General features: G+C 45.8%; 2 protein-coding genes and 2 long non-coding RNA genes across 6 annotated transcripts; 1 reads left to right on the top strand and 3 right to left on the bottom strand.

Annotated features, from left to right (window-relative positions):
• Positions 1-9211: 9211 nt before the first annotated feature.
• LOC132656848 (uncharacterized) lies at positions 9212-17495 on the bottom strand. 2 transcript variants are annotated; one of them, XR_009594611.1, is made up of 5 exons: positions 16191-17495; positions 14658-14831; positions 12638-14286; positions 11788-11975; positions 9212-11467 (listed from the first exon to the last, which is right to left on the bottom strand). It is a non-coding gene; the product is annotated as an uncharacterized LOC132656848 (long non-coding RNA). The 2 variants fall into 2 exon arrangements; XR_009594612.1 differs by having other exon boundaries at positions 11788-11970.
• A 19663-nt stretch (positions 17496-37158) lies between these two features.
• Positions 37159-53829, bottom strand: Sall1 (spalt like transcription factor 1). Of its 2 annotated transcripts, none has more exons than XM_021637491.2 (4): positions 53688-53829; positions 52013-52105; positions 39860-43287; positions 37159-38740 (listed from the first exon to the last, which is right to left on the bottom strand). In XM_021637491.2, exons 2-4 carry the CDS (start codon positions 52086-52088, stop codon positions 38300-38302), a joined length of 3945 nt encoding a protein of 1314 aa, XP_021493166.1. In that variant the 5' UTR covers positions 52089-52105; positions 53688-53829; the 3' UTR covers positions 37159-38299. The 2 variants fall into 2 exon arrangements, with proteins under 2 accessions (XP_021493166.1, XP_021493167.1); XM_021637492.2 differs by lacking the exon at positions 53688-53829 and adding an exon at positions 53187-53225.
• On the top strand, positions 52832-113717 carry LOC110548864 (uncharacterized). The gene is made up of 3 exons (XR_009594610.1): positions 52832-53045; positions 86146-86249; positions 109923-113717. It is a non-coding gene; the product is annotated as an uncharacterized LOC110548864 (long non-coding RNA).
• On the bottom strand, positions 54833-56154 carry LOC132656847 (uncharacterized). The gene is made up of 2 exons (XM_060392248.1): positions 55578-56154; positions 54833-55479 (listed from the first exon to the last, which is right to left on the bottom strand). The coding sequence occupies exons 1-2, from the start codon at positions 55919-55921 to the stop codon at positions 55212-55214; spliced, it is 612 nt and encodes a 203-aa protein (XP_060248231.1). The 5' UTR covers positions 55922-56154; the 3' UTR covers positions 54833-55211.
• Positions 113718-143701: the final 29984 nt, after the last annotated feature.

Here is a 143701-nt window from a genome sequence, read left to right as displayed (position 1 = left end):
CTCACCTCAGCTGTACCCAACACACACACCAAGAGCCTGCCTGGGAGAACATTTTTGGTTGCATTTTCCCAGATGCACATTTGGGCCATTGTAGCCATTTTGGATTATGCACTCAGCAGAGCACTGGAGACCCTGGGGCAGGGAGGGGCATGCTTCCAGATGGTCAAGCAGAACCTGCAGATGATCCCACTTTATCTGCCACAGCCTGAGAGGTTGGTGCTCTGTAATTGAGCAAGCCTCAGGTCCATGCCACTTTCTCAGTGCCATCAAGGTTTGGACCATATTCAACACTGTATACATTGTGTACATTTTTTTCTTTGAATTGACTCTCTTTTATCAGAAAGAAAAGAACTTTTTTTTTTTAGTTGTATCACTGCCTGATCTAGAAACCCAATATTGCAGGCCACAAATAGACTCTGCCTATAAAAATCAGCACAATGGGAGTTCATGGTAGATTAGACACAAACCTTTCAGTCTGCTCATTCTTGAAACCCTCATAAAGTGACAGTTAAAGGATCAAAACCAAAAAGGCATAAGCCTGCAGAGCCAAAAGGAACAGAACAGACAGAGAAGCAAATGACAGGTGTCAAGAAAATTTGGGGGACTGGGAAAAAATGGGTTCAGATCAATTGAAACCCAAATTCGGGAACAAAGAAGCGAAGAGGTGAGCTGGGCCATGAAGTGGAGCTGGGGAGAGAAGAGGGGTGTTCAGGTAGGGCTTAACCAAGGAGCACAGTGGAAGTCCTAGCTAGAGTCTGCCAAATCCTTAGCTTTCCTCTCCCACCATCCATAACAAGGGACCCATTCTTCCCCTCCCCAGAAGAGGGCAGGTGGTCCCTCAACAAGGGCATCAGCCACTCCATCACAAGCAGCATTTTGTCACACACACACACACACACACACACACACACACACACACACTGTCAAAGCTGAAAATGCAGCTGAGGGGCTAGTAAAACCATGGTGTCCCTTGACCCGAATAACATGGTCTTTGGGCAGTGAGAAGTTGGCCTACCAATATAAAAATGCTGAAGCCAAGGACACTTGGGGCACTGTAAATTCTGCTAGACCTAGACCAGAAAAGGTATTGTATTGATGAAATGGAAAGACAGACCTATAAAAAAGGAACACAGATTAAAAAAAAAAATAAAAACAAAAAAAACCTTAAGAGACAAAAGAGGAACAAATATAAGAAAATAAATGTAAAGAAAACAATGCTCAGTGATTCAGATAATGTGGTACTCTTGCACAACCAAACCCAGGTTTGGTTCCCAGCATCCACACAGTAGCTCAAACCATACATAACTCTACAAAACATACAAATCCAAGGGATTTGATGTCCTCTTTTGACCTCCTCACCTATCAGACATGCATGTGGTAAACATACATGCAAGAAGGAAAAGTTCTCATGCACATAAAATAACTGTAAAAAATTTTAAATGGAATAAGTGAATTGTTTCAGTGTAATTATCTTAATAATAGACATCTAGGAAAAAAATGGCAGATGCAACAGAAATAAATCAGCAAAGAAATAATACAAGAAAATCTTCCAAACACTAAGGACCTTGGTGTTCTAAATAAAGGGGCCCACTGGGTACATAATGGAAGGAATGAATAACCAATCACACCAAAGGCCAGCACCACGAATAAAGAGAAAAGCCTAAAATCTTCTGAAAGAAGATCTTCTGAAGATGAAACCAAAAGTAATAACAACATCAACAAAAATCTAAGCCCCATGTGTACAGAATTAATAGTAAGACTTCTCAGCCTCACTGAAGGTCAAGTAAAGTAAGCCATTGTTCTTCAATTTTCAAAGAAAATACTGCACGTTTAAATTTTAGGAACAGCCAAACTATCAATCCAAAATAATATGAGAATAAAGAGCTCGTGTTACATATGTGAGATGTCAAAACTGCCAGGAGTGGGGGGTACTCCTGTCATCCCAGCACTTGGGAGGCAGAGGCAGTCAGATCTCTGTGAGTTCAAGGCCAACCTGGTCTACAAAGGGAATCTAGGACAGCTAGAGCTCTGTGACACAGAGAAACCCTGTCTTGAAAACAAAAACAAAACAGAAAAAGATGTCAAAAGTTTGCCTTCAAAGGACCCTTACTCAAAAAAATATCCAAAGAACAAATGGGGAAAGATGAAGACATAAAGCCCAGCATAGGAGCTCCTGCCCAAGACAACGCCAGAGGGAAGAGCCCACTGACAGCTGTGTCGGAGGCTTGGGCAGTGTTGAGATCTGGTGGGGTAGTAGGATGGGTAGCTTCAGGAAGAACGGCTCATGAAAAAATGGGAGTGACGGGTTAACTGACATGTGTGGCCGGGTGTAAAATTGGATTGAAGGCTTTCGTACAGCGCTACTGGGGAAGGGGGGGGGATAAGAAGAGTCACCCAGACAGTCCAAGAAAGCCAAGCAGAGAGAGGACAGAAACCCCGGCAAAGAATGACATTGTGAGACACTGCTCACAGAGGCCAATGATAATATTTTCCCATTCATAACAGCAAAAAAATGGCAACAAACCTCTGATGGGGAGATGGAAACACGGAGATGGGAGGGTGGGGCAGAGGTCACAGCTTCTTATTTGTTATGGTTATTTGTGTAGTAAAACCAAGAACCCAAAACCCAGGTATTATCACTGAAGGAAGAAGCCAGAAAAAAAAATGCTAAGGAACTGATAGTAGCTGCTTCAGAAGACGGGAGGGAAGGGATCCTGCTGCTTCCACCTGTTCCAGATGTGTCCTGTCCTACTACCCAGCTACCTACTAAGCAACGCTTATGTATTTCTGATGCATTTTTTAATGAATTGACATACAATCAACCAAAAAAAAAAAAAAAAAAAAACCCGGCTTTTTGCTAGCTATTGTAGCTTGTCTGGACCTCTGAGCCTGAGCCTATGCTCCATTCCAGATCAAGAAAAGTGACATGGCAGAGGGTGGCAGCATCTCTCAGGCAGAAGCATGGTGGCCATGTGTTGAGAACCAGAGGGCCGGGTCGGGGTATCTGTAAACGAGAGATCTTCCTTAGGACTGGCTGGTAAGCCAGGATTTGTGGGAACAGCAAGGGGAGGATTTTTAGGGGGTGAATTCTGAGGACTCTCGGGGTACACGCTGGGTAATCCTTCTGTGAAGGACGGGTGGGTCTTTGGAAAGTTCCTGGGGTGAGTCATCTGTGTGTGTTATCTATACCCCGGCTACAGTGGCCCATATTTGGAGTATAAAATGATCAGGATAATAAAGTGTTGCTAATGGAATTGTTGATTATACTCTGATAATTGTTAGACTTAAAAGTCCAATAGCCTTACTGCTCATTATATGAGAAAGAAACAGAGGGAGAGAATGAGAAACTTTAAACAAGTCTTTTATATAAAAATAGTCCACCGAATCTACATTCTAAAGTTCACTGAAAAAAAACACTGAATGGAAGCCACGCAACGGAAGACAAAGGCTGTCATGCTGGCTTCCCACATTTAACATGCAGAAGCCTGAAGAACAGAGATGCCAGCCACATCAGGGCTGTAGCCTACAGTGAGATGGCCCTGCTTCCTCAGGTGCTTCTAAAGTTCTTGCAGCAGGAGGAGGCTGTGGGGGAGGACAGTCTTTCTCCCACAAAACTTTCTTTTCTGTTAACTGAACCGGGACATTTCTTTTTCAGAACCAATCCATGATCTGAATTCTCCCACCTGTGTCTTTAGAGGCAAACACCCTTCTTTCCTGTGCTCCCCAGAGAGTGCCTCCAAGGTCCCCACTTGCCCACCCCTTCTCCCTTCCCTCCCAGGCTATGTAGATCAAGATAAAATTATAAAATGTCTGGGGGATTTTAAGCCAACTTTAACAATCAGTGAGAGGCATGAGGTCGAGAGTGGGTTCAAAGTCTCACAACCACCAATCTCTAGGCTTCTGGGTTTCTTTTGGGGGGGTGGGGGTGGGGAGTGTTTAGGTTGAGAGGCTAATAGGAGATGTTTCAAAAGCTCAATCTACCTGCAAAGGCCAGAGGGAGACAGTCTGGAGCAGCTCAGATGCCCTCTGCCATTGCTTGGAATAGCAAAATTAATAAAAGGCAAAACATTTTTTTTTTCTTTTTTTGACACAGTGTCTCCTACTGCCTCCACCTTGGAATGCTGGCATTACAGCTGGCTTTAAGCATTGCTGGAGATCAAGGGCTTCCAGCAAGCTAAGCAAGCTACAGCCCCAGCCCTAAAGCCTTGATGGAAAAGCAGTCATGTTTGCATTTGGAGGAGGGACCAGGATGGGCAGAAACAATGAATGTGTTGCTTTGGGTGGGTGGGGGGTGCTGCTATGGCCTGGAGGTCCCCACAGGGTGGTGGTTACTCCCTCACCTCATCATACCCACCCTCCCCCCATTTCCAGAATAAGACAGGAGATTTGTTACCGCTGATGTGTGGCCTGTCCCAATGAAGGGGGCTTTTCATTAACAAAGTAGCGGGCGGTGTCATCTTCCCTTGGGTCGGAATCATTCACTATTTGCACAATGTGTTATTATTGTATTTTTAATTGAAATGTAAATTCTGGGAACACTCTGACCCAATTTACTCCCAGGGAAAAAAGGGCAAAATTCTCATTTTCAAGGCTCCAGAAAGGCAAGTCAGTGGTAGTAATGATTAAGCTCCTCTTGTCCCCTGCAATAGGGTGGGGGCCGGATGGAACCTTCTTACCCAAGCACAATAGTAACATTACCCCAGCCTCCTGGCGCATTTGATCGGGAAGGTAGCCGACGTGCAGGGGAGGGGAGCTCACATATTTCCCCCAGTCGTCCGTTCTGGGGTTCACACCTGGGCCAGGGGACTGGCCAGGGTATATAGATGCAGTTTCAGGTTTTAAATGACAGCGATGATTGATGCGTGATTAAACGATTGATTTAGAGGAGAGATTATTGTTCCATTTATTTCACAGAAACTCTCTTTGTGAAAGAGACTGAGTGGAGACAGGGTGGCTCACAGACTCAGCCTGTCCACAAACAGTACACATTCCCACTCTGCTGGCTAGAGTTTCTAGAACTTACTCTAGAGCGCAAAGGGCAAGGAACATTTTCAGCCGAGTTTCCTTCCACAGGGAAGGGAGAAGCCACCAGCAGGCAACAGGCAACTGAGGGCCTACTAAGTGCCAGCTCTTGAAGTAAGTACTGTTATGTTTCTGCCAGTTTTAGTGGCTGTTTAGTGGCTGTCCCTTCACCTGCCAAGGATGGTATTCCCAACCATCATATCTAAGTAAGACATCTCCCACCCGATTCGCTCTCTGCTCTTGGTCCTTTTGATATTTTCCTCCCAGTGTTGCTTATTGCTGGAAATGGTCTTACTGAATGATTGTAAGTCTCCTTTCAGAGTTCCACTCTCTCACTAGATGTAAGGGGTCCCCAGGGCCCTGGCCTGAGTGCTATGTTCTGCACTGTATTCTTGGGGTGTAGGCACCTGGCACCCCACAAAGACTAACAAATATTTCTCAATCAGAGGGTGCATGTGCACTGTGGTACAGAGTTCATCAGGCTCAGAAACTTGCCCTGTCTCCTACTGTGTCATTCACTGACTCCACACACCTACCGTGTGTCACAGGATGAAGAAACACGGGCTTGAACCAAGGATGGTGGGAGACAGAGAAGGCCTAGCCCTTGCTGTAGTGGTCCAGAGTGGAGCTCTCAGGAATGATGGTCCCTCCTTCCTACCAGCACAGGGCACCTGGAATAACTGGAGAGAGTTCGGGTTCTACAGCCCAGGAGAGCTACAGTTTCCATTGAAGATTAAGAGGCAGCTAAGAACCTGACAGTGCACAGGATGGTCCCAAAGGAGTCATTCTGCTTTAAGTGCCCACAATACTAAAGTTGGGATGCGGATTCAAATGAGAATGGTATGTAGAGTTCAATACAAAGCCAAAGATGGGGTGATAGGGACCCAAAACTCCAGTGTGGGTGGGCATTGCGAAAGAAGTGGGTGAGGATCCCAACAAGTTTGAACTCCAAGGGATACAAGAAAGGGGTCTGTGAGGCGGCTGGCCTTTTCAGTTGTCAACTGAGGTAAACAAACTCTGGTAGGAATTCCTTGGTCCATCTTTTATCTTGTGGAAGGGAGGGGTGACCCTGATCATAAGATCACCTAAAAGCCTTTGAATAAGAAGGAAGTCCAAGTTCCTGGTTAAAAAATAAAAGTCACAACCGGGCTCCTTTAATTCTAGCACTTGGGAGGCAGAGGTAAGCGGATCTCTGTGAGTTCAAGGCCAGCCTGGTCTACTTAGTGAGTCCAGGACAGCAAGGCTGTCTCAAACAAAACAAAACAAAACAAAACAAAAATAAAAACAAAAAAGAAAAGAAAAGAAAATTAAAGAAAGGGACAGTCACTTCAAAATGAAGGGAGCCTCATTCTTCCCTCAGCAGTAGAGGAAGGGTTTTGTGCTACTTCAGTGTGGTCACATATAGCAGCCAGAATGAACCTTTCCAACCCCTATGTTAACCACCTCTTTGCTGAAGGAAAAGGAAGTAGGAGAGAGAAGAGGCCCTCTTTGCCTGGCTTTTCGTGTTATTCAAGCCCCTTATGAAAATGAAGATAAATTAAGACAAACACAGTGAAGAGAGGTGATGGGTAACACCAAACAGCAGATGGGGACCCTGAGACTTTAAGTAGGTGACATGCCCAAGCCAATAAAGCCAGCTATCAGGTGATTCCCCAGGTCAGATCTTTCAGGAAGGGCGTATAGTTTTCTTTTTAAAGTAACTTGGCATTTTCTACCATCTTCTTATAGTACATGGACCAGATGTTCAAGGCAGGAGTATGGTGGGGTGGGATGAGGCAAGATGTGTGGAAGGTCTGGGTCTCCTCCTTCTCAGGGCCCAGGGCTCTGGTGCTGTGTGTTCACAAGCTGGGAGCCAATGCCAAGCTAAAATTGCATTTGCTTGTTGCTGAGAGAACCCTTGGGAGTGAAAGAAAGGGCATTTCTGGATCCCTTTTGAGACTCACTTCCATTATCAGATATCTCTATCCACATGGGTTAGGAGACAAGACCCTGTCTTTGTAGACACTACAGACAAAACAGAAAGCCCTGAAACTGTCTCTGCATGCCCGAATCCATCCATCTGTGGATAAGCCAGTTGGCAAGAGACCCTAGTCTTTTGGGGATAAGGGATGAAAGGAGCGCCCCTGCCACCCAGGAGCACATAACCTAGCTGAAGCACAGTAGCCATATGTCAAAGGTCCCCTTCTATCCACGAGTACAAAGTGCAGAGAAATCTGAAATTCTGTGTGAAGAGCTGCCCCCTGTTCCTAAAAGGGCCTTCTAGTCTAGACCTGTCCCTCAAGACTGTGGCCTTTCCCATAAAAACTACCTCAAGGAATGGAGACCACTGCCAACCCAGCCAGTAGATCAGAGGTGGAGAGTTGTCCTGGCTTCTTCCCTCTCCCTCAGTTGCTGGCATCCACCATCTCTTCTCAATATATCCATCCACTTGTGAAGCCTTGGCTCAGGTTTCTGCCATCTCCTGCCTGATAACCCTCTCAGTGTCCTAGTTCATCTCCTGCTTCCGGCCCCAATTTCTGTCCAGTGCAGTCTCCCAAGAGGAGCTTTCTGAAGTGTTAGTCTTATTGCTAAAGCAGCTAATGGTTATCTAGGCTTACTGTGTGCCTGGCAACGCTATGGACATGCCACCTCCCCTAGCCTTGCAGCTACCCTTTGGGATAAGTTCAACGTAACAGATAAGGGCTTAGAAACTTAAGAAGGAGAGACAACATCTAGCCGACATGAGCAGGCTCTCAACAACCTCTCTCTGGTGACTGTGGCCATAGTCTGAGCTACTCTCTACTGCCGCCATGCTTATATGTTCTTCCATGTATTCCCTGGGACCTTCCAGATGGAAGTCAACCAATCTCACTCCCCGGAGCTCTCACCACCCCTCTTCCCCCACTGCCCACCACGCTTCACTGCCAGGCACCTGCTGGTCTAAAGTGAGAGTGGATGCTCAATTGACGGTCCAGGGACTGTTCAAAAGTGGTTGGAGCAAATGGGGAAGGGAAAGAAGGTGAAAATACATGAGTGAATAAATGTGTGCAAGGGACTGAATCCTAGTTTCCAAGGAAATGAGACCTTTAGGAGTATTTCGTTAGCTCCTGAGAGTGAAGACTTCATAATTGGAATCAGTGTCCTTAAAGGAGGCTCCAGAGAACCCCTTTATCCCTGCCACCATGTGACAACATGGCCAAAAGGACATATCCACGGCTCAGGAAGTAAATCCTTACCAGGCATCAACCCTGCTGTTGTTTTAACTTTGGTTATCCAGCCTCCAGGGCTGTGAACAATACATTTTTGTTGGTAAAGCCATGAATCTATGGCACTTTATTACAGCCCTTGAACAGACTAAAACAGTACCCCTAAAATATTACTAGCTAGGAATTCACTTGGAACCAGGCTTGCTTTGGGGACTCTGTGTCCCAAAGGCTTTCAGGAGATAGTGAAACCCAAGGCTTCCATATTTAAGCCTGGTGTCCCAGTCATAATTTATCACTGAGTGTGTAACTGTCACACAGCATCCAGGGCGGTGGACAAGGCTTCCAGTCATGTATGGTGTCGAGTCACATGGTATTTGATGTCCTTTGTAAGGCCGGACACCCTAGCCTGCCATGAGGTAGCTGCGTGACCTCAGGCGTGTTCCTCAACCTCTCTGTGCCTCAACAGCCTCACAATAAAAAATAGCAACACTTTTGAGTGCCCTTTACTACAAGATGAAACATGTTCGAGAAAGAACTAACATTGTCATTACATACAATATCCTGGCAGGTCATGGCACATTTAGAGGGCTTTTTGTTATAAAAACCTTCCCAGTGCTCCCTCCAATTGGCAGAGACCTTCCTAGAAATAACAAGAGTAGAATGAGAAGTCAGGAAGTTCTATGTGTAAAAGGCTGCCTGCTCACAGATCTATAGCCCAGGAATTAAACCCAATTTTCTAGCATGAAGACAAGCTGGCAGGCACCTCATTTTCTTGTTTCAAGCTCAGGAATCATTGGAGACTGGCCATCTTGGGCAGAAAACAAGCTCAACACTGGGTAACCCGGGATTAAAGACTATCAATAGCTGCGGCAGGGACTTCCTGAGCAGCTCACCCTGGTCAAATATCAGCAATCATTAAATATATGAGGTCCGCTCAATTTAATCTGTTATTTTCACATAGATTTTTTTGGATCAGCAGAATTGCAGAACCAGGAGACAATTGACATTTCCACATCCTTTTCAGACAAGCTGGAGAGGGGAGGAGGCGGGGAGACCTATCCGGAAACACACCCCAGCTGTCCTTATACAGTTCCCATCTGTGGCAGGCTCAGAGCAGTGTAGGAACTCAGGGGCCCCAGGCTTGGGGACATTCAAAGGGACAGGAGTCTAATGTATGTGCTGCTCATCTCTGAAACCTGATGGGGGTCCTAATACAATCTCCTCTACTCTTTTGTCCTCTCCCCACCAATGCTGGTTTGCTCAAATAACAAGTAATATGTAGATTACCAGACAACCTTGAAAGCCAACAGCCTGAGAAGTCCCTTCCACCCAGCTGTACAGCAAATAACATAATACCTTGGTGTCGGCCTGAAATAGACAGTTGGGGCTCTAGCAAGCTACAGAAAAGTTTCTCTGCAGGGCAGTATAGCTCATGCCTATAATCCCATTGGTAGATGAGACAGAAGGGATGCTGATACATATAGCCAGAGCTAAAGTATGAGATTATATCAAAGAGAAAAAGGAGATTCTTGAGCTAGAATATGCCTAAGCAGATGTAGGGTGGAAGAGTTTGCTGAGAAAGGCTTGATGGAACAGGAAAAGATGGATTAGAGGGTCCAAGATAACCTCCATTGCCTCTGTGTTGGGTGAATTACACAGCATCCTACCTATAACTTCTCTGTGCTCAAACGACTCAGGGCTGGAAAGGACATTTCCCTGTGTGCCCTGGATTGCTTCTGAAGGTTGATTTTGGGTCATCAAGAGACACTGAGCCTCTAAGCCCCGAATCACACAGTGAGAAAACGATTCAGTGATTTGCAGTTTTCTTCTGAATCCTATAGAAATGAGCAGAAAGGCTCAGTTTGGTACTAATAAATCCTTAACACAGAAGCTTTCCCAAACTTACCCGTGTCTGTTTAAGAGAGCAGACCTCACTGGGCAATGATCTAGAGAATAAGACTAGAAATAATCAGAGACCATTTATTTTCTCTAAATTGACTTTCAGGTTTTCTTCTTTTTGTAGCAAAGAAGGCACAAAGTCCACATATGCAAATGATCTAAGCTTAGAAATGCACTTATGCCCAGTGGTGGTGGCACATGCCTTTAATCCCAAAACTTCGGAAGGCAGAGGTAGGCAGATCTCTATGAGTTCGAGACCAGCCTGGTCTACAAAGTGAGTCCAGGACAGCCAAGGCTACACAGAAAAACTCTATCTAGAAAAGCCAAACAAGAAAAAGAAAGAAAGAGAGGGAGAGAGAGAGAGAGAGAGAGAGAGAGAAAAGAAAAGCATTTACTTAGAAGCATAATTCAATGGTTCTCAACCTATGGGCTGCAACCCTTTTGGGGGTAGAATGAAGTTTTCCAGGGGTTGCCTAAGACTGCCTGCTTATTTACTGATATTTACATTATCATTCATAACAGCAGAGAAATTACAGTTATGAAGTAGCAATGAAATAATGTAATGGTTGCAGGGCACCATGACGTGGAGAATGAATTAAAGGGTCCCAGCATTAGGGATGTTGAGAACCACTGAGTTAGGGATTGCTGCTCAGGGACAGAGTGCTTGCCTAGCATGCCCTGAGCTCTAGGTGTGATCTCTGTACTTTTTTTTTGATGTACATTTTATGAGTTCATTGAAAATACTTAAGGTCTGGGAACCATAGTTAGGAACTGTCACCCCTAGGATATCTAATCTCTGCTTTCAAAGTTATCTTTCCTTGTCCCAGTCCTAACCTCATAGATCATTCTTGGAGTTCAATCCAAAAATATAGTACTGGTGAGACAACATACCTCACCCTGTTCTATGGGATCTGCTGTGGTCTGTGTTCCGTGCATTTCTCCCTCACCTCTTTTCTTGCCCTCACCTCTTACCCGATCCTAGCACTTCTGCTCATGCTTTAGGAATCCTCTCTCAGTATCACCACTTCTCTTTGCTTGGTCAGCTCCCATCTTTAGGCTGAGACAGGCCCTACTCTGTGGAGCTCCTGAGCCACCGTGGTTTTGCTTTTATTGAATGGCATTACATATGAGTGTTTGTCTCCCACACAGGACTCTCAGCTTCTCTGAGTGTTCCATGATCAGCCCAGGGGACCAGCATGGAGTGGGTTCTCAAGAAACACGTGACAAGTTCATGGACAATCTTGTGACTTCTGCTCTCTCTTTCTCATTGTGTCTTGGGGTCTTCATGAGCACTATCTTGTGAGGACAGCTGGCCTCAGGCTGTATTAGAGACTTTTGCATCACTGTGACGTTTTGCATGCCTGACAGAGATGACAAGGGAAGAAAGATGCCTCTTGGTTCATGATCTTAGTTTCAGTCTGCCGTGGCAGGAAGGTGCTGCACAGTGGCTTTGTCTATGGGGTATGAATCAGAAGCTGTTTATATTATGGCCAACAGGAAACAGGGAGGATGCCAGCCCCACCTCCAGTGACCTACTGCCACCAATTAGACCCCGCCTCCTAAAGGGTTCCCAGTCTCCCCAGCTGAGGGACAAGCTGCCAATACAGGAGCCTATAGGGGACATTCGGGTTCAAACCACAACAGTGTTCCTTCCAGGAGGCCCTAGGCTTCCGTCTCTCACCTGCCATCCCCACTCTCCTCTGGGCAAAACATCAGCTTTCCAAAGAGTCTCATTCTTGAGGAGCACCGACAGAGAACCTCAAAGGCCCTGGAACACCACCAGCTCTATTTTGTGCCTTCCGCAGTCAGGCCCACTTAACTGCTCTTCGCTCTTCCACACCAGCCACACGGTGCCATGTACCAGCTACCCTTATAGATGGAGCAAAGAAAGGTCTATTTTAGTCTCAAGAAAACCCACGTGATTTTTGCTTAAGTTCAATTTTAAAACATGGAATATGACTGAACTTAATGTTAGTACTTAGGAAAAATGTTCACAGTAATTATAGATGAGGATACATATATGCAATTTATTTCAAATTTAGTAATACGAAAAAAAATTCTGGATCCAAACGTAACTATTTATAACTTGGCCAGGAGAACTCTGAGAATCCCAGTTATTTCCCCAGAATAGGATACTCTTCATGTATCTTATTTAAGCAATAATGCATGACAGAGCGTGAATTATGCCATATTAATTCTCACCTAGTGTGCTATTAGGCTAACGCTGACGGCCGAAGCTGTCAGTGCAACTAGGCATGAATTAATATCTAATAATTCCCCTGCTGAAATGTCTTATTGAGATTATTTTATTAGGAAAGGTTATTCCTTTAGAAATGTTTTTTTGTACACTTAGTTGAGAAAGGGGCTCAGCCTGGGGAAAAGCTTCATAGCTTCTCCCAGCAGTCATTTCTGAAAATTCTGGAGCCTCCAAAAACTACCTTTTGTGACATACACATCATACTTGGGAAGCTGTGTCAAGCTGGGCATAGTAGGCAGCCAGAACCCAGAGTAGCCAGCATCCTTTGCCTTACCTAGGGTTGAGGCATAGTCGCTTCAAGCTAGATATTTGTTTATCCAGTTGGTGATGGACCTGGCGGATCTGTATAAAGTAAATACAAGCACTTGGGATTGTACTTCTCTGCTATGAATTTAATAGTTCAAAATATTCATAGATCAAAAGATGGGCCCATCCCTCTGTTTGCAAGCCTGTTTAGAAATTGCTGTGTGGCCCTGAGCAAGAGTCTTCTCTCCTTTGGGCTTCGGCCTCCTTTTCAGTCAGAAGAATTGCATATCATCTTGCTTGAGACCATCCGTTTGTGATGAAGCTATAAAATACATAAACAAATCATGCCTAGTGGTGACTGGCCACTAAAAGCATCCTTAGCGGTACTTCTCCAGGCCTACAGCAGTGAGTGTCTCCAGATGTGCTAATCACAGAAGCTGCAGGCTGCTTAGCCCATCCGTCATGGCACCTCCCACTAAATCCTCAATGGGATGCCTTGTTACAATGTCCAGGGTACACAGCTATCCACTGAGCCTTCCCCACAAAGCACATTTTCTGGTTTAAAACATATGGGGCTAACTTTCAGCAAGAGAAGAAAGGCTGGGAGTACCTGATCTTGGGAGCCCAAAAAACCTTTCTGTCCCTCCCACAGCCGGGAAGGTTCATAGTCGCTGAACAAGGGAGGTCTCTGTGTGACACACAATCCAGGCTCTCAGCATTTGAGTAGTTCTCTGCCCACGCTTGGACAAAGGACAAGAGGTGTTATTGCCCACAGGAGCGTGGCACCTCTTCACGTTGGCCTTTGCGGTTTGCATCATGGTAATGGGCATTTGAAGGCACTCAAGAGAGTTGCATTGTGGGAGCATACATGCTGAGGGCTGGGGTGCAGCCACCTGCTGAACACTGTTCAAAGGGGGTGGTGAGTTTCCCTGGGGCCTTCACCTCAGGGGCTGATGATCTCCAAGTCCTTGAGGCCCTGTCATCTGGAGACTCCATCTCAGTACCGGATTCTCAGGGGACTTCCGGTTTGCCTCGGAAGTAGCCAGTCTGTGTTTACTTTCCTCAGTAAACAACATGGGATCCATGGTCCATTCTTGAAGGCTGGGGGCCAGCAGGAGTCTGAGGGTATCCATCCTTGTTCTGGCTCCACAGGAAGCTGCCTTGAGCCATGACAAGGCTGAGCTCAGCTACAGATAACCTCTAAATGCCCTCTTAACCCCGGAGGACACTGTCTTCACCTGTGAGACAGGGTTCATTTCGGTCCTGGTCTTTATCAAGTATCCACCTGTGCCTCAGACACGAGCTCTCTGACACAGTCCAGAACTGAGACGTGAGGATAGCTTGACTTACCCAGAGAGTAGGGAGGCCAGGAGCTGCTGTGTGGCCAAGGAGGCCGCTTCTCCCACACCCTCAGTACAAGACATTTGCTGCGCAGCTGGCACAGCAACCTTCCCAAGCACACCTGCTCAGAGCTTTCTGACTTGCTGTGACTGAGGAGAATGATGGGGAAACCCATCATAGAGATGGGATTGCTGAGGCAGACTACACTTCCTGAAACCTGGGGCCTAGGAAGTTGTCTTGGCTCTTTTGTAATGTACACTCAGCTGAAATGCTTCCAGTGAGCCAGGAAATCCAGGAATCTCTGCAGGAGAATGTCCACAGCATCACTCAGGACCTCTAAAAAAGACAGACCCAGACACTGATAAATTTAGCACTCAGGCATTAAAAAGTGCACTTTTAAAAAGTCTTTCCTAGGGGCTGGAGAGGTGGCTCAGTGGTTAAGAGCACTATCTGCTCTTCCAGATTACTCGGGTTCAATTCCCAACACACACATTGCAGCTTACAACTGTCTGTAGCTCCAGTTCCAGGGGATCTGACACACAGCTTACAGACAAAACACTGATGCACATAAGATAAAAATAAATAAACCATTTAAAAGTCCTTCCTTTGACCTGGCAAATTCCTTGCCTGTTCACTTACGCCTAATCTAAGGCTAGCTCAAGTCATCCCAAAGGAGAGTGGCTATAGTTTACCAATTGCTAGACTACCTTCTCAAAAAGGGACTGCACGGTGAAGTCTGGGCCTGAGTTTTGTCCTTGTCTTCAAATGGAGAATGTCAGTGTTTCCTTCTTCCCCGTCTGAAGGCACTGGGCTTCCCAGCCTGAGCCTCCTTGGTGGTATGTGTCCCCTTCTGTAAACAGCTGGGCCCTCCTTGGCAGCTGCTGCCGATTAGTAAATTACAAGGTCAAGATTAAAAAAAGAAATGACTAAAGAATAAAACCTTTAGTCAGGCAATTTGAAGTCAGGCCGGCACAATGAACACCTGTTGAGAAAGCCCATTATTAGGAGCTGGGACTCTGGGTGGAAAGAGCACTGTGAATTAATTTTGATTGCCTCACAGAACTTTGCATAACAAATGATCTCCGATGGGGGTGTCCAGGGACTTGAGCCTGGGGGAGGGGGACAGATTTTATTTCTAGCAAGGTAACATAAGCTCAGCTAGGACATTAAAATCTACCATTGACTGCCCTTGTCTGTATCCCTCTGTTTGAAACAGCTTGTGTGTGCTAAGGTTACCCTGTATTATGCTTCTGGGGAAAAAATAACAATTGATATCAAAATCTTTTTAAAGAAGTTGAGAAAGCATGAGGGCAGAGACTAGTGACTCCCGGATTGTTAAATCATTTATTTATGTCTGTGTCTGTGTAAATGGAGATTGGGGAATATGCTGTGTGTTTGAAGCAGCCTGTGTTTTATTTTTCAAACACACACACACACACACACCTAGTACTTTTTTCTAAGACAGGAATAGTGTAATAGATTTGTTTAAAATGGATTTGCTTGCTGTTAGATGACCTTTGTACTTTGTAATGTCATCAGAAATGAGAAATAAAAGTTAGGCATTAGCAATGCTGAGGTACTGTGGTGGGGGTGGGGTGGCGGTTGCTCGGAATATTAAGCAGTTTCATTCTTTCCTGAAAAGAAAGAGACTTCAGCTAAAAGACATGGCGTCCTACCTGTCTGCCAGCCCCCGATTAAATCTAAAAGCAGGCATCCCATCTGTTTGCCCAAATGAAAAGTGTAATATTCTACTAACTACTTTCTATTATCGCTCAACTTAAAGGTTTCTTGGGAAAATGATCCTCAGTTCATTTGAAGTTTGTGTGCCACACAAAAGGAAGCTCCCAAAAGCTCAATGCTGTCCAGCTAGTAAGCGGCGCACCAGCTGACTCTGGGCTGTGCTTTCAACACCTGACAGTTAATATCACAGGGATGTTCAGAGCAGTAGACTCCCATTTGTTGTGAGTCAGAAAACCTAGAAATAGCCCAAGTAGAAGGGACAACCAAGAATAAACGAGATTAAATTAAAACTGTGGTGACTTTCTGTCTAACCTCAGTCCAAATGACTATCCTCATGAAAATAATAATAAATACAATCGAGGGGCATTGGGGAGAGACCTTATACACAATACTGGTGGCATTGCGAATATTGGAGCAGCCATTATGGGAATCAGTACCTAGGCTCCTCAAAACACCTGACCTACCTGAAGGAATCCCAAGTCACAGTTCTTTTGAGGTACCTGTACATCCATGTTTGTTGCTATTTTATTTTCAACATGGAATCAGTGTAGGCGCCCAACAGCAGCCGGCAAAGGGACAAAGAGAACGGATGAAGACAGTAGAGTCTTTTCACTCAGTCACCAAGAGCAAAACCATGTCATCTGCAAGAAAATGGATGGAACCGGAAGTCATTGTGTTAAGTGAAGAAAGCCAGACTCACAGAAGCATCCTGTACTTGCTCTCATATTCAGAATCTACATTTGTTAAAAAAAAAAAAAAAAAAAAACACAAAACATTAAAGTAGGAAAAGGGTTGTTTGGGAGGAGTAAGAGGACCATTGTGAGGTGGAAGCAAAGTGTATGACATGTCCATGGGAAAAGATCATAGCGAAACTTACTGATTTTTGCATAATGAAGAGACACCAACAGAAATAAATTTTAAAAGGCTATAAGCAAAGTCTTGATATTTTTTTCTGTAAGTTTTTTTTTTCTGTTGAAAGTTACTGTGCCGGGTTGTAGACCAATGTTTTCCCCACAAACATCATATTTACCAAATGAATAGTATCTGTTCTATTTTTCAAAGAGCCCCATCTTCACCTCTAAAATGTGAGCGTATCACCTACACATTCCCCGCCCCCACGCTCCCTCGTCCCCAAGGGGCTGAAAGTTTTAAGTTGGGTCTTCCTGAGATGCCTTTGTTTTTACATAATCGAAACGCTAGGGTAACCCAGCGGAGGGCAAATCTACCCAGCTCGCTTGCAAATGTTCTCCCCGTGAGCACCTGCTTCGAAAAATAATTCCAATTTCGGTACCATTCGGGAAGTCTTTGGGGGTTCCTCAGCGATATTAGATAATTGAATATAGCTTTCTCTCGTTGAAAAAAAAAAAACTTACACATGCAACTCCCCCCCCAACCCCGAACTCCCAACTCCCTCTAGTCAATTCTATGACAAAGTTAATCTGGACCGTGACTTATGGAGTCCCAGTGGGAGGTCACTGGGGCCGGTAAATATGTAAACAGGGCTTTTTCAGTTTCCGTTTCGCATGAATACAAAATAAACTACGGCCCTCCGCACGCTGGAAAGTTCTTCCTTAAAGTTAATAAAATCTGTCAACTTCCATAAAGGCCGAGAGGAAGGGGGTCCACAGGTGCAGCCGGTCGGCCGAGGCTGGGGAAGTCGGGGCAGCTAATACAAAGCCCTGGGCACCGCGCGCCTCTTCCCATCAATTCTCATCAAGCGTTATTAGTCATCTGCCGCCTCGGAGGTGCGTCCGCGCTCGCCCCGCAGAAGCGACAATGACATTTGGCCGCGCTGCAGGTGCGGCTGTGTGTGGCCGCGGCCGAGTGGGGCGGCCTTTGTGGCGTTCCGGCCCTTTGATCTGGGCACAAAGGGCGGCGGAGCTGCAGCCCCCAGCTTTCTGCCGGCAGCTCCGCCCGCGCGGGAGGGGACGAGCCGGGAGGAGTGGCAGGCTGAGTGAAGGGGCCTCGGGAGGGGGGGAATCCATAATATTTATTTCAACAATAGCTTCAAATCTTTTTAAACATCATAAGAACACGGCTCATTAAGCCCACAACAGCCTTGAAATTGTGTTATAAAACCGCAAAACAGAAATCAATACATTTGCTAGAAAGGAGGTAATGAAATATATTGAGTTGCCTGAGAAGCGGTTTGTATGAATCATAATATTATTATGTGCGCATCAATTCCATTCCAATACTTAAAGTTAACCAGCTAGCGAAGAGCACCCTGAACCCTCGTTAAACAAACTCTCCCGGTTACTCCCCAGGCCGGCGCATCCTGTAATAACCGAGGGAGGGGGCCGGATCAATGCTGCCCACCCTGCGTTTCAGCTGCGCAGCGCTATTGCTTCCTGGCCTGATCAATACCGGCTCACAATGGCCGGGGGAAAGCCGGGGGCAGGCCCGGAGCTCCAGGCTGCAGCTTCCATCCAGAGCAGCTCCACCTCCGGCTTCTGCCCCTCCCAGCCGAGGCTGCGGCTTCGCTCCTGCGCACCCCTCTGCTCAGGAACTGGCGTCTAGGCTTCCTCTACTGTATTGGGTGTGTGTGACCCCAGCTCGTGTCACTCACCCGATGCAGGGGTGAACTCCAATTTGCCCCCCCCCTTGCTTTTCGTTTGCAAATAGATGCTGGTTTCTTCCTTGCAGGGAGTGAATTGAAACTTGACGTTTTTTATCATTTCTCCTTACTATTTCTCCCAAAGTAGGTCCCGATTCTGCCATGTGGTACAAAGGTGACTAGAGACCTAAAGCTCATGCAAGTTGGAGAGGAGGTTCTCTGAAAGAAAAACTATTTGGCTTTTCCAAACTTAAAAAAAAAAAAAACAAAAACAGGCTGTGGCGGGGGGGACAGGGGGAGCAGTGGAGTGGGGGGAAGGAGGGGCAGGGGGAGAGGTAGGGGGGAAGAGGGGTGTCTTAGGGAGGGCTCCAGGGATGGGATGGAGGTCCGGAAGCTGGAGCCTCACACCTCCTGTGGGAATCTCACCCGATGGACAGCCAAATGCCTCGGAAATGAAAATGTCCTATACACAAGCAACTCCAGGCTGCCTCCATGCCTAAGAGCCGCCACGCTGTCTGGCGCCCTTATTTGTGTGGTCCCAGAGCTAGCAGGATCATCCAGAGAGAGGATCAGTGGAATGGGACGATGAGGTAGTGCTCAGCTCTGCAGAGCTAGGCCGTCAGCCCCAGGGGCTTCTCTGAGGCCTTAAGCTAGGGCTCCTCTTTGTCCACCCGTGGCCTTTGCTCTGCATTTGGACTGTTGAAGCAGGAGAGTTGTGGAGTCTGGACGCTGGTCACTTTATGGACACAGCCTCGTGTAAATGTGTTTGCACGGCCACGCGAACATACGTGCACATGTACACGGAGACAAACCTTCATCCATGCACAGATGCACACACACAGCCAGGTCCAAGTTCTGGGCCAGACTTTTGCCTCAGCAAACACAGCGAAGTGCAGCTGAAACGATGGTTCGCTGCCTCTCCAAAGGACATTTGGTTTAGTCTGGGCATATTGATTGGCATCCCCTGAGAGAAAGGGTATGATTGGTTTCTATCAGGTCCGGGAGTCATGCACAGGGCAGCCCCCTCCGACAGAAACCCAACCCCAAATGGCAGAAGTGTTGAGGAGGAAGTCCCTGCTAAGGCTGGACTGCACTGTTTCTTTCCATAGCTCACAACATTACAGTTACTGTCTCAGCCCCGGTGGCTCTGATGCTCTGTCCAGAGAAGAGGTTAGTAAATGCTGAGACCCTCAGCTCCTCTTGCTCTCCTCTGTGTCTAACACACTTTTTCTTCTGGCCTCTGTGTCTAACCACCTACAGACATTGTCCACTTGTGCATCTGTGGCTCCAGCCCTGGGCCCTTGAGCCAGGGACACTTGTGCACAATTTCTTTCAGATTTTGCCCTTAGAATGTCACTCTAACAAGACTGTTGGTGCCCAGATTGCTAGGGGCTGGCTGTCCTTATTACAGCACGGCACTGGGGGGTAGCTGCCCACAGCTAGCCCAGAATCACACAGGAGTTAGACGGAAAGAGTCATTTTCCAGTGCTACATCGCCCCTCTCCTCCCTTTATCCTTCTTTCCCCACCTTCTCTTCCTTTTTTCCCTCCCTGTAGCCTGCTGTCTCATGCCCCTCCCCCACTGCTTGCTGTCTCATGCCCTTCCCCCACTGCTTATCCCAGAATTGATCACCCCTGCCATGTTGCCTGGATCTAGAGACAGGCTTTGCAGTGACCCCAGTTTCTGCTCTCCCTGGCTGCGAAAGAACAGTGGTCATCCGGGACAGCATGAACACTGTGTCTTTCCTGGAGAGGGAGTGCCAGTCCTACCACACATTCCCAGTTGGCACAATTAGCTGAGGCCAGCTCTGGCCACCCATTGACCAGGCAAATGGCCACCTGGCCCATGACTGAGCCACCTCAGAGCCCCGAAACTGGTTTATTTTGGACACAGAACACTAAATAATAGCCTCATATTTCTGCACGAGCTAAAACCTACATAAAAGGCTCTGATTGTTTTGAGAACCAAAGTAGAAAGTAATTGGTTCTGTGTTTTTTTGGTTTTTTTTTTTCAGATTTTTGCTAAATAATATTTTAAAATTGTTTTCATGTCAAGCGTGCACTCTGAGGAGGAATGAAACAAAAAGAAAAACTTTGTGGTTCAAAACTCTTCACATTCTAGTGCAGAAATGCCTATGAAAAATTAGCCCTGATGATTTAATTTTGAAACTTCAGAGGAAGAAGTTCAGTGACAAGAAAAAAAAATTGCCAGGCCTAACATATTAAACTAACTTAAACAAATTAACTCAATCATCCTGTGACTCAAGATTTGCCATAATTTGGTTTATGGAACCAATATTAAATAAGAAAGTCAAAATAATTTCTTTCTCTGTAAATTTTTTGGGGGCTTTGTTTATAAATGGAGAGATTCCGTCATAAAATATATGAGTTTTCTTTAAACCAAGCATGCAAGGCATTAGGAATTCCTCCAAAATGGCAGGCAATTTTTTCTTGTTTACTATATTTATTGCCTCAAGGGTGACCATAAAGTCTGGAAACATAGGCAAATATAAACAATGTGATCAAGGACATCTTCCGTCATAAAACACAGCTAATAATATCTAGATCCTCAGGCCTTGTGGACATCTTTGATTATCTGTGTCATGCAGACAGTGCACGTGAGAATCCAATTTGCATTTTCCAGGTTATATTCAAACACACAGCCTAATTTCAGAGTAAATATGTCTTCCTATACACGATAATGAATTCCACTTGCGCAAAGTTTTCTGGAGGGCAGAGCACATTGAAAACGAACGACCCAGTGGACAGTTTTGTAAAGTAAGAATATATCAGTTTCTGAACCGGTTTTCACAAATTGGGATTTCTTTAAATCAACTCACAATGGTGAGTTCACAAATGATGATCATAATGAGGGTGGCCATCCAAGTTCCTTGTGCTCTGTTTGTGAGGAGGACATTCAGCCATGGACTTGATACGGTTCATCTCAGTGGAAACTCCTGCCTGTTCTGCCTGGATCAAGGGATGGTTTTAGATAACCAGCAGAATACAGCCAAGGCTCTTGTTGGGCATTGACTATGAATGAAGTATGCCCGATCAGAAAGAATAGAGGAAGATAAAAATCTTCAGGCTGTGTGACATTGATTAGAACGCTCTTGCTTTCTCACTTCTCTTTAGTGTCAGGCAAAATTTCCGTGGGAGCAGAAGTCCCAAAATAAAATTCCTATATCAACTTCATTGTTAGGGAAGCCTTCTTAGTTTCCAAGATTCCAAACTCACACACCCTGTCATCCAATGGTAAGAAAAGTGTTCACCTTAGCCTGGGCTGTTCAGTTTACTGGAGGCTCAGCATCACTGAAATTGCTTGAAAGAAATCTTTGGAGCCACTTCCAAAGTTCTGACTCAGAGTCTGAACATGAGGCTAGTTACTTACTCCTAGGACATTTGATACATTGTCACATGCCTTGTTTAGATTTCTAATTCTTGAGGGCCGTGGTGATTTCATCCTTATGTGTTGCCATGGTTTCAGAAGAACAGATGTGCGCTTTAAGTATTTGTTGAATTAGTGATGATATTGATTGCATTAATAAGTCAGGACTTCAGAAGTTAAAGTCAGTATTCTGTGCTGGGAAGTATGCTTGTCCCCATTTTGAATTTTATCCCCTTATCCTCCTGTTCTTGTCACCCACCCCACACCCATCTACTCCACACCAAACCATAGGAACAGGGACTTCAGCTGAATGTAAATAAATTTCATTTGCTCCCCTCCCTAAGTTTTTAATAGCCTCCAATCAGTGGAAGAAAAGAGCATTTGGGTCCTGGAAGTTGTGACTGAGAGCGAAAGAAAAAAGTAACTTTCACCTAAAAGAGAATTGACTTCCTATTTGCCTCTGTAGTTCCTGCACTTACTTCACAGCCAACATACTCTCATTCAATCCAGGATTGCCTGTTTTAATTGTCCTCTTGTCCCACATCTCTGTCTTCCTGGCGCTTTGCTGCCTTCTTCCACCCCCTCTTCTTCTCCTAGGCATGCATCATTAAGCTGATGCAACTTATTGTAGCCCAGGTCTGCCTCTTGTCTCCTGGGGTAAGATATGGAGAAGGAAGACATCTTCTGCCCATAAAGCAATGTCTCCACAGAGGTCTCAGGCCCAGGAGAAGAGGCAGGTAGAATGGGAGCCCCAAAGCTGCCAGCAAGCTCTGCGTTCAGAATCGCATCTCAGGGTGGAGCTTGCTGACCCAGCCCAGGAACAGATCTTGCCTGCCTCCTCCTCAACTGTGAAAGTGAAGAATTCCTCTCCATTGTTAAGGCCCAGAGCGCTATGGTTTTGCTGAGTTTGACAGCTCCTTGGGGAGGCTGTAGGTTTAATATTTTCACTGTCTGAAATGCGGTTCCAAATATTTCCTAGTTTATGCTCCATTCTCCATCAATCCAGGAAAGAATGTGAATCTAAGAGAAGGGGCAACAGATAGGAGCTCTTAGTTGAGTGGGTGGCATCTAGAATTTTCCATGGTTAGGGCAGAGTCATCGCAAATTTTCCCTACAGCAACTTTCTCTTCAAAGGCCAGGTAAAGTCTCAAAGATCTAACCCTGGGGTAAAAGGGAATGTGGATTTCTTAGCTGAGGGAAGGTGTGTGCTTACTAGGGTGGGGTTCCCAGTACCTTCGGGCTCTGAAAAAGCTATCAAAGAACACATCTCTCCTCAAGAAAAGGTTTGGAAAGGGGGCTGACGGAACAGGATTCCAAAGACCCATATTTAACCAAAACCTCTTTTGGAATTTAGAAACTCTAGTTCTGTAAAGAACCAGATCATTCCTCCGCCTTACAAGGAAAAATGTTTCCTGGATTCAGGTAATGTTCCAGGGTTTTCGACACCCACTCTATGTCTTAGGGTTCACAGGCAGCCATGGGTCCGAAAGGAAGAACTCCAGAAACATGCAATTCTTCCCTGAAAGTTAATTATTCAAATAATTAAGGGGGTTGAAATTGTATCGGAAAAAATATGGGTGAGAAGGTAATACTAGTTATATCACTTTGTCATAGAAGAATTAAACTAGTGAAGCTAATTAAAAAGCTGTGTTCAGGCTGAGGATATGGCTCCCTGGTAGATGGCCTTGGTTCCTAACAGAGCAAAAACAAACATGCAAGCAAGCAAGCAAGCAAACAAACAAACAAACACACTGACTCTACTTCCACTCTCTGGTCTTCTACTTATGTAGCTGACCAAATAGGAATTGTGTGTGTGGTTTTTTTTTTTTTGTTGTTGTTGTTGTTTTAACTTATTTTATTTTTAACAATATATTTATTTTATATCCAGATTGTAACTCCCTCGCTCATCTCCTCCACGTCTCATACTCCCTCCCTTTTCCCCACTATCCCCTTCCCCTAGCCCACTGAAAGGGGGGAGTCCTCCTCCCATCCAAATAGGAATTGCAAAACCCGCTGTTTCCCAGATTCTAGGAGCAGTCATTCTAGTTCCCTGAGATCTCACTGTGAGGTAGAATCACAGGGCAAAGTCCTGCAGGCTAATGGCAGAATGCTAATTGGAGTTTTGAGTGGCTGTTGAATATTAACCCAGACACTGTCCTGGACAGTAAGTTTCTGGCCGAGCATTGTTGACTTTGGGCTGAGCAGTCGCTTTTGATGCTCTGTGTCTCAGGAGGTTGGGCTCTACCCTGTACCCATGTCCTTTCCAGTCAGGGTAACCAAAGATGTCTCTGGACATCACCAGTGTCTCTTTACTAGTTGTAAACTGTTGCTCTTATCAAAGAGAAAAGCCGTGTGTTAGCTATTTCTGCTCCACATGAGAGAAGGGTTTGTGCAAAAGAGTGCCTTTCTGAACAAAAAGCAAAAGGAAAAACAATAATGTATTTTTACCATGTAACAAAATTTTAAGCAGCCATTAAAAAACGTTTTAAAGATAGTTTCTAGGTTCTGGAATATGCCCATCCTAAAACAATGCCCACATCTAAAAATCACTAAAAAATGTTCCTAAAGGTAGAAGCACAAAACTTAAAGCCATAGTCATTTATTTTTCCTACTCATTTACCAAATGAGGCTTGTGTTGAACAACACCAGGCTGGGAAGCCTAACACTGGCATTTTCTACTCTAAGTCTGGCTTTCTTCCTCACTGGAAGCGACTCCTTTCCTATTCCTGTAAGCATTCTGCTCATTAAACACATCATCTGCTTCATCCCTGGCTGAGAGTCCAAGGTCGGGATGGTTTACATACACCTTGCTTCTCAGTCTGAGTGCTCATTCACCCACACACCCCTGACCTGGTGCTGTGCTAGGAGCTGGGAAATTCAGTGATGGAGAAAGCAGGTGGAGTCCCTGCTCTCAGGAAGAAGACGGTAAACCAATAAAAAATCCAATAAACGTACACAATGAGGCAAGACAATTCAGGGTAAGAGAGCCAGGGAAGCAGAAAACAAAGAGAGGTGTTGAAGACAGTCACTGAGAGGGAGTCTGGCCTAATCAGGCTGGGTGTTCACCCAAGGCCCCTCTAGAAAAGGAATATCTGAACTGCAAAGAGCAAGTGGAAGAATTGTGGGAACAAACTGACAAGCCCGAGGTTGCAAACAAAGAACGGTGGTAGAGGTAAATCCAACTCCTGGGACCTGTCTTCAAGGTGATTCTGGGGTACTGGAACATTTTGTGCCTAAACGGGTGAGAGTGTCAGGAACCAGGCTCCTCTATCAGTGCAGAGCCTTTTGAATGTGCAGCCCAAGCAATGGTACTTGGGAGATGTTGAGGTCAGATTTCGTCAGACCCATGTTTCATCAGCGACATCTCAAGTGGTCTGAAAAGTGTTGCACACTGAACATCACAAGTATGGACAGGAGCTCGGCATAAGGGGACAGACCTATATTTCCCCCATAATCGGGAGGTACGAGGATCTCTAGTTTAAGGTCAGCACAGTGAGACCCTGTCTCAAAGCACTAAATGCAAATCAAACATATAAGCTTGGAGGAAATGGATGCTGTGTGGGTTTTAGTGATAAAAGATGAGTGAACAACAAAATATCTGATTAAACCTTCATTTTTTATTTTTTTTCTGAGATGAAGGAGCCACAGTACAGAAGACCACCAGTATAGCTTGGGTTGTGTCTGTGGTTCTTCTCTGTGGAAAGAATGGAGAATATCACCACCTTGGCATCTAAACGTGGCTTTACAAAGGTTCATGTGGGAGGTAATGGACAAGGGATTTTTGTTTTGTTTTTGTTTCTTGAAGAAGGAAAGGTTTCTTATTAAAATAAGTATTTATTTATGATTGTGGTGGTTTATGCCTTTAATCCCAGCACTTGGAAGGCAGAGAAGTAGATGTATCTCTGTGAGTTCACATAGTGAGATCCCATCTTTAAAAAAGAAGAAAGAAAGAAAAAAAGATAGAGCAAAAGGTGTTTATATATATATATATATATATCTACTATGCTGTGTAATTGCTTCTCATTTAAAAAATATATGTATATATATATATGTATTTTAATATATTATGAACACACACATCTTGAGGGTTGATGATATAGCTCAACAGGTACTATGACTGCTGCCAAACCTAAGTTTGATCCCCAGACCCCACTTGGAGGGAGGAAAGAACTGACCTCTGGTCTTCTGACCTCTATACTCATGCTCACCTATGCTCACCCTCTCTCACCCACCCTAACAATAAACAAGTTTTAAAGTTCTCTCTCCTTTCCTCCCTCCTCATCTGACTTCTCACTCTTTTATGCACTGGCTCTTGCTGGTTTCAGGACAGATCCTGCCTCCTTTCAATTTTCAGGGAAGAGGTCAAGTGCCATGCACCTCACCTCTATTCTGTGGGTCTCTCTGCTCAAGTATTCCTCTCAGCTGACCATGGCTTTAACTACCTTGCTTTTGAAGCTGGTGAGCTGCTATTACTAGCAACCACCTGTAATCCTAAAATAAACAGTCCTCCCCCCAGTGTTATAGAAAGATGAAGAATTTAAAAAGGTTCAGCAGAGTGGAGGTGTCTTTGACTCTTTTGCCTGCTCTTGGGATCCCTTTTTTCCTATTGAGTTCCATTACTCAGCCTTGATGTGAGGGGTTGTGCCTGGTCTTATTGTATTTTGTTGTGCTGTATTTAGCTGACATTGGGATGGGATTGGGGATGGGGTGAGGATAGGGGAGGGGATCTGGGGGCGAGGAAAAGTGAGGGGACCTGGGAGGAGTGGGAGGAAGAGATGTGGTCAGGATGTACTGTGTGAGAGAAGAATAAATTTTAAACAAGAAAAAGAAAAGTTTCATCACCAACAGCATTCTGTTGTAAAAGGATGTATAACAGGGCAGAGAACAGAAGCAAAGTGGACATCATCAAGTCTACCTCATGATGCTCAAGCCCATTGACCCACAGGCTTTCTCAGCTTTGTATCACTGCTCAAGGAAGGAATGGCGTGCTCTCTTTTCTTAGAGAGACAAGGGCTGCTGTGTTCCTTTCCTGCCTGTGTTGTCAATGAGAAGTCTTCTGTGGAAGGGTCCTAGTTCAGGAGATGGCCTATGCTAGGGCGTATCTGTTCTCTCTGGCTATCCCTGCTCCACGCTTAAGGTGCAGACTGCTAGTGTCTCTACAGCAGCCACCAGTGTCCTAAGCATTCAGCTCAGCTGGGGCAGCAGCTCTTAGAAAAGCAACTTGGATCCTCGGAGGCCACTCTGGGCAGTCTGCAGGACCATAGGCAACATGAACTAACTTGGCTTTGGTCAGTAATGTTTTCCTGCACCCCCAAACAATGCCCCAGGCCGGGGAGGTGCTGAATATTTGCCATTCCAGGACCCAGAAGGCTTTCTTGAGCTCCTTCCCTGGGTGTGGCTATATTCCAGCATCATTTGCATCCTTCTGGATTCTTCTGTGCACTCTTCAGGCTTACACACTGACCTCCACTGTGCTGTGAGCACCAGGGGGCGATGCTGATGCTTGCCAAACTGCCTGGCATTTAGAAAGTGCTTAATAGTTTACTAATTGTCTCAGTCTGTTTTCTGTTGCTATAGCAGAATTTCTGAGATTAGGTTTTTTTTATTTTTAAAAAGGGGAGGGGGCAGTTGATCTTGAATAATGTCTCTACAGGCTTGGAAGGTGACCACATTTGCCTGCCTGTCAAGGGAGGGCCTTGTGGTAGAAAGGGGAAGAGAGGTTTGGAAGCAAGAGAAAGCTAAGGAAGCCATACTTTTTTTTTTTTTTTAATGACATCTGCATTTGTGTAGCCCATTCTGGAGGGAACTGCATCTATCCACTCATGAGGGCAAATTCCTCACTACACATTTATGGGGACTAAGGTCGGAGTTTTTGGTGGAGACAAACTTCTCTCAAACTACAGCTCTCACTTTTTACCATTTGATGAGGGAAGGTGAGAGGTAAGGACAGAGGGAAGGTGGGAGTTCTGGGTGTGGGAGGAGGGTTCTGGGTAGAGTTTGTTCCCTGCTGGGCTGAGCACTTGGATCTCCAATACAGCATTTACCTAGCATGTGAAAGGCCCTGGGCCTGAGCCCTGCACTGAGGACCACACTTCTTTTCTGGATTACTTAATCCCTTTGTGTGGGATGCTAGCCTGCTCCAGTCTTTGTTGTGGCTGGGCCTGAAGTGAACTTTCTAAGGATAAAGATGACAGAAGTTTCTAGCCAGAGGGAAAAACCCCACAAACTTCTGGGACAGTGAGCATCCCATTGAAAATACCACACTTGCAGAGAGAAATCTCAGATTTATCAATTTTTATTAGCTCATATTATTTGTGTAAAATGGTTTCCATTAGAATACTTCCATACATGTTAGATACATTGTTCTTTTATCTTGCTCACCTTCTGTTGCTCTCTTGTTCCTGCCTTTCTTTCCATTAGTCCCTTTCTACTTTCATGTCTTTAAAATAAATCTGGATTACTTACAGATGACACACAGTTCTGGCTTATTTTGCTTAATATGAGTATCTACATTTCTATCCATTTCACTTCAAAGGACCGAATTTCATCCTTTTTCATGTCTGAATAATATTCTATTATGTATACCTACTACATTGTATCTACTCTCTTAGACTGAAATACCATGTATATAGTTCATTTTAAAATTATATTATCATGTGTGGAAGAGGCTATGCTTGCCACAGTAAGGTCAAAGGACAGCCATGGAGTCAGTTCTCTCCTCCTACTTTTACTTGGGTTCTGGGGATTGAAGTCAGATGGTCAGGTTTACATACCAAATGCCTTCACCTGCTGAGCTGTCTCCCCAACCTAAATTCTGAATACAAAGAGTTCTCTGCTGTTTACTCAGAAGCTCCAGACCGATCTTAGAAAAGTGCCATTTCCCCAGCTTCCTCCTCTGCTGCGAGGAATAGCGTTCCCATGTGCCCCGTCCCTTCCAGCAGCGATAAAGGAAACCTTGTTGGAAGCACAACCTTGGGGGCAAAGGATGACCCCCACAGAAGGCCTGGACTCAAGAGTCCTGTTCTTATTTTAACATCTCCAGAGAGGACTTCCTTCTGCAAGAAGCCAAGGTCCTGTCTGATTCCTCAGAAGGGGTCTCATGCCACAAATGGCATCAGGCAAGCTATCTTGCACAGCTTGGGGAGGAACTGTAGGAGTCCCATAGGAGTGAGAAGCACTTAGCTCCCTCAGCCACGGTTGTTGAGATGTGGGAAGGAGACAACGCTCTGTTGGCTGGAAAAAAAACCCTGGAAACTAGAACTTTGGAATGAGACCTTCAGGGTTTTAAGTGCTGGCAAGACTTTCAGATTTGTTAGCCAGGCTACACGAGCCAAGCGAAACAGTCGGTGGAGCGAGTGGCTGGAGTCTCCAGGCTGTGGCTGGCTCCCCGGGCACTTTCGGAGCTCTGAACACATGGCTTGTTCAGAAGGCAGAGTCTGCTGAGAGACCCCCAATGATCCTCCCACTTGGACTTTTTCTCTCAGGTCTTCCTAGAGCAGTGGTTCTCAATCTTCCTAATGCTGTCACCCTTTCAGTTCCTCCCAGCCATAAAATTATTTTGTACTTCCTAACTGTAATGAACCGTCATGTAAATATATGTGTTTTCCGATTAGGTGACCCCTGTGAAAGGGCTGTTCAAACCCCCAAAGGCTAAGAACCACTGTCTTAGAATCTCACCTGGTGAGCTGTGGACAACTAGCAGTTGTGCTTGAGACCTTATTTAGAAGTAGGGTCTTGGGAGCTGGAGAGATGGCTCAGTGGTTAAGAGCACTGTCTGCTCTTTCCAAGGACCCAGGTTCAACTCCCAGCATTCACATGGCAGTTCATAACTGTCTGTAACTCCAGTTCAAGGTGGTCTGACACCCTCAAACCAATGCACATAAAATAAAATTAAGTAAATCATTTTCTTTTAAAAAGAAAAGAAATACAGATGTGCCCCCTCCTAGTGATAGCAACTTGTGACGACCTCTGGCCCACACATTTCTAGATGTCTGGAAGGATCATTTCCAATGTAATTTAAGTATCTCTAGATCTTAGTTAAGGTCTTTGTGAGTAGGTAATAATTATCACATGAGAAAAGCACCCCTGTACCCTGAAGGAAGATGCAGGATTAAGGGGAGAGTGGGTCTGCTGAGTAGTCCTGGCCAGTCTGGAGCCTCAGCTTCCTGCCTTCTGAGATTCAAGCCTGCACCCCCACACCCAGTTGATCTCCGCTCTTTCTTTGTCTGCCATGAGTCCTGCTCAGACAGGAAGTCTCTTCCAAAGACGGTTGTTTAGAGAACAGGTTGCTTGCCTGTGGGTCCGAGAGGGCTCTGTGAGCGTTCCCTGGATACTTATGAGCAAGTAGGAAAAGTGATTGTCATACAAGGACACTGAGTGGAGACATATAAGCCTGAGGTCTGGCCAAGGCGGGACAGGAGCAAGTTCTTAGGGAAGATGTAAGACAGGGTGAGACCATCTCAGTCATTAAGAACTCAACATGTGTGCTCTGGAGCTAGGCATTCTGAGTTCATATTCTTGTTGCCTACCAAATATGTGTGCTTAGGCATTCAATAGAACCTCTCCTTCCCCACCAAAAGGGACTCTCCTGCTATACCTCATCACGTGTTACAGAGGTTGAAAGAGTTAATTCAAGTAAAGTGTCCCGGGTGGAGACAGTTTGCATTACTAAACACATCTTACAGATGTGACTTATTGTCAAGGATGCTGAGAAACCATCTCCAAAGTCAATGGCATAAAACAGCCACCATTACTGTTGGAGGTTGTGGGTAGGCTCTGTGTCTGTGCCGGTGGCTGGTGGGGCTTGGCTGCCCCAGGATGGGCTGGCTAGGGAAGGTTCTCCTCCAAAGAACTCTTCCTTCTTTCTAAGGCCAGATGGCACAGTGTAAGATCCCATGTAGACACAGAGAGTGTCCCGAGGCCCAAGCTTGAAACCAGCACACCACAGCCTCTACCTTCTCTCTTACCTAATGTGAGTTCCTAGATGAGTCCTGGAGACAGCCATGGGCAAGCCACACTGTAAACGGAAGGGTGGCCGAGAACACGTGCTAACTACCATGAGAACTTGCTTATCTTTTATGAAGGGCTGAGCTGGGAACACAGGCTGAGACTCTCTATTCTGACCTCGAGTTGTCAAAACTTCTATCCAGTCCAACAAGTTCCTGCTGGTCACTCTTAGTTCTGGAGATTAGGCAAGTGGACAGCTGCAGTGGTACATGCCTGAGGTCCCAAGCATCCAGGAGGCCAATGCGCAGATGTCATCAGTTTGAAACCAGCCTGGGCTACATAGCAAGACCTTATTTCAGAAAAACAAAAGCAGAGGAAGAGCAATTTAAGTGAATGTGTTGCTGTGTTCCAGTCTCATCTGCTGGAGTCATGGGACAACGTTCATGTTGGAGCAGAGTCTTCTTAACCTTCTGCCTTTCTTTTTGCAGTGCTGGGGATCTGAACCCAGGACCCAGGGCAAGCTAGGCAAGTACTCCACCACTGAGTCAGCAGCTTAACCCCTTCAGGAGTTGTTGCTAAGGGCTCCTTCCAGCATGCCTTTAGAGGACTTTCTGCTGTTAGGCCATGGTAACCGCCACATTGAGTACAGTGACTAAGAATGCTCAGAAATGGCAGGATTTGGGAGGGATGTTATCTTAGTTACCCAAGAGCTGGGCCCAATTACCAATGGGGGAGGGGCCTTAAAGGAACAGTGCAACTTGCTGTGTAATTAAGCTTTCCCACTCATAATTTTTGTTTCCTCTTTTGCATTAGTGTGCGTTTAAGAGAAATCCTCTTGACAACAGGATGCTATTAAAACCCTCCAAGTGGAAGCAGCCTGGGCAAGGAGAACACACACATGGCGGCACTGGGAGCCCAGCTAATGGCCTCTTTCTCCGGGGCAGAAATAGAGGCTAGAAAATTGTGCCTAGCAGATGAGTGACCACAAGAGAATTTGGGGACCCGTGCCTTAGTCACGGCTCTCTGTCCAACCATGGCTCTGATTCCCAGCCCCTTATTTAATTTATCTATTTATTTTATTTTATTTTATTTTATTTTATTTTATTTTATTTTATTTTATTTTATTTTGAAGGGACACGAGGGGTTTTGTTGATGACCTTCCAGCTTTTGTTATGTTTTATTTTTTTTCTCCCAACAGGGTCTCCTCTGTAACACAGGGATGGTTTGTAACTAGTGATCTTGTGTCTTACTCACTCTCACAAGTTCTGGGATTATAGTCACACTTTAAAACTTCTGCTGTTGTTTTGTTTTTAAAACAGGGTCTTACTTTATAGCTGGTCTGGAACTTACAGTGATGCTCCTGTCTTTGCCTTCAGAGTGTTTGAATTACAGGGCATGCCCCACCATGTTTGGCCCTTGAACTTTTTCATGCTAATGACCACACAGATGTGACCTAGGACACACGTGTGCATAGTGACACAGATGAGATCAAAGCTTCTGGAGATAGTGTCACACACATCCAAGCAGAATGCTGGTGACAGCCTGTGGCACTATATCACTACACCCTGAACCATAATCCAGGCCGAGAAACCATGGTCACTTCAAATGCAACGTGGCGCCTGGTAAGGAAGGAAGTAGGGATGAGGCTTCACTAAAGCCTTCTAAGACCCACAGACTTCATCCATGTGTACAGCAAGTGGCTGCTGTGTAGAAAATGAAGAAGGGATGTAGCTGAGTGATACAGCAGGATGCACTCAGGTTGTTTGATTCGGGGCATGTCACTGGCTTGAAAACTTCAGCCGCTTACCAATTTCTCCTGTGCAGGATTTTAACACCATTGGGGAGAACCAAATCTTGTGTTTCCTGTTCCTCTGGAAACAAGTCCACTGAAGCTTTAAAAGGGGGCTCACCTAAATGCCCAGGTAGGCTTTTAGGCTAAGGACAGCTGCAGTTCTCCTGGTGTTCCAGTTGATGCCCCTCTCTTTTCTTTTCTTTTTTTTTCCTTTGTTTTTTCCCAGACAGGGTCTCTCTGTGTAGTCTCCACTGTCCTGGACTTGCTTTGTAGACCAGGCTGGCCTTGAACTCACAGAGCTCCACCTGCCTCTGCCTTCCTGAGTGCTGGGATTACAGGCGTGTGCCACCTTGCCTGGCTTTCCCTCCCCTTTCTTTTATTCAACTTTTTTTTTTCTTTACTGTATGTAGGTCAGATCCCCTAGAAACGGAGTTACAGACAGCTGTGAGCTACCATGTGGATGTTGGGAATTGAACCTAGGTCTTCTAGAAGGACAGCCTGTGCTCTTAACGGCTGAGCTATTTCTCCAGCCCAAGGTTACTGCTTTTTCGGATCTCAGTTTTGTCATTGTCAAATGGATTTTTGTGACTCACATACAAGATGGGGCACTTAGACACACCTGCAGCTTGGGTAGGGAAGCAGACCTGCAGGCCCACCAGGCCAGCCTTCCTTCTCCTGCTGGGAGCTTCAGGGATTGGGCTTACCCATGTTTCCAGGGGGCATCTCGGTCTCCTACTAAAGGGAGCTATGATTACAGTCCGTGACTCCTATTCCCACCCACATCCTGGAAGACTGTGCTGTGTTGGAACTTAGCTGTGCTTCATGAGGCTGTGTGAGGCCCACTCTGTGTCCAACAGAGGAGAGACTTGTGTGCACCTTCCAACTTTGTGACAACAACAAAATGCAAACAACAAAACAAAACAAAAAGTAAATGCCAGATCCTGAGGAACATGGAGGGCCTGTTCCAGAAGGTGATTTTAAAGGACCCTTACATTCAGCACCCTGATGCCCTGATCCACAGAGGGCCCAGCCAAGCCGACACATGGTCCATGAGTCTTTGTTCAACTTGAGCTTGGATGGACTAAGAAAGCTGGGAGAAGCCAAATCATGTTTAAACAGTTAAGAGGAAACCAGACTCAGCAAGGATCTAGGGCCCTGGATTTAGCCGGTGTGAATTTTCCTTCTCTGGGATTTCCTGTCCCTTTTCTGGATGTTTCTATCTACCCCACTTTCCTTGGCAGTTGGTTTAAAGGCCATCAGCACTGCGGTGAAAGGAAGCCTTACACAGACTTGGGCTTAACTGTTAAAATATCAGCCGCTGATGAATTGTGTGGACCCAAAGCTAGGTTTATAGGCATGAGCTCCCAGGCTCTGTCAGTCTCATCTTTCAGTGGAAAGGACCAACCGTTAAGACAAAGCTTAAAGGCACATCTATGTCTTACAGCCTCACAGGGGGGTTGGGGGGAGGAGGGGGAGGGCAGCCACAGGGATAAGCAGGGCTGCTCCAGGAGACAAAACGAGATGCATCCTCAAGGAGCGTAAAATAAGGGAACCCGAAAGAAAGAAGGCCTCCCGCAATGTTCTTAGACTGTAGTTAAAACTTAACAATTTTTAAAATGGAAATTAGCTGGCATTCTCAATTGTTCAGGATGGGGGAAGGGCAATAAGGAGGGGACAATGGGTGAGGATTAGATAATTTACTTAGTGCTAAAATTCCAGGAAGTTTGTGTTGATCTGGGCCTTCGTGTTGTTACTCTTTAGCTCAAATCTAAACCTTTATCTTCCTATTACAGTCGAGAGGACATTTTTCTACTTAGTCATTTTTACAGTTGTAATTTTTACCCCTTTCATCAAATAGAGCTGGTTAGATTGGCAGCTCTTAGCACTGAGATGAAAATATTGGGAGGGCCCAGTGGGTCCTGTTTTGTTTATTCTAACAGTGCAGTCTTTGATCTAAACATATTTCCTGGGGTCTGGACCAGATGACCTAATTCCTGTCTTATCCTTTTCCACTTTTCTGTGCATCTCAGATTGCTGCTTTACCAAGAGACCCTTTGAAATTCACTTTACGTTTTTTTCCCACTTTGTTACCCTCTCTGACATTTGTTTCATTTGGGGTGGCGTGTGTAACTCCTAGCAAAGAACCCATGGCTTTGTTTTTCTAACAGAACTGCTAAGTTTTAACAGAGTGGGAGCGCTTTTCCTTTTTTCTTTTATACTTCTCTTTCTTGACATTCACAACATGCCAAAAACAATAAGCAAATAACCTACTGCTAGAAGTCCATGTTAACTGCAAATCACTTCGGACTTTCTGTTTGAACACTTTTAAAAAACAAATACATAACTTAAAAATGCTGTTGCCTCCCTTGCCCTAACAGCCGTTTATAAATCTGAACTGGGAAGCGTGAAAAACCAAAACCCAAAGCTAGCTTCCATTTATCTCTAGTTGATCTTCGAGGCCCTTCCTTCCAACTCCCTGGCCCCTCCTCGCAGACTCCCCACTTAAGGACCGTCTTTAGGTAGCTTCCTCCAGAAAGGGTGGTACCTTCTTTTCCTCCCCAGGTCACTGTCAGTCATCAACTGCTTTTCCAAGGGTTTTTTTCCAGGAAGGGAGGCCTTACTGGGGGAGGGGAGGAATCAGTACAGCGAAAGGGGTGGGGAGAGTCATAAAGGAATGAGAGGGAAAGACACGACACACGGGGTGTAAAAAAGCAGGAACAAGTCCCTAAAGTTGGCAAATTTTGGGCCATTGGCAACGCTGAACTTTTGGGTATCTTTACAAATCACGTTATATCACCAAAGTTAGTATTTTTAGTTCAAAACTTCAGCGAACTTAACTGTGGTTCCAGTCTGCAGAGACCCTTCTTAGTTCAGACAACCAGACCAACGAGGTCGGTCCCTCAAGTTCCAAAAGGGAAAAGGAGGCTCGGTGGCGAAGTGTGAGAGGAGGGGCGGGCCAGGCACAGCGCTGCCGGGAGCCCACCACCCGTTCCTCCTCGGCTGGGCTGGGCCCAGGTCAGACGTGTTGATCCCCGGGCGGCGGGCGCTTTCTGGGTTTGGGAATGGACGCAGAGGGGAATGGGCAGGTTGTGATCGATCCATTAGAATAATAGTCAATCGCTGCAGATAAGTCGGGACAAAAGGCGGGAGGAGGGGCGCAGAGAGACGGAGACCACGACCTTATCAAGGCGGCCTGGGAGGCCTCCGATATTTGGCTGGACCCAAGCTAGTTCGCCTTAACTTAATTGCCGAAAACGCGAGGAGGGAGTTCGAAGGATGAGAGAAAGGCACCCGCCCCCTCGCGGAAACGACCTCCCAGCCCCGTGGGCAGCGCGAGGCCGGCGGGACCTGGGGACCCGGCGGGCCTGCTGCAACCCGGGAGCGAGGGCCCAGCTGCAGGGCGGGGACCAGGGAGGGCGGCAGAGGCGCTGTCACTGCCTGGCCCCTCGCGGTGGCCGCAGCCCGGGGATCGCCCCGACGTCCCCAGGCTTCGTGCTGGGGCCGGGAGCGCGGCGCGCGGCCCTTCCAGGCCACGCGAGACCTGAGGGGAGACCATTGCCTCTCGGACAGCCGCGTGTCTGGCCTCTTAACCCGGTGCTCGCTCCTGAAGATAAAAAGGTTGCAGGCAGGGTGGCGGGAAAAGACGTGGAGGTGAACGGGGACCAAGGCATCCGCGCTGTGCCCCGACTCTGCCCACCCTCTCTTGTTTTGGAAGCCCCCATCCCACGCGGTCAGTCTAGAGGGTAGGGGCTTTCCCGAACTCCGCACTGGAAGCTTAGGCCAAGTCAGCACTTCAAGCACCCCCGTGGCTCACTGGGCTCTAGGGACAAATCTCGGGGAGGCAGGGCCACAGTCAGTCGCCGTGGAATGGGCCGGGCTTGCTGGGAGTTTGTGCTGAGAGGCCGCCCATGTTCCTCATCCTCACCTGGGCACAGCCAGGTTGAGTTAGATCCATCACCTCCCGGAGACAAAGACCTCTGTGCTGACAACTTCCACTCTTTTCTACTGCTCAGCCCAAAACTGTGCACAAGAGTAAAACAGGCCCTCGGAACAAGAGACAGAAAGGAAGCCGGCTCAGGTGAACCCGGACGGCCAACTGTTTCAAGTTGCTCCTACAGATCTGTATAATAGACCTTTTTCTTTTAAATATGCATGTGCTTTTAAATGCCTAAAAGACTAATTAAATAAAGAAAATGTTGACCTCCTGGGTTGAGGCCCAGTTTCTAGTCAGATTATATAACCATGCTGCATGGGGAATTCTCCAGCAAGGCGGTTCTCAGCTGCTTGAAAAACAAAACAAAACAAAACAAAACAAAACAAAAAAAACACAGAATCAAGTGAAATGGAACTAGAATAGTTAAAGCTGAAATCTAAGTCCACAGATACTGTTTGAGGAACAGACCTTACAAGATGAGTTCTCAAACCACAACTTATTTTTTCTTCCCCTGTCTTGGGAGATGGAGTGGGGAAAAGTTGAACGAACATACATTCCCAAACAAGAAATGGATATTGTGGAAATAAGTAGATTGCTATAGCTCAAAAACAAGAAAACAAAACAAAACAAAAAACATCCAAACAGAAAACAAAACAAAACAAAAACAACCAAATAATCAAACAATTCTAAAGCAAAACAAAATGCTGGGCCATGCCAGCCCATTTCTATTAGGCCTTTTACAATTTCTTATTCAGAGATACTAGGTCACACATACAATTTACAGCTACCTGGGGAAATGTTAAACTACCTTTAGAGCCCTGGATTGATAGAAATGCACTCTAAAAACACGGACACAGTTATGTTGTTTTATCTGTTGCAAAAAAAAAATGTATTTGATTACTTGAGTAAAATTACAGTATCTCTGTTGTTAGTAAGTATTAAATGTTAAAGAAATTGGAACCCCCCCTTTCAACTTTCCAAGAAAGTGCATGTAACAGTCCATTTTTTTTCCTTCCATACCTAATACAAAATAAACCAACACTATACCTGCTCTCGATCAAGAAGCGTTTGCTCTTGTATGGAACATATGTACATTTGAATGAAAGTGATATTTCTTATTGTATATAAAGAGCATCTACATTTCTCCACTGAAGGTTGTTCAAGATGCTATCATTAGCAGCATTGTGAAATTCCAGCACACGTTTTCTACTGTGAATATACCCTACAAGGCAAAAATGCTACATCTCAGTTTCAACTACCAAAACAACACTTGTGGTTTTTTTCCTCTAAAGAATTCTGCGTGCTTATTACTGTACAGAAACTTATCAACATTGAAGATGACTCAAGTAAAAAGCACAATACAAATAGCAGTTCAAAACGGAAATGGTTAACTCTATAAAAACAACAAAAGGCAGGTTGAAGTTTAGAATCAAAATGAAAACAAAACCAGAACAAACAAACAACAACAACAACAAAAAAAAAATACCCAAACCTTTCAAATGTTCAGTCTGTACTTAAAAGTCCTTCCCTTAAATCTGTTTGGAAAAATTAGACAATGTGTTTGCTGATAAAATTTTCCAGCAGGATCAAAGTGTACATTTATATACAGACTTTATTAGAGATCTAACGCATCACGAAGGCATTGCATCGACACCAGATTCATATTAAACCGGATATAGAAAATAAGTTAATGCCGGATTAAGACCGCCTAGCAGGGCAACTTGCAATTGCCATAAATGTTACAGCAAGCTTAGAGCACTCTAGTCCATTAGTATTTAGTCCAAAATACAGAAGACCAAAGTTAATGCTTGCATTCGGTTTGCAAAGCAAGGTTATAGCACTAATAAATAAGCTTTTTTAGAACTCTAGAGGTTGAACAACGTACAAAAGAATGTCTTCATAATGTAGTTCATAGTCCCAGGGGCCAGAAGGTAAGGGGCTGGGGCAGGAGGCAACCTCGGGCGGTATTCTGAGTGGAAACGCTCTGGCAGCTTTAGCTTGTGACTATCTCTTTGCTGTCCTCCACGAAGCGGGTGAAACGGAAGTTGGTTCCATTCTCGGTGCTAGCCATCTTCTCCAGACCAGCCAGGGGGGCACTGGGCTCCGAATTCCCCAGCTTTTCCACGTTCCCTGTCAGCCCGCTGATAGGTGAGCTGCTCCCGCTGCCGAGGCTTCCAGGAATTGGAGGGATGCCACCGTTCTGAATGACAGAGATCTCGTTGGCCTTCATGGCTAGCCCGTTGGACAGTGCTGCTGTATACTGGTTCCAAAAACTGGAAGGATCCCCACTTCCTGACCTCGCCGCCAGATCCTTCTGGAACATTTCTGGGAACTTGACAGGATTGCCTCCTAGAAATGTCATGGGGCCATCCACAGAGAGCCGCCGGCCCCGGCGTGCAGGGGTACTGTTCCACATGTGAGTGCCCATATGGACCTGTGAGGTGGGTTGGGGAAGAAACACAGAAAGAGAGCAAGAAGCTTAATAGCTGAATCTGTCTCAGTTCCTATCCCAACACTCAACAAAGCAAGCAGCCTAAATGTCTATTCTTATTACATGACAGACAAGGGAAAAGACACAAGGAACCATCCACTCCCATGGTCTAGTAATAATGTGTTTGCTCTCTGCAGCCCTGGGCTGGCTCTCCTCTTCCTGGGCTAAGATGCCTTACTTACTCTTTTTTTTTTTATTTACTCGTATTTAGCTTGTATCGGCCTAAAGCAAGCCAGGCAGTCGCAGATAGCTCCTTTCATGGTTAGAATTGTTATGTCCACTCTCATTGCAGTGGTAAGTATTGTATCTGACACCCTCTACACTGTAAATGTCCTTTTCATATGGGAAGAAACCAGCCCTCACCGACTGCCCGTTGGAGGGCCTGCACACACAGAGAGAAAAACCAGAAGATAATTATTCATCTCACATTACTGGCAGCAACCTCTAGAGGACTACTCTGTCAACAGAAAAATGTACACAGTGAGAGTGCTCAACTGTTGCTCTAGAACAGGCGTATTTGCTTTATTTCCAACACGTATCAGTAGGAAATGTCGTGTAATCAATTATCATAATGCCCATTAGCTGAGGAGTGATGGTACTGTTTCTAGAAAAATAAACCACGCCAGACTGCAGTTATGAAAAATAGCTGCATATGCCGAAGAGAACCGTAATTATTAAGTGATATGGGCAGTGCGCGGGCCACACAGAGGTCCTTAATCAATACCCCGTGGCAACGCCAGGCTGTCTGATTTGGTAGGTAAAACAATTCATTTGGTGCACTTAGCTAGACAGCAGAGAGAAGCCTGCTGCTTCGCTTAGGTACCAAATGATTCAAGGCCTGGTGACATGCAGCAAGCTACATACAGGCTGCCCTTGTCCCTGCCATGATCCTGACCTCATAAGGCTCCTCCATCTACCCTGTCAGCTGCGTGCGGCAGGTCCCCTTTCCAGAACCTTCTCCCTGACTATGCAGCCGAGGGCTCCAGGAACATGCACTATCATCAGCCAACGGCGTGAGAAAGGGCTGGTGGGTGGGTGGTAGGGTGCAGGCAGAGCAGGTACCTTCAGATTGCCTTTTGTTGTGAATGCTCTTCCACAGATAGTGCAAGCAAAGGGTTTCTCTCCAGTGTGAGTTCTCTCGTGGATCTGCAGGGCACTCGAGGACGAGAAGGTTTTACCACACGTGTTGCAATAGTGTTGTTTGGGAGTTCTCCGGGGCAGAGCTGGAAGCAGAACTGGGGATGTCGCAGAGGACGGCAAAGGCCCCGAAGGGACATGACTAGTGGGGGCATCCTTACTGTCCTGAGCAGAAACGTGCACAAAGCCGTTGACCTCTGTTTTGATGAGGGATGACAACGAGTTGGCGGGAATCACCGCAGAGTTCGGATTGGGGCCGAGGTTGGAACTGGGCTCAAAGAGCTGCGAGGGGAGATCCCGCATCTGATGTGTCAACATGTGCTGTTTCAGGTTACCCTTTGTGGAAAAGCCACGATTGCAGACTGTGCAAATGAACGGTCTCTCTTTGGTATGACTTCTATAGTGAATGTCCAAGGCACTCTGACAAGCAAAGGTTTTGCCACAAATGTCGCAAGCAGTGTTTTTAAATTTACCCCGGTCTCTGAAAGGGAAGAGGATTCCCAGAGAATCTTCTTTGATGATTTTCTCTGCGTGACTAGAGGTCAAGTCCAAAGCACCCCCATTCACTGGGGTGGGAGACAGACCATTGGCAAACTCGCCCGGCCCCACTCTCTGCGGCTTTTCCTCAACACTGGGTGACTTGTGGAAGTCTTGGGTGCTGTTGGATGGGGACGGAGCCTGCATGGAAGAGGTAGACTCTGAGATGGCCGGGCTGCCGGCGCTCTGGCTCTCCATGTCGCCGCCCACTGAGGATGAATCGTTGGTCAGGACATCGCCTTCCACGGACCCATTCTCCACTGACTTCAGGCTGGCCTGGAGCTGCTCTGCCAGGCCGGCATTGATCATCTTCATCTGATTTTCCAAAGCGGCGATGCTGGACATCTCGAGAGGCAGAGGTGAAGATGACAGGCTATCTTGGGATGCGTCGGCCGACCTGGGTGTATCTGGGATGCTGCCCTCAGGACAGTCTTCCATATTCTCATCCGAGAAGTTGTCTAAGTCATCAAAATTTTTCTCATCAAAGGAGCCCGTGTCAGATTCCATGGACTCAGGGTAGTTGTCAGGGACCGGGGTGTTAGGGATCTGGCCTCCCATGTGCATACGTATGTGCTGCTGAAGGACCACTGCATTTGTGAACTTCTTCTGGCAGATGGGGCAGGAATGCTGGACTCTGAGCGGGGGCATAGCCCGATGGACACTGTAGTGAGTCTTTAGGTTCCCTTTCGTGGTGAAAGCCCGGCCACAGATCTTACACTTGAAGGGCCTCTCCCCAGTGTGCGTCCGGTAGTGCATTTTCAAGGCGCTCTGGCAGCTGAGAACCCGGTGACAAATGATACACTCATTGGGGTCAGTGGCCTTCTTGTCAATGTTTTCTACCAGTTGCTGCAGCTTGGATGTCTCCGAGGCCTGGGCTGAATCTAAGAGTCCCCCAAAAGGAAACTTGGCCTTGAACTGCTCAGACATAAGTGGCAACAAAGGGTTGGCGAAGGTGCTTCCTCCTGGACCACAGTCAGCCACTGGGGAGCTCAGGGTACTGTTGCCTGCTGTTGGGACTGAGCTCGTTGTCACACCACTCTCTTCACTTTTACCTCCGAAGGGTGGCACAGCAGACCCTTGAGCTTCCTCCGGGAGCCCCCTCGAGTTTCTTACGGCCAAATCAGGGGCCCCAGAGTCACTTTTGACTGAGCCTTGGGGGCTGGCAGCAGAATGGCTAATAGGGATGGGGGCTGGCTCTTCCGTCTTGATGAATGGCGTGAGGCTTGGTAGGGTCGGGGGCAATGGCAGGCCGACGGAAGTGGTCAGCGTGGGCAGGACTGGCTTGGTGTCTAGCCAGCTGGTGACTGGCTTCTCTGGGGGAATGGACATGCCATAGGGGATGCCAGTGCTCGTGGGGATGTTGTCCAAGTGCTCCGGAACGGGGTAGGGGTTCATCTGGATGTGGGGGTACTTCTCTTTGTGGCGCTGGAAGTGGACTTTCAGGTTCCCCTTGGTGGAGAACCTGTTCCCACAGATGTTGCACTTGAAGGGCCTCTCTCCAGTGTGGGAGCGCAGGTGGATCTGCAAGGCACTGTCACTCCCGAAGACCTTCGCACAGAACCTGCACTTGTGTTTAAAGAATGCCTCGTCTGAAGTACTTTTCGCTTCAAAGGCAGTGACATTTGGTGGCTTGCTTTTTCTTTGCTGGGCCAAGGCAGACAGGGAGTTTAAATCTTCTGCAGTTGTTGCAACGTTGGGTAAAGGGCTAGGGAAAACAGCATTAGCTGGGGTCGGCTGAGGTAGAAGTGGGTTAGATGCAGGACTCAACAGACTGCTTATTGCGAATGCTGGTGAGGACGATGCTGCAACTGCCGGGGAGCTGACATGGGAGGCACCAGCACTGGAAGCCACTTTTTCCGAGGATGGGGTGGGAACCGCCGCTGCCGTCACTATGCTCATGCTGGGAGAAGCGCCACTGCTGGGCGGGACGATGGTGCCGGAGCTGCTCTGAGGTAGCTGGACTGGGGGGAGCTGCTTCACACCGCTGATGCTGGCAGATTGGCTAGCAAGGCTCTGTGCTAATCCAGCTGCCACCGCCAGCTGCTGAGACAAATGGGAACTTAGTGTGGACAAGGGGTTGGCAGATGTTCGTAAAGTACCTTGAGAGGGACTAGAAGGTGTTGGCAGGTCCGAGTTCTGAGAAGCCAACAGCAGTATTTGGTGACGAATCTGTTCTATGAGCTGCAGCTGGTGGATCTGCTGCTGCTGCAGGGCCAGCAGCTGCTCCATGAGGGCTGAGATAGCCAGCTTGCCTCCGGAGGCACCCCCACACCTCGCTTCCTGGGAGAACTGGGCCACCGCCACCTTGGTGCTCTGGAGGTTCTCTATGATGACGTTGCTGTTGATCACCGAGAAGTTGCCCAGCGTAGTCAGGTCCCCGAGTTGAGGTAGAGAGGTTGTGATCGCTGAGGTACCCGTGGAGGAGCCGCCGTGGCAGCTTGGGGTGGTGATGTTGGTGACGCCGCTCAATGTACCGCTGCTGCTGGTGGTCGTGGTGGCAGCTGGGGCCTCCACCTCCATGGACTCTTCCGTGTCAAGTCCCTTGTGTTCTGAAAGGTCGCTGCAATCTTCCTGGTCGGTTTTATTCACTGCTTCTTTCACTTGCTCATCAGGATTATTGAGAGACGGGCCAGGAGGGAAGGTTTTTGGTGGGGAGACTGGACTTTCGTTGACAATTAGAACTAATTGATTCTTTGTGCAGCTCTTTTTGTGGAGCAGAAGGTCTGATAATTCAAAGAATTCAGCGCAGCACCGGCCACAGACATGGGCATCCTTGCTCTTAGTGGGGCGACTTGGTTGACCCTTCTCTGTGTCCCCTATAAACATCAAAAGTGCAGGGTTAAAAATGAAGCCAGGACAGACTGTCGGCAATGACTTGAAAAAGAGAGAAAGGGTCATAAATGTTTCCTATCTTTAAAACTCCACTGAAAGCCAGGTTGTATTACCTGGGATGTGGATAGTTACGGCCTTTAGATAATTCATCAAAATACAAAATACCATGAAGGAAGGATGTTGGTACATAATGAAATTCCATAGCAAAATATTGATTTCCAATATTTTCTACAGCGATTGTCTACTTGCCGGGAGAGGGTCCCTCAAGCACACTGAGGACTTATTAAGCTCTTGAGTTTCTGTCAACCTTATTCATTTTCAAGCGATGCAAAGATATCTGTGACAGTTTGTTCTGTCACTAAACTAATTTGTAGCCATTCAGGTTCCAATCAGTTGTTGACAACAGTGGTGGTGGTGGGGGATGCATATCACCCAGCAGGGGACTGAGGAGTCCAGAGTCACCTTAAGCTGGAGCCTGGAACCTGAGCTCAGGCTGAGTAGTGACAAACACAATTCCAAAGCAGCAGGAACAGACACACTTTTCTACTTCAAAACGGAAAACCACACACATACACACACACACACACACACACACACACACACACACACACAGGCACGCACACACAATGAAGGTGATACAGGAGCATAATCCCTCACAGGCCTGTCTGGTACCTATGCACCATCCCACACACATTTATTTTTCCAAATTCAGGAATGAGCCATAGTGATCATCCTCCTAGCCAAAGAATATATGCCACCATGCGGTGTGCTAAATATCTCCTCAAAAGTGGTCTTTCTGTCTGCAAAACTTGGTAAGGCACCTACAGTTCTGCTAAACACTAGCTGAAGAAGAATGTGCTGAGGCGTGCTCCCATCCTTAAGAAATCGTGCTCACAGGAGTTTGGCAATTCTTGTCTGACTGTCTTTAAAACCATTTTGCCTTTTACTGTTATCAATTGTTTCACAGATCGTCCTGAGCCACATATGTGGCTTGATTTTATTTGTCTTCACTGGTTGCTCAGATGTCTTCTCACTAAGAGCCATTTGTAAATTAAACATCAAAATCTCCAACTCCAAGCTAACATTCTATTCAAAGACAGGATGGCGTCCCCTTGTTTGCTCAGCATGGGGAACACCAACTCCTGTTGTACAAATGGTGTGTGGCCATCTCTGAAGGCTGTGAAAAAAACTGTTTAATTCAAGGATTACCTCCCTGCATGCTTTTCTACAGAGCTGAATCAGATAATAGGTAGTTTCCATGACTTCCAAATTGAATCTTCTAAGAAACTTGCAGGAGAAGAGAGAGAGAGAGAGAGAGAGAGAGAGAGAGAGAGAGAGAGGTAATTACAGATATGAATACATGCAAAATCAAAATACTGCCTTTCCCCCCTAGTCAACTCAGAGTCCACTCAGAAGGGCCAGAGGCTGCCTTTTTGGATTAAAGGAGTTTTGCATTTCAGAAAATATAATTAACACCTAAACAGTCACTTGTGAAAATTCCTTAACTCCATCTGCCTGGAGTGATTCGGAAGTTGATTAGGGCCTGGTAAAGTATGCCGAACAAATGAACGAACGAACGAACGAACGCAGGCACACTCTCCTCACTGGGAGAGTTATTTCAGTGGCTAAGTTATACTTAATAAGCCAGCCTTCCTAATCCCCATCTTTAAATCTACACAGGGTTATAGTGCAACATGCATTAACAACACCAAACAAATCGCAGTTGTAGCAGAAAATACCAATAATGACCCAGTTTTAATTTAATGTTTAATCATCCTAATTGGCACCAGATTCCCATGCACACCGAAGGTGCTGTTTTAAGCACTTTCTGTCTCTCCTCCTGCCTCAAAATAATACAAACAAAATATTAAATGAAATTTGCTAAAGTTACACTGCTTCACTTGGGACAAAAATGATGTGACAAAAATTCTGTTTAAAGCTTCGTATTTTGACAACTGATTTTAAATGATGCCTCCATTTCAGATGCTTATTTTAAAATAGGAAATGCAATTCCTAATATATTCAACAGAAATGTTATTTCTTTCTCTTTGCACATTTCCATATGTAATGGTTATGTTTCCATCTACTTTTACAGCCAATTATGAAGGAACAAAAGCTATTCTGTTTGTTCACACATTTTCAACAAAATGCATTAAAACTATTATGTCAGCATGTTCTATTAAGCTCTGCATTCAGTGGAAAATACTTTTCAACCAGCTCACATTTATCAAAACATAAAGCCACTTTAAAACACAGTTTTGCTTGGTCAGCTGGGCTTAGACAAATAATGACAGATTCAGAACTAAATAACTAGCAAGGGAAATCAGAAAACTGACTTCATCAATTGTACACATTACAATGTGGTTGCTTCAAATATTTAGCACATCTGTGCTCATGGTTAAAGGGCATTTTAATTCTTTATAACTTGAAAACATCTGATATTCTCATAATATATAGAGAAAACAAAAAGAAGGTTACTTTAGAAGGTTTAGCTGATTATTACTTCCCTGCACTGAGATTCTGCATTCATGCCACTTCAAGGCTCACTTGAGAATTTTCAAGTTTTCAACCTGAACATTTTTTTTTATATTTAGGATTATTCTAATTGGATGGAAAATAAAGACACTCAGAAATAAATGCCTGCTTGCTTCTAAGAGAGAGACACTGCTAAAAAGTTGGCCATATTTGAGCTTCAGTTTTCACAATTTAGTAAGCTGACATTTGATCTCACCTCACCATCAAGTAATTTAATTTCCTGATGTTTATGAACAATCTGCCCCTATCCCTCCAAAATCCTGGCATCTATTTTGACTCAGTTTAGAAAGAAGCAGGTGTTGCTACACTCTAAAATGCCTAACTTTAAACCCATCTGCATTGTGAACACAAATCCAGGGAAGTAGCTTAAAGAGAAAGAAGACAGGCCAGGAAACCAGCATGAATCTTTAGCCCCAACTGCTAGGAGGAATACTTTAAGTTGCAATTAGATAACAAGCAGACAGAAACACACACACACACACACACACACACACACACACACACACATGCCTGTGTTTTAATTCATTTTTTTTCCTGATCCTACCCTCTGTTATCTTGTATCTCTCTCAATAATCTGTTACAGAGGATCACAACTGGTGACCTCATTATAGGAAACTACAGTTGCCTTGTTCCTCCTATTGTGGTGAAAAATCACATTCCGGATCTTTTTCTATGGATCTTGCAGTCACATTAATTTTCTAATTCCAGTCAGATAGGAACATTTACCAAGCAAGATCTTTTTTTCCCCCTCAGAAAACACAAAAAGATGATTAAAATTTCTGTGTGTGTGTTTGAGGAAGGAGGTGATATTTTATTGTTACCAAATTGACACTAAAATTCCAGATGTTTAAGCTCTTGCTGTACTATTTAGGTATCCAATTCATATTTGGCACTTTTCATACTCTGAACCAAACCCAGCAGAATGGAAGCAGAAACCTTAAATGTTACAACCTGTATCAGTCTACTCAGAAAACAAAAATAAAACTATGCCTTCTACAAAGAGGTTCAGCAAGAAGGAAAAGAAAAGGAAAACAAAACAAAATAGAACACACACACACACACACACACACTAGAAACCAACCATCAGGCTCTACCAGACTTAGTCTTCTGCTTTGGAGCTCCTCAGAAAGACACTTAACTCTACTTCCCAGTACCTTAAGGCGACATTAGCATTTCTTAATAGAACTCAAACAACAGTAGAGTTGGGGCCCCTAATTTTAGCAGGCTGTTCCTTCCCACAAACCCACTTGCGAAGGGCGATCACAAACATACTTGATGGTATGATCCCAGATATTTTTATTTTTATTTTTTAAAAGCAGAATCTGAACGTCCAGCTTAAGGTTCCAGAAAAGCTGTGTGTACAACATGCGCTGTGCGTTATTTTCTGTAGTGTCTGAAATTCCCTTTATGCGGTGTGCAATCAAACACAAACCAAGTGGCCTCCTTCAGACTTACAGAGCTGGCCCTGCTTGTGTGGAAGGATACAAGAAAAACCTCTAAAAACGAACATGGACAAGATACTCCATTTAAAGCCCTGGTCCCGGCCCACCTCCCGCTCACAACAAATGAAAGGGGAAAATGTCTTCCCCATGGATGAATCAAACTGAACACTAGATGGGGTTCCAACTGCAAGGGTTTGTTCAAAACTGCTTTGTGGCTTTCCTCTTCCAGTGACGCGTAAAAGAGAGATTCCTTAAGGCGAGATCTAAATGCTGACTACACAAACATTGGCAAAGTCACAAGAAACTAAATCCCTGTTGTTGGAGGGTGAAGCTGAGCTATGGGAACTACCTGTCAATCTTCCCCTTTGGGGGTCTGGCATCTGGGGGTGGCAGGGGAATAAGGTTAGGAAAAGAAGCCAAGCTGATAAGGAGAAACTAAAATAAACCAGCAACTTCCTGCTAAGTGACTAGCAAGACTCAAATTGGGGGTCACTGGGAAGACACTGAAGGACACATTATGGTCTGGACCTTGTCACCTTTGCATGGGAGGAGGCTGGCAAAGGTTAAAACAGCTCTGCAAGTATGGGTTTTCTAAAGCCTTGGCACAAACTTTTTTTTTCCTGGGGGAGGGGTGTCGGTCTCAGGTTAGTCTCTCTTTCCTTTAAGAATATCTGGAACACAGGCTTTCTGCACCAGGGATTGTGTTGGGGAGGGAGACCCACGTTTAAGCTGTAGAATTTTTTCTTTTTTCTTTTTTTGGTTACTACACAGAGTTTGGCTAAGTTTTGAAACCTGGAACCTGCCTGAATCCCTGAACTCCCCCCGAAACCCGACCTCCAGATTCTCTACCAGAAAAATGTGTGCTTTTGCCTTCTGAGGGATATTGTTGGTCACAGACAATATGAAGCCTCCAAACGTGGAGAAAAGGAACAAGTTCCCTAAGAGCACCCTATAATCTGGTTTCTTGTGTCCATGAGCGAGCCATTGCAGAAATGGTCTGTAAAATATACCAACAAATACTTGCTACTAAAAAGCCACCTTCACATATTTTATCTCCTATCTGATCCCGACTTAGCTGTATGCTTGTTTCTTGACAAGCATTATAGAAATGCAGCCTGAGGCAAATCTCAAAGAAAAACAAAACAAAACAAAAACAGTTTAGTTCCTCATCCAGAATCTTCTATTATGCCAAACTTAAAATAGGCTTGATTAAATTCTTTCCAACTGCCTTATCTTGCAGGTGTTAGTTGGTTTTTTTTGTTTTTTTTTAAAGCAATTCATTGTAGTTCTCTCTAACCTTTTGGGCCCAGAAATCAATGTGTGGCCATTAAGCTGCTTACAATGAGTAAATGACTTTGGTAAATAATAGAATTTCTTTTATTAATATGAGTAAGAGGAGTTTTCAGGATATTTCTTAGGAGGATAAAATTTTTATCTTCAACTCCCAGTGTTTTAATTTTCTTCCAATATCATTCTTTCCTTTAAAAAGTGGAGCAACAAGACAACAAGACACCTAAAAGAATGGAGTCAGAGTGGGGCCTCTAAATAGCTTCAAAAATCTTGAAACCATCACTAAACGGAGTGAAAAACAAAACAAAAGCAATAATCCCAACACACACACACACACACACCCCTGGAAATCCAAACCCACAGAAAAGTAATCACATATTAAATCATTAGATTCACATATTCCCTTTTCTAAGAATTCTCTATCTTGGTAAATAATCTTTCCAAGGCCAGTCAATCTTTCAACAAGTAACTGGAGACTTGTTGAATATCTTTTAAAAGATGAATCCTACTTACCAAAATCTTGGTTTCATAAGAAACAGAAAAAACCTTATAGGAATACCCAAATAGAATAAACCATCAAGGTTCTAAGACCAACTAAACAATCTTTTTTTTTTTTTTAACTTCAAATGAAACTGTTGGAACGGCTGCTTAGCATTGCATTTCTTTCTTCGTAAAGCTCAAACACAACACGTACTACATAAACGTGAACCAGGACACTTAACAGCAGGAGTGGCTGCTTCAGGGCCACTGGGGCTGGGTCTGAAAAGTTTTTTAGGTTTTGCTCTTTGTGGAAGTCAGACAGTTTGGGGGACAGACATCATGGAAGAAGGGCATAAGCCAGATTTACTTTGGTAATGTCTGATATTTCATTTGCTGCAGTAAGCCCCTCTTGAGATAGAAGAAAGAGTAAGGCTGGCATTGAGTGAGTAGGGGATTGCCTTCCAAAGTAAAAATACCAAACGTTCAGCAGACGCTTCTGAGGTGAAGGGAAGTGGACGGAGATTGCAGGGGTCCTTGCAGAAAAGTTGACTTTTTAAGGCAAACTTAAGCTGTGTCATGAACTTTCATTTCTATACACTACCTCCCTACCATTCCCAAATGAAGAGAACAGGGGTATGGCAGGCCCTCTTGACCATCAGCTGGTGTGTGTGTGTGTGTGTGTGTGTTGGGGGGGGGCTGCTGGTTTAGGAGTGCTATCCTGTAACCCTATTACAGAATCTACCCTCTAGGCGACTTCTCCCAAACTTATTGATCAACCATGTAAAAACAGTCATAACCTAAAACTATTACTACTTCAGAAGAGGAGAGAGTGAGGAAACGGGCTGGGAGGGGTGTTTCTTAGGGTGCTGAGCGTAATCATTGCTTTGTGGACAATGAACTAGCTTTTAGGAAGAAAAAAAAAAGGAGAAATTAAGTGAAAAAGAAGAAAGAGAAAGAAAGGAAACTTGATTCAGTTCCTTAATTAACTTACCTCAAAGCTCAAATAAACTAAAAAAAAAAAACTGTACTAATAAATAATAATAGCACGAGGCAGTGAACTCCTTTAATGCTATCGCTTTATGAGAAGCCTTAACTATTAAAAATTCCAGATCCAGACTCAAAGCAGAGAACTAGCAAGCATCATTTCTTCCGAAGCCTGAGGTGGTGATGGTTGCTTTTTAATTCTTTTTCTTGCGTGGAAAATACACTCAGTATAAATTTACAAAATTAAAAAAAACAAAAACAAAAAAACCCTCTCTCTTTCCTGGTTATCCCCCTCCCCCGCTCGCTGGCAAATTGTTAACTTTAACAGTATTCCAGTGCAAAGGGCAGAAACTTTAGGAAAAGATGGGTGTGGGGGCGGCAGGAGGCCCAAGAATCTAGTTGAGAAGCCCCACAAAAAATAGTCCGAGTGGTCTCTGCGGCCTTGGTTAATTTCATCTGGTTTACCCTCAAACCGGTTTTTTTTTTTTTTTTTGGGTGGGGGGGGGTGTGAAGCCGGGTGATTTCAAGGGATCTTTCTGGAGAACTGAGAGACTCACACCGGCAAAGCTTCGGGGCTTCAAAAGGTGCTGGACAAAGTTGTCTTAATAGGTCTCAGGTCGCCTGAAAAAAAGTCCAGGTATCTCCACGCCAGGACTACCCTCTCCCAACAGCGGGGAGGAAGCGGGCGCGGGTCCCGCCTGGCCGGGGCTCTGCCCGCGCGCCCTGCCCGCAGAGCCGCGGAGAGTCAGGCCTCCGGGGAAGGAGGCTGCGCTGCGGGCTCCGGCAAAGCCGAGTGGGTCGAGGCGCGGGTCTCAGGCCACGCTCCCGAGCCCGCCGGGGTGCAGCTCCCGCCTCCACGCCCCGTAACGCCTCCCGGGACGGAGGACCCCGAGGGGCAGCTGTGGCCTCCGAGCCAGCGCCGGGTGACCCGGGACCCGAGCGGAGCCGCAGGCCTGGGAGCTCGGGTCCATCCGGGGTCGGAGGGGCTCCTCCCTCGGTCGCCCCGCTTCCCCGCTCGCGCCTCTCCTACTCTAAGGCCACGGTTCCCGCACACAAACTTTCCCCCGACTTGTCCACTCGGTTCGGAAGCCCGCCTGCTTCGCGCGCCCGCGTCAGGGGGTCTGGCGGGCCAACCCCCCAGGCCGGAGAGATGTCCGGAGGAAGGATGGGGCTCGGTACCCCGCGGGAAGCACACACCCAAGCCCGCATCTGAGGGATCGCGGGTGCAGGCGCTGGGAGAAGCGAGGTGGGATAAACTTGGGAAGCCGGACCGCGCGACGTTTCCCGGTCCCTACGCCAGTCTGCAGAGCGACCCGCAGCACTCCCCGGCCGCCACTCCAGGACGCCGCTCCTCCGACCCAGTCCCCGCTTCCCCCAGCCGGGGACCCCCGAAGGTACCACATTTCTCCCGCTCGCCAAGTGGGGAGCAGCGAGTGGGGAGGGTCGCGGAGGGCTCCCCGCGCGCTCGGCGCTCGGCCACCGGCACGAAGTAAACTTCCCTAACGCCTGCCGCAGGGCTGCGCGGCGAGGCCCAGGCGACAGAGGCCCAGCCCGGGGACCCGGGCGCCGCGCGGGGAGCGCGAGGGGGCTCGCGTGGGCAGCCACTGGCGGCCTCTGGCCTCGCGATCGCCCCCCGGGGAGGCCGGGCCGCGGCCGCGGCTCCTCGGACCGGCGGGGCGGAGGGGGGAGCGGGTCGGTGGACCCCGCTCCCCCCAGTAGAAAACACGGAACTCCGGGAAGCTCCAGCCGGGATGGGCTAGCTCTCCCGGGGCAGGAGGAAGCCCGCCCGGCAAATTGAAATCGAGGAAGCACGAAATATTAAAAAAATGAAATAAACAAAAACAAAAATCAGACGCGCCGAGCGCAGAAGGCGAGAGCGGCGGCGGTGGGCGCGGGACCCGCCGCGTGTGCGTGGGTCCGAGTGTGCGTGTGAGTGCGCGTGTCTGTGTGTGTCCGCGGCGCGGGCCGGAGCACTCACCATCTCGCCGGGGGAGCGAGGCCACTTCGGGGTCGGATTGGAAATGTTGAGGCTTCGCTTGCTTCCTCCGCGACATGCTGGCTCAAACATCAGCTGGGGCAGAATAAAAAATTACTAAAAAAAAATCTTCTCAAAATTACGGAAATCGAGCGGCGGCGGCGGCGGCGGCTCCCCCCGCCCGCCGGCCCGCCCGCCCCCTCCCCGGCTCCCCGGCCCCGGGCACAGCGCGCATGTGTCCTGCTATAATTATGATTATCAATAATGCATTGCGATTAATCATAGAGAGGCTCTTTGAAAGGCGATTGGCACCGGGCCAGCGCTATTCAAACCCGCTCGCCTTAATCAATTAGTTCGTGATTTGCTGCAGACCCCTGTCTCTCCGCGCGCTGGCCCAATAAGCCGGCCGCGGGGCTGGCTCTGCGCGCCGCGCCGCCCGGCTCCGGGTTAACCCTCTTGGCGACCGCCCGGGACTCCGCGGCTCGGCCCGCCGGGGGCCTACCTCCTCGCCACTGCGCGCCCGGCGCCCCGGCCGGCGCCCCCCGCTCGCTCCCCTCCCCCCACCCCGCCCTCCATCCCGGGCTGGGCCGACCCGAATTAGCATGCCCGCCCCGGAGCCCGGCGGAGCGGGGCGGCGTGGGGGTGGGGCCGGCGGCGGGGGCGAGCGCCGAACTTCCCAACTCCCGCGCTGCTGCGCGCTCGCCCGCGGGGGGCGGGGGGGAGGGAGTCCCGTGGCGGGATTTGGGGGTGGTGGTGGGGGCTTGGTGGTGGCAGCAGTGGCGGAGGGCGTCCCGTTTCGTGAGTTGTTCCTTCGTTTCCTTAAGGGCTACCAGAAAGCAGCCCACCCCCACCCTCATAAAAAAAAAAAAAAATAAGCGAGTGTGGGGACGAGCCAGCCCCACGCCGGTCCGCCTCCCGCCCGCCGCCGGGCCTCCCTCCCGCCTGCCCGCCGCCTAGCTCGGAGATCCTGCGCCCAGAGTTCTCCGTTCCCAGGATCCCGGGCTCGCGGGGGTGCGGAGAAGAGGACCCAGGAAAGGTTTGGGAACCTGGCGGGTTTGGGGCCCGGGAGGCGGGGGAGGGGCGGTTTCCTCGCCACCCCATCCTCTCCCTGCCTGGGAGCCGCGGTCCACCCCCCCTCCCCCAGCCTCTTGCTGGCTGCTCAGCTCCCTTTCTCTACCTCGGACATTCCCCGGGACAATTAGGGCTGAAGTTTTCGGGAGAAGCGCCCCGAGCCCGTGGGATAAGGGGGCGGCTCGGCTCCGCCCAGGACCCCTCCCGGACCTCCCCCCGGCCGCCCCGGTTGGCTGCAGGGCGCGTCACTCCGCGGGGAGGCGGCGGCCACCGTGGCGCCTCCAGGCCCCGGGCGGGTGGAGAGCGAGGACCCGCCTGGGCTCCGAGTTCAGCTTCTGCGGGGAGGAGGGGAGGGGTGGGGAGGGGAGGGGCGCCGCTGCCCCGGAGCCGGGCTGCGCGCCCCCGGCCTGGGAGGTGCGGCTGCAGCGGGACCCTAGCGCTCCTCGCCCTAGGGGTGGAGGCCGCCCGAAGGGAGCGAGCGGGAAGGGGGTCCTGTCCGCCGAGCCCCGGCTACGCCGCCGCTCGCCCTCACTCCTCCGACGCTTGCCACGCGCGGCGCTCAAACTTTTCGCTCCGTCTCCCGGGGCTGGGAGACAGCCTCCCTTACCCGCGCGCGGGACCCAGGAATCCGGGCCCTGCACTCCCTCTTCCGGGCTTAGGCGCCTGCGACCCTGAGGCTTGGTCCTCAGCTCAGCCCAGATCTCCTCCCGCCTCGGGGTTTCCGCTCGCGGAGGTTCCCGAAGCCCTGCTCCCGAAGGACTAAACTAACTAAACTTGGGCTGAGTGATGGGGCTGGCGGCGGGGGAGGGGTGCAGATACACAATCCTTGCCCTATCTCGCGATCGGGATAGCAGAGGGCTCATAAGGACGCCCCAATTCCGGAGCGCCTCCGAGTCTGGATCGTGACACTGCCGGCTCGCGCGAAGTGGCCAGCGTCCTTCGTAGCACAGCCTCGGGACTCAGAACCCACGTCGCACGCTCCTAAATGGCCTTTTAAATTTTCGTCTCCCGTTCTTTTTCTTTTCCCCTTCGTCTTTTGTGCGCTAGCTGAGGGTATCTTTTCCGTCTGCGGACTTTATTCTCTCTTGGCATAACTTCGCCCTTCTCTCATTCTTCCTACGTTCTCTTAGTTTTTTTTTTTTTTTTTTTTTCTTTTTGCCCCTGCTCTCCCACCCTTCGCGCAGCAACTTGGGCTGCCGCACCTCGCTCTTCTCTTCTCCCCAGGTTCTGTTGGGCACCGTAGATTTTGATAAAAAGACAAACGAAGCTATCAGTGGGTCTGATGTTGAAGAATGAAGATAATAATGTTTCCATAGGTGGTGTTTCAAATGCCATTATTTCTCACTGAATATTTAAAGAGATCCCTAGGCAAAGATGGATTTGCGCGCTCCTGGGGTGCGAGCCGCTCGCTTTGCCCAAACCCCCGGGAACGCGATCAAACCTGAGCACTTTTAAATCTAGCACTTGCCCCCGACTCCGCATTTCGGCGCGCTTGAAAACACACGAACGCGCGGCGCCCTGACGCTCCCAGGCGCGCCTGCACCTTTCTTCCCGAATCTGCCCGGGTTTAGAACCGCCCTCAACAGTCTCTTAACATTCTTGGCTTTTTGAAAGTCCCAGCCTCAGGGCAATCCAGTAGCCAGAAACCCGGTGGAGCTGGCGGGCCCACAAACCCTGGTAGGGGTGTGCTCCGCGGGAAACTCCGGGAGAAGCCTCACGCGTGCTCACTGTTGGCTCTATGTGTGATTTAGGGTGGAGGGGGATCTCCCCCCAAACACAACAAACGAACGAAAATGCAAAAACTGCTTTGCGCTGTTTAATTAAAAACGGGCGAGCAGGGACGAATTAATTGGAGGTATCTAAACTTTGATAACTTTTTTCGTTCTTTTCAGTCCCCGACGACGTAGAGGCGGGCGCCCGGCTGTGCAAGCGGCATCCCCCGCTAATTTCTTGTTTGTTTTCTTTCCCTTTGGCCGGGGGAGAGATGAGAGGAGGAGGGGGATGGGAGGAAGGGGACGGTTGGAATGGCCGGGAGTGGAGAATTGGTCTTTATTGTTGGTGGCGACACATCAATTACAGGCCATTGTCTCGCGCCCAAGTTCCGCGGTTCGCCGGTGCGGTCGCCGAAGTGTCAGCAAGCTGGCGAGGCACCGCGTGCCGCAGAGCGAAGACATAATTGAATCAATAAAAATGGACGCAGACTGGGGGGGTTAATTTTTATTTTTGAACGGACCGAGAAAGCGAAGGCCAGTGAGGTGCCACGGCTGGGGTCCCTCCGCACGCTCCGCACACCTCCAGGCCGGAGCGCTCCTGGGGGTCGAGCCCTTCCAGCCGCGGATGGGGGCTGCCGCTGGGACACGCCGAGGATAGGTTGTGGATTGCAGGTTCCTCCGGAGAGCCTGGTACATAGAGACAGATTACCGTTAGGGAATGGGGTGGCCCAAAGGAAGGTGACAGCTTCAGGGGTCGCGACCTCTCGGACCAAGACGAAACGCACCAAGACCAGAGGCGCTTAGCAGTTGTGCAAACTGCCTTTGGGGGGTGGACGGGAGGGGTGTCTCTGTTCCCTCCACTGGATCGCCTGGGTTTCCTGAGGTCTAGCTTGTCCTCGGTGAGTTGGATGGCCCAAAGGCCGTGGCCTAGGGCCGCGGCCACAGCTAAATTCCCAGGGAAGGGCTTCTTTGTTCGAGCTCCAATTTTAGGAAGGGGTGATGGCTTGAAGGCCTTCCATGAGGCCTGGTTCTTCTGCCCATAAAGTTTCCTAATTATGGTCCAGTCTGACCCCGGTGTGGGGTAGAGCTGAAGCCTTGTGTGGACCCCCGACTCCCTTTCGGGCTCCATTGGTTCAGTTGATTATCCTACTCCAGAGGTGGAGGTGGTCCCTAAGCGCTCTGGCTAAGCCCCAGCTTCCGAAATTTCCAGTCCCAGGCCTCAGGCCGGGGCTACGAGGGCAGTAGAGGAGGTTTCGTTTTCCTGCGCAGAGCAAAGAGCGGCAAAAAGGCGGTCGCGGCGCCCCGGGGGCGGGGAGCAGGCACATCGATGGTATCAACATTATTGATGGGGAAACGTTCTGGGCAGGAGCCGGGAGATCAGGTTCCCAGTCCCTCCCCTCCCCGGAGATGGGTGGGACCAAGTGGGTGGTGTGGCGTGCTTGGCGTGTGTGTGTGTGTGTGTGTGTGTGTGTATGTGTGTGTGTGTGTGTGTGTGTGTGTGTGTGTGTATGGGGCGCCTGGGTGCACCACCATTAACTACCGGGGGTTTAGCCAAGTGGGTGGTGTGCTTGGTCTTGGTGTGTGTGTGTGTGTGTGTGTGTGTGTGTGTGTGTGTGTTTGGGGATGGGAAGCCTGGCTGCACCACCATTAACCACCTGGGGTTTATTTGTGCTTTCTTGTCCGTTCGACTTCCGGGTGGGGGTGGGAGGAAGTCGTGAAGTGAAGGAAGGTTGAAGTGGCTTCTTCTCCTACCCATAGGGTTAGGGTTCTTTTCTGGACCTGAGGCTTGGGGCGCTGGTGGTGATGACGTAAAACAAAAGACAAATCTGAAAAGCATTCCTTAGGTTCGGCCCTCTTTTTTTTCCAGCCTGGGAGTTTCACAGACTCTCCTTAAGCGAACTGCTGTCCGTTCAACTCCTAACCCCCTCTCGGATCGTGGCGCAGCTTCGAACCCGAGGCCTTGCAGAGTGACCTGTGCGCTCTGCTCAGCAGCTTACTCCCGGCGAAGCAGTGGTGGGCGCAGATGGAGGGGTGTGTGGGAAGGGAGGGTACCGCTGCCCACCTGCAGGAACATTCTCTAGCCCCGGGCCCCTGCAGTCCGAAGACAGGGTGCCCCAGGTTCTGGTTCTAGAGGGAAATTCAGCGGCGCGCAGCGGAGGCAGGGTTCCGCTCCCCGCGCACGGCGAACCTTGCTCTCCTTGCGGAGCTGTTCCCACGCCGGCGTTTAGAACCGGGATGGGCAGGGGACCACAAATGCTCCTGCCTCCAGGTTGCGCCTAACTTCCCTGCGCTCCGCACGCAACAGTGCCTCGCTAAGGGGTGTCTGGGTATAAAATTCCTCCCAGAGGAAATGTCCTCCGAGGCAGAGAAAGTGAAAAAGACTAATCGAATTTATAAAAAGAAAACCTTTGCTTCCTTATGGTTAAATCCTTTTGCGGTTTTCTGAGCGAGAAAGGAAAAAAAATTGCCACCAAGCAATGGCGTGTAGCTAATTCTTGGAATGAGTAACTAGGATGTTGAGAAAGCCCGGCAGGGTGCAGATTCCCTTGAAGCCCTAGAAGTAGGTCCCGAGGAGGAGCCGGCGAGGAGGATTGGTTCTCATTAAGTGCCTTCAGTTGAGACTGAGAGCAAGGTTTCTAGGTCTCCGCTCGGGTGTGGTGTGCGAGTGTTTGGAGGTAATCAGGAGTCCTCCACGGAGCATTAAAGGCTATCGTCTCCAACTGTGGGGACCCTAATGGGAACAAGCAAACCTCCTCCAACAACAACAACAACAACAATTTCTCTCCCTTCAATTACACTGTCATTTTTTTCACCAGCAAAACTTCCCATTTCTAAACAACAGGTAACCTTTTTTTTTTTTTTTCAGAGATGTTGGCTTTATTAAAAGGCTGTGTGCCTTGAAAATTTGCCCGATGAGTGGCTTTTCCCCGCTAATTTTCGTGCGTGTGGGGGGGGGAGGGAGAACCTTTTGGTTTCATTTTGATAGAAAAAAACAGAAATGGCAAGCCCCTGTCCTGTCAGTAAGGCCTGCTCGCCACTCACAGGGCTGGTGATTTAGAAGTCCCACACAATTCAGCTGAGCCCTGGCTTTCACAGAGAAAGTTTCCCTGGGTTCCTCCCTACTTCTAAGGGAAGGTTTTCCTCCTGAGCTGAGAGAAAGGTGTCTTATTTCTGGATACAAGCTTGACTCAGAGTCACAGCCTTACCTCTCCTTCAGGTTCGATCAGCGAGGCAGCCTTTCCTCTTCAAACCTGCACCGTTAATTATTGCGCTGCAACATCTCTCTCCAACCGCAGCAACAGTACGATTCCCCTCAACCTGACAGTCAGTTTAACGTGCAGCTGGGAAATTGAGACGCTTATATTTCCCAGCTCCAAACCTGTATCTCCTTGCTTTCTCTCAGGATAGAATTCTGAAATCACCCAAGCTCCCAAGGCAATGTTAAAATGGAGCTCCTGTCTTTTCTTCCCCCTCATCCTGATCTCTGTCTTTAATTTTTTCCTAACTTTCCTAGACTCTTTGGCATATCTCATATTAAAGTACAACCCCAAAGAAGACCTCCCCTGAACATCACTTAGTCTGTCTAACCTCTAGATCTGCAGAGATTTACATCGGTCTGGCTCCAGCTTTTGCTTTGGCTGTGCTACATCCTCAGAACCAAACACCAGGGAATGATTTCTTCCCGAACCCAAAGTGCATGATTTCAAGTGGGCTGAATGAAGTCTGTGTTTCCCAGGTTTTCTTTCTCTCTCTCTCTCTCTCTCTCTCTCTCTCTCTCTCTCTCTCTCTCTCTTTCCACCTTGGGCCTCACAACACCTTCAGTCTGGCAAAAGCATACTGAGGAAACCAACACTCAGAACCCCAGCTCTCCTCCCAATCTTTCTTTGGCTCATCTCAGCTATTTGCAAGGCAGCCTGGTTGCACGTGTGCCATTTCAAGTTGAGCGTCAGAGCTATATATTTGGGCTTCACATTTTGGATGTGTCATTTAACAGTGACCAGGGAAAGTAGCCCTGGGCTTAGTTTGTGTTCATGTATTAGCTAACCTGGTTTAAATTAATATCACGAGCCTCTGCCCCCTGCTTTGTTAAGTACACAGTAGAGACTCGGCATAATGCTGGCCAGTGTCTAGCAAGGAGACAGGTTTGCCTCCTATAAGCAGATCTGCCTCCATGAATTCCTTCATTTGCTAAATGGAGATAATAATAGTCCTTATTCCATAGGTTTCTGGGGTGCCAAAGGAGATAATATGTATGAAGATTTTCGGACGGTGGCTGGCATGTAATTACAGTGCAAATGTTAGCTATTATTGTCATTGACCTCACAGGTTTGCTGTGGGGACCAAATAATGGAAAGTGGTCAAAATATTCCCACTTCATCTGTCCATTCGTTCATTTATCCGTTCACTTCATAGAGAGAAGATTTGGCTGGGCATGGGGCATGCCAGTGGCATGTATTCATTTCCTTACTTGTCGTAAAAGATCGAAAGGATTGTTATGTGGGGTACGTTTTTGCAGGGCTCAGTGTTAAGAGTGGAGGGAACAAACAGCACAGTATTCTTGATTTAGGAAGTTTCCCCCAGTCTAATAAAGAAATCTAAGACTACAGTAGGCTGCACATGAGCTAAGGTGACTTACCCATGTGGGTCCTGGGGCCAGGGGCAGGTGTTCTTTATGCTTCTGGAAGGTTTGTGAGCACTGTGGACACAGGGGTGGCCAGCTGCCCGAGTGCCAGGCTATGCTTTCTGGGTCTCTTTATTTAGCTTTGTTGTATGGAGTCCCCTGAATTGTGTAAAACAGAGCAGAACAGAACAATAAGATGTGCCGTGTTTTCTTGGGCCGTAAATGCTATTAACCAGTTAGAGTGTCCTAGGCCTTGCTCTTCTGCCTCCTCCTCCTCCTCCTCCTCCTCCTCCTACCAAATTCTGAAAATGCACCTTGGCCATAGAACATCCTTCCAGTGACCCTTCTTGCCCTTGGAGGAGCTAACTTTTGGTTTAGACTCAGACGCTCCAGTGGCTGCTGCTCCTTCTGTTATTAGGATTATAGCCATGTCGTGGCTCGGTGTAATTGTACACCTACAGGCAGAATGCAAAGTGCCCTTGTGAACTCCCTCCCTGTGCAGTGAGATTAAAATGCTTTTTATGGCTGGAATCTGGAGAAGGAATCCAGCGTGTGCAGCCATACCTGCTAGCAGAGAGCTGGTGGTGGTACGGCAGGTGTGCATGCTGCCTGGGCTCCTGGCTCTCCTAAGAGCAGCCTGGCAGCAAGTGCCCTTTACAGAGCTCCCAGATGTCAGCAAGTGGAAGGCAAGCCTTAATGCCCCCCCCAACCCCTGTGATGGAGAAACAGATAACATTAAATCTGTCACCTGATGTCCTTCTACTCAAAAATGGTGGCTGGGGGCCACAGGGCCTTTCATTTAGGGTCTCTCCTGAGCTTGGCAGTATGTAAATCATAAGTGAATGCCCTTCTGGTTCCCATGGCCACAGTTGGGGAGTTAAACATGATCTAGCATTCCTGGTGATTTGTGGGAACATTGCAATGGTCAGAGAGCACAGACACCTCACTTTGTGTACTGTAGGCCTCCAGGTCTCTGTCGCTGGGTCCATCTGGATTGCTGACCTGCCTGGGAAAGTCCTCTGGTACTGGTGGATGGCCCTCTAAATATCTTCATTACTGTGAGGGGTGGAGGGATTTTCTGAAACCAAAGCTTTTTGCAAGTTAAGAAAATACAATCAAGCCTCCAGTGGCCTCTCACCTGCTCACCCATTCATCCCTTTACTCACAAATCCACGGAGGAGGCACGGACTGAGCACCTTAACATGACAGTGGTGAATTTTAAGCATGCAAGACATACTAGTGACCAGGACGGAAAGGTATTTTGCTCAGTAAAAACAGAATCCATAACTAAAAGGATTTAGTGTAATTTCATTTATATAAGATTCTAGAAATTTCCAGCTGATTCACGTAAATGATAAATGGCTTAATTTCATGGTAAAGTGACAGGGCAGGAGGAGGGGTGTTAAAGGGAATGAGGAAACTTTTGGAACTGTTAGAAATGCTGGTGAACTTGAGTGTAGCAATAGCCAGCAGTGACCTACCTATTCCAGAACTGATACTGCTGTTCGCTTTAAGAGGCTGTGTGGCAGTGCACATTAATTTTGTAAATAAAATGGAAACTGTAGAGAGCTGTGTGATGTCTCAGATAAACTAGCTAAAGAGCCTGCATCAAGCCTGACAAACTGAGTTCAACCCCCAGAACTCACGTGAAGGCAAAAGGAGAGAGCCGACTCTACAGTGTCTTGTATTCCTTGCACACCTCATAGCATGCACAGACTTTCCCTGCGCAAGCACACACACACGGATATGAATATAATTGAAGTGTCTCATTCAACAATTATAGGAAATGGCTATGGTATGTTAAGGATTTAGAGGGGAGGGGGCTGTGTTTAAGCATTTGAAAACATCGCAGGTTGTCTGGGGCTTGATCCTGCTTGGCTTGGGGGACAGCACAGTCAGGATGGAAGTGAGGCTGGGTTGCCCCAAGCTGCATGTTCTGGTTCTGGAGGGAGCATAAAGTTTTGCTCAGGTGTACTTTTCCGGGGAGCAGTGATGCTTCCCACTACTCTACCCAGAAACAAGAGACTCCTGAGTGTCAGGAGCTCATCTAGTCTGACAACTAGACTTCCTACAGGAGAGAGAGAAGGACACAGCTTCCAAGGCAGTTGGGTCCAGGAAGCGCTCAGTCTTTGGCTCGACATACTCAGAGTCCAAGACTGGCATGTGGCTCATTGGCCACATGGCTGTGTTGGCATGCAATTTCCAGTTGTGGTGCAGTGCCATCATTGGTGGAAGACCAGTAGGTTTCTTTTTCTCCCACAACCTGTCATGGACTGAAATTTATGCAAACATAACGATATGTACTAGCATAAAAATGAAACAGAAAACAGTCACACTAAATATAAGCTTACATTCTCTTGTGTTATCTGCCTCTTATCAGAACCCAGTGTGTATCATGGACTCTGATGGACTGTGAGAAGCACTTGGAGCAGAGAAGAGGGGTTGACAGTGGGACTTTCCTCTCTACACATCCTTGCTTCTATGAGGAAGCAAATCCTGGGACACTTTCATTAGAATTATCAGCCAAAGCCACAAACTGCATTTTTTTTTTCATAAGTCGGGTGAGCCAGGTCAAAGCTGTCAGTCTGGGCTTGGGTGGTAGCTGAGTTAGTTGGTCAACCCAACAGCTCTCCTTCGCCCTTGCCACTGGGGATAGCTTTCCCTCACTGCCCAGGCAAGGGGCTAGGCCAATTCCACAGAGCCCAGTTTAAACAGAAAACATTCTCATGGAACTAGGGAGTACGCAAATTCTACAGAAGGCACAGGGAATCAGGCTTTGTTTGTCCAGAGTTGGCCCCCAGAATAGCTCCTGAAGGTCCAGAATAAGCTCATGATTGCTTCTGGAGGCAAATCCCATCCTAGCTCGACAGGAGCTGGTAATAATAGCATCAGCCCCGTGATGTTTTTATGAAGTTTTTATGCAGGTCTTGGCTGATCAAGCCTGGGTCGGGAGCATCTTTTAGTGGTGTCTTAACTGCAAGGGAAGCTGGGATCATGGATGCATGGTATTTTTAGCTTCAGTTGTAGGAAGCATCTGAGGTGGGGAGAGTCGGAAGTTCCCTGAGCTAGATGAATCAGAAGGAGGTTAGACACTGTGTGGGCTCTTTCAGCCCCTTTGTCCCATCAGGGCATTTCAGAGCGCCCTGAGAGTAGTTGAGCACCTCCTCAGAATGCATGCTTACTGTCAAAAGGGGCCGCAGCCTTGCTCCATTCCCTGCCCTTCAATGGGCTGTGACTGTCACTCCTCAGTTCTGCCAGCTCGGTTTAGGAGTCTCAGAGCCCTTAGAAGATCCTTGAGAGGTCCCCAGGAAAAGGGGAATGAGAAAGTGGCTACCCTTCATTGTTCGCCTTCCAGGATCCAGATGTGGTTCTGATGAGGTTAGCTCATTGCACCTTCAGAGCCCTTTGGAGTGTTTCCACAGTTTCTAGGTCAAACGTGGGAGCAGAGTTGTATGGCTATTTCTTTGGGGTCTCTGCGCTATTGGAGGTGCTTGCTGCCTACAACTGTGTGTCATTTTTATCAGAAAACAATACTAAATTCAGTCATGGTGGCACATGTCCTGCAGTCTACAGGCTGAAACAGGGGCCGAAGACAATAATAGAAATGAATATAGACCAACCAAGCCTGCACCGTGACATCCTGCCTTAACCTCTACACTTCTCCCAACAAAACAATAGCAACCTTAAAACTAAGTGAAGCTAATTGGCAACCCTCAGAATGTTCGAGCCCTCCCATAAGGAATGATTTGGGGGTGGGGCTCTTGGAACTCATAGCAAAGGTGTGATCTGGACTTTTTCCACGTTGAGAACATCTAACTGAGCGTACAGATTTGCTGGGCTCAGGGCTATGGCTACTTTGTGGTTTCTCTGTGTGGTCTGTAAATGCCTTTGATTTCGACCTGATGAAACGGTGGAGAGCTTAGAGTAAAGCTAAGTCGGCCCCAGTGAATTAAACTGTCTTTGAACCTCTGATTCCCGATGGGTGGATGGCTGGTGCCAGCTGTCAGTCTGTGTGACCCCAGCCCCCACTGGGCTCCCAGGAGTTAGGACAAGCAGAACGATCCTGTTCTGATACGTGTTGAAATGTGTTGAAAGAGCCAGGATTTGGGAAGAGGAAGTCTGCCTTAAAACCTCCATTAGGAGAAGGGTTTACCTGAGCGTTTCCGCCTGGTGGAACTTCACCGTAGTCCACCGTGTGGACTGAAGCACTTCTTACCTGCCCAGCAAGGGTGAGGCCAACAGGCTGCCACCCCAGGGGCAGGCCATTGGGGCTTGAAAGAATTGAATATAGAGGAAGGATGGGTCATATATTTGTGCACAACATGACAATTTATATTCGGAATATCCTTAAAGGCCTAGGTGTTAAATGTTTGGTCCTCAAAGTGGGGTTACTGGGAGTCATGGAACCTTTAAGAAGTGGGGCCTAGGGGGAAATGTGCAAGCCACTAGTGTGTGGTCTTAAAGGGACCCAACCCAGCTCTCTCTCTCTCCTCTTTTTAATTCTTTCTGGCTATGAGGTGAGCAGTTTGCTTTGTGCATGCCCTGACTATGCCACCTCACAGGCCAATGAGCAGGGGCCTGGAGAGATGGCTCCAGAGTAGCTGGCTAAGTGTAGCTGCTGCTCTTACAGAGAAGGACCTGAGTTCAGTTCTCGCTACACACATTGGGCAGCTTACACATTGGCAGCCTGTGGCTCCATGGAATCCAATCTCTTCTAGTCTCCCAAGGCCACCCTTTTCCCTCCCTCTCCCCCCTCTCTCTCTCTCACACATGCACTCCCGTACACGTGCATGAGTGCACACACACACACACACACACACACACACACACACACAAATACATCTTTTTTTTTTTTAAGAAGCCCAAATAAACTTTTTCTCTAGCTAGTTTATTATCTCAGGTGTTCACTGTGGTGAACGGGGAAGCTGATGAATGCTGCTTATTAGATGTTGCTGATTTCAACATAAGCTGCCACTACAGAGAAGACCACAGACTTTAATGTCTCAGATAACCGAGGGACGTCATTAGGGTGAAGATTGAGTTAGAAGGTCAGAGGTGGGGCCTGAAATTCCAAATTTCCGAGTAGCTCCTCAGTGGGCCTGCAGGTCCTGGACCACTCTTTGTTTAGTGTTAATCCCACAGAAGTGGGAAGTGCACTTAGCAAGCGAGACTAGGTAGGGTAACAGGGCCGTCACTTTAGGTTGCTTTAGCCGGTGACCTTCCTGGAGGAGGATGTGACCCATGCTCTACCTCATCTCTTATGAACTATTCCTATGGACAAGAGCAATAGCCTCTCTTCTCCCCCCAGGAAACCCTGAGGGCAGTCTAGCCATGGTCTCTTATGTTTTCTATATTTGGTGAGAATTATGCATCTGGTGGCCTCTTACTCTGAGTCACCGGCCCACAGAATGACACTTGCTTGGGATGATATGTGGGACACCTAGGACAGGCATAGCAGGCTCTGTGTGCTCCAGGTGATTGCTCTGATGATGCTGTGTTAGGAGGCTCTCCAGCATCCACTGGAGTCCTCTACGCAGTCCAGTGACTTTGGACAGTAATGGCATAGGCTCTGGGGTGTTTAGGGCCTCAACGTGCCAATTCTTTTAGTCAGTTTTCCTTGCTGTGACAAAATACCAGACTGAAACAACTTAAAGGAGGAAGGCTTGATTTCGGTTCCAGGTTCAGAGGTTTTAGGCCACGGTGATGGGGAACCAGAGTGGGAGGGAGCGCCTGGGTTAGCAGGTGTCCTACTTAATTCCATCTGCTCCCCAAATGGTGCCACTGACATTCAGGCCAGGTCGACTCCCCTTAGTTAGTGTCTCCTGTGAAACGCTCTCCTAGCTGCTCCCAGAAGTGTGCTTTATTGGTCTCTCAATCCATTCAAGCTGTCAACCAAGATTAAACATTCCACCGGCCATATTCCTGCCTCCATACCTTTGCTTTGGGCTGTGGTTTTCAACTAAGGGTAACTTCAAGCCCAGAGTCAGTTTATAACATCTGGATTTGCTTGTTTGTTTGTTTGCTTGCTTTCCTGTCACAACTGGTGAGTGCCGGTGGTACTTAAAAGGTCTGCAGCAAGGGCAGGCACTTAAGCCCTTCAGAGCACAGGACATCCTCCCACAACAAAACACTTAGGCGGCCCGGTGTTCCTTATGCCAGGCATAAGAACCTTTTCTGCTTGAGTGGTTCACTCTGCAGGAAATGCTTTCTGTTTCTGCCTTGCAGTCCTCTGAGCTGACTTGGAAAGGAAAGTATTTTCCGAATTTGATTCTTTTTAGTCTAAATGCAAGGCCATGGAGGGCTTTCTTGTCCCCTCACGCTGCCTAGCTGCCTTCCAGAGGACGTTGTGAATACGCCACTCTGCACTCTCCTCATGCGGTGTTTGTCAGGTGACGGAGGAAAGGACTTTGGTTGTATGTTTGTGCTGATTTAGAATTGGACATTACTATTTTAGCCCTGTTCACCTTTTCTGACTGAGATCACTAAGGGATGTCTATCCAGAATGATGGACACACTACTTAGACCCACACCGGCTGCAACATACAGACCAATTACTTTATTTTATCTAACACAGGAGGAAGGAGGTTTTTTTTTTGTTTTTTTTTTAAAAAACAAAAACAAAAACAAAAAAACAAAACAGTACTTTAAGCAATTAGTTTGGTAGAATACTACCCCTCCCCCCAAACAAACAAACAAACAAAAAACAAAACCAAAAAAACTTCAAGGAAGAATTGACAAGGTGTGGCTTTCTTTAAATAATTTCATTTGGAATATATCTCAGTCAAAACACCTTCTCTGACTTTCCTGGATCCACCACAGCCTCCAAAGGAGCCTTCTGTCATACGCTGCATACAGGCAGACAATGGATCAGTTCTCAGAGGGGGCCCTGCATGTGGCTTCCCGAAATGGTTTCTTTGCTGCAGGCCTGTTCAGGAGATGTTTATCAGCGAGGGGTGGACAGGTCTGCAATGGACAGGCCCCATTCTGTCTCCAGTGGCCTTTTATTGCTAGTGATAGGTGCCATCAGTGTCTTGCCTGAGAAATGGCCATGCTGCAGGCATCTCTGTCGGAGCATCTTATTGATCTGTGCTCCGCCTCCCTTCCAGAAGACAAGAGTAGTAAAGTCAGAGAGAGGCTGCTGCTCAAGCAGCCATGGCACTGTGAGCTGCAGCTGCTCTCTGAGGTGAATGCAAGTGTCATCGTAGCTACAGCTGCCCCATCCAGAGTCACAGAGCCAACCTCCAGTACAGAGCCTAGCCTAGATGGAACAGTGACCATTTAGCAAGATGAATGCTGCTTCTGAATTTTTCCCCATCGAAGCTATATGGATGAGATTCATTTTCCCACCGTTGACCCATTGGACCTTCATAAAACAGGACTGAAAGCAATTAATCTGGGACAGAACACCCTTAGAATCTCATTCATAAGTAATCTTCTTTGGCCCCCAGCGCTGGTATATAAGTAGAGATTTATAAGCTCAAACCTGCAGGCCAAACTGCATTGTGTACCTAGCACCGTGTACCCAGCCTCGGGCTTTGCACATGAGATTAAATGGTTATGATCAGTATATTGCCATGAGCAACAGGGGACATTTTTATGGCGTTTACATAAGACTTTATATTGTTGAATAGACAGGATCTGCCACCAGCACCAACCAGGGCATAAAATGTATCTTATAAATAAAAACACAAAGGCCTTTGGCAGAAAGTTGTATTGTATGGCTGTTATAGCTACAGAGAAAGGTCTGTAGGGAGTAGGCTAGGCTAGACTGGAGTTAGACTCAGAATGTGCAAGGGTATGCCAGAGGTTGGGGAGGTGTGTTGCTGAGTTATAGCTGTGTAGCTAAAGGTCTGGCAAGTGTTTGGGGACTGATGTGGCCCACTTACCTTTGAGCTACATGACCTTGGATTACTCAAGTTCTGTTTGCATCAATTTATTGATGAAAATAATAGTACCTGCCTTCATATAGTTGGATTTTTTTTCTTTCCTCTTGGGTGGTGCACCGGGTTCATATCTAGGCTTTCATGCATGCTAAGCCAGCATCCCACCACTGAGTGTCAACCTTAGTCCCACATAAGGTTCCTCTCAGGCTTCAGTGAACCAAAGTGTATAAAATGTTTAGCTCATTCCCGAAGCACGTAATAGCTTAGTAACTGTGAGGAAGGAGAAGATGCTGATGGTGGCGATGATGTTGGTGATGATTGTAACAGTAACAACACTAGTGAGGATGATAGAAATGGTGATGGTGGCAGTGGTCAGCTGGTGTCTGAAATGATGATAGAACTGCTATCTAAAATGTATCAAATTACGAAATGAAGCCAGGTGTCTTACTCATTATCCTCTTACCTCTATTAGGTAAGAGACAGTCTTAGCCAGTCACGCCCAAGCATGTCTGGTGACAAAGAGGCCCAGCCAAGCAATTATCACTATGTTTCTGAGATGGTTGATTGTCCTGCAGAGTTGGTCTTTGAACCTCTGCCCTTATTCTTTCTGACTTCGTTGTAATACCATTGGCTGAGTATCTTGAGACTGCAAACGCATTTTTACTATGAAGACTAGCAAGCCCTGGTTTGCTATGCCAAACTTTGATAAGCCAAGGAAATGGTTTGTTTTGCCAGCATCTTCATTCAGTATTTGGGTTTGTTTGATGTTGGTTTTGGAAGGTCCATGTCTCCATATTGTTGTGTTCATCCAACATTGCCAATTTACAGTGAGTACAGCAAATGGGAGACCCAAAGCAGCCGACATCTAAGTGAAGAATCTATTAGTTAAATAGCCAGGATTTGGGGAACCCTTTCGGGGAACAAAAAACTCATGTTTGACTCCAGTCATCCCTCTCCGAGCCTTGGGAGCCCGAAACCCTCTCAAGAGTTAATTTCTACTGAGCCTGATCTAGTGCCAAGCATTCAGGGGCATGCTTTACAAAAGTGACCGCAGTAAAGCTTGGCAACAGCCTGCAAAGAAAGCCCCATATCTGACAGCATACTTGGCTGTAAGCGGCTGAAGCTGCCTCGCTGTCACAAGAAGAGGAGGTTTATTGGAAGGGTGCTGGAAGTGGGGGATCTGTCTAGATCTGTAAGATGGATGGAGGACAAGTCTCTGAAGGGGGTGAGGATTTGAGGAGCCCAGAGAGCCAGGTGGGAAGTAGTTTCTCTCCTGGATCTCATCTTAGACCTCTGCTCCAAAGCTCTGTTCCTCTGCTGCCCTGACTAACTTGTAGGTGTGACTACAGTCAGACTTCTAGACGCCTCCACACTGCCTTCAAGCAAAACAGGTTGAGTGTGCATCAAGACCTGGCCTCTGGCTGGGAAGGAGGTCTGCTCTGGTTTTCATCCCTAGGATCGGGCAGGCTGTCCATCACCATGATTGTATGCCCCTGGGGAATCTCTAGGAGGAATTTTGGAGGTGGGAGAGACTAAGATGGTCCAAATGGATAAACACAATAGCATGCATGTTCTTCTTGTACAGATTAATAAACAGATGCTCAGAAGGGCTGGTACGTTGCCCAATTTCATACAGGAAACAAGTGGCAGAGCTGGGCTTGCATTCAGGATTCTTATATCTGACTACTAATCAAGGCTCTGTCTTTGATTAGAGAACGTGCTGGGTGGAGCGGGCCAGCTGGCAGTACTGCAATAGTCTAGGAATTAAAGGATGGATGGAAATTTAGTGCCTTAAGTACCTGGGTTTTTTTTTTTTTTTTTTTTTTTAATCCAGGGTTGTAGGTATGATGGGGGGGGGGGGCAGGATGCTGCCCAGGTAGGTTTTCTTGTCATTGCCAGGAGGAGTTCTGGTCGGCAGGGTTCCTGCATGTTTGTCATGTTCCACTGGGGGAAGCCAGAGTATATTTTGTTTCACTCTAAAGCTTGTGAAGAAACTTTCTCAGATGCCGCCCACAAATGCCTCCTTGAGTCTCATTGGCTAGGAGTGGGACATATGATCACTATTCAAACACCTGCTAGATGCAATTAAACTCAGATTTTCCACTGGTGCTTAAACAAAACGCCAAACTGCGTGGCCTATAAAGGTGATGGAGGGGAGAGGGAGGAGCTGCTGTGGCTCAGGGCGCATAGCTCATCTTTTTCTGAGCACTAGCTCTATTCTGTCCCCCTGTGCACTGCTTTCTTCTACTTGTGATTCCTCCATCTCCCAAAGGGAAAGGAGCCACCCAGAACAGTTCATGCCTCGTTAAGAGGTATTGGCTGCATCTTTCATTCTGATTTTCTGGATTCCTGAAATGCCTCTGCTGTTCCACGTGGTCCAGATCCCACCCAGAAGCCACACTCAGCTTACAGGTGACTCTCTGGATGGTTCCATGGGGCAACTCCCTACAAGGAGTCCTAGGACACAGTTCCACAGACCCACCAGCATCTGGTGCTGTGGAGGGGACAGCTGTGTTAGGAGCAGGGAGGGAGATTTCCCTGGTCATTTGTGGACTTGGTTTCACTGTTGTTTCTAGGGATCCTGGAAGTCTGCAGGCTTACCTCTTACTCCAGAGGATTCTCTGAGAAAGGTGTAGGGCCTTTCAGAATGGTTACAAAGCGGTGCAAGTGGATACCACATCATATCCACCGACAGAAAGGCTACAGAAGGACTAGGACATAGATGGGTATGCAAGCCAGAGCCTTGCCAGGTCTAGAAGGACTTCTACTGTCCTACTGTGCTTTGTGGCAGCTGCAACTACCTCTGCACGAACTCCCCGAGGTCAGGGCTGTGTATGAATCCACTCTGGGCTCTGGATTGCAGTTCTTCTGGCCTGACATGAGTGGAGGTGAGTAAAGGGATATCCAAAGGCTTTTGCGTCAGGGCAGAAAGAAAAGTGCTCAAGAGTGGTGCATGCTTGGATTTTGAAAGGTGGGCTCTTTTGACCTTGTAAACTGGAAAACAAACTAACAGACAAAAAAACCCATCAGCTATGTGCACCTGTTTAACCACAAGGGCTAGTCAGAAAGGCTGAGGGGGAGGTCTGCTCCATTTGCATGGGCTCTGGATTCTTAGTGCTCCTGTGTCTGGCCGGGACCTCACAGCTGAAAGTGCTCTCTAGAATGCCGTCCTATCCTGGAGAGTAAACGAGAATGTCCCAAGATGCCAACATGTCAGAGCATGCATCCATGCATTACAGTTAGACAGTCTCATTCCATGCAGTAACCGGAGGATCAGAAGGGAGAGACAGGCCTGTCACCACAGACAGGAGCTCCAAGCACTGCAACCCAGGCAGGTGGCTCAGAGTGCCACTTACCACCCCATGCCAAAGTGTAACCATGCTTTTGAGGGTTCTGTAAGTCATATGGTCAAGGTGAGACCATCAACTAAAGGGTCTCTTCTGACCCAGCGAGAGGGTTTTGTTTGCTTGTTTGTTTGGTTTTCTTTTTTCAGTTTATTGTTAATTTTCACTCGCATTTTAAAAATTTACAAGAAAGTCACAAGATTTCCTACCAGGTCAATTGCAGCGTCAGAGAGTGACATTCTAGAGAAGGCTCCTGCATTGGTAGCTTGGGAGCCTTCAATCTTTTTTGTTTACTTTCATTTTCATTCATGTGTACTTACTGTATGTGTCTGTGTATGTGAGGGTGGTGTCTGCTGAGACCCGAGCTGGAGTTCCAGGTGGTTGTGAGCAGCCCAACATGGGAGCTGAGAACCGAACATGGTTCTCTGGTAGAATAGCAAGCAATTTTAACTACTGAGCCATCTCTCCCACCAGATTTCCAAGTTTGCTTTGTTATGGGCCACTCTTTTTATTTTACTTTATTTACATTGGTGTTCTGCCCCCATGTATGTCTGTGTAAGGATGTCAGAACCTCTTGAATTGGAATTACAGACAGCTGTGAACTGCCACATGCGCACTGGGATTTGAACCTGCGTCCTTTGGAAATACAGCCAGTGCTCTTAACCGCTGAGCCATCCCCCATTATGCGCCATTCTTAAACAATTTATTTTCTGAACCAAGCTTGTAGCCCAGGGTTAGAGTACTGTCTACCATGAACAGGGCCTTTGGCTTGATCCCCAGCAATGCAATAAGTAAGTGAATTAACAGCTCATCAGTTTAGGCTCCCATCTGTGCAGGAGGAGGAGAATGTCGGAAATCACTTATTTCCAAGAGTTCAAGTCCAACCTGGCAACACAGAAACACCTCATCTCAAAAACAAATCTTTGTCCATCAGGACACAGTACACATGGACATATGTACTGCTAAACAAGAGCTCAAAGAAAAATAAATAAATAAAATGACCAGTGATAAAGGTGATGTGTTTTTAATGCAGTGATTCATAGAGTAGGGCCCAGGGCCAGCATCACCTGAGAACTTGCTAGAAATGAATGCTTCCAGACTCTGCTACACCAGTAGCATTTTTGGGAGCTTCACCCAGTCTTCTAGGTGAGCTGAACACTTGCTAAAATCTAAGAATGGGATTCTTGAGTCACTTAATCTATTTAATAACAACAATAATAACATGGAAGTTTAGGTATGGCATAGAGGAGGAGGCTACCCTGGAAACTCCTCACAGGCTGTTCCTAGTCTTCTAGTTCACTTCCTGTTGGCTCTGCTTTGTCATCTTAGCTGGCTTAACTCGTTTTCAGCTCTTTCCAGACTATCTGGATTGCTGCCCCCTGCCTGGACAGCTGGTGAGGCTGGCTGGCCCACCACTGGGGAGTGCTTCAGAGGCTTCTTCAGGGAGCCTACTCTATCCAAATTGCTCTCTTCCAAATCTAACTCCCCTGAGTGCAAATGAAAACTGTCTTCTGTTCCACGTCAACTATAAAGAACGGCCCCTTTAAGAGCTACAAAGAATAGTGGACCTCCGCAAATACTAGTAGAGAAAACAAAAGCAGAGTGATTCTCCATCAGAGGGACCAGCATACGCTTGGCCAGACCATGAGGTGCATTTTCAGGACATAAAGCTTTGCCCTACTCTGCACCTGGCATGGTCTCTTCTTCATCCAGGAATGCTTGCCATAGTAATGAGAGAACAAAGACAGGATTCCTGCTGTAGGCGCTTCTTGGCTCTACAGCTTTCCTTAGATAATATTTTACATTTGTTTGGGTACCTAATTTGAGAGTCACCTAGGATAGGATCCAGGAGAATGCCAAGAATGCTGTTTTTCATTACAAAGGATTCTTTTCCCTCCTAACCTGTGAGCCACAGCTTCCAGACTCTGCCTTGAGTAGAAAGAGCAGTGGCTTGGAAGTCTGCAGAGCACAGAAACAAATCTAAAAGGAGCCTTGAGTATGAGGAGGGTGTGGAGTGATTCGTATAATGGTTTGCATTGGTGTGCGACTCTTTGGACCTTGTGGAATAGATGTATGGCTTGAGTTCCATCCTGCAAGCATCCTTGGCCTCTTCTTTCTCATAGCCTCATTGCTGGAGTCCTTCCTGAGGAGGTGGTGGCTTTCAGTTGTCCCCACGGCACTCCTTGCCATTCTTCCAAAAGCTAAGGGACACAGGTTGGCCTGAAGAGCACCTAGACCACCCGCCTTGCTGTTTGCTGGATGGCATTATGACGGAGCTTCACAGCTGAAACCATTAAAGGCTATCCTCCTCTTAATTCGTCGTGGTGGCTCTCACTCCTGCCTCAGAGAAACCTCTGATTTTCACTTGTGAGATGCTCGGCTGAGCCTGTCATACCCTAAAAGGTGATTTCAGTTCCCTGATGCCAAAGAACTCTTTTCTGCTAGTCAAAACACAGCTGCAGAGGCCCGTGTGATTTGCTAATGGGCACCCCAACTCGGGGGTATGTCTGTCTATACCTGGAAAATAGATGTAATTAGGATAACAGATATCATAAGGATATGCTAATGCAGCAGGTAAAAAAAAAAAAAAAAGAAACGGGCTGGAAAGGCTACAGGCTCATGATGCCGAATCCCACCAGGCCAGCTGTGCAGCTTAACCAGAGGCCGGTGCCATCCCTGGAAGCCTTTTCTGTAACCAGTTCTAGAGTCCTCTCTGCATCCATTTCATCCCCTCTGCTGGGTGCCTCATACACATAAATTACATTAAAGTTGTTTGGGGGGTAGAGGACTGCTGGAGAGATGACTCAGAGGTTAAGAGCACTGGCTGTTCTTCCAAAGGTCCCAAGTTCAATTCCGAGCACCCACCTTGTGGTTCGTAACTATCTATCATGAGATCTGGTGCCTGCTTCTGGCCTACAGGCACACCTGCATGCAGAATACCGTATTAACAATAAATCAAAAATGTAAAAGGTCTTTTGGAGATTTTATTTTTATCTTATGTGTGTGAGCGTTTGCGTGAGTGTGCTTATTCTTGTGCACCACATGTGGTTCCTGAAGATGGAAGAGGCCATCCCATTTCCTGGCACTGGAGCTACAGATGGATATGAGCCACCATGTGGGTGCTGGGAATTAACCCCAGCCTCTGAAACACCAGCCACTGTTTTTCTGTTGTTTGTTTGTTGTTTTTCAAGACAGGGTTTTCTATGCAGCCTTGGCTATCCTGGACTTGCTTTGTAGACCAGGCCGCCTGCTGCGGTGAGATTAAAGGTGTGAGTCACCACATCCAGAGCTGCCAGTGTTCTTAACTGCGGCGCCATATCTCCACTCCCACAGTTTGTTTTTCATATCAATTTAGATACTCCCAATTTTCTGAAGATAGGATTTCGGCAGCTCCAAGTTTGACGACGTTGCAGGGACTGCAGCGTCTTAGAGTCAGGCCGAGGGCAAGAGAGCCAAGAAAAGAGGGCCGTGTCAGTGCTTTGTCGTTAATAAAAGCCCTGCCCCCAGCGTGACAGTTATGATTGGAGATGACCTGGAACATTCCGCAGATACAGTACCGACACAGGAAGAGGGCAGGGAACTTGTCAGAAGGGGTGGTCAGTCTCCCTTGCTCCATCTCCCTGCTTTGTGCACTTGGAGAAGGGACTCATCTTTCTGTGCCTTGGGACTCTCAACCTAAAATGGACTCAGTCCTTATTACCTCACTGAAAGGGCCTGGAATGGCGGAAGCTCAGATAACATTACTTTTTGCCACAGTTTGTGAAGGGGTAAAGAGTCAAGAAATAGCCTAGGGCCCTCCCTCGTTCCACCGTATCACTCCATCTCCCTGCCCTTAAATGATCTTTCCCACTCTGGGCCTCAGCTTCGTCATCGATAAGTGGACTGATGGTGCCTACTTTCCTGGACTCTTTAAGTAGATAGTCTAAGTAGATAGGGGACAGATGTCGCAAGGATGCAGACCAGTTAATAGCAGTGTATCATTGAAAAGACGGAGCCGCGCATGTGAGGGTCCGAAAATGACTTACAGGACTCAGACTCTGAGAGTGTGCAAAAAACAAGAGCAGATTTTATTAAGCGACAGGTTCCAGCTCGCAGGGGTCGACCATTCTAGAAAATGGACCCGCCCGCAAGACGAAGGGGCGCGCCGGCATTTTAGACCGAATTGGGGGTTTTCAGGAGTGATGAGCTAATCACTATCTAATTGGGGGGTGCTAAGGAGCAGTTACACGAGCTCTAAGTTGATTGGTCGGGGCCAGGAGGCCGCTCTTCTCCAGCAACATTCTCTGGGCCTTTCAGCCATATATGGTCGCCTTGTAGCTGATTGGCTCAGGTTTACCGAGGACCTTTGGCGGGCTTCCCCTTCTCCTCCCCGGAGCTAGGCGGTTTTCGCGGGCCAAGATGGAGTCTAGAGATAAAAGCAATCTCTCTGGCCCTCTCAGTTTGGGCTCTACACAGATAGGGGTCTGAGTCTGAGGGTACCGAGAAATCGTCGTTCTGGGACTGTTTTTGCTCATCTGCTGTACACCAAGCGATAGTTTCCGACTGAAGATCTTACCTTCTCTGCTTCCTTTGTGGACTACAGAAGTCATTTCTGCCCCTGTAAGAGGCCACACCCCATCTTCCCCTATAGAGGCTTTGACCGTCTGCACACATCGGTGACAAAGAGGCCCCCTCCATGTGAATATACTCGGCCCTGCCTAAGATCAGACCAAGCCTCTCTACCTTCCCTCTCCCTACAGCTGCTTTTTAAAGTAATCCAATATACGGTTCAGAAAGGCCCAAGATGGGAAATCTGAGCCTACTCGTGCCTCAAGCCCACCCACGGACCAACCTCCTGGTGTTTTACGATTATGTCACGCAGAATCTTGTATAACGAAATCTATTTGGGGGACAGGAAGAGGAGAGGAGTTACGGGGCAGATAGAGAGACAGACGGGGACAGGGGACAAAGTCGTGAGGGCAGAGAAGGAAAGAGAGAGAAAACGTGGGGCCGGAGGGAGAGCAGAGAGATCAAGAGAGACAGAGAGACTGAGAGAAAACGAGAGACCAAGAGAAAGACCCTGGGGTGACGGGCGGGTCTTTTTATCGGCACACACCTGGCGCACCTGGCGATGGCAGCTAGTGATGACATCAGAAATTGCTAGGACCCTGAAGGCAGGCTAGTAGGATCGCCTGTGAACTAACACCGCTCCCAGACAAGTCCTGGGCCCAAAAGTGCCCAGCGGGGGGCCAGGTGTTTCTCTCAGGCAGCTTTTTTTTTTTTTTTTTCTCACTTTCTGCCTCTGCCCTTTCTCTTTTACTTTACTACCTGACACAGTCTCACCTAGGTGGGAGGTCATGCTGCACTCAACCAGGGCATGCATGAAACATATAAAAGCACGGGGACAAGGTGCTCTGCTGGAACTAAATCAGAGATGCTTCGTTGGGTTTCAGGGCTTTCTGGAGCTTTCTTACGACCCATTCAGTTTAAGTCTTCGGAGACTTTCTACTGGTTGTGAGACCACTTGTTCACCCAAACTCTCTGGCGACCTTCCGCTGGCCCTGAAGCCCCTTAGCCCTGGAGGTGGAATGTGGGGAATCCTCATTAACTTCCAGAAGGGTTTGGTCATCCCAGAACCTAGAGGATGTTCTAAACAGCTGGGCATAGACCAACTGGGCCCAGCCATGGGTTCCAAATTCTCCATCCAAAGTACTGTCAGCCTAGTTGGAGGCTAATCTAAAAAGCTCCATTTGGGAGACCTCATACGCAGTTCACTTACTCAGCTCTGGTTTCAAATCTAACCTAAAAATTCACTGGACAAATGGCCACCCTTCCACCAAATGGGAACTTCTGATTTCTAATACCTAAACTAACTTAGGTAACTCTACAAGATGGAAGGGCGTCATGGCCCAAGGCCTGTACCGTATACAACCCACAGATAACTTTAATCTTTCTCAAGGCTCTGGCTTATAACTACACGTACATCCTGCATGTTCAATAACCGTTTCTGCTGGGCCTCCAAACTTGTTTCTTTCCCCCTGAGATAGCATAGAGTTCTTACGTTTGTTGCCTACTTGTGTTTCTGTATCCAAGTCTGGAAAATCCTGCTTGTGTCTTTAACAGCTAAGATGTAAAGATGTTTTAGGCTGTCATCTACACACACACACACACACACACACACACACACACCACTGGTTATGGCTATCCAGATTTCAGTTTTACAGAAAGTCAAATGTCTTTTGAGTATGGATAATATTGAAGCATTGTTGCATGCTGTTCTACTCTACTGAAAAGGCTGGCTTTGGAGTTAGATTTTGCACCATCTGTCCCAGATCCACCCATGTTTGTTTAAAAGCTTCCTCCAAAGACTCTATCCTGGCTCAGGCTGGCCACCTGACACTGTGACAGGGAGAAGAAGAGAAAAGTAGAACAGCCAGGAAAAGACACTTTGACCTTGAGAACAGCAAGACGTAAACTATTTACAGTGGAGGTTGCAAATCGCACGGTGTTTAACCCCCGCCCCCTTTCTTTTCCTGGTTTTGTTTACTATCTTTTATCTTTTGCTAAAACTTTTAACTTTCTGTATTTTAGGATTTATAAATTCATTGAGTGTGGTTTTTAAAGGGTGTATAGATAATCTCAATTTGCTATAATACACCATAACTGCAACTTGGATTCAACTCTTCTTTAGGAAAAGGCTATATGCCTTATGGCTTCACCTTTGAGTAGCATGTGGCTTGCAGCCATCTTGGAGGCCGTATGACCCAGCCACCATCTTCATTAATTTGCTATAACATACCATGTATGTAACTTGAATTCAGCTTTTGTTTAGATGGAGGAGATTCTCTTCGACCTGGGCTCACCCATGGTGCTTTGAGAATATAATCTAGTCTCTACCCAGAGAGAGAGAGAGCTTCAGGGCCAGCACCTGTGCTCCTGATTTGAAGCCTACAAGGAGTCTAAAGGACTCTGGTCTGATGTGAAGTATCTGAATGAAAGAGAGAAGTGACTGTTCTCCAGGAGTTCAGAGAGGCTTGGCAATATTTTCTTAAATAATTCCAAAAGCCAAACCTTATTTAGTGTGGTTATCTTGCTTTACAAATTATGCCTCTAAACAACTATAAAGGCAGCATATGCTGACCTAAGGATTTGTCCTTCCACAGATGGGTAAGGGTTGGCTTTAATCCTCTTTGTTAATTCAGTCCATGTAACATGTAAACTATTACAGATTTGACATGATTGACTGCTTTCATCTTTCATCTGTTGAAAGGTTGAGTGTATGGATTGAGAACGTATCGTTTTTCTTTTTAAGTTTCTGTTAATAGAGTTAATTTTACAAAACTTTATAAAGTGAATCATTTACTCTTGACAAGGCAGACACTCTCTGGGAATATACTTTTTAAATTGGAAATTGGAAATAATTTCTTTCTGGGGAATACAACTTAGAATTAAATTGTCTCTTTATATAGCCTGACAATATGAAATATATTCACTATACAATCTTAAAATATAGTTACAACAATATGTCAACAAAAATGTGTATTGCCATGTTTTCAAAAACTGGATATGGTCACTTAAGTTAGTAGTACCAATTTTTAAAATTTCACCTTATCATATTTTTTCTAACCAAGGTTTTTGTTTTACTTGAGATACTCTGGTTCTTATCCATTAAGTAGTAACTAGTATTGCTATTATTTGAAACACATAAGAAAGTCCATCATACTTGGAAGCAAGGAATATCACTTAGATGCTCTCTGTTCAGATTTACCCCTTAGATCCTAACTTTAACTGACTCTCTTACTTCCAGGTGCTTGGTCCTTGTGCAGGAGTCTGGTGTAGCAAACAGCTCATTAGTAAATTTGTCCTTGTACAGAACTCTGTGGCATGGTCCAGCCAGTTGTACAATCACATTTAACCTTATGATAACTCTGTATTTAACCTCATGTTATATTGAAAAAGGACTAGCTCCTACTACTGTGTCCTCTCAAACAATGCTGCTTCCAACAAATCCTTATTGGTTGGAGATGAGGCCTCAAGATACAGGGGCCAGACACAAATTCCTTCTGGTTCCCTCCCACTCCGGCTCCTCCTCTTTCATCGTTGTTATCTCATACTTATGTTTTAACCTTGTCTTTTAAATGTTTTACTTACTGAACTTCACCCTATACCCAAGCAAAATGTTCCATGCAAGCTCTCCCAATAATTCCCACCCTATTTGCTCCATTTATACCTGATACACCTGCAAAAAGACCTTTTAACTGCTGTGGAGAAATTGGCTGAAAGGGACCTTCATCCCTTTGACCCCTGAGCAGATACGATTCTTTACATTACGCCTCTCTTTTCTCCTGTTCCCTTTCTTTGATGCTCTGTAGCTCTCTGCCACTTCTGCTGCCTCTTTTTGGTATAATAGCCCTGGCATAAGACCAGCCCCTGCCACCCTAAATCAACTCTATGTCTACTTTCCCCCTCCTCTGTTTCTTCCTATCCCTCAACCTTCTCAAGAAATCTCTCAATTCTACTCTGTAACCAGACCATCGGCTTGCAGCCCTCTAGCAATTATTTTCTGCATCTCTTCAAGAATACAGGATGATAATCACTTGAACCATCACAATGGATCAAATTTAAGACTCCCCTCCAGCTACATGACCATAGAACCCCCTTTTTGATGGACCCAGACCTACCCTCTCCAACAAAGACTCCACTTAGCAAAAACCAGCTCTAATGCCTCTGCCATGCATTTTTATATCCTCTTGGAGTTAACAGTGATAGTTTTGTGCTGAAGGCTTACACTTCCCATCTTCCCTTGAAGACTATGGGAATCATATCTGCCCATATAAGAGGCCACATCCCATCTTCTTCTGTTGGCATTTTGGCCAACTACACAAAGAGTGACAAAGATGCCCCCTAAGTATGAATAAGCATGGTTCCACCTAAGGCCAGACCAAGCCTCTCTTTCTACCTTCTCTCTTTCTACAGTTGCTTTTTAAAATAATCTAACACAAAAGACTACCTACCCCTGTGCACACCACATGGTATGACTTTGATGCAGCTGGCAGCCCCTTGGTGTGGGCATTTAGTTCCCAACAAGCCAGGAGGGCCTGCACATGCCATTCAACTTGGGGCCAAGGACAATGCTGCCCCTGCTTTTCTTTGAGACAGTCTTACATGCCTCCTAGGATGGCCCACAGATCTCAGTTCTCCCACGTTAGCAGGGGTGCATCACACACACAGCTCAGACCTTTATCCTTTCTTTTTCCTTTTTTTGTGCCCGAGACTCTAGTACACTGCAGATGCTTAGGAAATATGGATGTATTGTTGGATGACTGGTTATGATTTCCTCCAGGAGAGATTACTCTTCCCTGGGGTACAGTGAGGAAGCTACTGAGACCTGACCCACAGACAGTGAGGGGGTAAGGAAGGGGGGACATGGACCCATCTACCTGTGGCCATCCGTGCTCTCTATTGGCCTTAGTGTCATTGACAAACTGATGACATTGTCTGACTTTGGGGATCATTCCTGTGTTTTGCCTTCATTATTTCTTTCCTATTTAATTGTTTGTAGTAGTGAAGATTTGAACCCACGGCTTCTCACATGCTAGGCAAGCACTCTACCACTGAGATTTAATCCCGGCCTTTAAGTTTTTTAAAATTCTCAACTGGGGTCGATGGGCTGGATTTGAACCCACTCTGTAGTCCGGGCTAGTCTTGAACTGGTAAGCTTTCTGGTTCTCAGCCTCCTGAATAACTGGCTTTATCATGACTTAGCAGAGGCTGACCATGTTTGACTTTCAGCTTCCTAAAACTGGCTGAACTCGTAAGTCTTGGGTGCTGATCCTGTAGGTTGGTGTGTCCGAGCCTGTTTTGTGCTAGGCGAGAATGTCATCCTCCACCCTCTGTTTCACACCGCAGATCTAGGCCTCGTGTTTCATATGTGGCCTGTCTCAAGCCCAGGAAGAGAATGCCATTCCTTATCACCCGCATGTGTGGCACTGATGGTTTTATTCTGCCAAAGGCATCAATGCTCATTCAGCAGTATAAGTCTTAAATAAGCATCTACATGACACATTGCAGATGATGAAAGCTATCTGTGGAAAGATCATCTCACACGATCATGTTTCTGTCATTATCTGGGGTCTCTGCCGCGACTAAATGATAGCATTAGTCCTAATATGATGTAAAATGACTATTTCCTCCGGGCAGGTTTCTTTTTAATAGCATATGTCAGCAGCAAACAGCTGGGAAGACCCCAGAGTAAAAACGCTGCTCTCACTCTCACTGAAGTGATGGTATGGATGTATTTAATATCTGTATTAAAAACCTTTTAGGCACCACGATGATATCGAACAGGATAGTTAGAGGTGTGCAGGCAAAAGCCAGGGCTGTTTATAGGCACTCAGCGCGTGTACTGTTCAACCTCTAGAGGTTGCGCAAAGTCAAAACTAGAGCTTCAGAAACGGTGGACACACATTTGACTCCTGCAGTAAAGTGCTCCAAAGCCCAAGACCAGTGGGGCATGAGCCCTGCCTTCTTGCTTTTCTGTAAGTCTGTGGATAAGTTTGCTGCACTGTTAAAATGTTGACTTACACACTTCCAGGGCAGTGGGCTTCCAATCTGACTGTTCTTTATTAACATGTCCGAAACATAATTGCTGTTCTACAAAAGACAGTCAGGGATTCTTAGAGGGAAACCCTTCCCTCCCCTCTCCCTTTTGTTTTGAGACAGGGTTTTACAATGTAGCCTTGACTAACCTGAACCAACTATGTAGACTAGGCTGGCCTCAAACCCAGTGATAGACCAGCCTGTGCCTCTTTCGTGCTGGAATTAAAGGCAAGCACCACCCCACTTGGCAACAAAACCTTCAACAACAACAACAAAGTAAAAAAAAAATGTTTGCTTTGTAGTCCAAGCTTTCCCCCAACTCTCATGCCTTTGCTTTAGCCTCCTGAGTGCTGGGATCACAGGACTGAGCCCCTGCCTAATTACAGACTACACTTTGAAATCCCACACAGAGTCTGGATGAACATTGCTTTGGAGTTTACACAGAGGAGACAGAAATGCACTGCTTTCCTATCCCATCTGCCTGTAGACCGTAGACTGTGCTTATGGTGTGTCCTTCAGTCTGTGGCTGAAAGGATGCCAGGGCTGGCCCAGAGGGCAGGCCATGATAGTTAGGAAGGGAGCCGCTGTCTGCCTCAGTCAAGAAGAGGCTTCCGCATGGCCTGAAGTGCAGCCCATGCTCATTCCCAGGGCAGAGGAGAGATTCCAAACCTCAGGGCTGCTTCAGCCCAGGACCCTTCTCTCCTAAGGTCCTCACACTGGCCTTTCAGGCTTAACCCGAGGCAAAGCAAATCCTGGCTCTAGACAGGGCACACACTAGCAGCCTATGGCAGACTGTGACTGTCCCATGTGACTTTGCTCCATAAGGTTCTGTTACTCAGAGTCAGTCACCATCCAAACATGAAAAAATTCCAGAGATGACCAAACTATATTGTAGTCTTGAAGATTAGACACAATATGTTTAAGTTGTAGACCATTCTCTACAGAGGGTGAAGAGCTCTCATTCTGTCAGACAGTCCCATTGGGGCTGGGAGCCATGCCTTTTCCCAGAGTGTGTACACTGTTTGTGCCATCTGCCATTAATCTCTTAGAAGCCATCCTGTGATGGTGAAGGGTGGGTTTACACATGTACCTCAAGCCCTAAACAGACCTTAGAAGATGGCCAGTGGGACAATTTAAAAGTGAAGATATGGGGTTCCCTCTCTGGCTTTGACAGCAGAGGGAACTTCATAAGAGCAATCTCCCCTACATTCTCCAGTCAGGGATTTTATTCTTATTTAAAAATTTAGAACATCATCTTGTTTATACATGGGAGGGGAGTGTCACACACACATATGCCTGTGTGACACTGCCAGAGAACAAGTTTGTGGAGCTAGTTCTTTCCTTTCCATGTTTACGTGAGTTCCCTGGGGCTTGAACTCTGGTCATCAGGCTTTTGCCACAAGCACTTTTACCTGCTGAGCCATCTTGCTGGGCATTTTTCTTTTTTCCAGACAGGAATTAATGTAAACCAGGTGGTCTGGAACTCCCTATATAGCCAAGGCTGGCCTTTGATTTCTGATTCTCCTGCCTCTACCTCCCAAGTAGAGTAGTGAGGGTGACAGGCCTGTGTCACCATACCAAGGATACAGGATGTCCAATGTAACAGAACCCTGCCACCTACCACAGCTCTTAGCTCTGGGCAGGTTCAGTGCCAGCGTGCATGCTCACCTGTCCATTTCTATGGAGAACTGGCTGGACTTAGAGACTAAAGGACTTGCCCAAGACACTATGCCAGGAAACAGGCTACAGGGCTGTGAATGAGGCTTCTGTGTGTGTGCTGTGGGATTAGGGGTTTCCTCCACTCTCTTTTGCATTCAAATAGGACAACCGTGAGCAGTTGGCAAGACTGCTGTTGGAGCTTGTAAAAGAGGTAGGGAAAAAAAAATCCAACTGCCTAGTCAGAGAGGCCTTTTCTTCAGCTGATGTCTGACCAGAAAAGCTTGTTAGGAAAAAGCCTCCCAGCTGTGAGTCAGGGGCAGCATGTGGGGGTGGGGCCTGCCTAGGCCCGGAAGTACCCTGCTGGGATGCTTGATTAGGATGAAAAGGGAAAAAGACACAGGACTGTGATAGCAGGGCCTGTGATACTCAGAGAGGAGTGGGATCCGCAGCAGGCTGTCTGCCTCAATGGGTGTTGGCAAAGGTGGGGCCTTGAGCATTTTTTTCTTGGTTCTGGCTTTCTCTGAGAATGCCAGAAGGCTCACCATGCATATTCCAGCATAGTGTCCTCCCCTTCTGTCATAGAGAAGTAGAGATTAGTTCAAGGTCACAGACAAGGATCCAACCCACACAAACTCTCCCTCTCTCTTCCCTCCACTCCCCCCAAACCCCTGCTTCTCCGACTGTCTGTCATCTCTCTGTCTCTGTGCATGTGTGGGTGGGTGTGTTTGCAAATGTGTATCTGTGTGTGTTTGTAGGCCAGAGGTCGACAGCAAGTGTCAATGCCTCTCCACCTTATTTTTTTGAGACTAGGCTTCTCACTGAATCAACTAGTAATGCTGACCAGCTAGTAATCTCCAGGGTTCCTTCTGTCTCCCTCCCTGTACTGTGAGTACAGGGGTGAGCACAGCTGCACCCGGCTTTATGTTGGTTCTGGGGATCAAACAGAGGTCCTCAGGCTTGCATTCTGATCCAGGTAACTCATACAGAGAGAACACTGTTGTTATTCTATTCCCCAACTGAGAACGTCGAGGCACCAATGGGCCAAGATCACACAACTAGTTAGTTAGTGGTGGAGCTGGGAGAAGGGAGCCCAGTGTTTTAGTTTCCCAGTGATGCTAAGGAATGGTTAGGACTGTAGCAAACTCAAGGTGCAGGTCTCGCCCGAGGTCAGCCCTAGACAAGCGTTGTAGGAATGGAATGTGGACCTCTTCTGGTCATGCTGGATCTCCTGATTTCTTTTTTTTAAAACAGAAATTGTAGGCTGGGTGTGGTGGCGCACACCTTTGAACCCAGTGCTCCGGAGTCAGAGTCAGTTGAAAGTCTGTAAATTTGAGGGCAAGCCTAGTCTACAGAGTGAGTTCCAGGACAGCCAGGGCACAAAACTAAATCAACCAACCAAACAAACAACAACAGTAACAGAGATTGTAAATCTGGAGTTTAGAATGAAACTCCCTGATTGGTTATATATATATATATATATATATATATATATATAATTTTATGTGCATTGCTGTTTAACCTGCATGTATGTCTGTGTGAGGTGTTGGATCCCCTGGAGTTACAGATAGTTTGTGAGCTGCCATGTGTGTGTTAGGAATTGAACCCAGACCTTCCAGAAGAAAGACAGTGCTCTTAACCCATGAGCCATCTCTCCAGCCCCCTCAGACTCCCAGATTGTTGTCCAGAGGTTACTGTGATTGCTGTGGGTGAAGACAGTGAGTTTGAGAGCTTACAAGCCCTGTCTGGCCCAAACATGAGATGACAGGGATGAGAACAGTCCTAGGCTGGCATGGAGGCAGGGCAAGTGGGGGAATGACAGACCTTTCCAAGGACTTGGCCACACTCTGTCATCTTCATCATTCATGTTCCCTGAAGATGCAGTCATGTTCCCTAGGAGGGGATCCAGAAGCCTTACTGATCCTTGTGGGGCTGCGGCCTGAGCATCTCTGCACTAAAGAGAGAAGAAGCTATCACTAAACGCCGCTTCCTGGAAACTAGAAGTGTGCCCTGGCTACACGGGGCTACTCTTTGATATATCTCTCCTGGCACCACAGTGTTTCCATCTGACATAGCACTTGCCCTGTGGGGCTCCACTCATTCCTGGGGAGCAGGGGGAGTGACCAGTAGTTATGGCTCTAACATGGACCTGAAGAGTTACAGTGACAGGGCACCAGGGAATACCCAGAACCCCTGACCTCATTAGTCACCCTCGGGGGCCCAAAGCATAGAAGGTGACTTTCAAATGCTGCATTTTGTGGGCCATTTGCAGAAAGAAATTTGTGGGCAAGGGCATTTGGAAAGTTGGTTATGCAACAGAGAAAGTCCTTTGCAGGAAATAGCAAAATATTAAATCATGTAATTATGATTGCCAAAGGGCAGCCCTGTGGCCCTAGAAACCCTTCCTGTTGACTTTCTCTCTCTCTCTCTTTTTTACATATATTTTTGTAAAGAGTGTTATTGAGAAGATTCTTTGAGACATTCTGTTCCATCTTTCCTTAGGGCTTCCTCTCATCTCCCCTTGATTCCATAGTCCCTTTCTCTGGAGGGATTCATTTACTTATTTTTGAGAGGGAGTCTCTCACATTCCAGGCTACTCTTGAACTCCAGGTAGTCAAAGAGGTTGGCTCGAACCTCCGGTCCTCCTGCCTCTTCCGCCTCAGTGCTGACATTACAGGCATGCACCAGTATCCCTGGCCCAGGCCTGGTTTCTCTTGTATTTCCTAGGCTAGCAGTCATGGACTGAGCCACACTCCCAGCCCTGCAGGGGGCTTTTCAGAATTGTAGTTTTCTGCTTTCTGTAGATTGAGTAGTTTAAAAACAGAGGTAGTTAATAAAGCATGGGAGGAGGGGATGACACCACACATCTGTCGCTGTCACCCATTCTCTGGGTTCTAGGCTGAGCACAGGTGTCAAGCCCTGGTCCCTAACTCAGGAGTGACTAGCTGTTGGGATTTCCAACCCATATTGACGTTTACCTTGAGGCAGAGGGACAAAGGCGAGAATAACTTTCTCTAGGACACAATTGTTCTTCTGCCTGAGGTACACAAGCTGTGGGGGAAGGGGAGGGGAAGCTCCTGAGGGTCTGGGCAGCAGTGGCCACTTTTATGGCCTTCCTGTTTATGGTGAGAAGTAAGCATCCCAGGAGCCAGGTTGTCTCCTTCAACAGCTGGCTGGGGGCCTTCTTTCTGGATGGTGGTGGGAGTGGGATCCTCTGGCCATGACGTTATGAGGTGTGTTGTTCTAAATTAGCACTTTTGCTTCTCTCCAGGCCAGCTGATTCACTACTCAACTTGATGTGGGTAACTTTGGGGATCTCTGTGTACAATCTGGGTCTGACCTCAGCTCTGACACGGGATAGCTATGTGATTTCAGGTAAGCCCTGTGCCTCCGAGCCTTTGTTTGTATGGTAAGCCTCCCTGGGAGGGACTTTGGAGAGCGCACAGATCCATGTGTCTGCCATGCAGTAAATGTCAATCCGGGTTTATTGCTAAGATTTTTCATCTTCCTTTCAGACTCAACCCGAGGCCATGGTGGTGTGGTTTGTGGAGGTGGACATTTGTGGGATTGTGGTGGAGGGGAACCTATCTTCATCCTTTGGAACTCTCTGCCTCCCAGGAAATGCAAGCTGTGAGGGACCACAAGGTGCCTAACTAAGATGAAGAACATGGTGTCAGGGTGGCAGACAGCGGGAGAAATCAATAAACTATAATTATTAAGAACAGTGTCTGTGGGGTTGGTGGTGGGGACAGACACAGATGGTAGGAGTGGGAAGATGCCAGAGGGAGACCAAGACACACTGACAGGTTCAGAAGTGTGCAGCAAAAGAAGCAAACAGGAAAAGCACAGTGTAGCTGCCTGGCCTCCTGGTGGAGGGACTTAGAGTAGGTAAACACAGAGCCAGCGTGGTCCTTACTATTCTAAGTCCTCACACACACCACACCTCCAACTTAGGAACGCAGGGACAAAAGAAGAAGAGCCCATATGCAGTATCTAGAAAGGAAGCTGCGTACCTCCTGGATGCAATGGTCAGATTGCTGGCATCCACTTACAACGTTTAATGTATGAATTTAGTGATGCTTAGATGCTGAACCAACAGAGATTATAACGTGTTAGGTTAAGACAGGACTTCAGCCTACAGGGGTCACCACCCTGGAAAGTAGCTACGCCTCCTGCACCACTGATACAGGTTTGCTGTCCTGCCTGGAGCCCACCTGGGAGGCTCTTGCCATACTAGTACCTGCCTGATATACATGGATACTGCCGGCCTGGCACTTATAGTCTTTGCTTTTTTTTCCTAAGACTTCATTTTTTTTTTCTTTTTAAAGAACGTTTAATTTTACAGCAAAATTGAAAGGCGGGCACAGAGCTTTCCCATATACACTAGCCTCATGTGTGGCCTGATTGCTTTTTAAAGCTACCATCACCCAAATGGCCAACACTTGCCATTTGGCTATCATCCCTGCGGAGGAATTGCTGGCTATGTGGGTTCCCTTGCCCTCTTTCTCTTAATTTAATCTGGTTTCCTTTACCAGTCTGTTCAGGGGTGGTGGTGGCTGCAGGTCCATTTAGGTCTGTGAAAAACCCTCCTAGGAATGGTTTTATAATTTTCAAGGATGGTGAGCTCCTGATGTGTTTTATCCTGTTTCTGGTGGTCCCGGGGATGAACTTAGGGCCTCATTCATGCCAGGCATTCTACCCCCAGCCCTCACTTTATGTTTTCCATCTTAGTGATTTCATCCAGGCTGGGCTTGAACTCATTCTGTACCCCAGGAAGCCCTCCTCCTTCAGCCTATAGAGCAGCAGTTCAGTTTCAGCCACTTTGGGTGTCAAATGACCTTTTCACAGGGGTTGCCTAAGACCATTGAAAAATACACCATATTTATGGTATGATTCACAACAGTAGCAAAATTACAGTTATGAAGTAGCAAGGAAATGATTTTATGGTTGGGTCATCACAGCACAAAGAGCTGCATTAAAGGGTCACAGCATTAAGAAGGCTGAGAACTGCTAATATAGGCTATCAGGATTAAAAAAGTGTGCTCCAATAAGCCTGCATGTTCCTATTTCTAAAAAAGATTTATTTATTTATTTATTTTATGTGTGTGAGTCCTGTATCTGCATGTACACCTGCATGCCAGAAGAGGGCATCAGTTCACATTATAGATAGTTGGGAGCCACCATGTGGTTGCTGGGAATTGAACTCAGGACCTCTAGAAGAGCAGACTGCGCTCTTAACTGCTGAGCCAAATCTCCAGCCCATCATGTCCCTATTTTTGAAGACACCTCCCCACCCCCTTTTAGATCTGGGGGCAAAACCTGGTGAATACAAGACAACCACTCTCTCGCTGAGTTACAACTCGGTTCTGGAGAGCACTTCTTTACTTGGTGCACACAATCAATCAAAGTTACTTTGCATTTGGGCTTTGCTGCATCCAGGCACTGGGCTCAGAGTTTTCACAAGCGCCATTTCCTTAGTGGGCCTCATTTCCACGGCACCCATGAGAACAACTTCTGGCCCCATTTGCGGGTTGAGCTGTAGATGGAGGCTTCCTCACACATCTCCCTCTCACAGAGAGGCTGAGCCTACAGGATGCCCAAGCAGACCACAGGGTCATCACAGCATCTCCAGTGAGTAAGCCAGGGGAGATTCTCTTCCAAGACATTCCAAGACTCAAACGGTGATGGAGAACAGCGAGGGATCCATCAGGTCACTAGGGATCAAGTTGAAGAGGACAAAAGGAAAGACTCCTGTAAAACTTACTGTGTCGGGAGTGTCCAGGGAGAGCTGTCTGATATGTACTTCCCGGCTGCCACTGACTCTGTCTGCCCCAACACCTCCCTTCTCTAGCTCTGGACTACAGGTTTTACAAAAGGGCCAGCTTTCTGGCTGGAACCACATGGCCTCCCAGCATCCTGGGAGGCAGAAGACAGAAGGAGATAGCACAGGGCCAGGGTGGGATCCATCTGGACCTTCTCAACCCCAGCAGCCCCTGAGTGTCCCCTCAGCATTCTTTTGTAGGCGGGCACTGCCCAGGAGCGTTCTTTCCTAGAAGCAGAAGGAAGGAGTCATCTGTCCATCCACTTTGTCACCTTTAGTGCTGATGAGAGGATCCTTCCTTGGGGCATAGTGCCTGTATACATATAAAAAAAAAGTCACAGGAGGGAAGCCCCTTCTCCCGGAGCCGGCACACAGGTACCCAGACTCTAATTCTCAAAGTTGCCTTTTGGAAGGAGCATTTAATTTCTACTTTGTTTCTATTTTTCTGTTACTTCAAATTGACACCTGCCCTTGGACAAAGGCTCCAGGGAACTTCCTCTCTGTCTTACCTTTTTTGTTTGTTTGTGTTTTTTTCTTTCTTTCTTTCTTTTTTCATTGTCTAAAACTCCTAGGAGGTTTAATTTGGACACAAAGAGGCAGATACCAGAAAACCGTGTGCAGGCCTCTGCTGCTTTCCTCTTCTAAACACAGCCCGTTTTCACTCGGGAAGTTATTTTCCTGCTTGATAAGCTGTGGATAGAGAAAGGATGGTTAAAAAAGAAAGTGATGTATGTTTTCCCACTCTAATTAAAGGAGAAGGTAAATCATAGAATAAGGACCTGGTACAAGATCCCCACAGCTTGGCCCATGTCACTCTTCCCCTGGGCTCACACTCATGTAAGCAGCCCGGCTTCTCCCCATTTTCAGCTTCAGTCCTCAGTTTGCCTGTTCTTACGTGACACTCAGAAATCAGAATGTGAGAGTCTACAAATGAGTAAATGAGCCCGTGGTTAAGAAGCCGCTTGTCTTCAAAGGAAGCTTTGGCTCTGACACTGTCTAGTCCCGTCTCTTGGTATCAATCTTCATTGGAGAGAAATCTTTGCCACCCCCTGCAGGGGAATGATTTTCATGTGTTTTCTTTCTTTCTTTTCTTTCTTTTTTTTTTTTAAGATTTATTTATTTTATGTGTACACCTGCCAGAAGATGGAATCAGTTCACATTATAGATGGTTGTGAGCCACCGTGTGGTTGCTGGGAATTAACTCATGACCTTTGGAAGAGCAGACAGTGCTCTTAACCACTGAGCCATCTCACCAGCCCTCATATGTTTTCTTACTGGCTGTAGGTGAAGGAGAAGTCTTGAATAACACTGGGGAGAAATAATGCAAAGGGCGACTTTCACCTCTACTTTCTGCAACTTAGAGGCATCCCTCTTTGGAGTCCCTCTAGGTGCTCTGATCCCTGTCCTCTTCAGTCTTTGGAGCCAGCAAAGGAGCTCGCTGGCTTTGATGTTCATGGTGCCAGGGTGGGACTCTTAGGGGAAGGAGATCTGGGAAGCAGTTTCCCTATGGAGAAGATGGGCCTGAGCTGTGACCCCCCCCCCCCCACACACACATACACACCAAGCAGAAGATGAGCTCCCGGTCTACTTTCTGATACTCATTTGGCTGCCCCCAGACCAGGAAGAGCTTACATTCTGGATTCCTTAGCAAATAGTTTATCAACTCTATGGGTGCTGGCATGGACAGATGAAGAAGAAAAATCGGAATATTCATTTTCCTGGAATGTATTACTCTGATGCAAGTGTTCTGTGGGAATTGGCCAGAGAGACATAGTAGGAAGAATCCTCCTGCCGCTGCTCCTTGTTATTTTGCTCACTGGCTTTCTGTTTGGACTGCTAAATTTTTCTTCCATCTGACTAGGCATGCCTACATTTCTTTCCACATTTCAATGTGCGTATCAAAATATGTGTAAAATATAATTTTTTTTCTATTACCCATTTCTGCTCTCAAATAATGACACAGAGACCCATTACATTTATTAATAAGTTTTAAAGCACTAAGCTTGGCAGATACCCATCTATTCTAACCCAATTATGCTAGTCTGTACTTTTCCCCAGTCATAAGCCCTTTTATCTGCCATCTAGTCTCACCCTGGCCACTGTTCCTGCTCCATGTTTGTCCTCACGGCAACTTCCTCATTGTGACCTCCTCCTCCACCTTCTCTTCTTTGTTGTCCCTACCTGAGATCCCCTGACTAGGATAGGGAGTCCCCCCTCCTGTCCTCTCTGCCAGCTATAGGCTGTTCAGCTCTTTATTAACTGATCAGAGATGATGGAGAACAATTTTTACACAGCACTGAGACAGGAGATTCTTTATAGAAATGACAGTGCCCACGTCTGCACTGCATCCAGATCTCAGGGCGCAGAAATCGGCATCTGAATACATAGTGCACAAAACCATCCCCCAACAAATATGTGTATGGGGGTCACTTTGCTTGTCTTTAATTTTTCCTTTTCTTCCTTGTCAAGATTTTTCATCTCTGCCTAAAATGCAGAGGGATTTCTGTGCACACTTGGCCTGACCATTCTGCCATCTTACTGGCTCATCTGGTTCATGCTCCTCTCTGACCTCCTGTAAAGGTCCTACTGTGGTCTGTCCCCCGAAGGGCACTTCTAGGTGGCTTTGATCCAAAGTTTGAAGCTTGCCCCAAGTTCTAAGAACATTTCCCTGGTAATGCTCCTGTGTTTCTCCCTGTCTGTTAACATGGGACAAGTACCTGGTTTCTGGGCTGATTTACGGTTGTATTAGGGAAAAATCTACCAGGGATATAAAATACAGTGTCCCGTGTTTAGGCCCGATCTTACTCTCTATCGGTGATTGCAAGTGCATTTTATAACCGTGCACTGAATCGAAACCAAGATGATTTGTGCGTCAATCTCCCGGATAAAAATCAGGGCGTGCTCTCCTGCAGTCTGACCTTCCTACTGCCTTTGCTGGTGCAGCTTGCACCGTGTGCCTTGGACAGTTGTGAGAGATGGCCGAGGAGCTGCTAGGCTTGGATGGCCAGCTGTATCAAAAAGCTTAACTGCTCACCCTGGAGCCCCTGCAGAGGAGGAAGCTCCTGTGGGCTGGGTAGCTCGAAGCTACCGAAGGAACCCCTTGGACCTTCTTCGAGGATCTTTCAGAACACCCCTGACCTTCCAGCTATTCCAAGAAGAGATAAACTCTCACACAAGCTGGCAGAAATGTGCCCCAGACATGCTGACATGCCACAGTCTCTCTCTGCCTTGTAAGATAATCCCAAGAGCTCAGCAGACTGACCAGAGAAGTCATTCAGCTTTAAAGTGAGCCCGGACAGGAAATCACTCACTTTGCTCTCGCTACCGCTGCCAACCAATGGTCCTTCTTGAAAATGGTCACAGAACAAGATCGGGACTTCCAGAAAAACCCAAGAGTCCTCTGTAAAATTCCCACCCTAACTGCACATCTGCACGACACTGTACAAATCTGTCAGGGTTAAAGCTACTTTAAACAGATTTGTGGAAATTGTAGATTTTTAAGATGTCAAGTGTCCTCCATGCTGCTGGTTGGAGGGGATATTTAAGATAAATAGTTTTAAGTTAGGCCTTTATGATCTGTGTTTCTCAGCTTATATTTAAGCCAAACTTCTTCTTAAAGTAATTTCATCCCTTTTGATTTCATATCCTTTCATAGCCTAGGGAAGAACTCAGATATCTCTTCACATGCCACAGCTCACTTTGTGAAAACCCTGTAAGATATGCTAATGGATGAGATAATTATTAAGATAAATGCCTATGTAGGAAACTGGACTTAATTATAATATCCATAATTAGTCACTGGTCAGCCTACAAGTTATAATTTATCATTCCCTAATTTGCCTTTATTACCAAAGATATTTAACTTAAAGAGATTATTTTTTTAATAGCCTGATTTGAATGGTGAGCATTTAGCAAATTTCAAAACTATTTTTTTTTCCAACCTTTTCTAAACTCCTCACATGCAATTTTTGGGAATAATATACCAGCATGAGGAAGTCATTTTTACTTGCTTATTTTTTTTAAAAAAATGAGAAAACTATGTCATATGAAAAAAATAATAAAGGTTTTTCTTCTTCCAGACCCTCATTTTCAGAACATCGGGTAAACACCAGGTTCAAGTCCGGGTGGTGGGAATATGGTGTTTTTATGGCTGGCGAGACATCTCTCAATTAAACAAAATATCTAATGCTCTTCCTCCTGGATGCTCATTCTCTCAGAGCAGCATTTGCCACTGCTGTGGCTTTTCATGGGCCTTGTTCTGCACAGCTCCATCAGCCTTCCAGACAAAGGCCTCTGCACTCTCTTCTCTGACCCCCAGCCCCCCAGCCCACCCCACTGCACCCTCACCTACTGTTCCCCACCCCCGCCGCAGGACTCTGGGATCCTTGGCCACCCAGGCATGACTTTCTTGCATCTCTTTGTCTCCGAATTAATGTGGGTGTTAAAGGGGCCTTGGCCCCCATGTGACATAGCAGCTTCTGCTATGGTGCCTCCCAGGAATCTTTTTAATAAAGGCATCTGCACTTTGTCTCACAGTATGTTAGTCTGAAATTTGCCCACAGGGAAGTGACACTGGGATGTTGGATTCATCCTCTGGAGATTCAGGGACCACTGTCCCAGGGTGATGTTTGTATTGTCTGCATAAGTAAAGCTCTCAAATTCCCACGTTGTCTGGCCGAGACCATCCAGGGGCCATCTGGACCCTTTAAAAACCTTTAGAACCCACTAAAAACAGAAACTGGAATGCTGAGTGCTGTAGTCTCCATCTTGTCTTCCTGGGTCAGAAACAAGGTGTTTTTGTCATTACTGTTGTTTGGTTTTGGTAAGAGTGTGCCATCTGAGGGTCCCTTGAATTCATCTTCCATTGGATGACAACTGTGTCCTCTTAGAGAGTAAAGATCAGGCAACCTTTGAAGGTATTACATCAAATCATGCAGTATGTTTAAGGGGTGTTAGGCTAGGGGAGCTCTTCCTCTTGCATGATAGACAGACTGATGCCTTAACGCTCATGAGGTCTTTCCTGGTCATGTGTAGGGGCGTCTCTGCACAGAAAGCTCTGCTGAGCAATGGTGTGACCACAGTTCTATGTGTGCAGTGAGGGGCACAGTGGTGCTAACAGCTAGGGATGGAACACGACCCAAGAGAGGTGGTCTTCGAACATCACCACAAACCAGCCATTCTAGGGTCAGTGGGTGGCCACTCGCATGCTGCAGACAGAGCTTCAGTCTTCACAGTAGACCTCTGTGTGCTGTGTGTATATTTATACTGAAGCCTGGTCCACATACCTCTGCTGGGTCAAGGGTCAAGGCACTTACTCCCCAGCAGCTCCAGAGGCTCAGAGCTGCCACTGCCCTTGGAAAATTAGACCCATTGTCCTGAAGTGGCCCACAATGCACAGCTGGTCCCAGCTGAAGAGGTGATCCAAGGAGCACTTGGGGGAGGAGGGGGGTATCTTCATCTCCATTAGACCAAGCTTCGGCTGTATTGAAGGGCACAGCTTTGCTTGGCCTTCCCTTCTCTTTCTTGCCACACTCTCTCTCTTGAGCATGACCTCAACTACGTCCAGGCATTCAGCTTCCTGTCTCAGGTTGTGCTGCAGGACTTCACCCTCCACCCCTAAGTCATGAGACCTCTGGGCAGGGATTTTCTGAAGCAACAAAACCTGATCTCTAATCTTCCTAGCCCCGCCCCGCAACAGGCCTATTCCCAATACTCCTGTAAATCTGATTTCTTCCTCTTTTGTTTTCACTACCAGGTAGACTTTTTTAGGTCCATCTGTTATCATCCATGGGTCTAAGTTACAGAACTCTGGTCACACCAAAGGTGTCAAAATTCCTTCCTTGGGGCCTCTGTTTAAAGTCACATCCAGCCTATGGGAGGTAAGATGTCATCAACTTGTGGATGAGCAGGGCAGGGTGATGCTTGTCTCCTGGGAGGTCTCTTGCAGGACAGAAGAACAAACTGAGCAGCACCATCACCCAGTGGGTGGACTAAGCCTAAGTGATCTGCCCCTGAGGTGCAGTGAAGGTGAATCTCTATTTAATAGACTCTATTATATCTCTCTGTGTCTCTCTGTCTCTGTCTCTCTCTCTCTTTCCTTGAGGCTGAGTTGCTTTGTAGCCTAGGTTGATCTCAAACTCTTGATCCTCTTGCCTCAGTCTCCCAAATCCTGGGAATACAGCATGTCCCACTAAGGCTCGTGTCCCACATGACTGCCTCTTGGTGAGATGTTGGAGACTATGGCTATGACGATGGTGACAAGGTTGACATAAGGCTTGCATACACAGGCTTGGGATGCAGCTCGGTCATAGGGAATTAATCTACCATGCCTGAGGCCCCATTTTCAATCTCTAAGAACCCAATCCCCGAAGAACCCAACTTGAAGCAAAACAAAACCTTTGCATATTTGGACAGCAGCAGATGGTAAAGCGGTGACTTTCAGATTTTCCTCCAAATGTTCCTCCTAAGAAGAAAACCAAAACCAAACAAAAATCATCTGGATCCTAACTTAGTCTTGGAGTGAGCTCACACCATGAACCTGAGATGCCAATCTTGGGTACATCCATGTCAGGATAAAGTAAAAAGAGACCCTGGGTGAAGCTGCTTAGTATTCTGCCTGACATGGAGGGAGTCCAGCGGGTGTCTGGGGGAAGGAAGGTCTTGTATCTTGGGAGAGGACTCCCAAGTTCTCTAGAAGGGAGTAGTGTGTAGCTCCCCTCCCAATTATTTGAGCTCTCGAAGGAGTTGGTGGGGAAGGCCTACAAGAATTTCCAGGACTCCTGAAGACAGAGGTCTGCTCCACTGACGTAGGGGTTGGCTGTAGCTGCCACTGCTCTGCGTCCCAGGCTCTGCTCCTGTCTCCGGGTTCTGGGTTCCCATATTCGACCTCACTGAAAGAAGCAAAGACTCGAGAAGCAAGCGCCCACGAGAACAGGGGTTTTATTCTCTCTTATTTATTGTTTTTCCCAAAGCACCTGGACTAGCTATGAATATCATTGGGAAAAGCAGTCTTACTAAGACTTACTAAGAGGCTTTAGGTTGTATCTGCTCTGCTCTGTGGCCGAACAAAGCTGTGGACTGGGCACATCTCCTGACAGTGTTGGTTGAAACCACCGTAGCTTTGAAATTTAAAAGTTACGAAATTGATTTGAAAAGGACAGTTTTGAGAAGCCCAACTAATTTTAGAATTCTTGGGGGGTCGTGTTTCTAGAAAATATGATGCAGATGTGCTTTCTTAGGAGTTTCAAACCATCTTTCCAACTAGCTCTTGGTTTGAGAAGTGTAAAGTAACCATTGGAATTGAGTGATACCACATATCTTTGGGATGTGGCTAAAGTAATATCCAGAGGGCAATTTATAGGCTCAGTGCGCTCATCTACTAGGACACTGAAAAAAGATGAACAAAACATTCAACGCAAGAGGCCAGACAATTAGCACTACTTCCACCACCTCTGAAGCACACACACACACACACACACACACACACACACACACACAACACACACAAGTACATGTATATATATAGGCACACACAAATGCAGATATACACACATAGGCACACACTCACACATGCATGCACATGAGCGTGCAGGCTGGGAGAGGCATGCATGATGGTGAGTAGAGGCCTCCGGGCCCTGGTGAGAGCAGAAACTTCCTGTGTTCATTTCTCTCAGAAGGTCCTGACTCCGGGATTCTGTTTAGAGCAGCTCAGGAAGCAAACACTTCTCTGTTGTGCTGTCTCTGGTCAGGGTGCTGTTCTGGCCTTTTCTACTGCTGAGGAGAAGTACCTAGGGAACTGGAGGACTTTAAAGCCATGTCTTTGGCTTACCTGAGGCTGCTGGCCCACGTGTGCCATCAATTACGCATCAGGCCCTGGGTGACAGGGGGTTAACTCTGAAGGTATATGTTCAGATGGAGGTTCCCCTGACTTGCTGGCCACTTGAAGCCTTGTTTGGTTGGGTAGGTTTTTGATAAATGATAGTGGGTACCTCACAGGTTGGAGTGGGTTTTTCACAGGAAATTAAGTACAAGTTTATACAAATGAAAGCTATACGAGAACGTCTTATGATTGGCCTTTACTGCCATTTTTATACTGAAAGCAAAATAGACAGAGACCATGATACCCTATTTCATAAGGGAGGGTAAATACATAATTTTGAGCCCTGTGAGACTGTCAATATTTGATCATTCTTGACCTACAAAACCAGCAATTTTATGCAAGGCGGCCTGATAAAAGGTGCTCTGCTGATTCATGGCCTTAGAGGCTTACAGCCAGTTGTAACTATGAATCGCTCTGTTGCCCTCCTCTGCCCAGTTCCAGAGAGAAGCGAGAAGACTGACACTGAACCCTTCTTTTCCTTTGTATTATTTTGTTCTCTCCACGTCTGCAGTTTACTCACTATCATACTCACACTGTGCTGTAGAGGCCAACTCTGTTAACCAGAAATCCCCGTAGAAGAGTGTAGATTTGTCCATTTCTATGTTCAGTCGCATCAATTGATTTGCTAATTGCCCGAGAGACATACACAGGCTCGCGCGCGCACGCACACATAAACACACACAAAACATATGTCGGGCCACAGGCTTTTCTCTCGACAGTAGGATGAAGATGTTTTCGTCACTGGAACTCAGATGTCACCTGGAAGAATAAGAGGAGGGACTGGAGAAAAAGAGAAGGGAGTGGAGATGGCATGGTGCGGGAGGCAGGTGGTCCCTCTTGGTTATCAAGTGTGATGACTCCCCGAATATGACAATAAATCACGGCGGGAATCAATCTGTCGAGAGGCTACTGCTCCATGCTGATAATGCATCAATCAATATTTAATGTTTACACTTTAATTAATCCACACACGGGAAGCATTCTTTCAGTGACAAAAATAAAGGGATGGGAAATAAAACACCTTTTATATCAAGGAGCCATGTGAGTGCATGGCCTGTCTGGGTGGCTTTGATTGGAGCTGTCATTGATCACTGGGAGTCTCTCTAGCCTTCCAGTCACATCTGGATATCAAGCTAACGTGGGGGAGGGTGCAGAGGTATCAGCATTCAGCCTGGGAAGAGGATGACATCTTCAGAACTGCTGCAGAATGTAGATACCCACAATGGCAGCAAAGAGCCAGAGACAGTGTTCATTCCTAAGTATCGGCGGCACCTCCCGGAAAAGACTAACATCCATGCATGGCAGCCTACTACTCTAGTGGAGGCAGAGGCATTTTCTTCTCTGATTTGAAGAGTGCAAGGATAGTGTTAGATTCGGGGATTCCTGAATCAACCACTGCGAACATGGCTTGACATTCCTAGGCCATCGGCAGCCTCTCTAGACTCTGCCCTGCCCTCATCAAGGGCTACTTTGAAAATTCCACATCCAGCATTAAAATTGTGGTTCATCTGTGAGTCTATGGCTGCAAGGTGGCTTCACACTGCTTTTGCATTCATGTGATTTCAAAACCTTTACAGAAGATTTCGAATTGCCTTTAGAGATCTGACAGTCAGTGCTTGGCTCTGACTTGTGGAAGTCAGTGTCTTTTCCTTGGCTCACTAGTGTCCTTCAGGCCTTAAAAGAAGATAGGTGGCAAAAAACCTATAGTGTTTTTGTTTGTTTGGTTTGGTTTGGTTTTTTGTTTGTTTGCTTTTATTTTTAAAGATAGATTGGTAGATGTTACTAGATTTTGACCCTTGAAACATCCTGAAACATTCTTAGAACAACAAGCAAGATAGGAATTTGAGAAGGCAGGGGAAGGTACTTGCAGCCAAGCTTGACAACCCAAGTTTGATCCCTGGGACCTGCACTGTGGGAGAAGAGAACTAACTCTTAAAGTCGTTCCTTGACCCTCACAGGAGTACCATGGCAAGCGCTCTGCCGTGTGTATGCAGACAAACTGAATCAACAAAATGTAATAGGAAATGAATGTGAGAGGAAGGAAAGTGGCCAAAGAAACAGGAGCCTTCACTGTGGGGATAGGGGTTCACTCGACACAGAACATTCATTTCAGACTTGTATATCAGAGAGGACGAGGGAGCCAATGTGCACCCAATCACCACAAGCCTACATCTAGGGGTGCTGACGGCCCACCTCCCTCTACTGCCCAGGCTAGAGAGGCTCCAGCAGACTCAGCAATTCTTCTAGCAACATCAGTGGCCAAGCTCAATGGAGAAGGGCATGTGCACCTATCAAACGCAGTTGCCACGCCAGAGCAGATGAGTAACCGGCAGGCACTGATTGTGAAGTGTTTGAACAACACCAAATGCTATTAAGCCCAGTTGTTTCAATTACTTTTTTCCCCATGGTCTCCATCAGTCTGGCCGTCTTGTCATTTCTTTCCATGCTGGAGGAGAAGTCCCTACTTGCTGTTAGAGCAGGTACGTCAGTCTTCGTTGTGCTGCTGTGATGAAGTGCCAGAGGCTAGGGGCGTTTACAGAGGTCAATTGACTCCAGTTCTAAAGGGTTCAGAGCATGGTATTAGTATGCAAATGGTTCTGATGAATGCCTCACAGAGAACATCAAGATACAGCAAGTTGGATGTGGGCCTTAGGCCTGTAATCAGTACTTTGGAGGTTGAGGAACACTACAAGTGTGAAGTCATAGTAAGTTCTGGACTAGCCTGGGCTATTGTGTGAGACCCTGCCTCAGGAAAAAAAAAAAAAAAAACTCAAATAAAACAACCTCCCCCCCAAAAAATCCAAACCAAGCAACCAATACATACCCCTCCAAAAACAAAAGAATGAACCAACTGAAAACAAAAACAAATCAACCAAACAACTAGTGGGTCGACCAGATAACCAGCCAACTGGAGAGACATAGATGGTGACTGCAAGTGCAAAGATATGCACACTCAAGAAAAAAAGTTCCTGGTACAAACCTAATTTTACCTGTCTCCAGCCCCCAGTGCCTGCAGGCTATGCCACCTGTCATCACCACAGTGAGATCTGCTTCTAGCACATGACTTTTCAGGGGTCAATTCATGAAGCAGTTTAGAGGTCATGTGTGAACTTCCACTGAGAAACTGAGGCTGGTAGAGCAGCCAGGAGACACATCACTTTGCGTCATCCTATCCTATCCTTTCTTCTTCCCTCCCCTGTTTCTACCAGACCTGACTGACTCTGAACAAAACAAATTCTCCCTTGACCCAGTCTTTACACATTTATAAAGTCTACTTTACAGGGCAGGAGCTACACTGCACCCCACCAGCTGAAACCAACTAGAATCATGTACTAAAGTTGATTCACGTAGAGCATAAACTACAGTCATCCAATTCAGACGTATTGATTTTTCTTCTTTTCTACATTTAAATTGCACGTGGCCCTCCCAAGTTCCCTTGCAACTTACTACATCCTGACATGCATCGTGACCATTTCACTGGTTGGATGGGTAGAAAAGAAACTTGGTAAAAATCCTGTTACAGGAAGCTGGTCTAGTCTCTTGTCACTTTGAATATTAAAGATATTAGGAAGTCTTTGGATACAAATAACAGCCTAGGCTTTGCTAACAAGAAAAGGAACTAAGGGAGGGCTACCAGTTGGCCCATGGCATTTCCTCAGTGACCTCAGTAAAAGCTAGCCAAGCATCTGCTCTGTATCAGGCTCTTGTCCTAACCAGAAACCTTGCAGAATAAACTCTTTGGTTCTTGCATCCCTTAGCACCAAGGTGAAACACTTTCCTACAAACTCTGTACATTATGCAAGAACCTCTTAAGAATATTTTAATCCAGTTATTTGACTTTACTTCCTGAAGGCTCTTGGCAGCATCTGGAGTCAGGGTGGGAAGGAGCTACAGATCTCTGTGGACTAGACACAGTAGGACTCCAGCATAGTCTACAGTGGTGACCTCCCACAATGACATGGTCTCTGCTTTAAAATCTCCACAGTGTCAGACTTCAGAATCTCTGTTTTGATGCCTCCTTCCTCCCTGGGAGTGGCACTGTCAACTATAACCCAAATACCCATCCAGGAAAGCTGGAAGGCTGAAGATTAGTCCCATGTGGCTTTTCAACTCTCTTTTTGGTACCCATCCCTGCCAGTGCCCAGTGATACCCTTATTTCACACACACACACACTCTCTCTCTCTCTATCTCTCATTTTTTAAGGTTATTCCCTGGAAACTGACACTGAGGTAAGAGGCCAGACCTGAGCTGCTTTTATTGGAGTCATAGGCAGATTGCTACAAAAAGAAAAAGCCTGACATCTAGAACAAACACTTGGTTCTTCTGGAAGCCGAGTCTTGCCTCCCAGAGCAGAATTAACCCTATGGACAGATTCCATAAATGGGTTTCTCTTGGAAATATTTAGACTGCCTAGGGCCTTTCCCTTTCGTCTCCCTGCTGTATCAGTAGGGTCTCACCCTGCTCGTCAAGACTGGATACCATATTCCTCTGCCTGGGAGTTGGCCACGTGAAGGAGCAAGCACTACATGGGTTGTGTACCAGAGAGCAGAATACCTTGTGGTTGGCCTTGGTCCTTTACCGTTAGGTGTGTTCTTCAGGCTCTCATCTCCATGTCAGATGCCTGGGAGAAGCCATTCAAAAGGAGGAAGGATTGATTTTTGGCTCTGAATCTACTGTCACTGCCTCTACTGCCAGAAGCAGTGGAAACACAGAGCATGACAGTGGGCAGGCATATGCAGAGATGTCCACTCCAAGATGGCTGGCGTGTGTAGGGAAGGAGAGAGAACTAGGGAAAGGTTTAATCGTCAAAGGCATGACTGCACTGACCCACTTTCCTCAGCTATACCTAACCTCCTAAACAGGTCCCGCCACCTACCAAATTTTTAACACACAAGTCTGGGGGCCATTTCATACTCAAACCATGGCTGGGCTGGCTAGGGTTTTCTAAACTTAAATCATGTGTGTGTGTGTTGTTCTCATGATTTTTGTCATGTCTATGAACCTCTTAGACTCATATATACTTAGTATTTTCCTTCTGATTCAATAAATTTATTACACACATTTTTTTGAAAATAAATTCTTATTCATTCACAGATTAAAATCAATTTGTACAAACAGAAAATAATAGGAAAAATCATCATAGGAATAATAGGAATTATTATTAATAAAATCATAGGAAAAAACCATACTATTAAGTTCTAACTGAATGTTGCCACTCCTTGAAGGATCCAGGAAAGGTGGAATGTAGCTGGATTTAGCTGCTTTGTGGGTTCTTCCTCCTTCCACCCTTCTCCACCCCCTTTCTTCCACCTTTTTAACCCCCAACCCTATAAGAGAGAAAAACGGATAAAAAAGGAAAGAGATCCCTGAATAAAGTCAAGGGTTGAAAAGGGGGCAACATTATCCTTAGAGTACTTCTTGCTGATTAGGGGTGTCAAGTTCCTTAGGGCAAGTTTGGTCTTCCTGTCAGGATACCTAATTTCTTCTTGCTGTTGTTTTTTTCTTGGCACACAACTATTAACAAACCTTTAACCAAACCCCCTGAAGACCAACAATCCCCACCCCCATGGGGTTCTAGCATTTATTTACCGTCTGTAAAGTCCCCAGAATTCCAAACATCATGCAGATGCAGACACTGCCTGCATCTGACAAAATCATGCACCACCAGAGCCCGAGGCAAATCATAGTCAGCTCCTGTGGGCGATCTGAAGGAGCCCCATATTCCACACCTGGGACTAAAATGAAAACATATTCGTATAATATTTCTGTGTTTTAAAAGGAACTGCAAATCCAAAATTCTCACTACAGTGGTACATGTTTGCACATGTACTCAGGAAGAAGAGAAAGAGGAGTCACATTTCAGGGTTATCCTTGGCTATACTGAAGTCAGCCCGGGATACACAAGACTCTGTCTTATTTTTTTTTTAAAGGTGCAATGGATTAAAATGTGTGGAGTGAGACATCCCCTGAGATTCCAGTGTCACTGGAATTCCAGATTTTTGTTCTTTTATATGCTTCTGGGTGATCCTACTGATGGTGCCAATTAATCTTTCGTCCCGTTACTTCCCAGGGAGGCAGGCATTTCAGTCCTCTTCTGAAGTGCACAGGCACCTATCCGGCAGGCAGTGATAACACTGGAGTGTGCGGCTTAGCTCGCCTGGTTCCCGACAGTGAGATTCTCACGTTCTTTGGCCCATGGTATGTGCTGCAGCTAAAGTTTTCTAGTAGATGTATATGGCTGGGGATGCGCTACAGTACTTTGCTGGCATGGAACCTGGACTTAAGCTCCAAACAAAACAAAACAAAAACAGCCTGAAAATGTACCCCACTGGCGGCGACTGAAGCTATACAGAAGTGTCCTTTAAGGACATTTAAGTGGCCATTCAAGAGCACATTTCCACAGCCGAGCTACCTCATAGCCTCAGAAAAAAGACATGTTTCCTCTCTGACTATGGTGTCCAGTTCTGTCTTTACATACTGGGGAGGAAAAATCCTAGGGAAAAGGTAAATCTTAATCCCGGTTCACGCTGAAGTTTCAGTTTTTTGCTAATCTTTAAGTTTTTTTTTTTTTAATGGTAATTGAAAGGAAACTCTCTGTAGAATTGCTATAAAGGGGTACTTCAAAAGGTAGATTCAAGATATAGATGATTTTAACGACAGCATTTCTAGAATAATAAAAATGAGTCCTAGGAGACCAGTGGGAAATGTCTAACTTTCTTACTTAAAAAGTCTGATTTGTCTTTCATTAATAAGGGTGATTTTCCCCCCACGATGGCACAGTTGGGGGTTTTGTGGTCTTTAGCACTCCGAGGGAAAAAAGAAATTATCATACAAAGTAGACCGTTGCCTCGATAGCCAGATAATTAAGCGCTTTTGGGGATCTGTGAGCAAGCTTCAAAAGAAGCCGGTGTTGCTCTTGCCTCCTAGGCACTGTGTGGAAGCCAGCCCTGCTCCAACCTCTCATGGCTGAAGTTAGAGTAAGAAACTTGAGTGAGTGTCTGGGTCAAAACAAAAAAAAAAAAAAGACTTAAAATTCTGACATTAGACGAAGCTGTTTTCTGTATTGAAATCTCTAAGAACAAATCTAGTTTCAGACTAGAATTATCTTAGAACTGGAGAGTCAGGAACGTGCTAGGAGCTTTCTTTCAGTGATACTGATGACCAGAGAAATTTCCTCACCGCCTCTGCTACCCACATGACTATCCCTCAAACTCCAGGCGCTCCTATCTACAATGTCCTTTTCTGTCAGTAATAAAAAATGTAATTTAAGCCAGGGGGTGATGGTGGCCCATACCTTTAATCCCAGCACTTGAGAGTTAGAGACAGGTGGATCTCTGTGAGTTTGAGGCCAGCCTGGTCTATAGAGTGGGTTCCAGGACAGCCATGGCTGCAAGGCCAGCGGCTTACCTCATACAGTGCATGGCTCCCAACCCCGCCCCCTCCCCCCCCCAAACAGAAAGAAAATGAAAGTTACAGCCTGTTTACAGGGTGACAGTGTTGGGGGATGTTATCTTTGCCCTGAACACGCTCTGAGTACTTATGGGACTGTGTGCAAACTTCTTGCAAAAGGGCCTCCGAGTTGCTGTAGAGAGTGAGGGTATTGTGCTCAGACACTGCCGTTTGGGCTGTTTTGAAAGTTTTGGTGCAGAGTTCTACTATATTGCCTTTTAAAATAAAGGGATAATTCTACCAAATATGCTAAGCAAGGTTGGTTAAACCCACCTACTCCTAGGATATCAGAACCTATACCCAGAGGATATTTAGATGCCCATTTATTACAACTCATGAATGATATCCCCAGTATTGAAGGTAGTGAGTTGAATGATTTTTCTGTTTTAACCACGTAGGAAATCATTCTGCCTCATCCACTGTGCAAAGGCAAATGAGTCTAAAGCCACCGTCCACATACCCACCCATCTACCCATACATCTATCCATCCATCCATGTATCATCTGCCCATCTATCCAAAATATGAATGATCCTTTTTCTTTGGGACAGTCTCATAGGTTCTAGAGATTCAGGAGGAAAGATGTGTCTTCACGAAGCAGAGCAGGTACGAATGCAGTGCCTTGCTGCAGCAAGCCTGTTCAGATTCATATGGGAACGTGGAGAAGCTGTGTTGAAGGCTGATGGGGTGGAGCCTAAGGCTGATACACGGGCAGCCTGACATCTGTGGTGTCTGGAGCAAAGGAGTAGCAGTCCTTCCTTTTGAAGATTTTTGGCTATTGTTCTTTTACCTTCCTGTGTAAACCTTGGAGTCAGCCTGTCAGCATCTGCAGGAGGCATGGGTGCTATACTGTGGGGTGAGCAACCCCCCTGGCTCACGGCTCCATTCCTGGCTCTAGCATTTGAGCCTTTTTCTGTTTTTTTCTTAATAGTCGGCCTAAAGGTCTGTCAAGTTGGTTGACCTCTTCAAAGAACCAACCTTTGATTTCATTGATTTTTTTCTGTTTATTTTAAGCTATGATATTTTCATTTCTACTATGATCTTTATTCCTTTCCTTGTATTGTTTTTATTTCATCTGCTCTTTTTTCTAGTTTCGTGAAAGTTTAAGTCATCAACTTTTATTCTTTTGAGGTTTTTTTGTTTGATTTTTTTGTGTGTTTTGTTTGTTTGTTTGTTTGTTTTTTGAGAAAGGGTTTCTCTGTGTAGCCTTGGCTGTCCTGGACTCACTTTAGAGACTGGGCTGGCCTCGAATTCACAGAGATTTGCCTGCCTCTGCCTCCTGGAGTTCTGGGATTACACCCAGCTTCTTTTGAAAAAGAGTTTTTAATTATGTGTATGGGTATTTGCCTGTGTGTCTGCTTGTGCAGCGCATATGTGCCCAAGGAGGACTGAGGGTATCGGCTCCCTTGGAACTGAAGTTACAGATTGTTGTGGGTGCTGGGACCCCTTTGCAGGAGCTGAGCCATCTCTCCATCCCAGGGATCAATGAAATATATCTTTGTTCTTTATTTGAAGAATTCTGTCTTCCTGTGTGTGCTTGAGTATATAAATACACAGGCTGTGCGTCACCATTGGGTGTTGTGAACCAAAGCAAGAGAAATAAGCGCCTTTAGCCACAGAGTCGTCACTCTCCCACCCTACATCTTTTTCAAGAGCCATTTATAGACATGAAGTCTTCTGTGAGCATTATCCTATAAGTTTTTGTGGACTGTACATTCAATTCGTTTTTATTCATCTCAGAGCATTTTCAGGTTTTCCTCATGGTTTGCTTGTTGGCCACTGTTTAGTCAGGTGAGGTGATTTCTGAACATGTATGGCTTCTACACGTGTATTTGTGTTACGTATTTCTGACGTCATTTCATCAAGTCAAGAAGCCCTGACCTCTAACATATGAGCTAGTATATGGGTACCTTGGTGACTACTGCAAGTCTACTTGAGGACAATGCATCTCTGTCATCTTGGGGTGGTGAGCTCTGCATAAATGTCTGTCAGGGATATTGCTTTGGAGTGCTGTCTGTGTCTTCTAGCTTCTTACTGACCTTCTGCCTAACTGTTCTATTCACAACGTAGAGTGACACCTTTAAGTACTTAAATAATATTATTCTTAGCTGTTCCCAGTTTTATTGAAAACATTACATAGCAGATACAAATGGTTCCATATGGTATTTTGAAATTCATCCCAACTGTAGGCGGAGTGACCTGCAGGTTGGAGAGACTGTGGAAATCCAGAAGCCTCGGTGTTTCCTTGGTATCGGGACCTACCGTAGGGCTCTCCTGATCCAGAGCTGAGACCTCAGGAACATAATTATCCTTCCTCCTCCTCCTGCAACCTGACAGAACTGCTGCTCTAGGACCTCCATGTTGTTGGCTGTGTGATGTAGCCAGCTAGCTTGTGGGAGGACTCCTTGCTGGGAATCATGGTGATCCCTGTGGACATGCGGTGTTGGTGTGGAAGTCCTTGACCAGTGCGAGTAGGTAGTACTTCCTGATGATGTACAGGGCTGCCTTCCTCACAGTTGTGGTGTAATTTCACGGACTTGGTGTGAGTGTGGCCCATGTTGTCAATAACAACTGTTATTACTATGTCGCCTGTTTACTCTTCAATTTTATCAGTTATCACTTGATACATTTTAGGTTCTCTTGTCGGGTGCCTCTATGTTCCTAACTGTATGTCTTCTTGAAAGACTAGACCCTTTGTTCTCATTAAGAAGGCCCTCCTTTGGGCTGAGGAACTGCCTGTCTTAGTCTATGAATGGTGCTGCTGCCACTGGCGACCATGCAACAACTCAGTCCATGGCTTCCTTAGCAATCATTGAAAGCTGTGTGTACAGCAGCATTCAGCACTTGCTCCGGGAAGTGCATGCCCCCAAGAAGAGCGTCTGTCTGTCTGTCTTCAGTGTTTTCCCTTGCTGCTTGTGCCAGAAGACCTTCCTTAGCACCCCGAACCAGAGAGTTGGAGTTATTTCGGGCTGCAGTTTTCCTAAACTAGCACTATTTGTTCAATCCAAGCATTTGAGACAATCTCTTATAAAATCCCTTACATAGATTTAAATAGATCCAACTTTGTTTTGTCCAATAAACAACTTAAGAGAAAAATAACCTAGTGTTCAAGTGTACCTGGTCTCTGGTTGAATATGCAGTTTTCATTCTGCACCATAAAAATTCTGCTAGCCGCATACCATGGCACATATACTCACCTGACTTCCTGGTGTTTTGAACCTGCTCTTTTGAATCCAGGGTGCTGGATCTTACCAGTGAAGTCTTGGTGAGTAGTTCACGAGGCCCACCTAGATATGTAAGCTGGTGGCCAGGCACCTAACAGCCATTGTCTAGGTTTGCAGCTCTTTACTCCATTCAGCACCGTCACGTAACCAGCAGGGAATCCCCAGAAGCAAGACAGGCACAGTTCTGCTCTTTGTAAAAATTCATGACTTTCTGGACATCAAGGAGGTTGGGTCATTTGAGATGATGTCATGTCAGCGTCCTGCACCTATTTAGAAGTGTTTTCAGAGACATGTTTTAGAAGAAAAGCCCATATTTATAATCACACTTTATGCACACACACACACACACACACACACACACTCATACGCACACGCACAGAGGCACCTGATGTTCTCCATCGAGTCTAGAATCCTAGGGGTGACAGGGGCCAAGATGTTCTGTCAGTATATAGCTAGTGAATGCATTTGTATGAAAATGTGGGTAGGACCAAGGACACAGATTATTTTCCCTAATGTGTGCATCCAAACATGACCGAGAAAGGTACGTTTTGGAATACCGGACCATCTGGCTTTAAAACACACATTGAAAGCAAGAGTGCCCATCAACAGCTGTGCGCTGTGTTCAGGACTTCCTGGTTACTGTCTCTCATTTTCTTTCGACTTCCTCCCTACTCCTGGGTATCACTGTCCACTTTTAGGAGATAGAATGAAGAATGTTTATGTTTATGTTTGACCTTTACTGAAAAGAAAACAAAAAACAACTAAACTAAAAACGATTCAAGGAGACATGATGCTTGTGAGCTGCGGGGCTGTGGCTTGGAAGGGGATGCAGGCTTAGCATGTGTGACTCCACGGGATAACAGCAGTCCTGAGGTAAATCATCTGGTTAGGTAAAAATCTGGTTTGAAAAGCAGCTTGTCTGACAAAGACCCCCAGGGAAACAGCAGAATGATTTAGAGAACAATGGACTTCCTGGTTCTGGAGATGCAACCATTCATCAGCTGCTAACATTCCCAGTCTCTGGGGCCCAGAATCATACAGCTGAGAACTCAGAGACCACCAGTGGCGGCACGTGGCAGCAGCGAGTGGATGATACTGTGTAGACTCAAGGATGAACAGAAGAGCTCAACATTGAGGAGGCCACAGCTTGGTGTGGGCAGGTGCTGTCACCCTGTGGGACGACAGTAGCCCTGGCTGTTACGATGGCTGGAAAGTCAGCTTTGGATGAGGTAGACAAGGGTTCTGGTCGAATGGAGCTTTCATGTTGTTGGTTTATAGAATGTGGCCAGTAACTGAGGAAGTGGAACTATCCATATATCATAGACTGGGATGGTTGCTTGGGGAGGAAGGATACAGACAGGCTCCTGTGGAGCAAGCATTCAACTCCCTCCATTTCCAGGACTGACTTGGTAGGAAACCATCACTCCTCCTGGGTACTTGTCTCTTATCAATTCTGGGAGAGCCATTCTATCTATGACCTAGCCATGGGAAAGGTTTGATAGGTTGGCTGCCCAGGAACTGATGCTAACCAGGGCCTTTGGGGTTCAACTACCTGGAAAGTTGAACCATCACAGAGCTCTGGACGGCACTCTTTACACAGGGGTGCTGACTCTCGGAAAGAGAACGGGACTCTTGTTTGCTTTGGTTTTCCTGCCCAGCCTGGACTTCACCGGTTTGGGCCAAAGGTTACTGTATTGATTTTTAGCGGAAAGAACTGGAGTAAAGCAACAACAACAACAACAAAAGGCCTGCACTGTTTTGACACCAGAATTTCTTCTGAAGATGACATTCTGTGACCATTCCCAGATCAGGGCTCCTTTGGCTCCGTGATCTGGTCCTGGATTTGGGGGTGGGTGGAGGGCAGGGCTCACCCAACAGGTTGTTGGCTCAGCGTACAGTATTTTGAGCCAACCTTTAAAAACTGTGAGGTTTGACCAAAAAAAAAAAAAAAAATCCAGATTCCTGGTTTTGCTTTAAAAAGCTAGGATCTGTTGGCAAAGGTTGGCTCCCCACAGGGTACCATCGCCTGGCAACATGCAGCAAGCGCACTCAGGCAGTGGGCAGTACAGTCATCCACACAGCCACCTGCTCACCTGCAGCCACTGAGTTTTTGGATGAGCTGTTTAATCCCAAGTTTTTTGACAACCCTGTCACATTACTGATTTGAAAAGAAACTGTAACAGTGAAGGCTGAATCTCAGAGCTGAAGAGACATTTTAAAGACCCCTCTTCCCCCTGTCAATCAAATTCAAAGAGGACACTTGCCCATGGTCATGTACTTTCAGTGACATCGACGACAAACTGCTCAGACATGGACATCCCACAGCAGCCATTACATCAAGTTGAATCCAAAGCCACCTTAGAAAGCATTCCTGCATTTTGAAGGAGTTTCCTTTTCAAGTGCATTGGAAGGCAAGAAAGAAAATAAGAGAGTCTGTGCTCTCTGGGGTCCATGTGCATTTTAACAGCCTTAAAAACAGGATGCAAATATTGACTGTCCCCACCTCATCCCCATCCCCACCCCCACCCCAACCCCCAGCATTATCTTGTTGATTCATGCTTTGCAGCGAGTCTAAAAAGTCAAGAATGACTTTCATCTCTTTGGCACAGGAGCCTGGCGGGCTGGGGTGGGAGGGAGGATGACACGGGGGTAAATATTCTTCTCTTCTCTCCTCAGGCCCTGGGCAGGTGGACGCTCCTGATAATTTGTGAAAATGTGGACCACTCTGCTCACACAGCATCTCCTTTGAGTCTGAAGTTTTGACCCTCCCCATTCCACTTTGGCTTTTGGATCAAGAAAATGGTCAAAGGATGGCTATGTTAAAGCCGCAGCGAGAAAACTGAGGCTCTGGGAAGCTAAGGAATTTATCCAGGGCCTCCCAACCAGTCATGAAGCTGTTCCCAGGGACTTTGCGCTGCTGCTCTATTATTTCAAGTCAGGTCTTGAGACAAAATGCACATCCTGAAGTTCTCTCTTAGTGTTCTAATGGGAACACGGTGGGCGGTGGGCATCCCGCTTCCTAAGGAGCCAGGTCTGTGCTGCCCAATACAGTAGTCACCAGCCACATGAAGCTACTTAAACTTTCTGAGATTAAAAATCTATATCTTGGGGGCTGGAGAGATAGCTCAGTGGTTAAGAGCACTGACTGCTCTTCTGGAGGTCCTGAGTTCAATTCCCAGCAACGGCAGTGTCCCACAACCATCTATACTAGGATCTGATGTCCTCTTCGGGCATGCAGGTGAACATGCAGATAGAGCAGTCCTCTACATAAAAAATTTAAATAAATAAATATATCTTTAAAAACATCTATATCTTGGGCTGAAGACATGGCTCATTGGTTAAGAGCGCTGGCTGCTCTTCCAGAGGACACAGGTTCAATTCCCAGCACCCACATGGTAGTTTGCAGCTATCTGTGACTCCAGTTTCAAGGGACCCTGAGTGTGATCACTTGTAAAGGGATGCTTGACCTCAGAGTGTCTGGAAGTGTCTGTGCAAAGGCCCTGGTTAAACACTCCAGAACCTTAGCTATGGTCATTACCTTGCTGTAGATGACTTCTGTGTCACTGTGTTTGCACTGGACGGATGCTCCCCAAAGGCATTCTTTGTGTGCACATCTTTGTTCCATCTTTGTTTGTCTTTGTTCCATCCTTGAGGCCAGCTCTCACTGATAATAAGCTCTGGCAGTGTCTAATAAATATATTACATATTTGTTAAAACAATGAGGGTTTTAGTCTCAAAAAACATTCATTATCATAAGCTTTATGATTTATGTATTTGTATTTTTTTCCCCTTTCTTTTGAGGGACCATTTTTTTAAATGGGATCTCACAATGTAGTCCTGGTTGATTTGAAATTCATTGTGTAGACCAGGCAGAACTTGAATTCACAGAGGTCTACCTGCCTCTGCCTCCTGAGTATTGGGATTACAAGTGTGTACCACTGTGACTGGCTTGGGAGAAATCCATTTAAGACCTTCGTGGATGCCTGAAACTGTGATAAAATGGAATATGCAGCCTGTGTGCCCCCATGATGACATTTGATCTATTGATTAAATGTGGTAAAGAGTAATAAGAGAGGACAGCTGTAACAATGCACACTAATCCAAGCTGTATGAGTGTGATCTCCACCCGTCTCTCTCGCTGCACACACCCTTCCTATGCCTCATCAGGTGCCCGCAAGATGAGATGAAATGACACAGAGCCATTTGAACACAAGTGCTGAGCTGTCCTCACTGTAGATGTCATGGGCCAGGTGATCACATGGCTACCCAGCAGGTAGTAGACACAACAAGGATAGCTGGTTCGAGGATGGTTCGTGACTGGCAGGATGGAGTAAGATTTCCTCAGACTATTCAGAAACGCATGCAACGTAAAACTTGTGAGGTTTTTCTTTCTAGCGTTTTCCATTTGAAATTCGATCACGGGTAACTGACACCAGGAAAAGCAAAAGTTGCACACCAGGGGAGTGTAGTCTCGTTCAGCTTCCTAGCAGATGTACGAATCTCTAGTAGCAAGTGGCTTTGCCATGCGTGACTGGAGGTTGCTTGGACATCCAGCAATGGGGAACTTACTGTCTATGGACAAACACCTTGCAGCTCGGACCTCCCTGCTGGACTGACGGTCCTGAGAGTCTGCGTGAGCCACAGAGCCACCCAGAAAGGGTCCTATGCTTTAGGCCATCCTTCCATGCCTCTCCGTCATCTGAATCTCTTGGCCTTTGCAGAAACAGGGGTAGTGCAAAATGTGTCTCCAGGCAGCTTTGTGAAGTTTCATGAATATCACTGGGGGTGGGGCGAGGTGGAAAATGAGCCGAGAGAATCTGGCTATTAAACACATTACCTGCATTTATGGTTCTCGTGCCCCAAGGCCTGGGATAAATCGGAGAAGGAAAAACATTCCACTCTGGCTCTCAGTGACCCCTGAAGGAAACCCCCCATGGAGTCGTTTAGGATAGTAATTTGAGCATAGACTCCAGCATGCCGCTCCTAGCCTTCCCTCCATAAACTCAGGAGCCTCATGATAATCGGCACCAAAGTGCTTGAAAATGTGGCCCAGAACCCTTCCAGATGAGGGTCGGGCTCAAAGAAATAAAAAGTTAAGGGCGCGTTGCTATGGCGTTAACATTGAGGGAGTGTGCACGGACTTCAAACTGTGCGCTGAAAGTATGTTCTTTCTGTGTGCCCTGCCCATGAAACGCTAAGCCAGCAAAACCATTAAAACGTCAGACAGGCAGCCAGGTGGGAGAAACGCATGTTTAATGATAAGCATGTAGCCCATGGTAATTGTGTCCCCTGAAAAGTTAAAGATGGGGGAAAGAGAGAAATTGAGAAGAAAGCATGCGGGGTGGGGGAGTGTGGAGGGGTGAGCGCGCTGGGCTCCTTCTGCCCTATGCTGAGCAGGCCGCCCTCCTTACCTAGCAAAGCTCACAAAACCATCTCCACTCCTTCCCTTTCTTTCACTCTCTGCAGTAAGTCCTGAGTCCCAAATTACTTTCAAAATCCTGGGCTGAATCATACAAAGTTGCCAAAGCTTCTTTGGTCTACAAAAAGTGTCAGCTATGTGGTTCAATTTAATTAGGTCTCAGACTAGCTCCTTTGTCCGTGTCCGCCATCACTGTCTTGGCGCATTGTTCTCTTACAAAGTGAGCTTAGGACACAACTGCACACACACAGGCTAGTGCTGCTGTGAGGGAGACACAGGTCTGCAGAAGGTGGCATTCTGGTTTTCAGTTCCTTCCTCCACACTGGAAAGAACAGAGTTCTTGCAGCATGCTGCTGCCGGCCTCTCTGGGGGCCTTTCTGAAGGACAGTGCTTGTTTTGCCTAACAGATCTCAAGTGAGAAGCTGTGAGCTGAGCAAGTTCATCAGACTCAGGGCAAGAGACTGCAGGTGGAGAAGCTGTGTCCCCTAAGGAGAAGCTGGGGTGAGAATTTAAGGGAGGCATTGCAAAGGGTGACACAGTGGCTGGAGAGGTGGCTCAGTGCTTAAGAGCACTCCAGAGGTCCAGAGTGCCGTTTCCAGGACCCACAACGGCCTGTACTCTAGGGGATCTAATGCCCTCTTCTGGCCTTTGTAGGCATACACACACACACACACACACACATATACACACACACATACACTGCATTTTTGTAAAGGAGGAAGGAAGGAAAGAAGGAAAGAAGGAAAGAAGGAAGGAAGGAAGGAAGGAAGGAAGGAGGAGAAAAAAGTCACATAAACCCCCGAAACACATGTTTGGAGACATTAAGATTGCTCCTCAGGCTGGTCCCCTAACTCAGAAAATTACTAAAAGACATCCTTTGCTAAAGAAGTCCTTTGCAAAGGTTGGCCGTCATGGCTGTGTTTTGTTTGTTTGTTGGTTGGCTTGTTTTTTTGTTTTATCAAGTATCTGATTTTCAACAACAAAGTCATACTATGTACAAAGAAATGGAAAACACAGCCCACCAAAGGATAAAAATAAAGTAACACAACTTCTTGTTTGTTTGTTTGTTTTTTACTTTTCTGAGACGGGGTTTCTCTGTGTAGTCTTGTCTGTCTTGTACTTGCTTTGTGGCACAGAAATTCACCTGCCTCTATTTCCCTGAACGCTGGGTTTACAGGCAAGTGCCATTGTGTCCAGCTCACAAACTTCTCTTGATGAAGCAGAGACTTCATATTTACTAGACAAAGACTTAAAATAAATGCCATCAGCACTAGTACTGTGGGAGCCCTAGACAGAGAGAGAGAGAGAGAGAGAAAGGAAAAGAGCTTGTTTGGAGAGATAATGGGGCTGGAGAGAGGCTCAGCAGTTGAGAGAGCTCGCTGATACTGCAGAGGACCTGAGTTTGCTTCCCAGGACCCATGTCAAGAAGCTCACAACAGCAGGCAATCCAGCTCCAGGAGACCTACTGCCCTCTCTGCTCTCCACAGGTGTCCATACATACATGTACACACACACACACACACACACACACACACACACACACACACGGCTTTAGAAAGGAGATAACAGCTCAATTCCTCCAAAATTTGAATAATTGGATATACAAACTTTAAATGTTATTAACCTCCTAGTAAGCTAAGCCTCACACCAAGAGACTCACACCAAAGTATATAATCACACTGATGGTTGACAGAGACTCTTAAAATCAACAACAAAGAAGGGATTTGCCTCACGTAAAAGAATCTCAGCCAAACTGGTTGCTCAGTGGGAAACTAGGAGGTTGCAAGATGGTGGGGGTGACATAGTTAAGGTACTATATGAACTACCACTGTCACTATCACCACTGTCAACAAAGACCCATTGGTCAAGAGATTTGTATCTATCAAAACTATATGAGGGGGAAACTAAGACATTTCCAGATGAAGAGAAGCTGATGAATTAATTGTTGGGCTTGCTTTTCCTGGGGATGTGAACAAAAGTCTGTTATCCACAGACAATACACCAGTAACCGACCAATTAGAGTTTTCAGTCAAGTCTAGCTTGGAGAACCAATGAATTTAACTGGGGTTACTTACGGACACATGGACAAATGTGGCCTACAGGAGCATGGACAACTCGCAGGTGGATGTGCCACCACAAGAGTCCCAGCCCTCCTGAGCAATCCCTAACCCCCATGTCCTTGGGGAGGGGAAGAGCACTGTATTTCATGGAGCGACCTTAAGAGTTCTCTGGAGAGCCTAGTGTGCCGCCTTCTGAGCTGCTTGTGCACAGCCTCGAGTACACATCTTGTGAGACCTCCCTGCCCTCCATGAGGGAAAGTTAGTAGGATCAATCCTGTGACAAATCCCGCTCTAATTTAAGGTTTGGCAATGATTACATTATGCTTTGAGAATAAAAAACGATTCTACCTCTTTCTTAGCTCTTTCTGGGTCATAGGCCCCTCCTCCTCTCTTCCCAGTCCCCCCCCTTCCTTTTATCCCTTTTTCTGCAATGTTTGGTGAAGCTTGGAGAGGGTGATGTAGAACCTCCATTTAGGGATGAACATTCAATAGTCAGTTATTCTGAACACTTTGACCACTTTATCAATATCTTCAGTAACTGCTTTCCTCTCCTAAAAGAAGCCTGTGCGACCAGGAATAGCAGAAACAATAATCTACAAGAAAAACATAAACATTTAGAATAAAGTTTGATAGGCACTTCACATTCACTCAAGAAAACAACAGCAATTGTCCCCCTGCCACCTTAAGGTTTATGACCTCTTTAATTAAGAACTTCTGCTCTGGTTTAAAGTACGGATGTGAATTTTCTCTGTGGAATAGGCCAGGACTCCAGAAAGCACTTGGTTGCACCTGTAACTATTGTGGCAGTGTTGCACAAGCAAACACATTTCATTTGGAAAGCTGATGGTGCAGCAACAGGATCCACAGCGAAGGACTAGTGGTTAGAAATTCCTCTTAGCAGGTCACAGTTAAGCCAGTCACTAGGAAGGAACTTTCTATCTTAGTCCCAGCTAGATTTCTCTTTTCATAATTACTTCTCTCTGTGTGTATTTGTATGTATATGTACACGAACACCTGTGAAAGTCAGAGGTCAGCTTTCTGGAGTTACTTCCCTTGTCTGCTGTGGTTTCCAGAGATTGATCTCAGGTTTTTAGGCCTAGGAGCAAGCACCTTTACCTACTGCACCAGCCATCTTCCTGTGCCCTCGCTTGATTTCTTCATGTTCTTCAGCCAAAGCATGTGATACCTTCAGCAACAGGTCTTGTCCGTCTTGTCCTCTAATTCTGGCATGCAATTGACAGTAGTCATCATAGTCTTTATGGTTTGTGGCCTCAGGTTCCTCTCTGTCTGTTAACTTATGTCAGCAGGGAACCCAGGCAATGGTATTTTCCCTCAACAACCTCGTGGCTCCTGGGAAGTGTTTTCTGCCCACGCAGTGTCAGTATGCTTTATTTCAAATCCTTTCTTATTTTTTTCTTTGAATGTTTTTGCAGATGTTTCCCCAAATCTCTAAGAAATTCAAGAGTTAACACTTCAGGGGAGGAGTTGTGGATGAATATAAATAAAACATACTGTATGAAATTCTCACAGAATCAACAAAATATTTTTTAAAGGAGCTAGCATTACATAAGGAAACCTTTTGATAGAGAGAAGGCAGTATCTCTGAGAGCTCACTTCCCATTCCAAACAAATGATAATTGGTCTCGGGACTAAGGGGATCCTAAAATAAAACATTAGTAAGGGCGAAGCCAGCATGAGAGGATCCCTTCACTTGTATCAGTTGTTTCCCTAAAAGAGCATATTGGGTACAAGGGCATGGAAGGGAGACAACATCTCCATCCACATTCTCCACAACCCATCTGGCCTTGAGGATGCCTTGTCTCCCCACTCCTCAGTCTCAGCGGGGATAACTCTCTCTGCCGCCTGGCCCAGAGCCAAGGGGAACAAAGCTGTGCTCTGCTGGAGTGGGTTACTGGGGTCTGACAGGCTCTGGCTGCCTCCATGGCTGCCACCTCTCCTGAAGAGGAACCACCCAGGGAGAAGTCTCCACCCTAGCATACTTTCTTGCAGGGAGAAAGGTACACAGCATACCCCAAGGACAGAGGTAACTGCCCACCCTTAGGACAAGCTTGAGCTTTTTTACTGTCATTCACTCCTTCTCTTGTTCCTTTGGTGAACAGCTGCTCAGGGCATTTGGCTTTCTATTAAACTTCCTGGAGAACTCTGACCCAACACAAATTTTGCTACATCTGCTTTTGAATGGCCTGCACAGACACCCTTTCTGCTTTCCATTTTCTCCATCTCCCCTTGAATGATCACATTCCTTCCCAACTCAAATACACAGTGACCCATGTTGTTCAGATCTGCCAGAATCTCCTACCTTAGAAAGAGTATTGGTCCCCCTATGGGGCCCAAGGATCCAGCTGAGTGAACACAGCCACACAAGCCCAGTGAATTGGGAATCAAACATTCCTTCACTGGTAGCCTGTTTCCTCAGTAATTCTTGTCTTTTCAGACACTCAAGGAGACTTCAGCAGGCACTAGCTAGATGGAACAGTCCACTGGGGTCCACGCACAGGCCAGTGGGATGGCTCGGTGGGTAGAAGATGCTTGTCTTCAGCCCTGATGAAGGGTTCCATTCCCACATCCCACTTGCAAGTAGGAGAGAACCGACTCCCACACGTTTGCCTTGGACTTTTACACGTGCTATGACATATGTGAACTGAGACATGCAAGTTAGCAAGTATGCCCACACATACATGTAAACACACACACACACACACACACACACACACACACACACACACACCCTAAAGACCTTTCCTAATTCAGAAGCAGTTTAGAGGCAGAGTGTTCGCCGATTACTGTGGTTTCCTGTATTTGGCCGTCTGCACTCTAGATTTTTCTCTTCGCCTGGGCCTAACTTGTTTTAGTTGTTTTTCCCGTCAATGCGTTAAAACACCCAGACAAATGCAACTTAAGGGAGAAAGGCTTTCATCTGGGCCGCAGACTGAGGTACAGCCCATCATCCTGAGGAAGCCACCGCATCGGGAGCTGGAGGCAGCTGACCATTGCTTCTGCAGCCCAGAACCAGGGAGCAACTTGCTTTTGTGTTCAGCCCATTTTCTCCTTTTTGTACAGCTCAGGGTCCCATCCCAGAGCTCACCCACAGTGGTCAAGCTTTCCCACCTCAATGAACCGAATCAAAACAATTCCCCCAGGCACGTCCACAGAGCCACCTCTTGAGTGAGGCTAGAGCTCATTAAGTGGACAATTGAGATTAACAATCTGATTGGTGCTTTTCTTTTCCAGTCTTAAGAAGCGGCAAGCTGGGCTGGAGAGATGATTCATTTGTTAAGAGCACAGGCTGCTTTTCCGTAAGACACAGGTTGAATTCCCAGCACCCACATGGTGGCTCACAAATGCCAAACCTTGTTTCAAGGGGCCTGATGTCCTCTTTCGGGCTCCGAGGGCACTAGGAATGAAAGTGGTGCATACACATACACACAGGCAAAACACCCATACACATTTAAAAAGAAAGAAAGAAAAAAAAAGAAGCCAGTATCTCCATTTCGCCCCACCCCAGTCCTGGTCTTTTGCCTAATTCAGAAGCTAGTTTGAAGAATAGCATTTACATGTCTTGCTGAACGGACAGCTCAGCATCAGATGCATGCTTATCTAGAGTAAGAGTCATGTGAGTGATGCTGTATGCTGGCTATTGGCTCATCTCCTATGGGTTACTTTTAGAGACTACAATTCGTTCTCCATCAACCATTTGGAGGCACCCTTGAACTCACGTGGTGGACTCTACTTGTCAAGAAGGCCTGGTACTCCATACTCAGAGAAAGATGGCCACCCCAGAATTCTTCCAGCAAACGTTCCTTTTCTAGGCAGAGAAGCCCTGGCTGCATGCTTTTTTTAACCATCAACAGGGATAAGGCAAGTTCTTCCAAACTTAGCTTTGGGTCTGTCATGTTCTTGTTGGGGCCAGAGCATTAAGGACAGGCCAAAGACAATATTCCACCCAAGTCTAGCTTGATGAACCAACAGTTCAAATGGGGTAACTTATGGGTGATTATACTCCCTCAAAAAATAATCTCTGTGACCAGTAATTGCTAACTACTTGCATATCCCTGGAGAGGGATAGAGCTGCATGTGCCTCCCAAGCTTCTGTTAGCCAGAACCTCTTGGAAGCACTTCCTACAAGGCCAGAAACCACTAGGTTGCTGCCTCTGCGCCGTCCTGTGAGCCCCTGGTACGGGCCTTCTGTACTGCTAGTATGATGCCCCATGAGTTCTATTTCTCTCCAGGTGGGAGAATCTTGTAACAGTCACGTCAGTGTCTCACAAATGCTAGTCACATCTTTGCTGATTTTAGGACAGCATCATCCATGCAGAGAGGAGTCCACAACAATTTGCCCTAGACATGTGCTTTTAGGAGTCCCTCAAATCGAAATGAAAGGACACTGTTGAGTAACTCAATGCCATATGAAATATGAAGATCTCTTATTAATACCTGAGTAAATACAAAGACAAATGTTAATTCTGGTCATGGCTGTGGATGTCTGTGATCTTAGAACTTGGGAGGCAGAGGCAGGAGTATAGTGAATTCAAGGCTAGCCTGAAGTATGTACTAAGATTCTGTCTTGGAAATCCAGACCAACCTCTTGCTATTCACAAAGGCCTCAAGCAACAAAGAAGCAAAACCTTTGTTGCTGGTTTGTAATTATACTTTTTATTTTATAGGACTCAAAGGTGAACAGACCAGTAATAAATATATTAATTATTACATACTTGGGACATTAAAAACTAGGAACACGGACGGGCCTATACAACTGTACAGCTTTTGTGACTGGAGTTAATTCAGCACCAATTTAAAGCAGATTGTTGTACATTTAGATATGAAACCTAACTTTCATGTTAACCACAAGTATAGAAATAACTTATAGAATTATACACAAAAAATTAAAACATCAAATAAACAAAAAAGCATTAGAACTGGATTCCCCCCCCACACACACACACACAAAGAAAGCCAGAAAGGAGGCGAAGGACAAACAGCTATTAGAGAAAACAAATAAAATGGCAGAAGTACTTTCCTTCTCAATTATTACTTTAAATGTAAATGTATTAAACTTCTCAAAGAAAAGGCACACACTAGGAAAATGGTTTCAAACATGGGACCTAGCCATGTACTCTTCACAAGACATATGGCAGATTTAGAGACACAGAAAAATTGAAAAGAAAAGAATGGAAAAAATAACCTATGTTAATAGTGATCTGGAGAAGAGAGGTGGTAGAAGATATAAGACAAAATAAAAAACTACATTTTAAAAGACAAACCAATGAAACCAAAACTTAGTTGTTTGAAAAGATTTTTCTAAAGAAAAGGCAAAACTCATTCCTAAAATTAAAAAAAAAGAAGTTAGCATATATTTTTACTGATTTTATAAAAATAAAAATAGCAGACAATACTGAGAGCAACTGTCTTCTTAAAATTTGAGTAACTTAGTTGAAACGAACAAATTCTAAGCAGAAACATAAATCCAGTTATGGCTGATCAGGAAGAAATTGAGAAAAAAAAATTATAGGGTTGTCAGTTATCAAAACCCTCCAACAGGGAAACGCCCTATTCCAAATGGTTTTGCTGAATTCAGTCCACCAGAAGATTACTTAATGTCCCCCTGTTCTGATTACTTTCCTTGATGACTTGACAAAATACCCAACAAAAGCAACTTAAGAAAGGAAGGCTTAATTTGGCTCCCAGTTTCAGGTAATGAAGTCCATCATTGCAGGAGAGAAATAACAGCAGGATCATTACATCCACCATCAGCAAACAGAGCTAAGCTTTATGCTTAGCTGGCTCTCTCCTTTATATGTAGCGCAGGACCCCAACCTGTGGAATGATGCCACTCAGTTACCATAGGTCTTCTTATCTCAGTCGCTCTAATTTAAATAACTTTTCATGGTTATGGCTGGAGGCTTATTTCTGAGGTGATTTTAGATCCTGTCAAGTTGACAACCTGACATCATTCCCCTTTACTCAAATTCTTCTGAAAAAAATGAAGAGAGGAAGATATATCCTTATTCAGCGAGGTCAGCAGTAACTTAATAAAACAGAAACCAAACAAAGAAATCACAAGAACTCTTAGACATGAACACCTTTTAAGTATTGATCCTCAAGGAAATGCAGCAAATATGATTCCATAGCACTAAAGTAATTATATACTAGGACCAAATGGGACTTATTCCTGAAATGTAAGAGTAGTAAATAAGTGAAAATCAGTGGAATATAGAGTACTAAATAAAAAGCTTTATGTCAGGAATGAGTTTCCTCTATTGGCATTACTGGCTAGTAAGGTCCATAGACCTCCATTAAACGTTATTATGTTATTATTGTTAACCTCCAGAACATGACAGTAAGACCTTATTGCTGAAGATACCACATATATGAGTCATAGAACATAGAGAGATCAAGCTAGTACTGATCTGGAATCCTCATCCCTAGTGACTAGCTTTCATGATGCTACAAAGTATTCTGTGTAGGCATAAGGTTATTGTGTAATTCAAATGCTGATTTGTGTACCTCCCATATCTGGTTACAATCTTTGTTCTGAGAATCTCCTGTCTCAGTGTTGTTTTAACATTGTTCCCCAGTCATCCTCCTATATGCTTTATTCCAATAAAGCATCTTACAGGCAGTCACTGAGCAGGGGAAATAATAGGGGTGGACTTCCTTCCAGCCAGAGGAGGAGGAGTTAGAGGAGAAAATACAGAATTCAGCCACTGGAAAGGTACATGTGACATCAGGAGAGAAGCTGAAATATGAAAGTTTCAAAGCGCAAGTATCTCTGCATAAAGAGTTAAGGCTAAAGTAATAACTGCTTAGTTATTGTGTCATGAATCTTATTAGTAACAAATATAAAAGAATCTCAATTATTTATGTAACAGGTGGGTTAAGAGAGAAACTGAGAAACAAACAGTTTTATAAAAATAACTTTAACAATTGTGCTTGCTACTGGAGGAGAAAAGCAATCATCAATTTAACCCAGCTGTGGATCTTGAAAACTAAAATATTTACCTCCCTGGCAATATATGACCACTGGTGCATTAGTGGCATGAATGGAATTAGAGTAACCAACCACTTTATGATTGGATTTTAGGTTCATTCTACAAGTTGGAACCCATACTTTGAACAGTTATCAGGAACAATACACTGTTGATATACAGATTCTAGATCCCAGAAGAAAACCTACTATTAGAACTCTGCTAATGGGGTATAGTATTAAACCAACTCCTAATGACTTCTCCTTATACTCGTAGATTAGTGCATCTCTCAAACCTTATCAGAGAAGCTTCTTTTCAGTAGTTAGTGATTAACAACTACTCAATGTGCAGAGAAAAGGAGACTATGAAGGACTCTGCCCTAAATGTGACATCTGTAACACATCTACCTTCTCCCAAGGATCAAGACCACTACAGAAGAAGGGCAGAAAGATTGTAAGATGTCGAGGTGATGCTACTGTGTCTGGAAAACACTGTTTCCTTGTAAACATTGGTGGACATCCATTGTTTCATTGGATGTAGACATAATAGGGCCAGTTGCATGTGTAAACTCATAGTGGTGTGACAGCATGCATAAGACCTGTGTTAGCTAAAGCCAGACAACATCCCAGCATGCAGTCAGGGAGGTGGTCATGAAGTCCCACCCCTAGCTGAGAAGCTATTAGAAATTGTTAACTGCCAAGGGAGAGGGAGGGAAGGAGAGGGGGAGTGAGAAAGAGAGAGGACATTCTTTAAGGGTGTGGCACCTTGGGGATATCTCTAGTACTGCAGGGAATGTCTACAAACCTTAGAGTACATAGGCAGCACTAATTCACCAAAGCAGACAAACAGACAACCCATTAAGGACTTAAAGTTGGGCAGGTATGGGTTGGGCAGGGAGTGTATCTGGGAGGAGATGGGAAGGACAAATATGATCGAAATACAATGTGTGAAATTCTTAAAGAATTTCAAAGAGTTTTCAAAGAATTTCAACATAAAAATATACAAAGAAAAAAAAAGAAAGATTTAAAAAAAGAATGAAGGAGTAAAAACCTCACTATCTTCTCAACTGATGCAGTGAATACATTTGACAAAACCAACACCCTCTCCTGATAGACATGGAACAAGCTAGGAATAGAAAGAAACTGTTGTGATATCACGAGGTTGAGCAGCAAAAGATGACACTTTTCCCTGTAAAAGGACAAAAAGACAAAGATGCTTACCTTTATTCTTTCTATTTAAGATGATATTGCAGCTTCAAGAAAAAAGCCATTAGCCAATAAAAAGAAATACAAAGCATGCTGATGAGACAGGAAGTAGTAAAATTACCTCCGTTGGCAGGTCCACTATCACATTTACAGAACACAGAAAAGATCCACAGAACAAACAAGCAAAGATGTTAGAACTAATAAATGACTCAGCAACACAGCAGGGCAGGAAGTGAACACATGAAAAAAAATTGTGTTTGCATGTACTAGCAGTGAGCAGTCTAAAAGGTATGAAAAGAATTCATAATAACATAAAAAATATTGTGTATTAGAGGGGAGAACAAGACCACCCATGGCAGAGGAACTCCCAGTGGTGAGACAAGGTTCTAGGAGCTGGGGGAGGAACAGCAAAGAATCTAGACAGAATCTACCACCCAGGCCAGTCAGTTTTCATGTCACGCGTTTCTGTCCACTCCCAGTTTTCTCTCACTCTATGTTCTCCACCTTATTTAACGTCTGATTTCTCAGACTAGCTTGGTCCTGTTATTCCCTATACTGCCACTCTCCCCTTTCTTCATCTTCCCCTTTTCCTTTCAGTTCTTGTAGCCTGGTCTGGCTACCAGGACCTCTGCACCTCAGCCTCCTGAAAGCTAGGACTGTTTTGTGTGGCCTGATTGTATCTGTTGGCCTTCTTTTAGTCCATCTTTAGACCACACTCTCTCATCTCTCGCTCTTCTTTGTCCCTAAGTACCTGCTTCTCTTTATGTTCTTGTCCAGTCTATATCCCCTTAGTACTCATAGTCCTAATACATTTTCTTTTCATTTACTTTCCACTTAGACTTCCAAAATGTATGTATTAATACACAAAGTACTATCAGTGTTCCTTTACTCCCCACGATGACTAACATCTCAGAAGTGATTGATGTTACTTTATTTTCATGAGTCTGTTCCTGGCTAACAATGCTTGTTGTAGACAGTATTCTACTCTCAGAGGAGGACAAGAGATGTTCCCTGTTGCCCTGAAAGCCAGCATAATAGAGGAAAGCAATACCTCAATCCTGTCATAACCCAGTCCCTCTTAAACATTGCAAACACTTACATCAAAAGCAGGATGACAAAACAAATAGACAAACACTCACAAACCCACAAACCTAACAAAGCATCAGACTCCAAGGTACAAGTTCTAATGCAAAAACACAAGCAACATAAAAAAAACCAAGACAATACACTTACATCAAAAATTACCAGTGCTGCAGTAACGGTCACCAATGAGAGTGACTTGGATAATACTCCAAATAAAGAAGTCAAAGGAATGAGCATATATATATATATATATATATATATATATATATATGCGTGTATGTTTGTATATCTAGAAACAAACAAACAACAACAAAAACTAAAACCAAAATCAAAACAAAACATTTGAATGTAACATGTAGATCTTAGGGATATCCTGGAAAAAAAATGGAAAAATGAATTGCAGGGAAAAGAAAGAGAATTCCATGCCAAAGGCATAGAAAATATTTTCAATATAATCAAGCAGAAAATTTCTCAAATTTAGGGAAAGAGAAGCCCTTCTAAAAAAAGAGGCATGTAGAACACCTAAAGGGAAGGATTAGAAAGAAACTTTTCTTGTTATAGTTAAAATACTAAGCATGTAGAAGAAGAGAAGAAGAAAAGTTGTTGAGATCTTCAAGAGAGAAATGCCAAATCAGCACACTAAGAGTCACAGCTGATATTCCAACAGAAACTTTAAAGGCCAAAAGAACATGGAATGGTGTCTTTCAAGCTCTGAAAACCCACAACTAGCAACCCTAACTACTGTACACCTCAAGACCATTTGTCACAATTAATGGAGAAAAAATTCATGATGAAAGAAGGCTAAAGGAGTTTATGACCACCAAGCCAGCTCCACAGAATATACTAAAAGAATTCTTCAGACTGAATAGAATGATAAACACATCCAAGGCACTGCAGAGGGGAAAAATTACAGTATATTAGTTAAGCAAATGAGGATCAGGAAAATACCAAGCATTATAAAATTATCAAAATGACAGAAATCAATACAAAAAATTCAAGACTAGCTCTAAATATTCACGTTCTTAATTATCCAGTGATCTAGACACAGACCAGCAGATTGAATTTAAAAATAGGTTCCATCTATTTGCTACCTCTAAAAAATATCTTAAAATCAAAAGTAGACATTATCTTAGAGTGAGAGGATAAAAAAATGTATTAAAAATGGAACTAGAAAAAATAAGTGAGTGTCATTATTATAATCTGACAAGATATATTAGATATATTAATCAGGATACATGAAGAAGGTCATTTCATACATCATGCATAATTAATCCAGCAAATAAAATTGCAACTCTAAACATCTATGTATTGAGTATCAGCATGCCTAGTTTCATAAACCAAACACTACAAGACATAAAGCCACAGATTAACCTCAACACAACAGTAGGGGCTTCAGTCTCCCATACTCACTCATGGAAAGGTCATCCAGACTAAAATTAAACAGAGAAACAATGTAATTAAATGAAATCAGAGTTCAAATGAACTTAATAAACATCTAGAGAACATTCTATTTAAACCACAGTAGAATACACATCCTTCTGAGAAGTCTATGGAATGTTCTCTAAAATATATAAGACATAAACCAAATCTCAGAAAATACCGGAGAATTGAAATTACTTCATATCTTCTGCCTGATTATAACTGAATAAAACTTGAAATCAAGAGCATGGGAAATTACAGAAAATCCATAAAGTTGTGAAAATTAAACAAGACTTTTGCTGAATAATGAATGGCTTCTTAGGTAAATCAAGAAGGAAATAAAGATAACACTAGAATTTCTGGGGAAGAAAAAAAAAAACCTCCACAATATACCAAAACAGTGAGCTACAATGAAAGCAGTCTTAATAGACATGTTCATAGCTGTGCCTATTTATTAAACAAACAAACAACAAACAAAACCTCAAGAAAATGGAGAATTTTCTTAAATAAATGACTTAACAGTGCACTTTAACACTTGGAAAAAAAGAAGCCAACTCCCAAAGCAGTAGATATAAGGAAATAATTAAGATCAGGGCAGAAATTAATAAAATAGAAATGTATAAAATAATATGAAAAATTAATGAGACAAAGAATTGGTTATCTGAAAAGACAAACACATTTGGCACTCTACCAAACTAACCAAAAAAAAAAAGAAAGAAAGAAAAGAAAAGAAAAAGGAAAACCCAAATTAAATAACATCATAGGAAAGGGAGACATTACAATAGATAATAATGAAATTCAGAAAACCATAGGGACATTGATTAACCTCAGATTAGTATAATCTGACATTAACCTGACTGACTTTACACTAACTTGTAAAATATAAAGGAAATGGATGTATTTCCAGATGCGTATGTCCTACCAACGCTAAACTAAGATGAGATAAATAATTTAAAGCGGCCTATATCAAGCAACGAGACTGAAATAGTAACAAACAATTTCCAAGATGGATTCTCCAACAGAATTCTACTAGACCTTTAAATAAAGATAAACATTTCCAGGTGCTGGTAGTGCTTGTCTTTTTAATGTCAGCACTTAGGAGGCAGAGGCAGATGGTTCTCTGTGAGTCTGAGGCAAGCCTGGTCTATGGAGTGAGTTCCAGGATAGCCAGGGCTGTTACACAGAGAAACTCTGCCTTGAGAAACAAAACAAAACAAAATCAAAACCAACCAAACAACCAAACAACCAAAAACCACCACTACCACCACCACCACCACCAACAACAACAAATCTTTCTCTAATTATTTCATAAGTAGAAAAGAAATACTTCAACTTCTTTTTGCAAAACTAGATAAGATCACAGCAGCAAAAAAATAAAACTATAGACCATCCTCAACTAGAGTTCATGAGCGCATCAAAAAGATCATTGGCTATAAATAAGTTGGCTTCATTCCAAAGATGCAGGGATGCTTCAGCATATGCATATGTTATGTGTATTGATATATATATATATGTATATATATATAATATATCACACCATATACAATAATATCACAATATATAATATATCACATGAGTGGATTCAAGGACAGAAATTATATGATTATCTCAATAGATTCATAAAAAGCCAATTAATGTTCTTTTATATAAAAGTCATGGAGAGTCTAGGAATAAATGGAATATGTCTCAACACAATAAAAGCAAACTTACAGGCAACATTATGCTAAATGGTGGGGGGGGGACCCAAAGCACATCCACTAAGACGAGAGTCAAGACAAAGCTGTCCACTCTCCAACCTTACTCAATGTAGTTCTTAAAGTCTTAGCTACGGCAGTTAAGACAAAAAAGGGAAATAAAAGGGATACAAAATAGGAACAGAGGAAATCAAGGCACCATTCTGGTTGTTGCTTTGCAGACAGTGTGATTCTACACATAAGAGACCCAAAAGAATGCATGAGAAATCTCTCAGAACTAAGTGACATTTCCAGCAAATTGGAAGGGTACAAAGTCAACATACGAAAATTAGTAGTCTTTCCATACAGCAATGCTAAGCACACCAAGAAAGAAGTAGGGAGAGCAATCTCATTCACCGTAGCCTCAAAACCAAACAAAATGAACAAAGGAACAAAGCTCTTGGACTAAACTGACCTAAGGAAGTGACAACATATACAGTGCAAACTTTAAAACAATTAAGAAGGAAATTGAGGAAGCCACTAGAAGACTGAAAGACCTTTCATGTTTACTGACTGGAAGACTCAATATCCTGAAAGTGGCCATCTTACCGAAAGCCAAGTGCAGAGTCAATGCAACCCCTAACAAAATTACAAGACAATTGTTTACAGAAATGGAAAAAAAATCTAAAATTCATATGGAAGCACAAAGACCCTACATGGACAAATAATCTCAAACAAAAAGAATAAGACTAGCATACATTCAAATTATACTAAGAGCCAGCATGTAAAAACAGCATAGTCCTGGTACAAAGTAGATAATAAAGATCAATGGGCTAGAACAGGAAACCTGGATATACACGAACATAACCACAGCTACATGATTTGTTTTACAAAGAGTCCAAAAAAAATGGTGCCAAGTAGGATGTATCAACTAATGCAATAGTGGCAAATCTGTTTTCGAGGTATCCAACTACCATAGATAGGATTTGAAGCCTACTCTACAGGAGGAACTCATGTCAAAAAGCTGTTGGTGGAGAGGCCCTTGCAGGGATGCTCCTGTTGTCTTTTTGATAAATGGAAATGATATGCTAATTAAATTGCCTTCTAAACAGCCATGGACTAATGCTGCTGCCAGAGAAGCCTCTGTCTACCATGGTCATAACTGGCCAAAGTGATGAGAAGAAGTCCCTATTGAATTCCTCAGGTGGAAGACATCTGTATCATCCTGCCCAGGCTCAGAGAACATCAAGAAAGAAGAGGAGAAAAGAATGTAAGAGCTAGAGGGAGACGGGGAGTACTGTAGAACACGGACTTCTGGGCATGCCACCATCTTTTCAGTCCTTTAAAAGAGGTGTTTTTCACGTGTCTGAGTGCTTGCCTGGATGTATATATGTGTGTTATGTGTGTGCTGGTGCCCTTGGAGTCTAGAGGAACGTGTCAGATTCTGGAGCTGGAGTTACAGATCACCGTGAGCTGCCATGCTGGGTCCCGTCCGAGAGCGCCAGTGCTCTTAACCACATTGGGTCTTCTCTTCAGTCTTGGTTGTTGCACTCTTGAACTCACAACAGCTGTGATGACTTGCACAGGATCTGCGTGCCGCTGGCCCTGTCAACACCCTGTCATGGAGTGAGAAGAGGCTTACTGGACTCTACGTTCCCTGAGGATTTGTATGCAGTTAGTGGTTGCTGGGGTAGGGTAAAATATGTTTTTAATGATGTAGCTACTGGTAAGATGTCCGTGGTCCTATAAACAAACTCTCACCCAAGATCCTGTAAGAAACCCTAATGAAACTCATTGAGTTATTAAAAAAACAAAAACATGACGATAGTTGGCAGTCTATAGTTGAAAAGAAGAAGAGGATTAGAAAGGGTGTATGGCCTCCTGAGTGGGGAGCAGCCTTACCAGGCCACAGACTATGAATGCCAGTCCTGATGGACCTGATAAGTTAGGTTTAGATGGAAAGGGAGGAGGTTCTCCACTATCAGTGGACTAGGGAAGGGGCATGGAAGATGAGGGAGGGAGGGAGGGAGGGAGGGAGGGAGGGAGGGAGGGAGGGAGGGAGGGAGGGCAAGATTTGGAGGATGCAAGGGTGGGCTACAGCTGGGATACAAAGTGAGTAAATTATAATAAATAAAAAAATATATTTAAGAAAAGAAGGGGTGTGTGGGAATCCTGAGCACAGTGGTGCATGCCCTTAGTCCCAGAACTCAAGAGGCTGAGACAGGCAGATCTCTGTGAGTTCCAAGACAGCCAGAGCTCTGTTAAGAGACCCTGTGTCAAAACAACAACAATAACAACAACAACAACAACAACAACACACACACACACACACACACGCACAAAAAAAAATAAAAGAATAAAAGTAGGGGGCATAAGGGAAACTAGAGAAGATGATGGAAAGAATATAGAAATACAATATATATAAGTTGAAAAATATGATAGCAAGATCCACTTTTTGTATAACTAATATATGTTAATAAAGAACATTAAAGAATCATTTAATACTTAGGAGTTAATTTAAGCAAGAATGTGAAAAACTGTAAAATGAAACCTACAAAAACTTGCTGAAAGAAGATATGAGGAGCAACACATACCATCCTCACAGATTATAAAATATTGTTAAGATGTCAGTATCATTCTTCATTAATGAATGATCATCAACCTTTTTCTTTTTTTTTTCAAGACAGGTTTTCTCTGTGTAGCCTTGGCTGTCCTAGACTCACTCACTTTGTAGAGCAGGCTGGCCTTGAACTCACAGTGATCCACCTGTTTCTGCTTCTTAGAGTGCTGGGATTACAGGCATGTGCCACCATGTCTGGCTGATTATCAAAATTTTAATTGCAATATTTTTACAATCTTATTCACTACAGCCAGCTTATGTGATAGCCTACGTTCCCATCAGTGGATGAACCGATCAAGAAAATATTGCAGCTAGACACAGCAGAGCATTATTTCTCCATGAAGAAGAAGGAAGGAGTGTTATAGAGAAAAGCAGATGAAGTGGAGACTACTGTGTCCAGAGCAATAAGCTAGGCCCAGGAAAACGAAAGTCACATTTCCTTTCATATGCAGGGCCTAGACTTAAACCCATGTAGCTAGAAAGAAGTACCAGGGAATATGAAGGGAACTAGTGGAGGGGAGAGAGGGGGCAGTGTGAGTGATGTGGGGCCTGATTGAAATACATTACGTACATCTGCAAAACTCTCATAATTAAACCCATTATTTTGAACAATTAATACTCACTAATAAGGATCCAACCACTCACTATCAAAACAGATCAAGTGGGACTGGAGAGATGGCTTAACAGTTATGAACACCAGCTGCTCTTCCAGAGGTCCTGAGTTCAAATCCCAGCACCCACATGGTGGCACACAGCCACCTATAATGGGATCTGATACCCTGTCCTGGTAGGCAGGCATACGTGCAGACAGAGCACTCATACATACAATATATAAATACATAAATTCAAAACAGATCAAGCAACTTTAGAATATTTTCAATTATCCCCATCTAAATATTCACCTCCAAACAAAATGGGAAAATTTGAAAATCTCTCTTTCCCACCCATAAATTAAAAAAAAAAAGATAACTGAATAAAAAGTCCCTGAATAAAAAGTCCCAGATTGCCCCTATCCCCTCCCACAGTCCAGCATCTTCAGCGGTGCTTCCCGACCTTCCTAATGCTGTGACCCTTTAACACAGTTCCTCATGCTATGACGGCCCCCAACCATAACACTGTTCTTATTGCTACTTCATAATGTAATGTTGCTGCCATTAGGAATCATAAGGTACATATCTTTGTTTTTAGATAGTCTTAGGCGACCCCTGTGAAAGGCTTGCCACCCACAAGTTGAGAACCACTTATCTAGACCAACATCATTAAGATTTATGAAAGAATGCTGCGGATACCACTGGTGTCTAGCTCCAGCAAAGGAGGAGCATAGAGAGGGCAGGCCATTTACAGAGAGAGAGAGAGAGAGAGAGAGAGAGAGAGAGCCTGCCCACTCATCCCAGAAACTGTCTGGCAGCTAGCCCCACCTCAGTGAGCTGTTCTTCTTTTATAACGGTAAATCATCCATAACGAATTTTACCACTTCAGCCATTTTTAAGTGTAAATTTGGTAGTATTAATTAAGTTTACATTGCAATCAACCAACACTCCTGTCCAGTCTAGAACTTTCTTATCCCGAATGGGGACTGCATACCTACCTAAACACTAGCTTGGGGTTGTGCCCGGTCCAGCCCTGGGATTGCTCGCTAGTCTACTTCCAGAGTCTGCAAGCCTGTGACTTTCACAGTCTCAGGGAAGCTGCACCACCCACTGTAGTCCTTCCTGTCTGGCTTTGCTTTCTCACTTAACGTCTTGAGGAGCTCTTCTGTCTTCACCGGGTGGTATCTCCGGCACCTAATGATGATGGGCAGACTTTTTGGCCATGGCATCAATGACCCAGTGAAGCTATAGTAGCAATTCCTGGCCCGGCATAGGGCTGAGGAGCCAGCATCAACATGAAGGAGACAGCTCAAAGAGCACGCCCACCTTACCAGCTGTCTTTTCAGGAGTGGCCCATTTCTCCATGGTTTCTGTGAATGGAGACAGCAGAAGAGAGGCGCCTTCTCATGGAGAGATGCTGAGTGGCCTCTGTGGACCTCACTTATTTTCATTCCATCTCACCATCTCACCTTCCTGGTGAGATGAGCTTTGTAGGTGAGCCTGGTAGGTGAGCTTTGTCACCATGGTAATGAAAAGAATCCACGGACTTGCTGAGAAGAGGAAAAGGACCATTGGGTGACGGTGGCGCTTTACAGAAGGACTGAATCTCCCAGGATGTTCCCTCCCACACTGCTCCCTAGTGATTGGCTCCTCTTTCTTTGCTTCATTGGTTCCTCTCTTTCCTTGCTCCCCTCACCTCCTCACCCTCCTCACCTCCTAGCTCTTCTTGCCGCTGCACCTGCAGCTTGGGGTTCCTTCTTCCCCTCTTGCTTAGGATCCAGGTAAGCAAGTATGACTGTGGCAATCCCTTGGCACTGTCACTTGGCATCATCCCAGACCCTGGATAGCAGCTGCCCAGCCAGCCAAGGGATCCTTCCCACTAAGGGGTGCGGGGTGGAGAGAGTACAGCACCGGCTTCCAGCTTCCCCAAGCCATGTTTACTCTGCCACGCTGCACAAATTGGAGAGTTTCTCTCGGTGAACATCTGGGACGACCAGCTGGACACGTGTTTCCCTTCGCATTAATTTAGGCTCCTAATTAATCGTGCAAAACCCAAACCAAATAATCAGGAACTCGGAGTGAAAATAATCATTAGCCCCACCCCTCAACACACACATTTCAATGAGAACTGGGCCCAGGTGATGGGGCCTCACTTGGCTCAGCACTGTGGCTTGGTGTTCTACACTGCGAGTTCACCAAAGGAAAACTGGGAAACAGACGGCTCATCTGTCCTGTGCAGGGCATCACCGAGGCCAATGGGTGGGGATCTGTCACCAATGATGCCTAAGGATGCCTTCCCTTAGCCTCACTGGTGTCAGGTGGCCTGAGGCCAACCCCTTCCTGGGGTAGCAGCCGCCTTTTGGCTCTCTAGCCGGCAGTTTTCTCCTCTGTAGAATGGGAGCATAATGTCACATGTCTCACAAGGCTATTGTGAAGATTAGGATAATTTATTCCAGGTACCTAGTTCTGACGATGGCATGTTATAATTTCAATAAGTGGTTGCCATTGTTGTCATATTCTATATCAGTAATCTCTATTATTATTAGTCACATTAAAAAAATAGGAAAGTTAGGTGGGCAGTGGTGGCTCAGACCTTTAATGCCAGCACTAGGGAGGCAGACACAGATAGATCTCCATGTTTGAGGCCAGCCTGGTCTACAGAGAGAGTTCCAGGCTGACCAGGGAAACCCTGTCTAGACCCTCCTCCCATCTCCCTTAAATAGAAAAGTGAGGAGTTAAGGGGACCATATCAGTAAACCCCAAGGTATATTTATATCAACAGCTCATGAATATAAAAATAACTTTCTTGTCTTTGTCATCTGTCTTGGGCCTTAAGAATCCAGCTGCATGTGTAGTTGTGGTCATCTGACATGAGATGCGAGTTTCCTTTTTGCTAGCACTGTGGGCTAACGCTTTCCACTTAAGCTTTATAGCACCAGAAGGCATGACTGACACCTGTCTGCGCAGGGAAGAGCATTCTGGCCCGAGCGAAGTAACTCTGCCTGGTGACTAGGATCTGCAAAATGCTTTTGCAACCTCCTCCTACAGTAAGAGCAGGGCTTCTGGAAAAAGTTTATTGAGTGTTTCAAGGGTGCCTTGCACATCAGACAGTTGTGAAAACGCTGATGCGGTCCAAATGCATCCAAGGCCGGGGGGAACTGCATTGTGATGCACTTGGGTTAGAGGGAGTAGGTTTAAGTTATCTATTTTTGTGCTGATGCTTAAGTAGGGGGCACATACTAGGTGGATTAATCAGAGTTCTCTAGAGGAACAGAATTTATAGACTGAGTGTGTGTGTGTGTGTGTGTGTGTGTGAAGGGGGTTTATTCGAATGGCTTACAGGCTTTGGCTTAGCTAGTCCAACAATAGTTATCTGCCAACAAAAGTTTCAAGAATGCAGTGGCTGTTCAGTCCGTACATGAGGCCGGATGTCTGAGCTGATCTTCAGTGTACACCAGAATCCCGAAGAAGAAGATTTTAATGCCAATGAAGAAATGGACTTGACAGTGAAACTGAAGCAGGCACAGAGCAAAAGCGTTCTTCTTCCACGTGTACATAGGCTGCCGGCAGAAGGTTGTGGTCCAGATTAAAGGTAAATCTTCCCACTTCAAATGATTTAATTAAGAAAGGAAATCCCTTAGAGGTGTGGCCAGGCATTTGGGTCTTAGTTAATTCCAGATGTAGGCAAGTTGACAACCAAGAAAAATAACCATCGCACTGAACAAATGCTCTCCCTGAGAGATCCAGATATAGACCTTTTCAAAACTTGAGACAGGGTCTTGTTAAGAGGTCCAGCCTGGCCTGGAACTCACTGTAGCCCAGGCAATGCCTAGAACCTGATGTCTTCCTGCCTCAACCTCCCTCCCAAGTAGCTGAGTAGTGGGTGTGTGCCAGCCTCACAGCTCTTTGAGGGGTCTGTTGAGATTGGTCCCTCTTTCCCTCTTGCTTTTTTTTTTTTTGACCTAGAAGATTGATTTATTCAGGTTTACTGTGATACATTGGAGACCAGGAAGACATTTGTAAATATTCGAATAGTTTAACATTTTAAACAACCTGTGCTGAAAACTGAGTTTCTCATTAGATTTTCTGGGATTTTCACAACAGACAGGCAGGAGCAGATCAATAGATACAAATATATCACACGGAGAAACATTCTGAAACCATTGCAAGAACAAGGGATATGTTCTCGCAGTAAGAAACTGCTAATGTCATATACAAATGCATTCCACCCTTTGTCTTGGTCTCCCCAAAGACCCTTGAAACACAGCAGAAATGAAATGGCAAACACGGGCAAAGCCTGCTGGGCAGTCTGCCGGTGCAAGCTGCCTTGAGGTGAGTGAGGTGCCACGGCCTGGAGCTGTGACCTCTTAAAGCTAGCCCCCTCTGCTGCTTCAGACCCCCTTCCCCCAGTTTCCAGATCCACAGACTCCTGTTCCCTCCACCTCTGGACCACACCCCAGGCCTCCTCCCAGTCAGGCTTCAGAACCTTTGATTTCTGGCAGGAAGTCTCCACCAAATGAGACGTCATTAAATTTCTCTTCTGTATTTTCTACCATCCTTCCATACTATACACCAGTGCCAGAGGAACAGGGCCATGGGAGATCTCTTTCTCTTTAACCTGATGTCCTAGACAGTTTCTGACTTACTCTGGCGTGTGTGTGAGGAAAGAATGCCTAAGTGGAAGAAGGAAGACAGACAGAGCCACTGCTCAGGGCTGCCTCCAGCTGTCTTCACCCACAAATGCAAGATCTTCCTACGGTCTGAGCCCAGCTCTTTGACATGGTCCTCCTGTTTCCCTGCCTGCACGCCTCTCCTTTGCCTTTTGGGTTTACAGTACTTGTCTTCCTGATTATGCTTCGGATCTTGTGGCCAACGACTTAAGGAAATATAGTTTTGAGTTTTTTTGTTTTGTTCTGTTTTTTTGAGACAGGGTTTCTCTGTGTAGTCTTGGCTGGCTTGGAACTCACTCTGTAGACCAGGCTGGCCTGGAAATCACAGAGATCCTCCTGTCTCTGCCTCCCTGAGTGCTGGGATTACAGGCATGTACCACTGCACCCAGCTCGAAGGAAACTTTAAGTAACACTTGCCTTGCCTCACACTCTCTGTTCTAGATCTCATGGAAGAAAAACAGGGCCTTGCAAAGCCTTCTCCCCATCCCACTCTACCTGCTCCTTCCCCAAGCATGAGGCCTCTCATCCCATCTCCTGTCAACAAAGAGGGCAGTTAATATAATATGGAAGCTTCTAAAATGGTATGTTGGAGCTGAAGGCTGGGAGTGGGACAGAGGAGTCCATACTAAATCCCATGAAAGCCAGACAGGGTGGTACCTTTTCTGTGATTCCAACACACAGGAGACTGAGGCTGGGGCGTTCTCAGTCTGGGTTACATAGTGAAGCCTCATCTCAAAATGAAACAAAATGAAACGAAACCAAACCAAACCAAACCAAACCAAACCAAACCAAACCAAACCAAAATGCGGATTCAGAATCTCCTGTGGTAAATGGAGCAGAGAAACCTGCAACTTTAAAGGTTTTGCTTGCAGCTGTCAGTACCAGAAATACCAACTCAGAGGGGCATAGGCAAGAGAGTTTGTTGTTCTTGCAGGTGCTTGGACACCGTACATGAAGGTTCAGGACGAGCTGCATCCTGAGGCTGGACAGTTTTCCTAATGGCTGAAAAGTGGCTTTCAATGGCTTCGGCAACTTCAGATTTCATTATTTGAATCTGGGAGGGAAAAGAGAAATACCTTGCTTCTGGCATTTCTAGACATTTATCTACTATTAAACTGGCTTAGATGGCTTATGTCCAGCTTCCAGACAATCATGTGTCTGGGAATGTGCTGATGGAAAGGTCAGATGTCCCTGGAATGGGGGAAGTAGACCCCTTCAGAGCACCATGGGCTTTCAAGTAGAAACCAAGAGAAGGAAGGCAGAGATGCATGCTACGGAGGCCACTGACCAATGTGCATCAGTAGGCTGGGCGTGGGAACCAGAAACGCTGATGAGAGCAGCTCCCCTCGGTGAATGGGGGAAAATTACTGGTGGGCGCTGTGAGCTGGCCTCTGCCTACAGCAGGGGAGGAGCCTTTGGTTGGGATTTCGCAGTCTCTCTGCCAGTGTTTGGGAAGGTACACAGTTGGGCTGGGAGCACATGCCTGCGGGTGTCTCTAGAATGGATACCAGAGCCACGAGCTGGCTCCTTGCTTGGCCGCTCCTGTGGCCGGGTTCCCCATTGTCCCCACGTAGGCGTGGCAACATGAATGTCTCTCTCATTACATTTCCTTGTAATCTGGACATTAATCCAAGCTCAAGTAATGTAATGCCAGTCCACACAATGCAGTAGAAGCAACTCAAGCCTTCCTGTCGTCACAGGTTAGTGGCACTGTCCCCTGCAAGAGCTTGTTTATTTAGGCAATGCACAGGTTTTACTTGGTTCAATGTACTGTGTTACAACAACCTAGCAATTTGCATGTTCTTCCTGATTATCTGGTAATTAAACCCAGTAAGTACAAACATACTGTAATTATCGTGTAACCGACCATCTGGATGGAGGGATAGAAATAACCGCGTATTTACGCTATAGCTGTATGATAATTATGACGTAATGGAATGATCAATCGTGAACAAGAAAGAGGATTTGCTGAGAGTCACGATCATGCTTTAACATGTTTCTAGAATTAATTCTAGCATTAATTTTCTAGAAATAGACAGCACTAAAAGGCAACTTGGCTGATGAAACCTATCCACACGGAGGCACTGAAGCCACCGCTTAAGATGAACTAATAAGGAAGCGAAGGCCAAGCAGGAAGCCAAAGTGCCCACTCATTTATTTGGATCTTGTTTACACTTCATTGGACATCACTAAGCATTTGTTTATTTGAGCTGTTCCCCCATTTGAATCAGACAAATCAGTGCCCATCAGTAAATGAGAATGTGTTTAAAATTGGTTGATACGCTTTGTTTTATAGGTCTTAGATTCTTGGAGGATGAAATAGGGTGTTCAGCCACAAAAATAGTTTTCAGATAATAGCGTGTGTACTGTTGTAAAACTGTTTGTAAAGCGTACTTGCCCTGTTGGACAGAGCGGCGACTGTAGTATCCTGCCCAGTGGGTATGCTTAAACATTAAGCATCGCACAGTAATGTCTGCACTGGAGAAAAAAGGAAGACATGAATGCAGGGCATAAAGGTGGCTAAAGTAACAATCAGATAGCCAAGATGGAAACATCGGAGTGATAAGGCCTGAACTGAGGTGTCCCTATCAGCTTTAGGATGCTGATAAGGTAGTGAACATCACACAGTGCTTTACAATAATTTTAAAATTAAGTTGATTGCTAGGTCACTCATAGATATATTTAGATGCAGATTCAGGGATTTTTACTTTTAACTTTCTCCTCTTCTTTCTCATCTTTTTCTTCCTCTTTCTTCTCTTCCTCTTCTTCTTTTCTCCTCCTCCCCTTCCTTCCCTTTCTCTTCCTCCTTCTCCTCCCTCTTTTCCTCCCTTTCTTCTTCCTCCTTCTCTTCCTCCCTTCTTTTTCTTCCTTGTCTTCATTTTTGGTAGGCTCTTGCTATGTAACCGATGCAGGCCTCAAATTCAAAATCTTCTTGTCTCATCCTGCTGAATGCTGGGTTCTAGGTCTACAGGCATGTGCAATGAAGCCTGCCTTCCATTTCAATTATATATTTTTGTTTTGGAAATCAAAGAGAAACAGGGAGGAGGCTGCCTCTTTATGGTGGCTTTTGTCACTAGGTTCTTGCTGTCTATGTTCTTCACATAAGAGAGTGTCTCATGGCACACTGTAACATACCACAGATTCTGGGATAAGATGTTTCCTATGCTTGTATCTTTGTTTGCTTGTTTGTTTGTTTGTGTGTTTATTTTTCAGGGGGGAGTTGCAAGGGAAAAAGGTAGATATGAAGGAATGGGTTGATGAGAGAAACTGGAGTGCATGATGAAAAAAAATCACAAAGAATCAATAGAAAGTTTAAAAATAGGTTTCTACTGTCATTGTCCCTATTGGTGATTCAGCATCTCTTAAAAGACACTGGGCTGTTTTCTCTGCCATTTTCTTCCCAATTCCACCCACCTTGTAAAGTACAGCATTGTTTGCAGCTTAATCATTTATGGTAGTTCTGACATAGCATTCACAATGTTCACTGAGTTAGAATCTGAAGGTTTTCCCTCTGTAAATATTTATATGAATGTTATATGAATAGAAGAAATCTAGTGAACAAAACAGTCTTGAGAGCCATGATTACTCAAGTTAATATTTCTTCATTATGAGTCAGGCTGCAGGTTCTTCACTGAAATGGTTTATCATAAATGAAGGTTAATGAATATACAGATTTGTATTTTTTAAACTTTTCTTCGAATTCTCACAATTTTACTTAGCATCATTTCTTTAGGCTTGGTTTATGGCCTGGCCTTGTTTGTGCTGTGAGAGGCATCTCCTGGGGAGATGTGGCACACATGTTACTCACCCCAGCTAGGAATTGCACAACATACCAAAGTAAAGATACCACCAAAGTCCAGCGTGGTGAGCTAATGAGTTTACTAGGGTTCTTACAGGAATATAGGCTAGGGGTTATAGGCGCAAAAAGGACTCAAAGATAGTTGCACCACCAACGCCCGCCCAGCATGACTGACAGCTCACAAAAAATGGAAAACGTGGATCACACTGCACAACCTTCAGGCCACTTGACAAATGGGAGATTGCCCTTTTCCAGTGCTTCAGTTGATCTAAGCCTCTTGCAGGCAGCTCAGCTGGTTTCTCCTTCTTCCAGGTGGCTGGTCCAGTCTCAGAGTCTTCTTTTCAGCTTGGCTTGTCTGAGATTAATTCCCAGTAGTCTTTGTTGTTTCCTCTTGGGAGGAAGAAGCCTAGTGAATCTGGTTGATTTCAGGAGCTTCCTGATTTTGAGTCGTTTACTTTCTGTCTTAAGAAGCATCCCTGCAGAAGGAAGTGTTTCAATGTGGGCACAAAATGCTATACAACACTGTCCCAGTAACTACATTTCTGTTTTTGTTGTTTTGTTTTTTTATGGAGACTAGGATCTTGACCACATCTGTGTGAGCCTCTCTCCATCATGTGGAGTGAGTGAGATTACATTTTCCTTTTCTTTCTCTCTATCTTGCCAAGAGCCTGCTAAGGGCTGCCCAGGAATGTTTTTATAGTGACAGTGTGATGGTAAGGACTTTGCTCACAAGTTTAAAATTACCTAAGAAAGATGAAGGAAAGGTATTTATTGAAGCTGTAGGTCACAGTGGGCTTATGATGGGTGCCTTTGAGCCCTCCTTTGCCTCGTGCTCCCGTCAAAGATGCTTGAACCTCTGTAAATATTCATTTCTACTATATTTTAATCATATAAAATGTGTCAGAAGGTAGACTCCACCCCTCTGTTACCAGGGAGGGTCCTGGTTGTCTAATTTAAGTAGCATGTTCCATCTCTCTCTCTTTTTTTTCACAATGATTGGTTCAAAGATGGGCGTATGCCTACTTTGGACTGATGACAGTGAACCCCAGAGTTTGTGACTTAAGGGTCAGTCCTACTCTGGTTATCTAGTGTTACAGTGTGAAGCTGGAGCAATTGCAGTCACATCACCCCTGCCACAGGAAGGCCTGGAGCTGCAGGAAGATTCGGTGGTTCCTGAGGTTTAACTGGGCATAGAGAAGTAAGAAGTGGGATGAGACTGAATCTATGACCATGCTATTTCAGCCACTAAATTAGGCAGAATTCTGGAAAGCCAGAATGACCTTAGGACTTTCTAGCAACATGAATGAATCTTATTAGATAGGATCATTAGAGGTAAAGTTTTTATTTGCATTTATACTGAGATACAAGAATTAATTTTTATTTTTAAAAATTGTTGTTTACTTTGTTTTATATTATTTTTGTTTTTAAGTTTAGAATTTTGTATATAATATATGCTACTTGTTTAAAGTTTTTAAATGTCTTTCTTTCTTTGCATGCACTCATACATTTACTTCAGTAGGCTAAGGATAGTGGTCTTAAAAGTGGTCAATACAATAAAATTCCAGGAGTCAGGAGGCAGAGGCAGGCAGACCTATGAATTCAAGGCCAGTCTGGTCTATAAAGCAAGTTCCAGGACAGCTAGTGCTACACAGAGAAACCCTGTCTCAGAAAACAAACACAAATACAAACAAACAAAACAAAACCAAAAGTGGCCAGTTAAGTCACAAATGTTTCTCTTCTGATCCCTGCTGCTTACAGCTTTCCAGAGCTCACTACACCCTTGTCCTTAAATTCCATCCTGTATATAAGCACACTGAGGTCATGAGCCACAGCACGCTTCTGGAAACAGGAATAAAGACTTCCCAGGACATTCTGGTCCTCCTGTCTGCTCCTTCTCTGTGTAGATGGCTTCTTCACCTTCTCCCACTTTTCCAAGCAGCTTTCAAGGGTCCACACATACGACTCAGTCACTGTCCCTCAGCAGTGGATCTAACTCCCAGGAGGGAGATGCTAATTGCACAAGTTTAGGTCAGAGGTCAGCCTTTGATCCAGCAACTACGGCCAGAATGCCAGGGTCACCAAGGATACAACTGGCTCTCAGTCCAACCCGGTGGGGTGGGAAGGAGGTCCTGAGAGCAAGAAGCCTGGGGGATATTGAGAGAAGCTTAGTCAGAGTAGCCTCGGTGTGGTCCCTTCAGTTCCTGGGGCAGAGATCCTCCTGTATAGCTAAGCTGCTAAGCCTTGTGTGGAAATGGAAAACAAATGGGGGTAGATGCTGCTGTGAGATAACGGAAATGTGGCAAGTGCTGCCATGTTCCCAGCAGTGCTGTGTACATTTCAGAGGTTACAAGGGATACATTGTCAGTGTTGTTTTGCCATTGTAAACCCGACACTGGAAAGCTCTCTTTTGCATTACTGTGAACAACTCCTGCTTTCCTGGGCCAGATTCAGTGCCCAGAGCTTTCTCATCCATGAATGCAATGATCTTGAGGCTCCACTTGGGGAGCAGAGTCCATGCCATCATCTGACAGACAAAGAAGCTGAATGTTTTCTTTGGCCCATAGTTCTCAGTGTGAGCCTCTCCTGGGAATTTGCTAGAAGCAAATTGGAGTTTGTAGTAGTTCCCTAGGATGGCCTTTGACAACAATTGTGATTCTGGTACCCACCATGGCCTTGACCTCTTTGCCAGCCATTTTGTTGCAAGCTTTGCAACCTCAAGGGAGGCTTGACCAGAGAGTGCAAGTGCATGTGCCTGTGGCCCCAGTCTGAGCTCATGAGGCCTCTGATGCTCCAAAAGGACATTTAGAGTCAAAGATCCCTGCCTCCTGGTTGTTACTTATTAGGGACGCCTGAGAAGCCCAACTCTGGTCTTCTGTCTGTCTGGTGGCTCTGGTCTTTCTCAGTACCTTCACACATCACAAGGTCTGAGCTGAATGAAGAGAGTATACTGCTTTCAGGAGTTTCTTGCTTTCTCCTGGTTCTCTCCCACCTCTTCTTGCCTCTCTTTCTTCCCTGAGGAGTCCAGGCAGCACCTGAGTGAGATGATGGTTGGGAAAGCTGACGTACCAGGCCTTTCACAGAAGCATGGACTGTGTATGATCCACTGGGTCTTAGCATATGGTCTGTAGCTGTCTTTGACAACTTTGTGGGCTCTTCTTTCTTCCACCCTTCTCTACCCTTTTTATTCCACCCTTTAAATCTCCTTATGGTAGATAGCAGAGAAGAAAGGATGGAAGAAAGGAGAGAAATTCCTGAATAAAGACAGGGGTCAGAGAAGGGGCAACATTACCGTCAGACTACTTCCTGCTGGTTAGGGACCTTGAGTTCCTTGGAGAAAGTTTGATCTTTGTCATCAGGATATCTAATTTCTTCTTTGCACACAACTAGTTAACAAACTGTGACCAAAAGCCACCAATAACAACCAACAACCTACCATCTCCTCAGGGTCCTAACATTTATATACCCTCTGAAAAAGACTCAGAACTCCAAACAAAAACATATTCTTATAATATTTCTGTGTTTTTCTTTTTAGAAAGAAACCCAAAATGTCAAAATTATTGCTACATCCTCTCGAAGCAAATTACAGAGTCTGAATGCCCATGTGTGCTTGGTTGTGGTGAAAGATTTCCTCACTGAGTCCATAATCTCAAAGAGTTGAAACTCAAGTCCTTCCAGAACTCTGAGCAACTCTGCCCTGCACTACTGTAGCAGCAAGATTTGTTACCCGTAAAACACACACACACACACACACACACACACACACACACACACCAACCAGACAGGATGAGAAATTAGTTCAAGGTTATGGGAGATGGCATGCCATAGGGACAGCTGACAAGCTCCATTCAGGGCATGCAGGGTCAGGGGATGCCCATCATCTCAGGAGAAGATCTGGTAAGGGAGACCACTCCTGTGGCCTACACACACAGCTAACCTCACTGGGTTGACCCTGATGGATGTACTCTTCCCACACATTGCCACCACAGCCCCCAGTATCTCCCAGTTCCATTCTTTTTGTGTCTTAAGGATCGAGGAAAAATAAAACAAAAAAGAAACCACTCTGGTTCTCACTAGTGGACCATAGGTCACACACTTCTGTTCTAGCTGCAAGGGATTCTGGGAGGGGGATATTTGCTGCAAAGACATCGGAAAGTTTCTTTTAAAGTTTCAGTATTTAACTTGGCTGAAATAAATGGGCAGTAGAGTCTCTAACAGGAGAAAAGACATTCAAATGTGCTACTGCACATGTGCATGGAGCCATGTGAAACAGGAGGTTCAGGGAAAGACCAGATGGTTGAGGTTTAAAGAATGTCTTCATGGGGGAAAGCAGAGGGGTGTGAATAATTTTAGAGAATAAATCATTTGTAGACGAGAGAAGAAGCCAAGAGAACACACAGTAAGTGCTGATGCCCATCAGTTTATTCAGTTTCAGGTAGCTAAGAATACTTCAGATCAGGCTCCTCCCTTCACTAGCTGCTCCTCAAGGACTCTCACTTTCAAACCAAGGTATGGTACTTGAGGTCTCATTTACTAGGCCTCAACATGGTCATTTTTATCTTTTGATGAGGGAAGTAGACCATGGTTTCTCCAAGGCACTGAAGGTGGGTACTTTTCCCCAAAGAAGAAAGATGTGTGCAAGCTGAATATCCATTAAAAAAAATCTTGACTGAGCAGGGTACAGTGGTGCATGCCTGCAATCTCAAAACTCTGGGAGGCAGAGACAGGCAGATCTCTGTGAGTTTGAGGCCAGCTTGGACTACAAAGTAAGTCAAGGTCAGCCAAGGCTACAGAGAGAAACCCTGCCTCCAAAAACTAAAACCAACCCAACACACACAAAAATAAATAAATAAAGAAAAATCTTGTCTATGGATTCATCATGGTATCTTGGTAACACATGGAGTGCTGGGGCAGGTAGATTGGAAGTTTAAGGC

The sequence above is a fragment of the Meriones unguiculatus genome, chromosome 10 (genome assembly GCF_030254825.1).
Source record: "Meriones unguiculatus strain TT.TT164.6M chromosome 10, Bangor_MerUng_6.1, whole genome shotgun sequence".
NCBI lineage: Eukaryota > Metazoa > Chordata > Mammalia > Rodentia > Muridae > Meriones > Meriones unguiculatus.
The sequence above is the reverse complement of the archived record's forward strand: the minus strand, read 5'-3'. Positions and strand labels throughout refer to the sequence as shown.

Coding starts and splice junctions, on each gene's coding strand:
- LOC132656847 (XM_060392248.1), bottom strand. CDS start 55,921: ATGGAGCCCGAAAGGGAGTCGGGGGTCCACACAAGGCTTCAGCTCTAC. Junction 55,480..55,577: donor GCTAAGCGCCTCTGGTCTTG/GTGCGTTTCGTC, acceptor TCTATGTACCAG/GCTCTCCGGAGGAACCTGCA.
- Sall1 (XM_021637491.2), bottom strand. CDS start 52,088: ATGTCGCGGAGGAAGCAAGCGAAGCCTCAACATTTCCAATCCGACCCC. Junction 43,288..52,012: donor CTCGCTCCCCCGGCGAGATG/GTGAGTGCTCCG, acceptor TGATGTTTATAG/GGGACACAGAGAAGGGTCAA. Junction 38,741..39,859: donor CAACAAAAGGCAATCTGAAG/GTACCTGCTCTG, acceptor CCCACCTCACAG/GTCCATATGGGCACTCACAT.